Source organism: Micrasema longulum, unplaced genomic scaffold (genome assembly GCF_059751315.1).
Source record: "Micrasema longulum isolate JH-2025_06_02 unplaced genomic scaffold, ASM5975131v1 h1tg001249l, whole genome shotgun sequence".
Lineage (NCBI taxonomy): Eukaryota > Metazoa > Arthropoda > Insecta > Trichoptera > Brachycentridae > Micrasema > Micrasema longulum.
The window spans coordinates 103,070-236,453 of record NW_028278436.1 but is presented as its reverse complement, the minus strand read 5'-3'; the positions used below and the strand labels follow the sequence as shown (position 1 = coordinate 236,453).

Genomic DNA, 133,384 nt, shown 5'->3' with positions numbered 1-133,384 from the left:
TAGGATTTTCCCACCCTGTAGTGACGCAGAAAACCAGTTATTATACAATATAAATTTTAGTAATGTTTGAATGGTTGTAATAATTAAAGCGGGTTGTGTCGTGGTTCCGTGGTAGTGTCCGGGAATTATAGGTCACAGTTTAAATTTCATTTGTAAGCATAGTCGCCACTTACTGGTTACGACTAGTGAAAAATGGCCCCAAAATTGCAATTAATTTATTTATACAGACATCACAAAACACGAGATTCCATTTGTTGCCATTTTAAAGTAAAACATGCATAAATTATATAACTAAGCTACTTTATACGTAAATAAAATACAGAAGTCAACATTCATGATTTTTTAAGTTAAAATAAAAATCTTAATTCCACTTTATTTTACTCCAAAAAACATAAGTTGCCCAAATAGGCTTTTCAAATATTTTTTACTTTATTTATTGATTTATTTCACATAAAACATAAAAAAAAATTCCAAATGAACACCTCACTGGGCATAACCCCTGTCGAGGCATTCATTTACATTATTTTTATTTTATGTTCTAGTACATAATAAATATAATATAATATAGTAGAAAACACTGTATTGATATAAACATAAAACATAAATAGCAGACATGCAACAGTAAATCCGAGTTCAAAAAAACTACTGTTTTAGTGGGGTGACCAATTCATTTTTAAACAAATAAATTGAATTTCTGTTTTTTGTATACAATTTTAAATCTAGAGGTAGAGTGTTGTAAATTTTGGGAGCATGGTACGTGTCACTCCTCTGACCAAACGATGTTGTCATTTTAGGTGGCACAAATAGTTGTCTCTTTTTTATCTTGTTTCATAGATTGTATTATATTTACTGCCACTATTTTTATGTGTGTGAACGAGAAGTACCCTAGCGTACCTGACGTCCAAAGCACCTACTCGTTCAAACACCTCCGTTATGGGTGTTCTGATAGGGACCCCGAGCAGAGCCTTGAGTACATACTTTTGTGCTATTTCCAAGGTATGCATAGCACTTTTGCTGGCTCCACCCCATGCAATTATTCCGTAATGCATAATGTTTTGACACATTGAGTAGTATACTTGATTTAAAGTTTTTTTGCCAAGAATGTTTCTTACGGTATTAAATACGTAAACAAGTTTTTTTAACTTTGGCTGAAACATTATCTGTATGAATTGTCCAGTCCAAAGTACAATCTATTTCGATTCCTAGATATAAAGTTACATGTGCATTTGTCACTATCTATAATATTACATTACTATTACAAATATGTATTTTTACCATCAAAGTAATCATTATTTTACATTAAAGATTGAAATTATCTCATTTTGTTCATGTTTCGGAAATCATACAAATGTCAAATGTGACTCCCGTGGTTTAATTTAATTTAATTTGTTTAATTTCGTTCATTTAGAAAAACAACAGCGATACAAAAAAATATACACAACATTATAAAAAAAACATAAGGTAAAGCCAAATCAGTTTTCCACATAAATACATTTATAAAAATCCAGTTTAGTTAGATATTAATTCATAGAAGTGCATGTGTGCGAGTTTTTTTTGTGTGAGGATGCGTGTGTAAAAAAGTGGAGTGTGGTTTTAGTAGGTATGTGAATATGTCTGTGATTGTATATGTGTGTGAGGGTAGGTTTATGGACAGGGTGAGTGTGTGTTTGATATGAGTGAATAGAAACAACTTAAATTTATAATGTAAAAATATTTTTTATCATTTAATAGTTTTTTAATTTTGGTTTTAAAAGTGAGTTTATTGCAGTTAAATATGTCTATGTTATTGAAAAATACATTATAATTACGCTTCAAGCGAATCAGATGAGAGTTCTGTGCATAGTTGGTGTGAACTGTAGGTACATGGAAAAGAGATAGATTCGTCTGACGAGTGCGGTAGCCAGGTACATTAAGGGCCAACTCAGAAACCAGAACAGGAGTATCAAGACATCCATTAAGAATATCATGTAAAAAGATCCTATATCCTTTAAGATGCATATACCCATTTATTGAAAAAAAAACAAAATGCACTAGGTCAATTTTTTGGTTTACTTTAGGAATAGGCCTACAATATACGAAGTCTTCGGCAATACATAATAATTGTAGCCTTTATGTTCGTTTATGGGAAAATGTCTGTTCTAAGAAAACGGTTTGTTGCGGCAAAAACCTTTTTTATGCTTCTTAAAAGTATAAAGGATCTACGATGCGAATGTTGATGGATTCAGAAAACGAGGAAGACCGGGAAAGACATGGCACGATCAAGTCCATCAAATACTTGAAGATGGACATGTCAAAAGTAGGAATAATCGGCGTGCGTGCATGAGAAGATGTATGAATGTAGAGGAAGCGAGGTCTGTATGCCAAGATAGAGTGATATGGCGTTCTATTCTCTCTGCCCACCTCTACGGGGAAACGGCGTGATGGTTTGTTTAATTATAAAAGAAAGAAAATTAAAAAAAAAAAAAGTTCAAAAGTTCTCTTCCCCTTCTTCTCGATAAATTCTGCTGATTCGTCAGTTGACTTACCGTCAACCGGAAATATATCACAACTCTCTTATCATTGGTTGATTCAGAGGAACTAGTGACGTCAAGCAAAGTAGTTCGTTTTTATAAAAATGCATATTTATTTATTTTTTATACATTTTCAAGAAACTCCCCGGTACGATTTAATGCTCTATTTTTTACTGCCCGTATGAACACATTTTTTACATCAAATTTTCCGTACGACTGAACTTTCTCACTGTCTAAAGGACCATTTGAAAAAGTAGAACTAAATTTTATAATGGTATACCCATGTGAGTTATTTATTTATTTATTTATTCACACTTTTTATCAAAATACAATTCCATATTCACTTTGCCCAGCTAACAAGGGTACATACCCCGTTCCAAGCTAGGCAATTACATTTTTATATATTATAATAGTTAACAAATTAATATAAAGCACAGACAGACAAAATATAAACTTATTCGGATACACATTTTGATTCATATACATACAGACATACACATATATACACACATGTATATATAAATATACACATATATACACATGTACATACACACACACGTACATACACCCATGCGCATACAAATACATACATACATTCATAAAAACATAGACAATTTATTTATGCGAAACTTCATGGTTGTCATCTATAAATATATATTTTTTAAATTATTCCTTATTTTTTATATTTTATTTTTGACATCCAGTAAGGTTCTCCAATCCGTGGCATGCATCAACTTTTCTGACTCCCTACGACCAATGTCATGAAAGAGCGAGGTCAACACCTTCCGTAACTTGACAACACTCCCGTCTTTCCACGATTCTGGCAAAAGGTTATGGACCTTTTTGCCTACGTTATAGTGTTGTCTCGATGCCAGAACAGTGTTGACCCCTTCACTTAGTATCAGATCCCTATTAGTTATACGTGTTAATTTGTGTAAGATCACGTAATTACTGACCATACGCTTAATTATTAAGTTAGGTAATCAATTTATTTATTTAACATCGTGTCTGGGCGGGAATTAAGAATACAGTAATGTATGTGAAATTTAATATAGGTAATAATAAATATTTACATCTCCCTTCCCCTCCTTATCCTCTCTTCAAGCATCCTTGTCCTAATCCCGCCCAATTTACAATAACTAACTGGTCTTAAAAATAATACAAAATTTGATTATTGATAAATACTTACGAGTACATGGAAATAACATACTTATATGTATTTATTTAATATGTAATATATTTTCTTTACTAACTTTGTATACTTTGTGGAAATCTGTTATTAGTTCCGAGTTTATACACTACTAGCTGACCCGTCAGACGTTGTCCTGCCCGAACGTTGGCTTCCCTGCTATAATAAGCTTGGAAAAAGACTTCATTGATAAATAGGTACCTTACTACTTGTTTGTGATTAAATTCCAAACCTTAAAATATTTCATTTAATTAGGTACCAAGGTACTTGTTTATGGTTGAACTCCAAAACATAAAATAATGGCATTCTTTTTGCAAACGTCAAACTCCGGTCTCACCAACAAAGGGGTGTACTTATGTTAGAATACGATTTTTAAAAATGTATTGAATTTAATGTTATTTTAGTGTTACCAAAAATCCAATAAAAAGAAACAAGTGGGTAGACATTATAAGGAATTTAAGGAAAGAATCTGATTGAGATCCACAAAAAACAAATGCTGTTTGTAAACATTCAAAAACAAACTTTTTTATACACAAAAAAAACAACATCTTTCCATTTTTTGCAAATGCATTCTACTCGAATGCAACCCTGGTAGATCTATGAATTAAACATGTATGCTCCTAACTTCTTTTTTACATATTTAATTGAAGATTTTAATATCTATGAACACGCCCAGCGCAAAGATCCATGTTTCTCTGAAAACCGCACGTAAATCGGTTAAGCTGTTTAGGAGAAGTACGGTGACATCACACGTACAGAGGAATTATATATATATATATAAAGAAGATGTCTGTTGTTTGCGGATGACTTAAAACTATTCTTAAAGGTGACAACTTCTGACGATTTTCGTCTTCTCCAAGCGGATATATCTAATATATATGAATGGGGAAGGCGAAACAAACATAGGTTTAATGTTTCCAAGTGTTCGGCCACGTCCTTCACTACGGCCCAAAAAACTCTTTTTTTTCGCTACAAAATGAATGACCAGAATCTGATACGAACATTGAATGTTAAGGATCTGGTCGTTAGATTTGTGAGCACTCTGACATTTCATGAACACATAGAGACAATCAGTAGTTATGCATTGAAGATGTTAAGATTTGTTCTGCGTACTGCCAAGGTTTTCGAAAATACCCGCGTACTGAGAACGCTTTACAACTCCTTGGTGCGAAGTAGACTCGAGAGTGGCTCGATGATTTGGGAGCCACATGAACTGAAGTACTCTCTTATGATAGAGAAAATCCAAAAGAAGTTTCTGAGATATCTCTACATGAGAGAGTGCGGGTATTATCCTTGGCTCTACCCGACCGAGTTTCTCCAGGGTATGCTTGGCTACAACAGTTTAGAGACTAGAATTAATGTTTATTTGACTACACATTTTTATCGATAGTTCTGAAATTATGATGAGCATTGGTTTGTTTGTTCCTGATAATTACCTAAGACAGCGTCAGCATAGATTGTTTCATATTCCGATATTCAGGACCAACCTGCCTATGGTTATGCCTGTTGGAAGGGCTACCGCTATGCTGAACAACCTCGCTCTGGTTGTTGATCTGTTCCATGTATCCGAAGGGGTTTTCCGGAGCAGGATTCTTCTACTACTTTGACATGAGTCTTTTTCGTGTATTTCATTTTCTTTTTTATAAAATGTAGGTGTTTAATGTATTTTTGTAATGTATATGTTATATTTAAAATAAATCAATTAAATTGAATTGAATCTGTTTGTTTACTATAAATACGTATGTAGAACTGTTGGTTTCCCAAATAAAATAAAATAAATAAATAACCGAAATCCTGGACGCGTCCTTTCGACTTCATGGCTGCTCTCAGGTAAAAATCCCAAATAAGGAAATCGAGTGGAGATAAGTTTACCTCGTGGTGTTGTGGTTGGCGCGTTCGTGTACCAACCTTGAGGTCCCGGGTTCGATTCCTGATAGGAAAGACGTAAAATATTGATATAAAATGTGTTTCTGCATTGCAATATATCATGTTCCTGTCCCGGGCCGCGATTACACCGCTGTCTCGATCGGTACATACCGAGACGGTTCAAAGTAAAATCGAAACCTGTTATTGTTTCTGAGTCCATGCAATACAATATCCTGTGCTAACTATAAATGGATGGTGTCATGCAAAAATGTGTGGAAATAAACCGGAGCAAAACAAAGGTAATGGCTGTGGCCCGTTATGAGCAGTGAATGGATGTGCTCTCAGGAGCAACTCTGAAAAACGCATAAGAGTTTGTGTACCTTGGAAGCAGGATCACCTGGGATGGGAGAACAAAACGAAATGTCGACTGCCGCATTCGCCGAGCGAGGCTTGCGTTTATCAAAAAATCAATGATTTTGGAGTCAAAAAATATAATATTATTAATATTTAAAGCATTAACTTTGTGGTCAAACATTTAACTAAATGTAATTAAATATTTGTATTTAACCACTTACTGACTTTTCTATGTCCACCGGTTTCGAGACGTACCCGTCTCTTCGTCGGGACACTAATTAAACCAACATGCAAACCAACATGCAGAACCCACTATACACCTTCACCATAGTTGTGACACAAAAATTTAAAACCAACACGACATGAATTTTAATAAGCACATGCACTGATCAGGACAAACATGCACTGATTAAATTATGAACATATTATGTTGTTTGAGAATTAATGAAAAAAGTAAAGGAACTATCCACCACTGTTAAGCTCCGTAAGATTTCATATTTTGACCATGTGTTGAGAGGTGAGAAATATGCCATACTTCAGCTTGTCACGAAGGGGAAGTTCGAGGGACGTAGAGGGGTCGGAAGAAAACAGCTTTCCTGGCTTCGAAAAATCCGAGCATGGACCAGGATTACACAACTGTGGAGGAGCTGTTTCGCACGGCTCAGGATAGGGAAGCTTTCTCCCAAGTGATCGTCAACGTCGGGGGGACCCGACACGACACATGAAGAAGAAGAAGATAAATATTTTTGGGAAGTAACGTTGCTTGAAACTTTTTTCTTTATTGTTTTTACAAAGGTGATAGTTTTTAAGGTGGCAAAAAATAATAAATATAACAATTTTATGATAATTTTTGTTCTAATAAGTACTTTTTATGTATCAAACTTAATATACTTAATCGTATTTTTCAAAATGCGCCTGATGTCAAACATCAATTATCTCAGTTCAAACTGGTGGTTAGTGTGGCAAAATACATTTTAGCATAAATCTTAATATCTCTATATGTATGGAACTGCTAGTTTCCCAAATAAAATATAATAAATAACAAATAAAAAAAACACTATTTCCACGTTTTATATTGTATTATAAATAAGTTTTATAGCATAAACTCAATTCAGACGAGAAAGAAAATAGGGAATAACTCATTTTATTTTCGTATTCTCCGGAATTTGTTTAGATAGCTCAAGAAATCACATAAATGTAAGTTATTTTGTAAATAAATAAAATTTGAGCGGATGCAATGAACCATGGTCAACGCTTACAAGATTTACAAATATTGTACATCAAAGAATTTAGTGGCTAATTTCTAAATTTAACCATACTGGTTATTTCATATTCACCGAGTTGTCGGCTACGAGAGGATTCAGTCAAAATTTTATAAACAATTTGTATTAAAAATAGAATGAGATTTTTTTGCTAATTGGGGCGTTCGCCTATAATGATTGAGGTCCCGAGGTTAATTTCTGGCAAGTTAAAATGAAATAATCATTTATGTATTATTAATTACTTTTTATAGTTTTTGAAATTGTAGTCTTCTTTTGTTTTGGTGTCCGGTAGACACAATTATTTTTTAAATTCTCCGTGTAAAAATGAAAATATTTTAGAAAGTAATATTTTATATTTATCTTTAACACATAATGTAATTCGATACATTAAAAAAATGGACACGATCTTTAAAACTAGACAGGAGTGGAGTATAGGAAATATTGTTAATTGGATTATTATTATTTTTTTCTTATTATTACTACTACTACTACTACCATCACGCCATTTCCCCGTAGGGGAAGGCAGAGATAATGGACCGCCACACACGTCTATCCTGGCATACAATCCTAGCCTCTTCCACATTCATACATCTTGTCATACATGCCCTTCGGTTCTGTCTGCTTTTGACATGACCAGACTTAAGATTTTGGTTTATCTGATCATGCCACGTCTTCCTTGGTTGTCCTCGTCTCACGTTGCCGTTCATTGTTGCCATATATACTTGTTTTACCATTCTTTCGTCGTCCATTCGTTCTACGGGACCAAACCATCTCAGAGACCCTTTCTTAATCTTATCAACTATACTTGACTCAGATTTACACTCTCGCCTGATTTCATCGTTCGCAACCCTGTCATACATTGATTTCCCACACATTCGTCTTAGAGATCGCATTTCAACCGCGTTCACTCGGCTTTCATCCTTCTTCTGCCAGTTCCATGTTTCACTTCCATACACAAGTAATGGGACTAAAACTCCGTTGTGCACTGCCAGTTTAGCTTCGATTGACATAGTTTTATTAGAAATTACTGTGTTTAGTGCTCCGTTCATTTTGTTGCCCGCATTCACTCTTCTTTTAACATCTTTTTCTACTCTTCCATCTCTTGAAAATATGCTTCCCAGATACACAAATTCTTCTAATTGCTCAAGACATTCGTTGTTTACATTTATTATGCAGTCAGTAACCTCACTATCCCTTTCAAATACCATCACTTTTGACTTACTTTCGTTCATTGCCAATTCACTCTCCAGGCATACATCATACATTCTAGAGACTATTTGCTGCAAATCAGCCTTGCTGCTTGCTAACAGAACTGCATCATCAGCATACAACAAGCAGCTTACTGAAAAATTATCCATAATTGCTCCAATACCCATACATTCTATCTCTTTCATACAGTTGTCCATGTATAGATTAAACAACCATGGTGACATTACACATCCCTGTTTCACGCCTTTTGAGATCGCAAACCAAGATGTTAAATTTTTCTTATTTTTATCTTTTTTATTTGAAATGTATTAATTAACCCTTACGGATTAATACATTCATTTTACAAAAAGAATGGAGCTTTCTTTTTAATACTCTGTTGTTAATGTAATATTTTGATAATAATATTTTTTACACCTTTTGAAAAGTTTGTAAAAAATATTATTATCAAAAGAGTATTTGTAAACGTTTGTACAAGTTATATTTTAAAATAATGTAGAATAAAGCTACGTATATCGCAAAATTAATAATAATTTTTATTTGATTAGTCACAGAAAGAAGCCACAGAAAAAATATACATTTATAATTATGTTACTTAGATATTTAGTACTTATGTGTAGGTATGAATTTATTTATTTATTTCACATAAAATATTATATTTTTTTCCTATATAAACACCACACTGGGCATAATCCGTTTATATTATTTTTATTTTATGTTCTAGTACATAATAAGTATAATAGATAACACTGTATTGATATAAACATAAAACATAAATAGCAGACATGCATTAATAATTCTGAGTTCAAATAGACTACTGTTTTGGTTGGGTGACCATCTCAACATGAACATTTATTGTAGATTTCCGATTTAAAAAATCACCGCTTGCCACTGTTGTAGCATTGAAGCTATATTAGTAATAAGACATACATTAGTAATTTTACACCTGGACAAATTCGTACCGTCGGGAGCCAAGGATTGAGGTATTTAAATAAAAAAATGTACAATATATACTAAACTAGCCGACCCGTCAGACGTTGTCCTGCCCAAACGTTGCGCGTTGGCTCGCCTGCTATTAGCTTGGAAAAAGATTTTTAATTGATAAATAGGTACCTAGGTGCTTGTTTGATATTAAATTCCAAAACTAAAAATTGTTTAAATGGAATTTAAGTAGGTACTTGTTTATGGTTGAATTCTAAAACATAAAATAAATATTTTTTCAAATATGGCATTCTTTTTGCAAACATCAAACTCTGGTCTTCTCACCAACAGAGAGGTGTACTTATCTAGAAATAGGATTTTTTTAAATGTATTTAAATTAATATTATTTTAGTGTTACCAAAAATACATTAAAAAGAAATAAATGGGTAGACATTATCAGGAATTTAAGGAAAGAATCTGATTGAGATCCACAAAAAACAAATGCTGTTTGTAAACATTCAAAAACAAACTTTTTTATAGACAAAATAAAAAGATTTTTCCATTTTTTTTGTAAATGCATTCTCCACGAATGCAACCTTGGTTTTTCTATGAATAACATATTTATGCTCCTAATTTCTTTTTTACACATTAGATTGAAGATTTTAATATCTACAAAAATGCACAGCGCAAAAATCTATATTTCTCTGAAAACCGCACGTAAATCGGTCAAGCCGTTTAGGAGTTCGGTGACATTACTCGTACAGAGGAATTATATATATATATATAAAGATAAAATACATTACATTAAGAAAGCCCTACTCCATATTCCCATCTCAAAAATGTTTTCCCTCACTGTTTCAATGAATTTATTTGAATCACTTTCATTAAGGTGTGTTCAATAGGCGATACTCTTTTTCTATTGCCTTGTATTCAATGGAACTTATGTAAAACACAGCCGTACAAATTTGTATCTACTTATCTGCAGTCACGATCTTCTGCTGATTTGTGCGTTTACGAATCTATTGTCAATATCACGTACTTCGTTCAAAACATCAACTATTATTTTTTACATCTAAATTTCTTACAGCATAGAGGGAAAACATTCTGACTATTTTCTAACGTCCACTTTTCCTCAACTCTTCCGTCCTTTTACTTTTCATTGGGTTGTATCGCAACTCAATGTAAAGTAACAAATGAAGAGCTACTGACTCGACTTCGACGATGGCGATCTTAAAAAAAAACCCCTGCGATAAATCAGACATCTGAGTCGTATGGAAGATGGCCGAATGCTGAAAGGCTTTTGTACGGAGAACTTTATGATGCCCAAAGATCCTACCGTGGTAAGCGATTGTGTAAGCGTTTAAGTGAATTAAAGATCTTTATTTATTTATTTACATACATTAGTTTATTGCACATTATTTGAGACATAAGTTGTAACTCCATTGGACTAAAAGTCCTGTGTTGAGATGGGACGAGCAATTATTTGGCACAGACACATGAGTATATCATCACAAATATAGGATTAGAAACACAAAATTTAAAAAAAAACATATTTACGGCATATCAATATAGTAAACAGTAACTCAAACATTCGGAAAAGCATCAAGAAGTTTCCACTTAAATCCCTCCCACCAAGGAAAATCCAGTCCTTAACTCCTCTCTTGAAAATAGTTTTTGTCCTTGAGAGCTTAATACGCTCTTCTAAAATATTGAATACTCTTGGTGCGATAAATGGGAGATGTCTTCGAGCAAAAAACACAGTTCTATATTTTTTTTCTTTATATTGTTTTTTTTCAAATTTATGTTGTTTATACACCCATCTTTTTATTTTTATTTTTATACCAACTATACTTCTTAACACTGTTCCTATATTTTATTTCTTCAAATTGTATTTTTTAAATTTTATGTTGTTTATTTAACTTCCATGGCTGTAAAAGCCTTATGGCATTAAAAATTAGTAAAATAAATAAAAATAAATAAAAAGTCTTAAGTGTTTTGGGTATGATATAATTCGTGCTATGGGAAAACCTTGTACAGACATTTTGCTGAGATATTTCCTTCTTAACAAATTACAACAGGGATGGAGAATACCTTAAAGAAGGGAATATGGAAGGCAAGGCATTTACAGGGCTTATGACCTGTCATTGGCTGGTTTAAGTGGCCACTTTACACACTGTGTAACATTCACCATTTTGCCTATGTTTGAACATCCATATTCTAAAGAATGAATTGGGTCTTTTTTCTGTAATGTTCTAAATATCTGAACAAATAAATGAAAAATAAAAAAAAAGTGTTTTCGGGGAATCATTTATTTTTTAAATTTTATTAACACTAAAAGTATTTAAAATTACTCTTTGCTTTACTGACAGCATGTTTAGTGCCGTCAACATATGTTGAATTTTTGTGTATCTTCCTCATTTCAATATTGTCCTCATTGCCCTATTCTGGGCTTTCTGCATGACATTATATTGATTTTCAGTGCTCAGAAAGAAAACAAAAGAACAATAATTGAAACGCGGAAAAACGATTGCTTTAAAAATAAGATTACTTGTATTTAAATTAAGATTTTTCCCTATTCTTTTGCTTTTGCTAAGTATTTGCTTTTGATTTATCTATAGTATTTCATAGTTATCTTCATATCGAGTGCAGCATCACCGTTGTCTTTTGTAGACCGACGGTTGCCGAAGAAAAGGCAATTCAACACTTGGTACTTCTTTTATTTGATATAGGTATCTTCTTTTTCTTCTTCTTCTTCAGCCTTCTGTTCTCCATTGCTGGATATAAGCTTCTTCCATATTCTTCAATTTTTCTCGGTCGGTTGCTACTGGCGGCCAATTTTTACCCCCTACAGCAGCTATGTCGTCGGACCATCTTTTTGAGGTTTTCCGACGCCTCGCTTATTATCCCAAGGTCTCCATTTTAAAATTTTAGGGGTCCATCTTGTAGGGTCTTGTCTCGCAACATGTTTTGTCCATTGCCACTTAGTCCTGCTACGCGATCCATAATATTTGTTATTCTGGTTCTGTTCCTAATTTCTTCAATTCTTATTTTATCTCTTAGGGTTATACCAAGCATGGATCTTTCCATGGATCGCTGTGTGCATTTGAGCTTTTATACATTTCTTTGTGTGAAGGCCATGGTCTCCAATGCATATGTTGTCACTGGCAGCATACATGATTCGTAAGTTTTTTTTTAAGACAAATCGGAATCTCTTTATTTTCAAGTATGTGCCTAAGTTTTCCAAAAGCTGCCCAACTTATTCCTATAGGAATGTACAGTAGTAATGAATCTTTATTATTATCACTCCGCTTTATTTATTTAAATTTTTATTCCAGTAAAATGGCTATAAAGTGCAGAGCCAATTCTACCATATAAACATATAAACATGAACATAAATATAAATATAAACAAAAATATAACAATAAACATAAATATAACAATAAACATAAATATAAACATAAAATAAAATTTTATATTGCAGCACTTATGGTGGTCTTAACATATCGCGCCATCGCTTGAACAACGGTGATTGGATCCACTCTGCAGTGGCTTGGAGAATTTCGTTATTAGACTTTTTTAGGCGTTCCCATAGGCTCCAGGCTCTTTGGCGAAGCAGGGCAGCGAAGGTGTTTATTCGTCCAGCTGTAAACATTTCAGAGGCACTGCAGTACCTAGGCAATCCGAATAATTGTCGGTATGAGTTGTTATACGTGATCCTTAATTTGCTCCGCTTTATTTATTTAAATTTTTATTCCAGTAAAATGGCTATAAAGTGCAAAGCCAATTCTACCATATAAACATATAAACATGAACATAAATATAAATATAAACAAAAATATAACAATAAACATAAATATAACAATAAACATAAATATAAACATAAAATAAAATTTTATATTGCAGCACTTATGGTGGTCTTAACATATCGCGCCATCGCTTGAACAACGGTGATTGGATCCACTCTGCAGTGGCTTGGAGAATTTCGTTATTAGACTTTTTTAGGCGTTCCCATGGGCTCCAGGCTCTTTGGCGAAGCAGGGCAGCGAAGGTGTTTAAGCACCAAGTGGTGCATAGGACTCTACGTTTGTAAACCAAACGCAGCGTATTTCGATCATCTGCACATCAAGGTAAGGTGATCAGTCCTACGCTTCAGATGGTTTGCTGGTCCTGCAGTTTGAATAACATTTGAAATCAATATATCACGTCCACCCTGCTTGAATTTGAACCCAGAACCTCATAAATAGCAGGCGAATGCGCCAACCACTCCACAACGAGCGGGCCTATTTTCTACTCCATTTTTTATAAGAGATCTCGACCTGACAGCAACCATCGAGTCGAAAACACTTGTCCAGGATTCTAGTATTATTTCACAAATGGGGCTGTAATTTTTAACCGCCTGGACACAGAAGAAGTAATGAACAAATATATCAAATATAATAAATTGATAAATTAATATTGCTTCCAACTGTTGTCACTTGAACCATCCAACGACCGGCCATAAGCCCTGTAAATGCCTAAACTTCCATATTACCTTATCAATGTTTTCCCTTTGTTGCAAAAAAATTCGAATAAATATTGCGTTTATTTTTTAATGTAGCAAAAAAATATATGTATTGTTATCACTTTAAGCACCTAGATAAAACTCCCGTTTATAATCTCAATTATGCAATCATCTACATCGTTAGATAACATTTAGTATTGATAAAATCAAATTTACCTGTTTATTTTTTTTTTTATTTGGTCCTTAAATAGTACAAACATTATAATACATAAATGTACACTAAAATCTAATTATCAATTAACTATACCTATGTGAATTTTGTGTTTTATTTAATAATTATATAAATATTTATAAAAATGAAAAATATAAGGATATGGAAAAACGCCTGCCTGAAAGGCATTGAACTGACCAAACAATAATATTGTGCAGGACATTATTACACACAGGACGTTAACTCTCTAACGAAATCGGATGATAGATCCAGTTCAACGTTCTGGAGTACAAAGGAATCCGACAAATAAAAGAGCTTCAGAGCGTGGTAACGTCATGCAGACAGGCAGTCTAGTTCATTCAAGTAAATGTATTTATTGTCGTTTTTCATAACTAAATAAATAAGGCTTACAGAAATCTGGGCTTTATTATACGCACCACTCAACCTTTCAAAACAACCGCATCCCTCAAAATCTTATATAATGCATACGTTCGCAGCCATCTTGAGTTTGCATCTGTTGTTTGGAATCCTCGATATACAATTTTTATACCACAACTAGATAGAATACAGAATAGATTCCTTAAACTTCTGGATCGTAAACCTCTTACATATTTTGACTCGTATGAGGACTCTTCTTCCTTTCATAGTTTAACTTCCCTTACTAAACGTAAAAGCATTTCTGATCTGTCTTTCCTCTTCAAAATTTTAATTTTTTTTATCGAAAGTCCATATCTCTTGGAGCATATTTAAATCAATTGTCCCGTAAAGTCAACACGACAAGTTCATTTTTTTTTATAATTCATTGCCCAAAAAAAATGATGTTTAAAACTCGTTTATTTATCGTAGCTGCTCCAAATTTAATTTACTTTGTCCCCATTTAAATATTTTTAATACAAAATTTTGTGACTAAAAAAAAAACTTTTTGAAACACTGTTAAATGAAACACTTGTCAGTGTGTAATAAGTTCATGTTCCTTTAAATTTGATTATTTTATTATAATATCAAATTTTTGAATTAGTCAACTATATTATGAAAATCCCTCTCCTCCACTCTATTTCCTCATCCCTTAACCTTCTTACGACCCCTTTTTTTCTCATGTTTAATATAATATATTATTTTTTTCTTTACTGAGTAACATGTTTTCTCATTATATTTGTGAAAAACTTTAACTGGATGTATGTACTATTTTTTATATTTTGTATTCTTATATAACACCTGTTGTTTTTCCTTAATAAATAAAAATAAAATAAAAAATAAGATTTGCACAAAAATATTTTGAGTTTGTCAAAATTTTTGTAGACAAGGACTGGATTCAACTCCCTAGGGATCTGTTAACATTAACATGACAACAGAGATGAAGAACATTTTAGAGAAGGTAATATAGAAGTCTAGGCCAACAAGCTACAAAAAGTGGCTTGGTGGGATTTTAGTTTTAGTAAAAAATATAACAAGTGAAATTTTTTTAAATTGTAAAAATGTATAATTATGCTATTAAATCAAATAATCATTAGAAACTAGAAGAAAATTCATTAGAAACTAGAAGAAAATTCATTAGAAACTAGAAGAAAATTTATTAATTAATTAATACAGCAGTTTTGAATTTTAAAAGGCAGTGTATCAATTTATTATCTCCAAATTTAAATTCTTAAATAATACTATGTTGTTTTATATTGTATACATTTTGTTAACTTATATCTGTATTCTTAATTATCATTTTCTACATTCTTCTAATTTTAAGATTCTTTTAATATAACCGATAGGAAAAAATGAATTTCCGTTCTCTCTACTGGATTATATGAATGTGTGTACTATATGTAAGATTAGTTTTATATGATTTTATTTTCTTTTTCTTATTACTTCATTTTCAATTTTTTGGTAGTTTTGTGTAAAATATGTCTGTTCTTTATATATAAATATATGTTGAATATGTAAAAGCCTACAAGGCGTTTAAATAAATAAATTAAATAAAAATTATAGGCCACTTTACACACTGTGCCACTTAAACCAGCCAATGACAGTTCATAAGCCCTGTAGATGCCTAGACATTACCTTCTCTAAAATGTTCTTCATCTCTGTTGTAATATGTTAAGATTTGTACTTTATTCAAAATCAAGGTAATAAATACGCATTTAAACCTCAATCTGGTTTTTATTTTTATTTATTTTTTTACTATAAACATAAGAGGTAAAACGGAGTATTAAAAAAATAAAGGATAATTACATTACAATGAAATACATATTAACAGTAAAAATAGTAAACAAAAATCCCACAAAGGCATGGCCTGTTCGTGGGTATTCAAGAAATGTTAATGAATTTTTGCTCCTATAATAAATAGACAGGTATTTTATTTATTTATTTATTGATTGATTGATCCCTACAACGGAAAGGGTTGTGGTATCTAGTCCGTAAGTTATTATCGGTAGTAGACCTTTCTTTTACGAAAAATTGGACATCCACGCATCTATTTGATTATACGTCATTAATCTTATACCGTCAGAGTCTTGAACCTACAAGTACAAATTTTAAAAACTATCGAACCGGTTTAAATAAAGATTGAGGCAAAAGACAACAATAAAATATTATCCGATTATGTGAACGTTTTGCCAATTAACAAACAGTGCCAGTATAAGATAATGACAGATCAAAACTCTGCCTGTTCGAGGACTACTGTGGCTTTGCATCATTTTGGAACAATTTCATAGTAATACATTCAAGTTTCCTCTCAAACATAACCATAATACACGCTTCACGTCTAATGATGGCTTGGTAGTACCAAAAGTATGTAATAAATATGGAAATAGAAATCTCAAATATTTAGTACCTAGAATTTTTAATTTATTACCAAAAGAACTTAAATTATCTCACATTGTAACAAGAGCAAAATAAGAGAGTGGCTACTCGATCAAGAGTTTATATATGAATAGTAGCTTAGGTGTAAATATTATATCTTTTCATATATTTTCTTGTATTTAAAAAATAAATTTATATATTATTATTTGTATAAACATGTTTATTCTGATCTTTCCGGCTGTTAATTTTTATATGTTATTCATTGTTTTTATAAATGTAAATAATATTATTAAGTCAGTATAAATATAATCTTCACCAACAAGCTACAAAAAGTGGCTTGGTGGGATTTTAGTTTTAGTAAAAATATAAAAGGTGAAATTTTTTTAAATTGTAAAAATGTATAATTAATGCTATTAAATAAAATAAAAAATAAAATAATAAAATTCCTCGATTGCAGTTTTAAATCCAAAGTATCGGCACAGCAGCTGACGTTGCCACGACAGAAGAACTACTATGGAGATAGAACAATTGGGAGTGTATAACCAAAATCGTATAATTTAATACCAGCTAAAAATCGTGAGGAAAAAAACCTAAATTATTTTTTTAAAACAGTCAAAAATTTATTAAAAACAGCAAGTGAAACTTAAGTGTGCACATAATTATATTTTATTCTTCATTTATTATTGAACTATGTACTTACCTTTTATAAATTAAAAATAATAATAATAATGTTATATAACCCGCAGATAAGATTCGGCTTTGCGGGGACAAAAATATAATTATGTATGTTACGTAGGTTACTTATTTGTTAAAATAAATAAAACTTTTTTTTTTTAATTTTAAAAAATTCTGTATTTGAAATAAAACTAAAATTACTGACAAAGTGTTTACGGCCCGCTACCTCGTCGATGTACTAAAACAAAAATGAATATACCGTGTTAAAACCTGCATCAGTGATCAGTAATCTATGATACACGTGTCAGCCTAATACCTACATCGGTGATAGGTAACACACGTGATCTTTGCCCAAAAACAAGCGACGCGCTTTCTGCGAGGATCTCCTTGGACAGCATATGCTCCAACTAGGCAGCGGACATGGAATAATGACGATGATGATGATGATAATAAGGGGTGCAAAATATATTCATATTCCTAGATGTGACACGGGCGACACGGCACTCGAACCGAGCCAAGTTGTTTCAGAATTTGGAGATTCTGAACATAACAGTTACCCACCACTGACCACACCGTGCATACAAACGACGGATTATCAATATAAAATTTATTTTAGCGTTTGATATCCAATCTGTTTTTTATCTAACTAAAAAAAGATAAGAAATTAGCTAAGTTGCCGGCCGTTTCTTAATCAGAACGCGTCCGTGTTTAGCTACAAATATATTCTTTTCAATGTTTAAAATATATATTTAAAAATCAAAATTTATTTACAAGTGATTCAAATAGATCAAGTCAAAGAAGGAATCGTGTGTTAGAAATGCCACATTGTAAAACGAGGCTCGCTCAGAGACATGCATATTTTATAGGCCCAAAAATTTTTTTTTTACTGATAATATTTCATTGATTCCAAACTTTCAAAATTTTACTTCTTTTAAAAAACACGCACTATCCTGGATTCAAACTAAAATTGTGAACTTTTTATTTTAATAATATATTTTGTTGCCCTTTTAATAATAAGGAATATTTTTATGTTTTTTTAAATATTTTTTATTCTCTTTTTTACTTACTATAAAAAAAATATCATGTAATCTTTTACAGAATATTTTATTTTCTCTTTCTTATGTTACACAAAAATACTATAACTATCTATTTATTATAGGAGCAAGAATTCATTAGAATTTTCTTGTATACTCACTAACAGGCCATGCCTTTGTGGGATTTTTTTGTTTACTTTTTTTACTATTCATATGTATTTCATTGCTATGTAATTATCCTTTATTTTTTTAATACTCTGTTTTACCTCTAATAAACAAAAAAAAAACAAAAAATAAATAATAAAAAATTGTAATTAAAAAATGTTGGTAAAACTGCCAAACATCCTTGGGTATTGTTTCGTATTTGACATTTCATACGCCAATAGCAAATTGTAAGCGTGCAAACACGTATTTTAAATATAGTGATGAGAATTATTTTACCTTTATTTTTGTATTCGATTTCTTAATATTCACAAAATAAATCGAATTATTATCATCAAGTTTTTTCAAAATATTGATTGATTTCATTTTCACATAATTTCATTGAAGTACGGAGAAATCAGCACAACGTAAGGAAATACTCAAATAACTTGTATTCGCAATCACCATTTTATGTGTTTTTTTATGTTTCATTCATAGTCACTTATAACGTAAGCTAACAAAAATCACTAACATATTCTTGAGGTGGATCATATCCTGAACTATGTTCAATAAAGTTCATAAGCTCTATGAAGCATGTGCCCATTGCCACACTCCTTGCATATGTAGCACAGTTCGTTAGATTTTCCAGATTCATCACAAATTATACAGCCACTAGATTAATTTTTAACTATTATTTTTAATTATCTTTTTCCAGTGCCTTGTTGGGTCCCCCGACATAGGCGTTCACTGCAGCGAAAGCATTTCTGTCCTACGCTTTAATTCTAACCCTAAAATTTTTGGGGTGGAAATTATTATTTCTGAATGCAGATTACGCATGCTTTTTCTATTTTCTCCAGAGGTTGGTGGTTCCGGGGATTAATTGTTAATTCAGAAACAAGTTCGGAAGCCACGTTTTATTCTATGTTAACTTTAGCCTTCCTAATGAGGAGTGATAATGGCAATAAGTTTTTTCATTTTTGATTACAAAAAAAAATATTGTCATTGACAACGGTCATCAATAACAACTGAATCATTATTAATAGCAAGATCTTCAAACATAATCGGAACTTGTAATTAAGCTTCAACACAGTCTTGCGATACATTGCTCTGATAAGTTTAAGCATGAAACAGGCCAGGAGGCCCAATTACAGTGGTGCACAGAACACCCAGGCTTGAGGAAAATTGCTATTTTTGTTCTCACGGGGAGTCGAACCCGGAACCTTCCGTTTGTGAGTGAAGCATGGAACAAAGCGTTGCAAATTTTTAGTTACACTTAGCTGGCGGCCGACCGACGGACGCGTAAAAATTTTTGAATGAAAAAATAACAAAAGGAGAATAATAGAAATATAAATTGTTATGGATAACTTATATAGAGCCATTTTCGTAACTTAATACCTCAAGGGCGCTTTACAAAGTGATTTTATAAATAAATAAAATAAATTTTAACTTTTTGAATTTGTAATTTAAGCAAAAAAAAATACTTAAGTAAACACCGTTTTTACTACCATTTATATTTGCAATATGGTCGTGAAGATGAATGACAATATCCGTCAAAGGCCCTCCATATAATTTGTCAAACTCACAGTGAAAGAGGCAGCGAAAGTCGTAGAGATAAATTCAATTGAAATCGCGATAGGCGAAATAGAAAAATTGACCATTTTAAAAGAGTACCGCGACTATTGCTTTTTGTGTGAGCGAAACCGATAGGAAGACCCACGGTCTTTAAAACAGTTTTTCGGGTACGTGAATGGAGTGCTCTCACTGTTGAAATTGATTACGGTTTTATTCGCATCAGTTTGTGTTATGAATGTGGTTTGATTATATAAATGAGCACATATCTTTACAGTCATAGCCCTTAATCTTATTGATAAGCATAGATACGAGTAAAACGAGTTTTCATTTAGTTTTAGTCGGTGAAAAAATCGGCCACGTTTGTTTTATTAAAAATGACAGATTATTAGTTTTGGATGCGTTTTATACTTTTATTTCAAGTGAAAACTACAATAATATAAAGAGTGTTTAGTGAACTATTTTATATGTGTTTATTTACATTGTGACTTTATTTAGACGTTTAAATATTACAGTACTCGTATTTGTTCATAAATTTGTATAAACCACTTTCATTATTAATTATCCGTCGACCAGTTTCGAGGCTAGGTAATAACTCATCGTTAGGACTAACTAAAAATCTCTAGTGTTACTATTTATACTTTAGGATCAAATATTTGCTCTGCAAAATATGACAGAAAAGTTTCTGGCTTAACACCAGAAACTTTTCTGCGCATTTGTCGATCTGCAAAAGGCATTTGATAGAGTTGACAGAGAAAAGTTTTGGAAGGTTTTATCGGAGTATGGAGTGAATGGTAACCTGACAAGGGCTATTGCGTCACTGTATAAGGACAGCACAGCATGTGTGAAGGTGAATGGGTCATTCACTTCGTGGTTTAACATTCCTAAAGGAGTCAAACAGGAATGTGTAATGTCACCATGGTGGTTCAACATATATATCGATAACTGTATGAAAGGACCGAAAAATTTAAGAATGGGAGCAAAAATGAGTGGTTTAACTGTTACCTGTCTTCTGTATGCGGATGATGCCGTGCTTCTTGCTAGCAGCAAAGAAGACCTGAAATTCTTAGTAACAAAAGTCTACAATGTATGCAAGAAAAGCGATTTGCTTATGAGTGTTGATAAATCGAAAGTGATTGTTTTTGAAAGGGATGAAAATATAACTAAATGTGAGATCAGGTAGAAGAATTTGCGTATCTAGGAAGTATGTTTACTAGGAATGGAAAGACCGAGAAAGATATTAAAAGGAGTGCCGAGAACAGAGTAAACGGTGCACTGAAATCTACTTTGGCAAACAAATGTTTATCGCAGGAGGCAAAACTAGCTAAAACAATGGAGTTCTAATGCCAACTCTAATGTATGGGAGCGAAGTATGGAATTGGAAAAATGATTGGTTGAATGCTGTCGAAATGTGATCCCTCAGGTAAATGTGTGGTAAAACGATGTATGATAGGTGCACAAATGTCGAGATCTGTGATGTGTATAAAGCTAAGACATGCATTAGCGGCAGAATCAAGAAAGGGATGCTGCGTTGGTTTGGACATGCAGAGCGAATGGACAGTGAAAGAACGGCTAAAAGGATCTACGATGCGAAGGTTGATGGATGCAGAAAACGAGGAAGACCGAGAAAGACATGGCACGATCAAGTCCATCAAATACTTGAAGATGGACGTGTCAAAAGTAGGAATAATCGGCGTGCGTGCATGAGAAGATGTATGAATGTAGAGGAAGCGAGATCTGAATGCCAAGATAAAGTATTATGGCGTTCTATCTTTTCTGCCTACCCCTACGGGGAAACGGCGTGATGGTTTGTTTGTTTGTTTGTATAATAGTAAGTCGTTTTATCCGATGGCATAGCTAGCATCGTATTATCGAAGAGGTATTGCTGTGAATCTGTCTTAGTTTTAGACTTTTACATTAATAGACATCAAACTAAATAAAAAATATATTTCTTTGTTTATTTTATGTTTCTTACTATCAACGATATCATTTTTTAAAGTTTTGTTATTTTGAAATTACTCCGCCCGTGACATCACGAGTTGTCGTCGGAAAGTTGTTGAAAGAGTCGCCTATACGGAGGAAAAACATTCTGTAATTATTAACCACGAAGTTGGCTACAGATTACGGCAATACAACGGGCCGTGGGTACTCGGGTCAAGAATGAGGGAGTTCAGTGGTTTTTTTTAATTTGTTTTGTCAATATAATTCACCGTAAGTCTTTCACCCCCACTTTTTCTAACAAATTTTGTGCGATATCCCTGCACGAGAAAGTGGGTCTCATCTGAAAACAGCACCTTCTTCCAGTCTTCTACAGTCCATTAGGTATATTTTCTAGCCCAAATGAGCTTCTGCTTCATCATACGCGCCGTCAGGAGTTGTTTTTTCTGTGGTCGAATTGCTTTTCTTCCAGATTCAATGACTTTTCTTTGTACTGTTGAGTCATGTATCATCACCCCAGCAGTTGCCAAATCTCGTTGAAGTTCGTAACTTGTTTTTCTTGGGTTTAACTTACTATTTCTGATTAAAGATATTTCATCTTGGACACTAGTTTTCCGGTTTCTTCCACCTTTCCCAATTCTCTTTGCTTCAACTGACCTTGTTTGTCTCTTCTGCTTAATAATCTTGCTGACTGCTCCCTGACTTACAAAACATTCATTTGCAATATCTTTCTGAGTCATTGATGTATTTTATTTAAGGTTATAATATGTTCCTTTTTTCTCGGCCGGTGTGATCTTTATGATTTAAACCAAGTCAAAAACATTGTTTAATATGCAAGCAATTTATAAAATAAGGAACTTCAGTCCTACGGGAAATTGGATACAAAAAATATTTTCTTGCGCGCGGTAAAAATTAGAGTATTAAATTGTACGGTAAAATTTAAAAATTAAATTGTACCGAAAAAAAAATATATTTTAATAAAAACGCACTACTTTGAATGACGTCACTGGTTCGTATGAAGCATCCAATAATATAAGAGCTTTGAAGGATTTCCGGTTTGGTCACCATAAATGAACCAATCGGAAGAACTGTCATAGAACAACCTCTGACGTCACACGCGGAGTTATTTCAGAAATACAAAACTTTAAAAAATCATAGCGCTGATAATACGATATACAAAAATAAAAATTATTTTTTTGGCTCAGTTTAATATTCTATGAACAAATAAAAAAAAATAAAAAAACACTGAACTTCCTCATTAGTCCTTTATTGAGAAAATGTAAAAAAAAAAAAAACAAAGTATGAGTGTTGCTATACGTAAAAAATGACAAAAATTACTCTTATTCCATTAATTCGCACAATACTGTATATCACTCGCATTTGCTCTAATAATGTTACTATACAAGCTGCAAATTTCATGTATGCCTGATTTTTTTGCGGCATTGGTATTTTCGTCAGCACAGTAAAATAATTTGTGTGACGGGTACGTTTAAAGGTTACATGAAAATCAATTTAACTTAATAAATTAGGGCAGTCAGTAATGCCATCTAAAGGTCGAATGAAAACATCGAGTCAGCAATCTGTTGTCTATTATCCAAGGAGTCATTTTCAAGAGAGTGACAGAAAACAAATTTCAAATACGAATTCATCGAAATTGTCTGGCAACACTTGTTTAAAATGACAATTTTACCCACCTGATTTATTTCATTTTTAGTTAAAAATGCAAATGAACAAATTAGGTTTATTCGCCATTTTTTGTATTCACTTTATATCAGTAAATGCTGAATTGTTGACCGCTGGATTACTTGGTATTGCTGCTGGTGGTATTATTTCAATGGTGTACCAAGGAAAATGTCATGTAATGGAATGCTGTACTGATAAATACATCCCGTATGATACAAATGGTGAGTAAATTGACTTTTTCAAATAAATTATACATCTATAAATAAATTTTAAAATAATAAAATCAAGAAATTATAATAGTCCGGTAACCGCGTTTGCACATCAAACTGAAGCCGACAAAACTACTCATAAACGACAAGTTTTGTCTAATCATAAATGAGTAGCTTTACGTTTTAGCCATTTGTTTTTTTGTTTTTTTACAATAAACATAAGTGGTAAAAAATAGTAAACAAAAAATCCCACAAAGGCATGGCCTGTTCGTGGGTATACAAGAAAATGTTAATGAATTTTTGCTCCAATTATAAATGATCGACAGTTATAATATTTTTTTGTAACATAAGAAAGAAAAAATAAAATATTCTGTAAAAGATAACATTTTATTGTTTTTACAGTAATTAAAAAAGGAAATAAAAAATATTTTAAAAAAGCACAAAAATATTCCTTATTAAAGGGCAACAAAATAAATCATAGAAAAAAATAATTCATATCTTTAGTTTGAATCCAGGATAGTGCATGTTTTTTAAAAGAAGGAAAATTTTGAAAGTTTGGAATTAATGAAATATTATCAGAAAAAAAAGAATTTTTGGGCCAATGAAATATGCATGTCTTCTGTAGACGTTTTTTAGAACGCAACTGCCCATTTAAATTCAGTTGTGCCGTATTGTGTCGTTTTTTAGTGTCAAAATACTGATGGTATTAAGACTATGAGCACCGGCCAAATACATATGGAATTTACCCTGTGCCCGGCCCATTTTTGTGAAATTCCATGCTTCGTGAAGGGTTTCTTCATAATTATGAAAACTCTGGGTTAAATCAATTAAAACTTCTCATATTTATTTGAAATAATTGAATAAGTCATTTTTGTATGATAGTTTTGCCAACACTGGCCTTAATGTAGAGTATGGAGAGCCACATTGCAATGTTCGCACATATACATGGTCTCACTCCTTTTTTGTGCTGTGTATCCCGGAGCCGTGTAAACGCGTGATTATAATAACCACGCGTTGTGTCCCGGTCTCGTGTTTTCACGTGGTTTACCAACATCGAAAAATTACTAATAAAAGTCACTAGATGTCTATAAAATGCACTTTTTTAGACAGCTGGTAAACCACGAGAAAACACGGGACCGGGACACAACGCGTGATTATATAATCACGTGTTTACACAGATCCGGGATACAATGTGTTAAAGGGAAATAGGGCGGGAACACATTTCATGTGTAAGTAGCGAATTCACAAATAATATTTTTTAAGAATTCGATTGTTTTTCCGTCAGTCAGATTGCTCAATAAAACAAGGCGGGCATTTCGTTAATATTGTCAGGGTAGTCGAATTTTTCACCCAGCTTTAAATTCAGTAAAAACTATAAAGTCAGTTTACCCTGAAGATAGCTCCTGCAATGGTAGCCGAAACGTCGAAGAATATCCAACACACACGGTATCACACAAAAAAGAAACATATTGATAATTTTGGTAATGTATCAAAAATAATACAAGTTTATAATTTATTTATAAGGATTATAATTCAACTTTATTTTTTATAAAATATACAAAGGGTATATTGTGACGCGTTTCATCTTTTCAGTTTCCAGAGCAGCGTTTATTTTATAATTAAAAAATACATACAAGAATTCGTGAATCACTAAGTCTAAAGACTTTTCGGTGGGACACATTTTTTTTATGACAGGTTTATATTACATTTATTTTATTTATATTTTTACAAATTTATTTATAAACAGGCACTATAAAGTATCTAGAAGATATTTCTTCAGTTCTTTTTTTTTCATTTGAAGATCTTTCATGTTAATGATGGTTTGTGGGAGATCATTGAACAATCTTGGAACAACGCAATGTAATGTTCGCTCTCCGAAGTAATTTGTAATTCGGGGAACAAACAGGGAGCCCTTAGTTTTTAATTTAGGACATTTTCAAACAAACTAACTGAAATATTGACAAAGTTTCCTTACATACTAAAATAATTGCTCTATAGTCCATGCTCGATGACACAGACATGATGGGTGAAGAAAGTTAGCGTTTTCTATAAAATCCAATACAACATATTGTGCAACTCTAACATTTTTGCAAATAAAGACTGGAGCATTTTCCTGCAGTACATTAACATCGTCCCTACCGCGGAGAAATGAACAACAAAAGAATGCGGTCTATAAAGAAAAAACAGGACTTGGTAACGCCCAGTTCAGTTCAGTCAGCTCAACAAGTCCAGCTCAATGCAGTCACTTAGTTCCAGCATGATGCAGTTTGATTGCAGTCTCATCAACCCATCATCGCCGCTACGCTCACGCTACACAACCAAGTGCTATATCTTATTCACCAAGTAATGAATACGCATTAAACAGTAACCTCGTGTCTTCTGTCAATCTCTTACTGGGGTAGGAGCTCCAGCCCTCAACAATCAAATCCTACAGCGCCAAACGTGCACTTTTCATTACATTCAAACTCTCGCTGATAGACGAACCACAGCTGATATAGTGTTACTCGCCAATATCATTTCTGATCAAATATATTCCCTGATTTGGTTACCGCATTCATCTGCACCACAGAGGCAAACGTGCTGTATTTAACTTTTCCATATACCGAAAAGTAGAAAGAATTTCACAATAAACACTACAATTAACCGTATTATGGATAATTATAACAGTACATTTAACCACATAGGTATATTTGTAAAAAATATTCGATTTATCCAAACAGCCATAGGTAATAAATTGTCTTTGCCCGCTTCCTCCTCTCCGTTCCTCTCTATCCCTACATAAATATCAGTTTTATAATAGAAAGATATTTTAATATAAAATTGTGATAAAAAATAATGATAATAATTGGAGAAGAATTCTTTATGTATCCACAAATGTATCCAAATTTTACCAAATAATATCAAACCTGCTTTATATACAAATAACAATATTGGTAAATTATTGCTTAATAATAAAGATAAAATTAGTTTTTAAATAATTCAGGTATTTTTAATACATTTATTTTATATATATTTTACAAATTTATTTATAAACAGGCACTAAAAAGTATCTAGAAGATATTTCTTCAGTTCTTTTTTTTTCATTTGAAGATCTTTCATGTTAATGATGGTTTAATGGTTTAAGTGGCCACTTTACACACTGTGTAACATTCACCATTCTGCCCATATTTGAACATGTCTATTCCTTCAATTCTTTCATCTGTTGATGTTTGTGAAGTTAAAAAGTTGAAACTTTTGTTTATGCGGGTGAGATTCATCGAATTGAATTATTTCACCTCCATACTAGGCAACGCCTGAAATTTTTTTAATTTTTCAATTTCTATACTTCCTTATAGACCAGGTGGATTTATCAACAATATTTTGAGTTTGTCCAAATTTTTGTAGACGTGAAGGAATATACATGTTCAAATATGGGCAGAATGGCGAATGTTACACATTGTGTAAAATGGCCACTTAAACCAGCCAATGATAGGTCATAAGCCCTGTAGATGCCTAGACTTATAGAAATATACGTTTAAAATTCCTTTTTTTTTACTTGCGCACCCACACACACGCACCCACCCTCATTCATTTACACACCATATACACACTCATGAATATTTACGTCGCACTCATACAGATTTGTAAACTCTTTTCTTTTATATTATTTATTTGTTTATTTATTTAAATATACAATGCAGCACTACTGCCAATTGCAATGTACATAGATTACATAATAAGGTATTTACAAAAACACAATAAAAATCACAATAGATTATTGAGGTCTATAAATATTGAAATCTTGACATTTGTAATAACTGCGAAAAAATGAAGTCTGAAAGTTGCATAAAATACCTGGGAGTAATCATTGATTGTCAACTTAAATAGACTAATGATCTTGAAGTAATTATTAATAAACTGAGATATTTAACCTATGTGCTCAAACGGTTAAGTATTTACGCCCAGCTAAATACTATTAAAATGGTATATTATGCACTTGTACAGTCATCGCTTTCCTAAGGAATAATTGGAGGGAGAGAGCTTTTAATAACCATATTAAACCATTAGAAACTGTTCAAAAACTTATCCTAAAAATAATGCTTCACATAAATCGCACTTTCCCCTCTCTCAGGTTGTTCCAAGAAGCTAAACTTTTGGAAATTAGACAAATATATTGTTTTCAATGTTTAAAACATATATTTAAGAACCAAAATTCATTTTTAAGTCATTCAAATAGATCAAGTCTAAGAAGGAATCGTGTGCTAGAGATACCACAATGTAAAACGAGGCTAGCACAGAGACATGCATATTGTATAGGTCCAAAAAAATATTTTTTACTGATAATATTTGATTGATCCTAAACTTTCAAAATTTTCCTTCTTTTAAAAAACAAGCACTATCCTAGATTCAAACTAAAGATATTAACTCTTTTTTGTATGATATATTTTGATACCCTTTATTAATAAGGAATATTTTGGTGTTTTTCTAATTTTTTATTTCCTTTTTTAATTACTATAAAATAAAAAGTACCTTCTAATCTTTTACAGAATATTTTCTTTTCTCTTTCTTTTATTCCACAAAAATATTATACCTGTCTATATTATTATAGGAGAAAAAAATACATACATATTTCTTGTATACCCATGAACAGGCCACGCCTTTGAGGATTTTTTTTGTTTACTATTTTTACTGTTAATATGTATTTCATTGATATGTCATTATCCCTTATTTTTTTGAAACTCTGTTTTACCGCTTATGTCTATTGTAAAAAAAAAACAAAAAAACATATAAACAATCGTAAAAAAAGACGAATACGTAACTAATACACATTATGATATTTATTTATTTGACACTTTATATACATATACAATAAATATACATATAAGGGCGGGCATATTGCCTTAAGGCAATTTCTTCCTACCTACCCAAACCGTTCAGTTTGAGAAAATTACACATACATGGACATATTGAATATTACAATTTTATACAAAAATTAAAAACAAAGATTAACAAAATAAAAAATATATAAAAAATTAACACTTTACTACTTTTATACTATGAAGAGAGGAGAGGGGATGGGAAGGGAAGAAAAAGGATAAAAGAACAATTTAAAAATTTGGATAGTGACATTTCAATCTTGATTTAAATGTAAATAATGAAGGGGCGTCTCTAACATTAGTGGGTAGATTATTCCACAATCGGGCGGCTACTACTGTGAAAGAGGAGGCAAAAAAATTAGAGCGATGACAGGGTATTAAAAGGGTTCTCTCGTTACTAGAACGAAGAGATAGTCCGTGTTGTGAAAGAGGTTGGATGAGCTCTCTCAGATAAACAGGCGAAGTGGGATTATTTAAAATATTGTGAAGAAGTGATAGAATGTGAATGTTTCTTCTATGCCTGATGTTGCCGACGTAAAAGTACATGCACCAACTTGGCGGCCCTTCCTGGGGTTTTAATGTAGCATAGGAGGCTTCAGTATGTGTAAGCGATCTACCACCTCCTCAATAAAGACTAGTATTTGTCACTTTCGGGGGTGGTGATCGCCATACTGAAGCCCACATATAGATTAGAATTCATGAAAATATTTGTATGCCCATAATGTGTTTTTATGTTGTTCTGTATAAGTGTTGATCGCCGCGCGGTCGGCGGGGAACTGCGGCCGGTAGCGGGAGGGTGGGGACCTTATACGTGGCGCGAGAGAGACCGATAGAGCCGGCAAATGTGCTCGCTATCTCTCTCGCCGCGTGATTGGTCAACCTAGCACCGCCCGCTATTGGCCTAGCCCACCGCCGCACGGCAAAATGTTGTATATATAGCCCCGCCGGGGAAAAATAAAGTCAGTCATCTCACCACACTACTAAGGCTTCTTACTCTCCACTTCACCTCCCTACCTCGCTTCAAACCGGACCTCATCGCCACCTGGATTCGAACACCGCTACCCCCCTGGACTTGGAACTCGGATACTCTTTGGATTGGATTTTGGACCCCGGATAATTTGGACCCTTGGATACTTCCCCGGAACACACCCCGCCGTTCCCACCGACGGAGAGATACCGGCCTTACAACCCGGTTGCCTGACTCAGGATTGCGGCCGCCAGCGCTACTCGCTAGCGACCCCGCAAGGGATCTCTAGGCGACGATACCTCCCCCGGAGCTTATCGTTCGTCGGCCGAGGCCCGCCTACGCCCGGCCACTCTGCGTTTGACACCAGCACCTATAGAAATACAGTTCTTGTGACGGGCGCGATTGCTACGGACGAAGCAGTGATCCGCCGCGTCTGTTACAAGTTGGTCCTTCGAGAAGAACCGGATATTCATCGCAGAGCGCCTAGAGATGACTTCGAGAACCCCTTCACTCCGCTCGGGTCGAGGAGGCACGGAACCGAGAGAAGACCCTGCTACAGATCAGGACTCAGCCGAGTCGGACACATCCGAAGATACAGTCCAGCGGCTGAGGACGCAGGTTCGAACGCTCCGTGCTTCACTACACGATCAAGACCGACGCGTGCCCTTGGAGACGAATCCCGAGCCCGCGCCGCGTGCTACGGATATGGACGGCATCATGACGGTGCTGTCAAAAATGGCGATTCTACTAGAGGCTTCGCAAGGAAGAAGCCCGACTTCAGCCCCAGAGGACGTCAGCAGAGTCGGCGCCATGATAGCGCGCCAATCTACTGCCAAGGACCTACCCGCCTTCGCCGGAGAGCCGCAGGAATGGGCTACTTTCAAATCGCAGTACACTCAGTCGACGGAGATGTGCTGCCTTTCGGATCCAGAAAACCTCCTGCGTCTACAGCGTGCGTTGAAAGGACGGGCAAGAGAATCTGTGTCGTCATTACTAGTGGATCCAAGCCAAGTGAGGGTGATAATGAAGACGTTGGAGCTACACTACGGCCAGCCGGACATTGTAGCGTCTTCCTTGTTGGAAAAAGTGAGAAGGCTCCGCTGCATACAGAACGACGGATCTACGCAAGCATTAGTAGATCTGTCTAGCGCAGTTCGGAACGCGATAGCGACCTTAGAAGGCTTCGGTGGCGATTACATGTCTACGCCACAACTACTAAGTGAACTAGTGAGCAAGTTACCGCTGTGCATGAAGTCTCTCTGGTGGTACAGCAGAAGAGGAAACCGGGTGAGGCCCTCCGCGAAGGATTTCGCGCTCTTCTTGGAAGATTTAACGGAATCTTCGATGATAGGCGGCGGAATAGAGCCGCAAGTGTACAGCGGAAAACAACGCGAGAAGCCACAGAAGCGAGAACAAGTGCATACAGTGATTTCAACAGAGGGAAACGGGAAAAGTGTAGCGTCATGTGTTTTGTGCGGACGAGGACATTTACTACAAACGTGCCAGGAATACATAGAGTGTAGTATTCCGGAAAGATGGGACATAGTGAAGCGAAAGAATTTGTGTTTTTCGTGTTTATCGAACACTCATCGGGCGATAAAGTGTAGAAATGTAAAAAAGTGCGGCCTCGATGGATGTCGCCGAACACATCACAAGACATTACACGACAGAAATAGTGCCGATATCAGTGAAGCTCGGTCTAGCGCCGATATACGAGCGCCAGATAATAATGCCCGCCGCAACACGCCTGCAGCGGCGGGCGCCGGGGGAAACAGACCGACCGCGAACGAAACCCGCGCCGCGAGTTCAAATGAAAGAAACTACGATTACGGCCACAGTTCGCGGACGAATAATATAGTGACGAGCACCTACGCTCGGGAGGAACCGGTCCTCCTAAAAGTGATTCCCGTCATGTTAAGTGGTCCGCGAGGACGAGTGAACGCGTACGCGTTACTAGATGAGGGATCAACCGTGACATTGATTGACGCAAAAATAGCAAACGACATCGGCGCGCCGGGAGAGACTCGAGGATTAAAAATCCACGGTGCCGGCGGAATGTGCGTAACAGATAGTGCATCAAGAAAAGTCACAATTAAAGTGCGCGGAGTTACGGAAGATTTATTCACTCTCCGCGCAAACACAATACAGAAGCTGAGTCTGCCGCTACAGCCCGTGATTGAAGGGGAAGGCAGGATGCGACAAGTGTGCCCGCAGTTACTCATCGGCCAAGATAACGCCTCTCTCATAGTGACGAGAGAGGCACGGAGATGCGGGGAATACATCGCCTCAGTGACAGCCTTAGGAAAGGTGATACACGGTGGGCGGACACGCCAGACTAACGCCAGCATACTAATGGCGCTTAGTACAGAACAGAGACTAGAAAATCTAGTTAAACAAAATTACGCCGTCGACGCGTTAGGTATAAGTTCGACAGCCAAGATATCGCGTCAGGAGGCGCGAGCCACAGAAACCATGAGAGCCACGACACGTTTCCTACCGCAAGGACAGTACGAGACAGGGCTACTGTGGAAAGACAATCGAATATGTTTACCGGATAATCGCCGTACAGCGCTGAATCGATTTTTAAGCATAGAGAAAAAGTTCAGTAAAAACAGTGAATTCGCCGCGGCTTACAAGTTAAAGATTAAAGAATATCTAGACAAGGGGTATGCCCGGGAACTGACGCTGGCTGAAAGACAAGACACTGCGAGTGGGCTTTGGTTTTTGCCGCATTTCGCAGTGACGAACGTGAATAAACCGGATAAAATACGGATAGTATTTGACGCCGCCAGCCGCTGCAACGGGAAGTCATTGAACGACATGTTGGCCAACGGCCCGGACCTTCTCTCATCGCTTATGGGAAATATAATGCGATTTCGCGAGGGAAAGATCGCGCTGGCAGCAGATATAAGGGAGATGTTTCTCCAAATTAAAATAAGAAAAGAAGACCAGAGGGCGCAGCTGTTCCTCTGGCGCGATAGTCCCGAAGAAGAAATTCGGGAAATGATTATGACGTCGATGACGTTCGGCGCGGCGTGTTCACCGAGCAGCGCACAGTACGTGAGAAATCAAGTCGCAGAAGATCACGGGCAAGAGATGGCCGCCGCCAGGGATGCTGTGCGAAATAAATTCTACATGGACGACTATATGGATGCCGTAGACAGTGCAACAGAGGCGATACAACTGCGCCACGATGTCAGCGAACTACTACGGCGGGGCGGATTCATCCTCGCGAATTGGGCGAGTAATGATCCCTCCGTAATGGAAGCGATTCCTTCAAGTCTGAGAGGGAAAAGCGCACGCGAAATAATTAGCGGAACCTCCGTGACAGAGAGGGTCCTCGGCATCAAATGGGACCCGGTGACAGACGAGTTTCAATTTAAATTTAAAGTGTCACGGGAGGTTCCAACAGAGAGGCCTACAAAACGGCAGATGCTAAGTGAAGTTATGAGCATTTTCGATCCACTCGGTTTCGTAGGGTGTTTGACAATACGCCCGCGAATACTGCTACAAGATGTGTGGCGCTCCCACATAGAGTGGGACGAACAAGTGAATGAAGAACACGCAGAGAAATGGCGCACTTGGGTGGACATATTACGCAATACCGAGTGCGCTATACCGCGGCGCGTATCGAGCGCCAATGGCCAGCCAGTAGAGCTGCACGTATTTTCCGATGCCTCGGAGCAAGCGAGCTGCGCCGTAGCCTACATCGTGGAGGAGAACGCCGCCGGAAGGAATGCGACGTTCATGGCTAGCAAGTGCCGAGTTAGCCCGCTACGAGCGCTATCAATTCCACGCCTGGAATTACAAGCCGCGCTCATGGCCGCACGACTGGCGGCCACAATCAAGAAAGAATGCGGAAGTAATATACGCGATACCTACTACTGGACAGATTCTACTACGGTGCTGTGCTGGGTCCAGAGTGATTCGCGCATCTTCACGCCATTTGTAGCCCACCGCCTAGGGGAAATAGATGAGCTAACGAACGCTCAAGAGTGGCGGTGGGTACCAGGAAAGAAGAACCCCGCTGATCTCGGGACGCGGGACGGCGAGATACCAGACATCTCCCCGGCCGGCATGTGGTTCAGTGGGCCGAGTTTCATAAAGAAAAATAAAAGTCAATGGCCGCCGCTCAAGGTAATAACGGCGACCCCGGATACAAGCAGTGAAATAAAGTGTGCGAACAGTGCCATCGTGATGACAGCCCTCCCGGACGAAAGAAGATTTTCCTCCTGGCGGAGACTGATCAGGACTACAGCGTGGGTGTTGCGCTTCATAAACCGCTGCAGGAAAAAGAATACAGGAAGCGCGACACTCATCGCCCCGGAACTCAAGGCATCAGAGAGGGCGTGGATACTCATAAGCCAGACAGACAGTTACCACGCCGAGATAGCCGCAATTAGACGGGGGGAGTGCCTCCCGCGGAACAGCCGCCTGCTGGGCCTCACTCCCTACCTCGATAAAGATAGCGTCCTCAGAATGGGGACGCGAATTATGGAAGCCCCCGCGGTGAGCGAGCAACTAAAGGCGCCCGTCATACTGGACGGAGCGCACGCCTATACGCGTCTATTGATAAGGCATTATCACGAGTCGCGGCAACACGCAAGTACAGAGCGGACACTCAGCGAACTCAGACAACAGTTCTTTATAACACGATTACGGACAAATATAAGGAAAATTATATACGAGTGCCGCTACTGTCGAATACAGAAGGCCCGCCCGCAGCCTCCGCTCATGGGACAGCTGCCTGCCGGCCGACTCGATCATCACGTAAGGCCTTTTACCCACTGTGGGGTGGACATGTTCGGGCCCGTATACGTAACTATCGGAAGACGCCGGGAGAAACGATACGGGGCCCTGTTTACGTGCATGGTTACGAGGGCCGTGCATATTGAAATTACACCGTCGTTGAGTACTGACTCGACGGTGCAGGCCCTCAGAAGGATGGCGGCCCGCAGAGGACATCCGACAACGCTCTACTCGGACAACGGGACGAACTTCAGAGGCGCAGACAAAGAGATGGCGGCCGCCATGAAGGAACTAGCCCACGATCCCGAACTACAGAACGAGGCGACAAGGAGAGGGATCAAATGGGTGTTCAACCCGCCATCGGCGCCACACATGGGGGGAGCCTGGGAACGGCTCGTCCGGTCGATAAAGGGGGCGCTTATGGTGATTCTAAAGGAACAAGCCCCCCGAGAGGAAACGCTAATGACAGCGATAGCGGAGGCCGAGTACACAGTAAACACTCGGCCCCTAACCCACGTCTCGCTTGATAGCCGAGACGACGCTCCGCTGACTCCGATGCACTTTCTCATCGGGTCGAGCGGGGCCCAGCCGCATCTGGCCGATTACAGAGACGCGCCGCCCGAACTGTGCCTCAGAAAACAATGGCGGGTGGCGCAGAAACTAGCCGACGCATTTTGGAAAAGATGGATGAGGGAATATCTCCCGACGTTGGCACAGCGACGGAAGTGGCAACAGGCCGCCACACCGATCATGGTCGATGACCTGGTCATAATAACGGACGCCGCCCTCCCGCGGAATGAATGGCCGCGGGGACGCGTCATAGCAGTCACACCAGGGAAGGATGGACAAGTCAGGAGCGCCCGGGTCCAGACAGCCACCGGAACCTACACACGACCCGCCGTCAAGCTCGCCGTGTTGCAAATCAAGGACGACGTCGGCGCAGAGATGCCTCCTCGGCAGGGGGGAGTGTTGCCGACGTAAAAGTACATGCACCAACTTGGCGGCCCTTCCTGGGGTTTTAATGTAGCATAGGAGGCTTCAGTATGTGTAAGCGATCTACCACCTCCTCAATAAAGACTAGTATTTGTCACTTTCGGGGGTGGTGATCGCCATACTGAAGCCCACATATAGATTAGAATTCATGAAAATATTTGTATGCCCATAATGTGTTTTTATGTTGTTCTGTATAAGTGTTGATCGCCGCGCGGTCGGCGGGGAACTGCGGCCGGTAGCGGGAGGGTGGGGACCTTATACGTGGCGCGAGAGAGACCGATAGAGCCGGCAAATGTGCTCGCTATCTCTCTCGCCGCGTGATTGGTCAACCTAGCACCGCCCGCTATTGGCCTAGCCCACCGCCGCACGGCAAAATGTTGTATATATAGCCCCGCCGGGGAAAAATAAAGTCAGTCATCTCACCACACTACTAAGGCTTCTTACTCTCCACTTCACCTCCCTACCTCGCTTCAAACCGGACCTCATCGCCACCTGGATTCGAACACCGCTACCCCCCTGGACTTGGAACTCGGATACTCTTTGGATTGGATTTTGGACCCCGGATAATTTGGACCCTTGGATACTTCCCCGGAACACACCCCGCCGTTCCCACCGACGGAGAGATACCGGCCTTACAACCCGGTTGCCTGACTCAGGATTGCGGCCGCCAGCGCTACTCGCTAGCGACCCCGCAAGGGATCTCTAGGCGACGATACCTCCCCCGGAGCTTATCGTTCGTCGGCCGAGGCCCGCCTACGCCCGGCCACTCTGCGTTTGACACCAGCACCTATAGAAATACAGTTCTTGTGACGGGCGCGATTGCTACGGACGAAGCAGTGATCCGCCGCGTCTGTTACACCTGATACTGAGCAAGTGTAGTTGCGTGCGATACTCGGTTATGTGGTCAAATTTGCGAAGATTAAAGATACATAGTTAGAGAGGAAAAGACTTTTTAGACTTTTCCTCTCTAACTATATGATACATAGTTAGAGAGGAAAAGTCTTAAGCTGGTGATCCCAGCATGGAAAAGATCCACCTCTCTCGGTAGGCGGTTCAACAGACCAGTCAGGCATCAACAACGGTAAATTTGTCCTGTATTTTGGAATAACAAATGGTCTGTGTTGCCTAGCTCTTAAATAGTTGCTCGGTACATATAATTTTATGGGCTCCAAAATGTTGGGATTGTAAATTAACCCATTAAGTTAAAGGGCCATCATAAGCGAGGCAATGCTCCTTATGGCCCGCAAACTTGCGGTACCGAGCATACCTAAAAGGAACAATGATGGGTACTGCAATGGGTAGTATCCATACTCTCTCATCTAGAAGTAACGAAGAAACTTCATTAATTCATTATTAGATCAACAGTGGATTTTTTAAATTAGCTCTAGTATTGTTAATATATTTCTACATATGTTTTATGTAATAGCTGTAAAAATCCAGAAAAAATAAAATAATAGAGTTGAATTTCTGTAAATTTGAATTTTTCAGATCTGGCGAGGAAAATGAAATCGAGTTTCTTCGGCCAGCCGCTCGCAAACGAAGTTCTCTTCATTCTCGAAGGACATCGAGATTCCGTGCAACGTAACGAGGCTACCAAGGCCTTGGCTATTGCAATGTACGGTTGGCCCGGAACGGGAAAGACGTATTTATCTCAATTAATAGCCGAATCACTCTTTACAAATGGCATGAAAAGCGACTATGTTAAATTATATCATGGACGAAATGATTTTCCAAATGTCCACCGCGTGTCTCAGTATCAGGTAGGTACTCATTTAAAAAAATGTTAAATGTGAACAATATGTTTATTTTTTGGGTAATACCGTATGTGTTGGATTTGTTTCGACGTTTCGGCTATTGCAGGAGCCATCTTCAAGGTAAACTGAGTGTTTTGTAATGGTGGGAAGAAACGAATTAAAATAATCGAAATATTCGATTATTAAAAAGATCTAGACATTTCGAAATGCTTACAACTAGTCGAGTTCACTCGTACTAATCGGAAAAATAATCGAGATATCTCGTGTGAATTCATTTGAAATGGTTTTCCGAGACAATCGAGATATGAATTCGGACTTGAGATTTCGTGACAATCGAAATATGATTTCGGACTTGAGATTTCGAGACAATCGAAATATGATTTAGGACTTGACATTTCGAGAATATCGAGATATGATTTAGGACTTGACAGTTCGAGACAATTGAAATATGATTTCGGATAACTATCATCGTCATCATCATTCCCTTTCCACACCTAATGGTGCATAGGGCACTATATTGGTAAAACAATCGCAGCGTATTTTGATCATTTTGTGTTACATGAAAGTCAGATGATCAGTCTTACGCTTCAGATACCAGTCCAGGGACTATGAAATATATTAGTGTGAAAACACCCTTTTAAATAAATATTTAAAATCAACACACCATGCCGCCCTAGTAGTTGTTTGTAAATAATGACCAAATAAAAATGTCGGTTGCAGGAAAAGGCACTACGCCAACTTTGTAGATACATAATAACCCGATTAACCAACTGTAAGACAAATCACAAACACTACATTCCAAAAGCAGACTTGCAATTGGATAGACACAAGACAGATAAATAAGGTGCAATTACAGTGAAAAGCTAACCTAAGTCGTACATATATTTTTCTTGCAGAAATACTAATAACTTTCATTGTAAAATGGGTCCAGATAAATAAAAGTATGCTTTCCCTATGAGTTATAAAGATTGTCAATAAAAATTTGATATACTCATCTGTAGTCTGTGATACACTCTAAGGTCGCACCAGTGAGCCATTTTTTTTAAACACTAGGGATGTTACCCAGAAAAATTTAATGTTGATAATCTTGTTAAATAATGTACTTATCTTATTTTGTTCCTGAGTTTACGATAGAAAATAATAATGGGACAGGGATTCGACTAATGATTTTTAAAATAAAATTACAGTACCTATAAGTACTTTTCATTGTAACTGAATTTAATTCACATATATTATGTTTGAAGTCTGAATCGATTCATTCACTTTAATTGATGTTTTTAAGCAGGTCACCTCACGAAGCTAGAACCTACAAATGTACAAACTACAAATGTCAAATGTGGCGTATTAAATTGGCTCTACTATAATTTAAAATATTTGATGTGTGTCTCAAAGCAACAGTTCCAATAAATTTTGTATAAAAGTGGCAGTTTCATTGCGGATCTCCTCTACTGTAAATGCCTGAACCACATTATTCCTTCGTTTCGAATACCTGTCTTTTGAAGTCATATTAAAATTAACGAATGCTTTCTCTTATTTCAGGAGAAACTTAAACAAGACTTAAAACAAATAGTTAGTAACTGTGGAAAAGCTTTAATTATATTTGAAGAAGTGAATGATATTCCACCACAAACATTAGACGTGTTGAAGCCATACTTAGATCTCCACTACAGCATTGACGGCATAGATTACAGGTAAAATTATGCCACGTATTACCCAGTTTTACTTTTAAGACTGATAAATGGACGCCCAGGTGGGTGGAGACTGATGAGAAGACCCCGGCTGAGACGGAAGGATGATGTGAGAAAGGATACAGCGCAACTTCTCCAGGTGGTGAATCGGAAGATGACAGCTGGGGACAGATGGAGTTTCAGAAGGCCAAACCTCGACATAGAATGTAGCGCCATCGAAGAGAGAGTTTTAGTTTCTCCACCACTTACATCACGACAATAGTTGGTAGAGGGGCCAGCAACGAGAATAGAACGCCACGGGCGTTTATCCTGACATACATGCCCTTAGATTGTGTCTCCTTTTACGTGACCAGACTGCAAATTTTAATTTATTTGCTCATGCGAGGGCTTTATTTTTATTTGACACTTTATATACATGTAAGGGCGGAACCGTTCAGTTTGAGAAAATTATAAATGCATGGACATATTGAATCTTACAATTTTATACAAAAATTAAAAACAAAGATTAACATAATAAAAATACTCATAAAAAATTAACACTATACTATAAAGAAAGGAGAGGGGATGGGAAGGAAAGAAGAAGGATAAAAGAACAATTTAAATATTTAGATAGTGACATTTCAATCTTGACTTAAATCTATATAAAGAAGGGGCGTCTCTAACATTAGTGGGTAGATTATTCCACAATCGAGCGGCTACTACTGTGAAAGAGGAGGCAAGAAAATTAGAGCTATGACAGGGTATTAAACCCTGCTATAAAGTTTACGACTAACTTCGTTAACCTGATCGTGCCACCCTAAATGCTTATGAATGATAATACCTAAGTTTTTTACATTTTTGAAGTCATGAATGGAATTTCTGTACCATCTATTTTAAAAAGAGGAAGTGTGGAAAAATTCACTTATATACATTTGTTTACTACCAACAAGTACAATTTAGGTTTTTTGTTGGATTTATGAGAAGCCCATGTTTTTTTGTCAATGAAGAGATATGCTCGAGTGCAAGTGACATTACTCTTGTGTTTCGACAATGTCAACGGGTTCGAAATGAATATATAATTTCAAATCATCGACATATAAATGGTACGAACAGGAAAGGTTTTTTGTTATTGGATTGATAAAAAGGCTTTCTTCGGCCATCTTCGTCCTACCTCATGTTTTCATTATAATATATGTTATCATTAATTCTTCATCCATTTGTTACAAATGTGGGATTCATAGTCCGTTGAGCGATGACACACTCACTAAATTGAAATTTATAAACACGCGAAAATACTTATTTATAACTAATCAAAATCGAACCAGCCAGAGATTTAACCTCAAATCAAAGACTAGGACAGAGACATGCACTCTTCTTTGCTCCCAGAATATACAATGTATTTACTAATAATGTGATAGACATAAAAAGTTTAACCAATCACACCTTACAAAATACGCTAAAAACGGGTTATGGAAATAGATATTCTTGATTTCTTTAGCTAAATTGCTAGAAAAATACTTATGTTACTTTTTGTTCTTTTGTATTTAAATTGTGTATTTTATATATATGTATGTATCGGTGGCGTATATATTTATTTTAAATATGTGTATATACATTTTATATATATCTTACATATATATTTCACAAAAATATTATATATATATGTGCCGGTGGTAACATACGGTCTTAAAACCATGTCACTCACTGCTAAAAGTGTTCACAAAATTAAGTGCACTCAGCGGTCTATGGAAGGACAAATGTTGGGCGTCTTCTTATTTATGTGTGTGCGTATATGTGTATAAGGGTGTGTATGTATGCATATGCATGTGTATGTATGTGTGGATGTTTATATACATTTGTAAATATATTGAATATCTTTTTATATACCTGTATGAGTAAATTTCCTTATTATTACTTATTATTGATTCCACAGGGCCCACGAAATGCTTTTCTTCCGCTATAGAATGGATGACCAGAATCTTATGCAGATTTCGAAGGTTAAAGATCTAGGCATCACTTTTTTGAGTTCCCTGACATTTCATGATCAAACCGAAATCGAAACAGTTTGTAGTTCGTTGAAGATGTGAGGATTCGTCTTGTGTACTGCCAGGGTTTTTGGTAGTACATGAGTACTGAGAATTCTTTACAACTCGTTGGTGCGAAGTACACTCGAGAGTGGCTCGATGATTTGGGGACCATGTGAGTTGAAGTTCTCTCTTATGATGGAGAGGGTTCAGAAGAAATTTCTACGGTTTCTCTACATGAGGTAGTGCGGATATTATCTATGGCTTTATCCCACTGAGTTCCTCCAGGGTATGCTCGGTTACAGCGGCTTGAAGACCAGAAGGAATGTGTATTTAACTACGCACTTTTTTCGATTTTTGCGCGGTTCTATTGACAACCTGAAATTATGCGGAGCATTAGCTTTTATGTTCCGGATAATTACCTTAGACAACGTCAGCATAGACTGTTTCACATTCCAATCTGCCAATGGTTATGCCTGTTAGAAGGGCTATCTTGATGTTGAACAATATTACTCTCGACATTGACATTTTTCACGTCTCTGAGGGAGTTTTTCGTTACAAGATTCTCTTAATTTTTTAACATATTATTCTCTGGATATTTTTATTTTATTTTATTTTTATTTATTAAGGAAAAACAACAGTTCTTATATAAGAATATAAAAAATAGTACATATATCCAGTTAAAGTTTTTCACAAATATAATGAGAGCACATGTTACACAGCAAAGAGAAAAATAATGTATTATATAAGACATGAGAAAGAAAAAGAGCCTGTAAGAAGGTTAAGGGATGAGGAAATAAAGTGGCGGTGTGGAGGAGAGGGATTTTCATAATATAGTTGACCAATTCAAAATTTTGATATTATAATAAAATAAACATAATTGAAGGAACATAAACTTATTACACACTGACAAATGTTTCATTTTACAGTGTTTCAAAAAGTTTTTTTTTAAGTCACAAAATGTTGTATTAAAAATATCTAAATGGAGACAAAGTAAATGAAATTTGGAGCAGCTACGATAAATAAACGATAATTATGTAAACTTATATGTTTTTTTTTTCAAGAATTAACGGTACAAGTACCTTTTACATTACATACATACATAAGTATTTACAGTGGAGTATATACAGTAACAACTTTTTCAATGCTTACTTAGAAAGAACATAATTACAATATTGATTCCACACTAAAATGTTTTACAAGTAATTGTTTATAAGCTGGGAATTTCAATAAAAATATGTCACCTAAGTCCGAATGTTTATTACCCAGCGCATGTAGACGATTCAGTACTGAATTGCTAGAATATATTGAGATATGATTGTTGCAGTGATAAAGTTGAACTTGCCTAGTCACTCTAACTGGTACTTTAAAACCAATGAGGGCCAAAATTTCAGGGCTGTCCCAATACTGAATTAACGATTTCAAATAGAAATAATAAATCATTGATAGTTCTCCTGTCCCTTAATTTAATCAAATTTAATATATTTAATAAATAATCATAGTTACGAAATTCATTACGTATTCCTAATTTAAAATTAACATATCTCAAAAACTTATTCTGAACTCTTTCTATGGTAATTTGGTGAGAGGCATAATAAGGGCTCCATATTGTAGAATTATACTCCAAGATGCTTCTCACCAAGAAGGTATATAAAATTTGTTTAAAAATGTTTTTTAATATATACCTTTTATTTTAATTATTTCTAAATGTATGAATTAAGATATTCCATTTTGTAATGTATATATATATATATATATATTAATAAATAAAATTGATTTTGAAATTGAAATTGAAAATGAACAGCATAGAGTTTGTATATCTTAAGCATAATTTAGTTTACTTAGTGTACAGCTGAGTTCCCCAGGACTGTGGTGGATGGTGAGCTTTTTGGATCCCATCAACGCTAGTCTAGCTTCAGAATCAATTCGATTATTAAATAAGTACCAGTTTTTAATATCTACATTTTGTTTTTTCATTTTAGGAATGTGATATTCTTATTTATTGCCAACACCAACGGACAGGCAATAGCGGAACATTTTATAAAACTTAAGAAAGTTCGCAATTCTCTGGAGTTAGCTGATTTCGAGCCAATGTTAAGAAAGGGATCCGTAGACACTGAAGGTATTTTTTGTTTCTCTAGAGACCGTTCGAAGTTTTGATTTCATTTTTTCAAATTAAACTAACCAGTTTAGAATTGAAATACTCGTAAGTTATGCAGAAAGCAGACAGCCATAGAAAAGTGTAACTGAGATAATAGCAATTTAGTGAAAAGTGTGAATAATCGGATCTACACAACAGTTAGATTGTTTTTACGTTCGTTACAGTACAAAAAAGTCTTTAATTATTTATTTGACAAGATTTAATGATTTCCAAAGTCTGGCTGACCACGCATCATCATAAGTAACACTACAGCCCGTTGTTGGCCCTGGCCTCCTCTAGAATCTGTCTCCATTCGTCCCTGCACCCTGCGGCTCTTTTCCAGTTCGTCAGCAGTGGCGTCTTTGATACCAAATTTCTAGTAAAGCTCAAATTTTAAGAATAAGTATAATATGCGTAAATGTTAAGTAGGTACCTATAGTAAATAACACATTACAGACCATGTTGTAGGCATCTTTGAGCATTTTTATATTGGTTGCTAGTTTTTTATCTTCATAATGTGTTGATATAATGCGAATTAAAATACATATTAGGTACTGGTGAATAGCAATAATTTCTTAGTGAGGATCAACCTCACTTGCTTCATATGCTCCTTTGTCCCTGTTCGTCAGGCCAATTGATCTAATCTCACTTTCCACATTATTCAGCCATCTTAATTTTGGTCTGCCTCGCTTCGTCTGCCTTTTGAAGTGGTATAAAGAACCTTTTTTGCAGTACGGTTATCAGTCATTCTGTGCACATGGCCCAACAATTGTAATCTTCTTGTTTTGATGAATTGTGCAATGTTGGGTTCGCCATACAGTGCCTCTAATTCATGATTAAACCGTCTCCTCCACATTCCGTTTTGGTTGACAGCACCAAATACCTTCCTTAATATATATTTTTTAAATACTGATACCATGTTTTCATCTCTTTTGGTCATAACCCTCTGAGGAGAGTTTTGTAAATAATGGTCTTAGTTTTGTTTTTCTCTATGATGTGCATTTTGCAGAAAACAGCCCTTGTAAACCTCTGATGTACGAGTATGTTGCGTCATTATGTATAGAACCGATAATTTAATATTTATATTAGGTTACTTATTACTTATTCTTGAAAGTGGTCATGTGAAAAGTCGGAATAATCGACGTGCGTGCATGAGAAGATGTATGAATGTGAAGGAAGCAAAGGAAGTGTGCCAGGACAGAGTGGTGTATCGTTCTATCCTCTCTGCCTACCCCTCTGGGGAAATGGCGTGATGGTTAGTTAGTTAGTTAGTTACTTAATTATAAAGAATCACTCAATTCATTTGTTTATTATAAATCATATAACACAGAGTATTTTACTAGCATAATACGTTGAATTACATTCCCAGGAGTTACAACAACTCAATTCGGGACATAAATAATGATGAGAACATATCTATCTCAGTTAGTAAACATCTGGATGCCTAAGAAATGTCGTATAGTACAATGAACACACGATTATTGGAAACATAATTCGGATATACAAAACGTGTGTCAGACCAAAGCATGGTGTGTACAACAAAGGCGAGGATAGATAGAGAGAAAATATAAAATACGAAAACACTATTTTTTAGAAGGTGATTTTTACAGTTTTTTGTATGAAAGTGGCCTGTATGTTTTTAGCAGAAGCTAGTTGGCCTTACTGCACCCAATAACGCAATTTTTTTTTTTCAAAATTGCTTTCTGCGTCTACGTTCAATTATATTTATATTTTTTTTAATTATAGAAGAGTTATAAGCTAGTTTTATAAGTAAAAAAAACCTATCTCCTTTGATTATAAAATCGAATGTATCAATTTAGATGTGGTCAAGTCTATTCCTTAAGAAGTCCTTACCTCGGAGTTATCATGGACTGTAAACTTACCTTTAATGAACATATTGATACTATGGTCAAGTCATTAAAACTCTTAGGTTTTGTTATCAGGACATCTAATGACTTTACTTATATTTATTTATTTATTTTTGCACCACAACAGGCCAGGAGGCCCAATTACAGTGGTGAATTACATCACAAAACACCCAGGCTTGAGAAGAATCACATTTTAATTTTTGAGTTCTCACCAGAAATCGAACCCGGAACCTTCCGTGTGTGAGTCAAGCGTCTTGACCACTACACCACGGAGGCCACTATATTACTCACTTGTTCGTCCTCTTTTAGAATATGCCTCCGTGATTTGATCTCCCTTCTATGTAGGCCGGATAAATCATATCGAATCGATGAAACATTGTTTGCTAAGAATAGTAGCATGGATGATTGGCCTCGAGAGGGGAGACTACACTTGAGAAATTGAGTCAATGTTAAAAATCTCAAGTCTACAAAAACGTAGAAATAACATTGACTATATTTATGTTTGATTGATGATCCTTCGTTACTGCAACAAGTGGCATACAATGTTCCGGTTCGCCGGTTGCGAAATAATAATGTGCTGTTCCTTGATCAGCACAACACAAACTATGGCTTGCATGTACCAATGTCCCGATCGTGTGGCATTGTAAACGTAAGACAAGATCTGGACTTTTTTGGTGCAAGTCTCGCTAGATTTAAATAATCACTAAGATAGTCCAGATCTTGTCTCGAGGTAGGAATTATTATTAATTTTGTTGTCCTAGCTTTAATTTTCTTTATTTGTGTTTTTTATTTTAATTTTTTTAATTTGGATAACAAATAAAAATACAGTATTACAACTTAATACAATTTTTTACATTAATTAAATACATATAGTTACATTAACGTTTCCCATTACGTAAAAGAAATAAACAATTCTTGTGTACATAATGGGGAGTGACGTCTTACAATAGTTTATTTTATTTTAATGAATAATATTTTTAGGATAACATATATAAATTACAAAAAAAACATCAACGATGTTTTTAATCAGTGTTACATAAAGAAGAATTATAAATGTAACTTTTCACTTCTTTCTTGTATATATATATTGTATTCCTGACTGTACCTTTTATTGTCTTTGTTCATTTCATTAAAGACAAATATTCCTCTGTAAGTATAATGATGTATTACCACCTGTTCTAGGTCGGGTACTTACGTTTTGTGACCTAGAAATACTACTATTTATTTTATATTTATGTATTTGAAGCAAACAATTCTTTTTGTATAGCAATTTTATATCTAAAACCTTAATTTTTGAAATAATTAAACAGTGGGAAAAGTAGACGATTTTTTTCTTTAAAAGCACCACCCCATCCGATTATTCTTATTATTATTATATACATTGTGTATTTTAAGAATATGTGTTGTCCATTTTTTGTATGGACTAAGTCCGTTAATAAATAAATAAATAAGAGGAAATGTTTAACAGTATGTTTTTTTATTTCAAATGTGTGAACTTTAGAATATTCCTTCTTTTGCTTATGGTAACACGATGTTACATCACCACGCGCAAAAGAATTATTCACCACAGCATTTTAAAAGTTGAATAACTTTTATTACAGGTGGGTTCGAAGGGTCAAAATTAATATTTTCCCAGCTTATTGATCACTATATTCCATTTATTCCTTTGGAAGAAGTTCACGTGGAGAAGTGCGCCCGAGCAGAGTTCAAAAACGTTGGAATTTCATATCCCTCTAAAAAAATGATTGAGTAAGATTTCTACCTTTTGTATTTTGAGATTATTATAAGTCGCTACTTCCATGTATCCTGTGTACGAATAAAACGATATTTCTGGGTTAAATACATTGTTGAATATAAATTTTCCCGAACAATTTCGAAGAAACACTACCGACGCTCAATCTTCAAGTTTTGGGTATTATTATTATTATTATTGGATAATTTATAAAACACCATTTTTGTGAAAATCACCTCAAGGGCGCTGTACAATAAATAAATATCCCTGCACGTCTTACAGCTACAGAGCGCATGGACAATTGCGATTCTAATTCCTCTTTTCCATATATGATATATTTAAATTATAATAGAGAGGAGTTCGATTACAGCGCGTCTTGCTGCTACAGAGCGCATAGACGGTAAGTAATCTAGCCCCCATTTACATAAAAAAAATCATTAGACCATGAAATAAAGTGCTTGAATGATATTAAAATAACTATACTAAAAAAACTCATCATCATACTCAGCGCATGGACTGTTGAAATTCTAGACCCCATTTACATCGATATGTTTGCCATAGTACACATATCTACACACAAATGACATACCTCCATTATGACGTCATAGTTGAAGATAAATTATCTCGAGCGATTACAAAGGTACACTACCGACGCTCTATCTTCATGTTTTAAGGTAGGTACATTAGTATGTACCTTCCTATAAATCTAGAGTACCTCACCATACACATATCTACTCATTAAAAGTGTCAAACAATTTGTTCCGCCGAGTAAATTTTTGCTTTAATTACAATTAATTTTATTTTTAAATCGTTCTAAGGCGGCTACTTTTTTTTAAAGTCTATTTCAAATGCGAAAGAGAAATAAGTAAATTTTGAAGTCGAAATAAATTCTGATATACCTGTAAGTTTTGAATCCGAACGGCTAGATGCAGTAGCTAGATGTTGCGTTATAGACATATAAGAGTATATAGCCGTAAAAACATAGCCACCATAAAAAAAATGTAGTCATTACATTTTTTCTATCATTTTTACTATCTTCCAGAGTACATATCGAAATGTCAAAAGAGCCGGCTTTGTAATATCTCGGTAGATAAATACAGACAAAAGTTAAGCATTCTTGGTAATTGTCAAAAGTCGTATAAAAATCATGTTCATGCGAGCATTTTTTGATTTATTTGGGATTAATTTGAGTTTATATTTGTTTTGAAGAGGCCACTTATTATCACATACACCTATTTAAAACATAAATGAGAACTTTTAAAAAAATTTATTGAGTAAGAAACGCTGAGTAAATTTTCGGCGTCATTTATTGGTTGGCTTCGATCATACAACGTCGAGATGACAAGTCGGTGGACCATACCGAGGTCGATAGAGATAGTACAGTATTTAAGTATATAATCGAAGAAAGCCTTTATAATTGCTTTCAAAGCTTTTTCGAAAAAGCTGAAAAGGGGGCAATGCATCAACAGGTGAGTGACGTGTTGAGGAGTTTCATCGTCGCATGGGCAGCTATCAATTTCGAAGAGCTTGAAGCGATGCAGGTAGCTCATGAACCCATCATGACCTGTAAGCATCTAGGTGATCTCGTAGCCAGCATTCTCCATTAAAAAAACGGAGTGGATATTCCACTTATCAAAGGTGTAATCATATATATAAAAATAAATATATATATACATATTTATTAAATATATATATATGTGTGGATAATTTTCTAAAGTACAGATACGGAAACATGATCAATGAGGGAAAGAATATTAAGTGGAATTTAGTTCTTAAAATTTAGAACATAAGTGGAAGTTACAATAATTGAACTTATGATTTGGTATGTTGGAAGATATCCACTTTGAAGGGGTGTTAACAAACACGGGTCCATGTCTACGGAGGTGGTAAGTGGAGTGAGGGAGGTCTGGTATCAAAAATAGATTGTCTCATTCACCCATACCAGTATTGAATCAACTGCTTCACAACTGTATAGCTTATGTTAGTTTTTTGTTATTTTCATTGTGTGTTTTGTAATATAAATAATATAGATGTACATAAATACCTTGTTTTTAAAACTGTCTGAATATTTGTTAATTATGTTTGTTTTTTAAGTTATTCTTCATTTTTTATTCTCAAATGTTATTTCAAAAAAGTATTTTGTTAAGTGTCCTCGGCACGGGAAACCCCAGTGAGGTCACATTATTTTTATTATTAATTATAGTTTATAAGCAAAAAATATGAATAAATAAATAAACACTGCAAAGGGAACATAGTCAAGAAAGGCGAGGGGTGATTAAATGTGTGATTATTAATTAAATTGTTCTGAGAATTTATTTTTTAGTGAATTTCTATTATTTCGAGTTTATTCATATTAATTCCTTTGTTATTTACCTGGTGCAGGAGTTTTAGGGTGTGATTATGGAATGAATGTTTACTATCTATTATATGATTCTTGAATTCCAAGAAAAAATTTATTGGTCAAGCAACGGCGGTGCTCGTTGAAAGTTAGTGTTCTTGTAAAAGAATAAAAATTGCGTAGCACTAATAACAAAGTTTTATTTTCATTATAATTTATACTGAAGTGTAACGAAATGAATGCCGATTCAATCAATAATATTAATTCTATCTCTATTTTTTTTTCAGATATGTGATGTCACACATAACATATGGACCACCAAATAACCCCATTTTCGCAAATGCAGGCTGCAAAAGAATCCGAAATCAAGTGTCCTATATAAAAACGACAGTTTAATAAAGATCATCACTATTTTTTTACATTTTTACTAATTTTCTTACATTTAATTTTAATATTTTGTTTTTTATAAATGTTTTCCCCATACTTACTTACTCAGACTTTTTCTTAAGTCCAGTGTTGAATAAAAGCCTCCCGTTTGGACCTCCACGATTCCCTGTCAGCTGCTGTCCTTTGCCACTTTGGACCTGCAATTCTTCTGATGTCGTCGGACCATCTGGTCTGGGACTTCCCTATGCTTCTGCGTCCTGTTCTCGGCCTCCAGTTCATCACTGTTTTTGTCCACCTGTCGTCCGACATCCGAGAAACATGACTCGCCCAATTCCACTACAATTTCCACATCCGTAATTTTCGCATTTTCCTTGATCCACTGATTGTCTTGCGATCCCTGAGCGAGATGTTTAAGGTAGTTACCGGTACCGATAAGGGCAGGTATAAAGGTCATAAAAACGTTAATAATATATTGTTATAAATGGAATATTACAACCAGAATTATCATCTTTAAAAAAAATAAAATACAATTCTATAAAAAAAGGATTCAACTAAAATATTTCAATAAATACTTTTTTTAAAGTATTATCCAAGGCATAATTTTACGCAGAGATACAGGAAAATGTTACAGAAATGTATGTGATTTAAAATGTTTGTATTTCTTTTCGAAAACAAAAAATTGGAATTTTGCTTCGGCCACTTTCATGTTCAATTTATTATCTTCGAAATATTACAAAAAGATTAGTTCAATACTTAGTCTTTATTGAGATCCCAGATACCCAAGTTTAGTCTAAATTTGAAATTTACCAGACTACAGTCATAACATTCTTCTTCCCGTCGCTCTTTGTGTCACTTTAAGCTTGTGTAGGATTCTTTCATTAATGGCCCAATACATATGTTAATAAATACTTTATTCTATAATGAAAATATTGTTATATATGAGTATATACCAACAATTTGCTCATATGCCTCGGATTTTTTCAAATTGAACGGTTTGGGTAGGTAGGAAGAAATTGCCCTAAGGCAAGATGCCCGCCCTTGTGCATTTGTGTGTAAACTGTATATGTATATAAAACGTTTCAATGAATATAAATAAATACTGTCGAAATACTGAAAAAGCCCCCTAATTGCATTTCTAAATTAATATTTGACCAAACAAAAGTATTTTCCATTCTTCCTCATATTTTAATCATGATACATACGCATGCAACAACCTTATTTCCTTTAAATTGTTTTAATAGTTGAGATTTTTCATGATGTTTCAAATTCATAGATGAGAGCAGAGAGTACGCATGCGTCGAATACTTTTTTCTTGAGCATGAAACCACCTTAGTTACTTTAAATTGTTTAAATAGTTGGAATTTTTCATGATGTTCCGGGTTCGATTCCCGGTGAGAACACAAAAATTAAATTTGATTTTTCTCTAGCCTGGGTGTACTGTGATGTAATTGACCACTATAATTAGGCCTACAAGAATATTGTTGCGCAAAGAAAAAAGTATACATTTTTGGGCTAATTTTGAAAGTGCCGGCCATCTAAATTTAATTTAATATTATAATAGAGTAGAAAAAAATAAACCTTTTTTATTACAAAACTAAAGTTCTGGGGCTAGTCTGTCAGATAATATTCAAACTCAAAATATCTATTCTAAATGGGATCTCTATATACTTTTTTTTTGTTTGAAAATTTATTTATTAACCCTTACGGATTATTACATTCATTTCACAAAAAAAAAAATATAATCACTTTTCATTCATACTCTGTTGTTCAAAATAATATTTTTTACATCTTTTGAAAAGTTTGTCAGAGTCTTTTGTTTAGTTTTGTCTGGTAGTTTATTGTATAATTTCAGTCCCTGGTTTATTAGTATTGACTGTCCTTGTCTTGTTTTAGAAAGTTGTCTATGATATTTTTCTGATATTCTCGTATTATGTCTATGTTGACTACAATTTTTTACAAGTTTTAGTTTTTCATCTACAATTACATTAGTGGTTAATTTATGGATAAATTTTAATGATTCTAGTTGAAAGAGTTCAGTTATATTTAAATGCTTAGTTTGTTTAAATAGTTCTCTAGTTGCAGTTAGGTAGGGAAGTTCATGTACTAACTTTAATATTTGATTTTGTTGTCTTCGTAGTCTGTTTATGTCATTTTGATATCCTGTTCCTTCGAGGGCGAATCCATTTACGTGCATTTATTTACGGCATGTCCATTTCCGAACATATACAGGTAATGTGTATGCAGGCATAGATAAAGCTTTCACAGGCAGACAAGCTATCGCGCACTATTATTGCTCCTGCCATAATGGCAGCAGAACTATCGGCTGCCGCTCCCATGTGATGTGCACAGTATGGTACATGGGGTATGCGAGGCACCCGCCTGCTGTAAACATAATCATAGAGGATTACATTAAAATATTTAGCACGTGAGACTAAAATGCAATTAACTACTATTCCACCCTCAGGGTAATAATGCGCCAAGCTATAGAGGAGCCCAAACGTAGGATAACCATTCTTTGACTATTGGGTATTAAGTTAGCTACAGTTTGCAGCAAAACAATGGGCCGTACTCAGGTCGAAAATTGCCAAATGGATATTAATTTGCATTGTTAATACTTTTAAATATGTACCTGCGTATTTATTATTGCAGGGTTATTCCAATTTGTTTTTCTATAATTCGACTATATTTATTTTATAAAACTGAAAATACATGTGTGTGTTTATTTTTTTATTTATTTATTCATTTTATTCACAATATACTTATGTTACATTTATTGAGACATAAATTCCAACTCCATGAAACCAATGTCCTGTGTTGAGTTTGTTTGTTTGTCCGTCACATCTCCGACACGGCGAGTAGTAGCGACCTGAAATTTGGACACGTCATTTAAGATGCAATTTCAAGGTTAACGTTGCTTTTTTAGAGTAAAATTTGAATCGACCTCTACTCGATAAAGACTCAAACTTTATATGGATGCCTAGTGCGGCCCCAAAATATTTCCCGTAATCCCAATGTAATTATAAAACCAAATATAGATAGAATTATCTTAAAATGAATTATTATTTATCTCTCACTACTTTACACGTGTAACATAGGGTAATTAGTATAAAGAGTCAACACATTTTTCATACTATTCTATCGAAATCTCAACTTTTTTGATTTGACATTTATTTAAATATCCGTTCTTACGGGAATTAAATTACTGGGATAGCAATATGCCCCGTATAAGCAGATAAAGTTTGAACTGGAAGAAAACTTACGAAAATTGACCTTTTGCATTATTTGTGTGTGGCAGATATAACAGATAGGCCTGAACGGCTTCTGACTGAAAAAATAATTACATTTATATTGTTAAATACGTTTTTTGAACAATTCGTACCTATGTATGGTAACGAGTTAGACATAAATAAACGTGAACTAAGAAAAATATATTCAAACCTTTAATATAAAAATCAAACACTGATTTGAGTCTACTGAAAACTTTATTTTATTTTTACGAATATAAAACAAAAATTTCGTGACAATTGTTTCGTCTTGTTAAGACATTTTCAACCGTTTAAATTGCTGAAGGCAATCCAATATTTTTGTTCTATATTAGATAGAGCTAGTATGTGAATAACGTGTCCATTTATAATAATATGTCTGTGAGTTTGAAACAATTTTTAGTCTATTAATAATTTTATTACGTATTATTTTTTAATATATTATTATTTATCAATATGTATGTCGATAATTTTATAAAACTTTTTTATTAATCACTGTGGACTTCAGTAAATATTTTTAAAAATTTGTATTTGTTTATTCCCAATCTGTTTTCTGGCCAAAGAACGCAACCGTTTTTAAAATATTCGATTTTATAATGTTGGTTTGGCTTGTAAATGAGTAAAATCAACTTAATTAAAAAAAAAACAGTAAAAATAAATATTTGTATCTTCAACAACTAACCCCAGTATTAAAAAAAAAATTACAATTTTTCAAATAAAGGTAGGTTACCCAAACCATTCGATGCGAATTCTGGTTGCTGAATGTTCTAGACTTAGCTTGCGCACGCGCACACTGCGTTTTCTGGATCGTTGCAATTTGCAAATTTTCGTTTGACAATTGCAAAAAATTCTAAAAATCATCTCTGGCGCTCCGGCACGTTGTTCCATAGGATTGAATTAAATTTTACGCACGTAGGATATTAAAATCTTTTGACAATGTCTTCGGCTAAAATTGAAGAGGTAAGTAAACATCGTACTGTTTTTTCTATAAGTAACTGACGGATAACACGACAGAAACCTACGATAAAAAAACAATATGTTTACCGATTTATTGAATGTTTTATTGGATGTAGATGAAACAGGACATCGCGGAATTAGAACTCTTGCAAAAACAAGCGACACGAAAACGTATAATCGACATAATTTCTTTGGAAGTGAGGAAGTTGGGAACCGAGTTGATCAAACTTCAAGAAGAAAAATCGAACGAGTCGGCAGCGGCCCAAAGTAATGGGCAAAGCAGTAAACAAACCGAATCCAAACACTACGAAGTCAAACTTAATGGATATGGTAAGTAGATTTGGGGATTTAGTAATCGAATGCTTACATTTAACCAGTTGACATATTCTTTTCATTGACTTTTTTGTTAATCATCGTGTTAATTTCATTTTTTGCATAACCCTACCCCATAATGTTTTGTTTTAAATATATATTTGGACCCCTGTATTTAGTAGCCTTTCATGTCATCTACAAGGCTAAGGTACTCGGAAAAAATCGTTTTTGCTTGTCTTGGAAATGGGATGTTACTGATTTTGGTTTGTTACCTTTTTGAGTCTAATCACCATTGTTGCAAAGTCCAAGAACAATAGTGCGTGACAACTACTTTTAACGACAGTGTGGATATCTGTTAAGGATATTCCATCTTTCCTGCATTCTGCTTCAAGATTGTGGCGTTGTAAACTGAAAAATGGGCACTGGAATACCAGATGTTCGATACTCTGTGAAGAAATATCATCGCATGGACAATATAGCCATCATTCTTTAATTTAAACCTATATAGGTAACTTTTCATAGCTCCCCATAATGTTACCAAATTTAAAAAATATTTTTCTGCGAATTTTCTTTGCTTTTCCCCCATGCAAACAGCAAGCCTAACAATTAATTCGCTCCACACATCTTTTGTGAAAATATTTTAATAAACCACTAAAGTTGCATACAGAATTGCTGATTTATAAAGTTTTTATTGTCTTTTAATGACTTACGTTGTATCCAGTTAACATAATACATTATATAGAAGTCTAGGCATCCACGGAGCTTACGACCTGTCATTGGCTGGTTTAAGTGCCCACTTTACACACTGTGTAACATTCACCATTCTGCCTATATTTGAACATCTATATTCCTTCGATTCTTCCTGTTGACGTTTGTGAAGTTAAAGAACTTAAACCAGCCAATGACAGGTCATAAGCCCTGTGGATTCCTGGACTTCTACATTCCCTTCTCTAAAATGTTCTTCATCTCTGTTGTATTATGTTAATATTCACAGCTCCGTAGTGGGTTGAATCCAGTCCTTGTCTACAAAAATTTGGATAAACTCAAAACATTGTTGATGAATCCAATTAAGGTTATGGTATCTAATAAACTCTAGCAATCAAACTAACTACTTGCTCGTATTTAAAAGCACTAAAAAAAGAGGTGTAATGTTGACGTTTCAATGTATACAGGGTGTTCATTAAACCCTGTCACATCCGAAACCACGATGATCAGCATGACCAAGAAGACATATTGGCACATTAAAATAATTTTTTAGAACTAATAAAATTTAAAAAAATAAAATATGAAAAATAGCAAATGGTTGCTTACTTCTGCAGGGGAGAAACGACGGGGGGAAAGGATGAGTCTGATACTGCGCCGCGCTCCTCTAACTTCTCCACTGCAGAAGTAAGCAACTATTTGTTTTTTTTAAATATTTTAATTTTTTTAAATTTTCTTTGTTCTAAATATTTTTTTAAAAATGCTAATATGTCTTCTTGCCCATGCTGATCATCGTAGTTTCAGATGTGACAGGATTTAAAGAACACCCTGTATATATAAATAAAAACAAATCTGATTCTTTTCCCCTCTGCCAAGGACCTCAGAACAGTGAACGAAATCTCACTAAATGGTACTATCGATGTGTTCCTACAGCAGGGGCAGGCATTTAAGAAGCTAGCGGTGTTGTCTCTCCTGACTCGCGATGTCACACTTGCCATTTCCGCCTAGATTATGCCATATTTATACCTTTAGTTAATTATACATTTTGTAAATTTAAGTAGATAACTTCCACTTTCTGTGATCAGTGTCAAATTGATCGTATATTGATCTTTACTCATTCATGTAACATTTGCAGGTTGGGACCAATCCGATAAGTATGTAAAAGTATTTGTTACCTTGAAAAATGCCCACACTGTTCCCAAGGAAAATGTGTTCTGTAATCTGACCGACAAGTCCATGGAACTGCATGTCAAGGGATTAGACAATAAGAACTATAGTCTCGTTATAAACAAACTACTGGAAACGATCAACGTGGAAGCCTCTCATTGGAAGCAAAAAACTGGTATGTTATGTTTGTGACTAATAAAAAATGTAGTAACATTTCACTAGTCGTGAGGTATTTTTATTTTATTAATTTAACTTTTTGCACATAATATAAATTGTACATTGGCGGGCTTATTTTTGATTTTATAACTAAAAATGAAGTTGAAGAACAGGTGCACGGACCTATAACGAGTGTTTTGAGGGTGCGGTGGTGGACCTGGCTTGGACGTGTGCCGCGGATGCCTCAGGAAAGCCTAAACCCAAATTGCCACTTCACACTTACAGTCTTCCGCCGTCCTGGAAGGCCGTCTATGACGATCTTTTGGCTGCATTCGGCGGAATTAAAAGTGTCAGAATTAGCGTAGGAGAGAGTTTTGGCTAGCAATAGAGTCTCCCAGAAGCGTCCGGTAATGTCTACACACTCCATTTATGAGCTAATGTGGAAAAAGAGGAAGATTTGAACCCAGTCATGCATAACTTGAAGCTATTTTTGAGGGTTAAAACTATGGATGATTTTCGTACTCTCCAGGCGGATATAATAAACGTATCTGAATGGGGAAGACGAAATAAATTACTGTTCAATATTTCAAAATGCTCAGTTATGTCTTTCACCAGGGCCCACAAAATGCTTTTCTTCCGCTATAGAATGAATGACCAGAATCTTATGCGGATTTCGAAGGTTAAAGATCTAGGCATAACTTTTGTGAGTTCCCTGACATTTCATGATCAGATCGAAACAGTTTGTAGTAGTTCGTTGAAGATGTTAGGGTTCATCTTGCGTACTGCCAGGGTTTTTGGTAGTACACGAGTACTGAGAATTCTTTATAACTCGTTGGTGCGAAGTAGACTCGAGAGTAGCTCGATGATTTGGGGACCGTATGAGTTGAAGTGCTCTCTTATGGTGGAGAGGGTTCAGAAGAAATTTCTTTGGATTCTCTACATGAGGGAGTGCGGATAATATCCATGGCTTTATCCCACTGGGTTCCATCAGGATATGCTCGGTTACAGCGGTTTGAAGACCAGAAGGAATGTGTATTTAACTACGTACTTCTTTCGATTTTTGCGCGGTTCTATTGACAACCCTGAAATTATGCGAAGCATTAGCTTTTATGTTCCGGATAATTACCTTAGACAGCGTCAGCATAGACTGTTTCACATTCCAATATACAGGACCGACCTGCCAATGGTTATGCCTGTTGGAAGGGCTATCTCTATGTTGAACAATATTACTTTGAACATTGACATTTTTCACGTCTCTGAGGGAGTTTTTCGTTGCAAGATTCTCTAACTTTTTTAACATATTATTATTCTCTGGATATTATGTATACTTATGTGTTATTTTTATATATACCTAATTTTACCTTATTTTTAAAATTATTTCTATATGTACGAATTCAGATATTCCATTTTGTAATGTACATATCGGTAGTCAGATGGCAGAAGGGACCATCTGTATTTTGGTCTATGTTTATGTTTTAATTAATATTTCAGTAAATACACGCAGAAAGAAAAAGAAAAAAATCAGCGTCATTCAGAATGGTAATTTATTATTGAAAAGCAACACTAAAATATATTAGTTTGTGGATTGAAGTCTTGAAATTGAGACATTTTTCAGCTCTCCTGAACATTTTTGAAAATTACAGATGGTCCCTTCTGCCATCTGACTACCGTTATATATAAATAAATAAAATTTAAACATTAAGTAAGGCACTCCATTCGTTCTCCGATTGCAGCGCATCAGCATAATTTTTGTCACATGGAAGGTGATGTGTTCAGCCTTAAGCTTCAGGTGCCAGCCCAGGAACAATGAAATATTCCAGTGTAGTACAATCTTAAAAACTAACATTTCACTGCTGCACTACAAGGCGGTCTCATCTTTGTACACTGTAAAATTTATCTTTTTAGATATGGTAGTTGTATTTCTGGCCAAATCCCGTCCGAATACCTCGTGGTCTCACATGACTGAACTGGAAAAAAGATTCGAAGAAAATAAGAGTAATAAATTCAAGAATGAAGGCATTGACAAGACCAAGGATCCGCAAGATTCACTCATGGGACTTATGAGAAACATGTGAGTATTTTTTGGTCCCACTTTTTTCCCATATTTTTTGGCTCTCACTATATGTACCTTAGAGTAATTATACGCCACTGGCTAATAAACTAAGTAAAGCAGCAAATTAAATATAATGTAGCAATTTTTATACATAGAATAATTAAGGGGATGAATAAAATAAAAACAATAATAAAATTTAACCTACAATGTCATACATATGAAACAAGGGATAAAAAAAGATAAGATTACCAATGAGGAGAAAAACAGAATCTCAAAACTCACTGTACAAGGGATTGAAGCTGTACAATGAGTTACCTGAAGAAATAAAGGAGATAGAAAAAGTCGAAATATTTCAAATTAATTTAAAAAAATATGTTATTGAGAAATTTTGATAAAAAAATTGTAATGTTATATTAAATGTTTATATTAGTTCTTAAGATGTTATGAACTAACTTAATAAAGCATAAATAAATAGTAGAGCCACCCATGCGGACAAAAACCATTCTATGATTATCAACCACGAAGTTTGCTACAGTTAACAGTAATACAATGGGCCGTAGCCACTCAGGTCAAGAATTGAAAGCGCGAAACGAAACCGTCCATTACACGTTTGTTGTTGAACTAAAAGCCGAACCAAAAATTTGGGACGCTTTCGTTCTATGCAAGAGCTAAAAGGGCTTCTCTAGCATAATCTAGCGGCCAGTGATTCCGCCAGAAAATCTAAAATCCACACCACACGGTCACAACTCATGGGTTTGCGTTCCCCCAAATTTGACAGTTCTGTTTATTGACGTACCCATCAAGTTGGACTTAAACTTGAACCACTGACTTGTTGATGCTACATTATGCAATTGAAGAATATTCGGCGCTGCGCATGGTCTGTTGGCTTTAGATGTTGAGTTAATTGAATCTCGTGAGCGTGTATATGCAGGTCTTTAGTTAAAATTCGTCGCAACGAGCTTCTCGAGACGTTTAATTGTTGACAACGATGACGAATGGAGGTGGATGGGAGTTTGTGTACACTTTCTCTAACTGCCGCAATGCTTTCAAGGGATAGACGCGTAGGAGGACGGCCACCTGCCTTAACATCCTGAACGGAGCCAACAGTTTCAAATTTACTAATTAAATTCTCCACAACGGCTCGAGATGGTGTGTAATGATGAATGAATGTGCGACATTTTCGAACCGTCTCTGTAAAGCTCCCATCTATGCGTTGCTCGGCTGAGAAATGCTGCATGACTTAACCTCAAACTTTGTTGAAGACAACTGCAAAATATCCGCGTTCCATGTTTGACAATGAAAATTATTTGAAATTCAAAATTCAAGTAGGTTTTGAGACACTGAATATTTTATATTATTTATTTATACACGGCATTTCTGCCATTTACATATATGTGGTTTAAAGAGTGCTTGAAAATAAAAAAAAAAAACAAAAATCAAGTATGATACATTAATATTCACGTTATAAATTATTTGAAATATATACATATTTTAAAGTAATTACAAAATAACAAAATACTTAAATCAATCAAATTATAAGTATTCTAACCCGATCTTCTGAAGCTGATTTGCTCTTTTTGATAATAATATGTTGGTTTCTTTATTTTTTAAGTTAGACAGAGATAAACTAAATATATCAAAATATGATGCATATTCATTCCCGGTATTCTGTAATCTAAAAATAGGTGAGTTACATTGAGCTACCGTTTGAGAATTTTGACAATAAAATATTGTAGATGTTCTGCTTAACCTAGGTGGTACATAGAATGAAATCAACTTCAGTATATCAGGGGTATCAAACATTGGTTTTATTATTTTATATAAAGTCGTAAGATCGGTCGATGTTCTTCGTTCTTGCGATTTAGTTAATTTTAGAGAGTCTAGAATGTTGTTATAATTTAACTGATTACTAGAAAAACCCATCTTTAAATTAATATATCTAAGAAACTTATTCTGGATTCTCTCAATAGAATCTGAGAAAGTAATTTGATAAGGTGATCATATTGGAGAATTTATTACATAAATAATAGACGAGTGATACTTTAATCCACAAATTTGGAATATCCAGTCTTCGATTCACATCTTCGAGACTGGTATCTTTATTAAGGAGGTCAATGTATTTATACAAAACAGAGGTAAGGATAGATAATTCAAAGTTATATGAAAGTAAATCAAATAAAGTTATTTTTATCTTAAGGATCATTATCAATTTTTTTTCTTCGGGTTAACTAATGAGTTGATATAATGTTATTTTAACGAGTTTAAGTATTTTGTTTTTAGTGTAGGATATTCCAAATTTGTGGATTAAAGTATCACTCGTCTTTTATTTATATAATAAATTACAATGAACTTCCATCAAGAATTTTCACTTTCAAACTTAAATATTGTAGAATTATAATCCAGTTGGCTCCTAACTAGAGATGTGTAAAGATATTTTAATGTATTTATAGTATCAAAATCTTTTCCGGTATATATATTATATTATGTAGTTACAAATTTATGAATATTTTTGTAGCTTATCTATATGTAAAAAAAATACCGTTCGCCACTGTTATGTATGGAAGCAAAGTATGGAATTGAGAAAACGAGGATAAAAGTTGGTTGAATGCTGTCAAATTGCAATTTCAGTATGGTAAAACTATATTGTGATAGGCGCACAAATGTCAAGATCTGTGCATTTTCTTAGGCTGAGCCAAGCAATATAGACAGAATCAAGAAAGGAATGCTGCTTCGGTTTGGACGTATAGAACGAATGGACAGCGAAGAACGGCTAAGAGGATTTACTATGTGAATGTCAATGGACACGGAAAACAAAAAAGTCCGAGAAAGATGTGGCATACTTGAAGAACTTCAACAAATACTTGAAGATAGACATGTCAAATTCGGAACATTCGAACGGATAGATTGTCATTGTCGCTGTTGTCCACCTTGCCAGGAACCCGGAACCTCGAGATTGGTAGGCAAACACACTAACTGAGAGTAGCTGTGGAATAGAAAACTCTATTTCCCACACAGAAAAAAAATGTATGTAACGCTGAACTTTCTGATCTTAATCTGAAGGCGGAATATTTTATTTTTTCAGGTACGAATCCGGAGACGATGATATGAAACGAATGATCGCCAAAGCTTGGACGGAAGGACAAGAGAAACGGGGTTCTTCTACCATGGATCTCTAATTTCCTTTCCATATACTTTGAATTGTTTCTCACACAATTATTGTATAGGTTATTAGTACACCGGACTCCCCTTTTACACATTTTGCGCAATGAGATGTAAAAAAGTACCCTAAAAAAAAAAAGTGGTGGATTATACAAAATTCCATTTAGGATATCAAAAAAAAACATTTATTGTGTCAATTTTTTATTTTTTTAAATGGTAACAAAGATTATTCACTATTACTTTTAGACAACAGACATCAGAGCCCCCCCCTTATAGGGGAGTAGAAAAGTGCAATGGTGAATAATAACTTCCTTCTTCTTTCTCATCCCCTCTTTTTTATTTTTTGGAATATTTCACTTCCGATGGGACAGTTGATAGTTTGAAGCGGATCTTATTTTTAATTAAATTTCTCTTCTGAAATGTTTATTACTGCCAATATTGCTTTAATTGAATTTGATTAACTACCTTTGGTTTAAAATCTTCTCTTAATATTGCTTTTTCAAATTTTAAAGATTACTTGATATACTTTTTATTCTTTCTTTTTTCTCAGCTGCGCTCGACATGTTTTTGTACTTTTAAACTACTTTTAATTACTTAATATATTAAAATAAAATAAAATCACTTTGTTTTTATGTACCACTTATATTTTTTATAATTTAATTAAATTAAATCTAAAAAGTTTAGAGATTTGTTTTCTTCTTCAGTAGAAACTGTAAATTGTATTTTAGGGTGAAAAGAATTTAGCGGGTTAGGGATTGCTTAGAACATATGAGCTGTTTTAAAAACAATAATTTTTCTGAGTTTGCTGACCATATCCCGACAAATAGTCACTCATTCAACTTTGAAGATGGCATCGAAATTCTATATACAAATAAAAAAGGATGTGCACTAGATTATTTTGAAATATTGGAGATTAGAAAGGCTGTAAATAAAAAATTTTATATTATTAATAATCAAATAAATCTTTCCGTTTTAAATATGTTCCCTCTCCCTAAATCCCCAAACAAACCCCCTCTCTTCTCTACCCCCGTAGCCACGCCCACTCTACCTTCACTGTGAAAAATTTATATATGTTATGTTAGTTTGTAATTAACCCTGAAGAAGGCATAGTATTGCCGAAACTAGTTGGTTGTCAAATTATAAAAAATATAAGTGGTACATAAAAACAAAGTGATTTTATTTTAATATATTAAATAATAATGTTCCACAAAGTAAGTGCTTCAAACATCAAAAATACTTTTAATTACTTTTAGAATTGCTTCTAAAAATAACATTGGTTTTCTTACTTGGTTAGTTTTGAAGATGTTCTTTAGATTAACTTAAATTTATTGTCTTCTATTTCTTTTAAAGTTTTTTTTTTTCAATCCCTTAAAATATTTATGTATATATAAATGTTTTTCCTTTTTAAAAATGTTTTTTTTTTATTCTGACATTTTAATTACTTTTATATTATTTCCATTTATGTAAATACTAACTACAAACTTTTAAAATAACGGTTTTACTTTTTAAATTTATGTTTTTTTCCTTCTTTTTTGCACTTGAATAAATAAAAATAGTTAATTGATCACCTTAGATCATAGAATTAAGATCAGATATAATGATAATATAATATGGAAACTTTACCGGTCCATTAGAGTTAAGTCTACTATAAAAATATGTAATTGCATTGTTGCTTTCCTCAATAAAAAAAAAAAACTCATTCACTGTGGCACTCGCATACGTCTGTGAGCGCCTATGACAACATTGCTACGCGTTGCTCACAACATATGTGAGCGCGCGGTACCCAGGATTCAAACCTCAATTTCTCGCAACCGAATATTCAAATCGAAATTATTTTTGGCTTAAAACGTGGCTCAATCTTCATACTAGAGACATCTGTCTGTAAAATCTTGAAGGAATGTATTCCTTTTTTAGTAGAATGGTTCAATGGGACCATGATAATTTTCACCCCAGACCGGGAGAGATCAGTTGATATATGTTTGTCCCTTACGCACGTCGGGTGACACAATCAAGTGGGTAAGAGATGCCTGATTGACATGTTTATATTTGTTATTTTGTTTATATTATTCGATATTTCGTTTTCTTACCTTTGGGAGTAATTTATTATAAAAAAGATTCGTAGCGTAAGCGTTCATCTGTTGTAGCGGTGATAAATTCATGGGTATCAACAAAATAAGTGTTTAAATGAATAGATAAAAATAGGGGGGTGCCAGGGAATATTTTAAACGCGAGGAATAGATTAACTTACATACTGGAACACTTTAGTTCCTTTGATTTCGATTGTTTTTTTATAGGGATACAATATCTCCTCCTACCATATAATTACTTCAGTTTCACGTAGGCTTCAGCTGTCTGTTCCCTACACTGACATCTATACTGCTGTCTTAAGCAAAAAGCTACCTTTTGACAAAAATCACAAAATGAGTTAAGAGGCAATGTTCTACAAAAAAATTCAAACCATTCGATAAATAGCAATGAGCAGTAAAAAAATATGTACGTAAAATTATATGGTTTTTAAGTTTTTTAAGCATTAACACAATATCTAGAGATTCATAAGCAAAAACTCAGTGTAGATATGACACACAAACGTTTTATGCTTTAGTAACAACTGATATACTGTGTTTTTACTTATGATTAATTACCGTTTTTTTTTATTTTCTTAAAGTTTATAAATACGAAAACTGTCACGTCTCAAAATATGACTTGCAAATATTAACTGCCTTTTTGCTTATGATGGCAGTTTAGCCATCATTTCCTAAATGAGAGACAGTTTTGACAGCTGAAGCTGGCATAACCGCGAACATGTGAATGTGTAAAACAGAAGTCCAGCGTATTTGTATTATAGGTGTACTCGGCCACCGGCGGTGGCTGTTTCTATATTCCTTACAGTCAAACTACCATATGATAATTTTATATATAAATATATATACAGGTTGCTGCAGCATTTGCTGATTTAAAGGGTCAATAAAACAGAAGATGGTATAGTTATCATTTTAATTATTTTTTCTTACTATTCTATATCATTTGAAATTTAAGATTTCACCATTTTAAATGAGGCAAGTGGTGTCCCCATTGGTGATATACTGATTTACCCAAATTCTGAAGTGTCAGTCAACTCTTTTCCTTCGGTTGAGTGAGGGTCTTCGGTCGATCGGTGTACACGATGATTTGAACAAGGGGCTAAATCGCATGAGCCCGCTGGCCACTGAAGATCGCCCCTCAAAACGATCAGGCACCCGGGGAAATGCAAGAATAAAAGCCAATTTATAAAGATGAAAGTGGTGGTCATCACGAAAAATTCGCCTCACATAACGATCAGAAATTCCAAGGACAGCTGCATGCTTACGTGCAGAGCGCCAAAAAAGACTGCCCGCCAGGAACACGAGCACGGGCGGCAATATTGAAGTGGGTGCGTGGTGACCATCGATCGACCATTAAAAGTAAGTCTCTGCAGCAAACGTGCGCCATTCCTTCGTCCGACGCGTTCTCAGTACTAAAGTGAATGGAAAAAACTTCCCGACCCACCTATTTGAATGAAACCATCCGCAGTCTATACACCCCACGCCGAACCTTGCTTTCTGGCGCCCAATTTAAATCGGCAAACTATGCCGCCCCACTCTGTCAATCCCAACCATTTATATCCCCTGTCGCAAGACCTCTCCATAGTTCATCCCATGTATCAAAAAACCAGTACAATGAGTACATTGCTGCCGGCTTGTGGCCATCTAAAATAACCAGTCTTACTCTTCGGGTGCCCTGACTAACTGAATTATGATAACCCATTATATAGTCGGGTACTTAGGTACTGAACCTGGAACCATACATTGGATGTATGAAATGCTGACTAGTACACTTTTAAGTATGCTTCCAATTGGGGTCAATATACATACATTATTATTAGTATCTTAAGATAAGATAATGTCTTCATCTAAGGCCCCATGATTAAAAGTAATTAAAAGAAGTGTAGGAATAAAATATTTTAAGATACTTGTGGAGTTAATTATGATGTCGGGAAACATTGAAACCAAAATATGTTTTACTTTTAATAAATATATAAGAAATAAAATACGATTTTTCCAAATATTTCAACTTTGGGGGCCATTTTTAATGAGTTGTTAATAAGTCACTATTAGAAAATGGGAACAAGTTGTAGAGCGGGATGCGAACCTCAGACCTTTGATCCGTCACTCCGCAACACTAGCCACGGGACCTAAGTTCCTCTGGCTCTCAGCACCTAAAATATATTGCTCAAGAGATCAACTTGTCTTCAATCAAGGAAACAGTTACCAAGCGATGTGTAGAGTTAATATATATTTTTTCAATTTATAAAGGATCTTGAATTTTAAATTTTTATTCCAATAATTTAGGAATCACGCCAAAATAATACGTATGTATGAGATTTTTTTATTAATTGAAAAAAACAATAAAAACTTAAATTGGCTCTTCTGTAAAGTTGCTACATGTAGCGACAAGCGTGGTAACCTTTTCCTTTCCAGCGTCGATATATTTTAAGTCCTTGAATAAAACAACTAATTCTTCCATATAACTTTATTTAAAAAAAATAACGTATTAAAATATTTTTAAGCCTATATATTTACAAGATTAAGTGTTGAATCTTAATTATACGTTTGATTGTGCCAAAATAAAAATATCACTAGCCCCAATGAACATGTTAAATTAATAATTACATTTCAAATGTTACAGTCATTCCGGGTAACATTGGAATTCAATATAACATTGGACATAAACCTGACTTATATATGACTGATTACTTTCTAAAAGAATAAAAAAAGCTTTATCAAAATATATTTTTTTATTTGTGTGGCACCACCGCTCGAGCCCAAGAGTAAGTATGTTTGGGGTAATGGACACAAATTCATGTTTTTTTCTCAAATGCTTTGGATCAGAAGAGTATTTTATATAAAAAAAATATAGTTTAATGTTACCCTGAGATATTTTTTAGTTAAAAATCAAGAAATTCGTTCATCGAAAATACTTCAGTCCAAAGTTACCCAAATATCAAAATAACATTGGACCACCCATAAAAACATAATTAAAGTTATGTTTTCATGTAATTTTATAAATTTTGTGGTCAAATTTAGTTATATGGAGCATTTAGAACACCAAATAATTCATAAATTTGCAGCTGGCTTAATCCAATAAAAAAAAAATTAGAAAAAACTTGTTGAAGTGGTCCAATGTTACCTGAAATGACTAACAACTTTTTTCAAACGTTTTTTTATATTTAAAGTTTTTTTTATTATGTAGGTATAGATGCCCCTGAAGTATGCTAACATTTTCAGCTGTATTAACTGTTTACTTTGTCTATGGCAGCTGCTAAGGTTAGATGTGTTTTTATGAGCTCGGCGATTTTCCTTTGCTAAAAAAATGGGTCAACAAATTTGTATAAAATTTTGAGTAAAAAATGAAATAAAGTGCAACAAAGTGTGTGAAATGTTAACAAAGTCGAAAATCGCCGAACACATCTAACCTTAGTGGCTGCCACATACAGAGTGAACAATACAGCTGAAAATTTTAGCATACTTCATGGGTATGTATACCAACATAATAAAAACAAAATTTGACAATCGGACTCTCCAAACCCGTGAAATTGAAAATTACCGTTATTTTCTGAACATACCTCGTATAAGAGTACCGAATATATGGTCGTCTCAAACACTATTTACGTCTCACTCTCGATGCTATAGGTATATTCACGAGCGAGATAGACAAATTAACGCGTCACGCAGGCCAGTAGAAAATTAACTTGCAGTACTGCTATAGTACGCCAGTTTTGCGCAGTCGCTTTCGAGCTTTTGTTAGGGGCAATCTCTCTGTTCTCGCTGCAAATGTCAGCCAATGGTTTTTTCATGTTTTTAGAAAGTAGATTTAAAATATTATCGCTTTTGACTTCAATTATAAATGGTTGAAGCAATTGCCCATGAATACGACATTTTTCCAATTTAAAATCTTTCATTGTTTTCATGCGTATTGAATACACAGCACTGTAACATGCGGATGTTTTCGGGCACAGTAGGGGAAGGGGATTAATGTAGTTAGTATCCTGACGAAGAGACTGGCACAACTCGAAACCTGGTAGGAATAGAAAAGTTGACAAGTATACAAATAATTGCTAACATTTATTCAAAGATATATATTATGTATTATTGTTATCAAAAACATTTTTCACTTTGTGGTATGACATTTTACACTTATTTGTTTATAAATTTGTATAAATATATATTATGACTTAAGAAGTAGTATAACCCTGCAGCCACATAATTATTTAACAACTAATAAATGCGTAGTAAAAAAAATGTACATATTTCATAAACATATTACTTAATCATTTTGATATGATGTAAAAATATCAATAAAATTTCTCGGTAAACTCAAAAGTTTAAGGCCTTCATATTTTAAACATTGATCAACAAGCAAAGTAGGCATCTTCTAGACCAAGTCTTGATGATGGATTACAACATTATAAACTTAAATACTAGTTTTTACATGTTTTAGAAGATTCAAGTATTTTGAATTTAAGGACAGACATAATAAAATCTAGTTAGCAATTTTGTATTTACATAATTTTTATGCGAGAAAAGTTTGCACTTAAATTGGGATTAAGGCCAGGACATACCAGGCCGCCATCGCTAGGTATTTTATGTACTTACACAGTCCCACATCCCGCCTTACATATTTCACAAATTTTACAATTCAAACTGAATGAAAATTTTACGATCTGGAGCATGAACTAACACTGTATTCCTTCACTGTCATACTGGGAAATTAGAAAAAAGGCGATTGACTGACCATGTGTATTTGATTGATTACAATTTGACAATACTGCAGTGAGGGGTGCAATGAAAGCTTTTAAAATTTCTTTGTTTTGTTATTTCCGCGGTTTGATTGTAAAGAAGTATTAAATTTTCGCTTAATTAGTTTTAAAAAAATTGATAGTGATATGCGAAACTGAAGAAAGACATAAGTCGTCATGAACAGTTTTGGGAAAGAGTGGATGCTTTCATTGTATAATTCAAACTGACGCGCATCCAGCTTTATTATATCATATAAATTATTATATCGTTAGAATTATGCCGGCGCACGGTCACCGGCCGTGAGTCGAAATTCCAATATAAATTTGTTTGGAGTCTCCGGTCTAGGCAATGAGCGTTTCCAAATATTCCCAAAGTTATTGAATTGACAGTGAAAATTTAATGGCTTTGAAGTGGCTTTAATGCATTTAGGGTATTATTCGACTTATTTTATATGGGATTATGAAAAGATTTTTGGAATAAAATGTCTAACAAGCACACAGAGCATGACAAGAAAGGCACTAAACAAAGGTAGGCTGAAAACTAATTCACACATGCTTGTAGAACGCGAACAAAATGACCTTGAGAAGCGCACTAGGTGGCACGTGGAAGTAACATTCCCACTCTATACGCATGTGCAGGTTCGAAGGCATTGCCTTTACGGTGTATTTTGAGAAGCGGAAGTATGGGGACTAGTCTGGCAATATATGAACGCGAGTTAAATAGCGTGCTGTTATCAAATTTTCAACTGCTGAAAAAGTTACTTCCGAGATTCATCGTTGTTTAAAAGCTGTTTATAGTGAAGATGCTGTTGTCTACTGTAAATCAACAATGATTGAGTATGTCCAAATGCTTGACATACTCAAACATTGTTGAATTAACTACCTGGTAAAAGAAGCAGTATAAAAAATAAAAAACTGTTTTCAGGCGTTGCCTAGTAGGTGGTTTGGCTCAGCCGGATGAATGTCACCCGCATAATAAAGGTTTCAGCTCCTTTACTTCACAAAAGTCAACAGATGGAAGAGTTGAGGAAATGTGGATGTTTAAACATGGGCAGAATGGTGAATGTTACACAGTGTGTAAAGTGGCCACTTGAACCAGCCAACGACAGGTCATAAGCCCTGTAAATGCCTAGACTTCCATATTCCCTTCTCAATAATGTTTTCCCTCTCTGTTGCAATAAATTTAAACTACTTTAAATTGATGGGTGGTAAAATTTCATAGATGCGAGCCTGGAAAAGCCATAATTGTTGATAAAACACGCAGCGGACGTCCGATCACTGTCACAAATGACAAACCACAGAAAAGAATCACTCAAAAGCGTATCGAAAACCATATTGGAATATCCAAGGAGTGTTAGAGGCAGCCTGGCACGAATAATCTTGCAACACGACACTGAAGAGATTCTGCAAAATCTGAAGTTTGAACTGATTCCAAGCCTTCCGATCTTGCACCTTGCGATTTTTAATTTTTTTCTCTACTCGAGAGATCTCGAGGGTAATCAATGCACATCGGGCGATGAGGTGAAGGAAGGTATCAAGTCCTGGATTCGAGAAAAGTCAGAAGAATTTTTCAGTAATGTAATGAAAAAATTTGTTCCATATTGGGAGAAATGTGTTCGGCTTAACTGTGGCTATGTTAAAAAATAAATATATGATTTTCAAGCTTAAGAATTGCCCGATCTTTATCTGTTTTCGTTCATATTCTACGGGCATGTGTGCATTACTTATCAGCCTACCCTCGTGTGTAGATACGAGATGTTAAGATTTAAGTAACGATATGAAAATAGAATAATATGGAATCGTATCCTCTCTGCTTACATCTATAAGAAGCGTAATGGTTAGTTAGTCTAGATAATCTCTTAAAATAAAGGAATGCTGCAAATGTACACATAGAAATTATTTTGCTGCCGACGAATCTAATATTAAAGTCAAAACTTATCATCAGATCAGGCCTAGGCAAACTGCGGCCCAATTCGCATTTTTCTGTGCCCCGCAAAGCTTTAATCAAATTTCTGAAAAGGGCATATTTTTCCTGCCTTTCAATCATACAAAATGATCATTTTATATTGTAGAATTTAATGACTTATAAATATAAATACTATATTGTGAGCGGTCACAGAAAAAGGAGGAATTGAGACCATGTGAAAAAATACACCAGTTGTATCCACTAAGCCGACATTTCGGATCGCATCCCAGCATGTAACAGGCTTGATATAATTTATATGTAACCTTATATACACTTAGGATGCCTTTTCTAACAGTAGCCAGGCTCTTTTAAGACCCGGGCTTGGAAGGCGAGCACTATTCACAGGGATCCGTCACAATAGATCTTTACAGGTCGCAGTGAGGTAAGGAGCTTGCATAGCACTGACCCCCCCACCTCTAAGAATAAGAATAAATGCACTTAGGATTTGTACCGTCTCGCAGTCGCTAAATGCAGCTTGGCTATCGGAAATCTGGGTGGACACCCGGAACAATAAAGTGGAGACCGTGGGCAAACAAAAGAAGCGTTGTAAGGCCACAGAAAAAATAGGTTGACAACATTGCCTCAACAGCCGGCAAAACATAGATGGACCAAAAATACCGGCAGAGCATTCTTTACATTTTGTTAACTTGTACAACAATAGGTTTAATAATACTGTAAGTATATTTATTTCTTTTCAACCTCATAATGGACGAAATCATAGAAGAAGTAGCCGGCTTGGGACTGGGTTACAAAATGGGCAACAAGGTCAGCAATCTAGTATGTTATGCAGATGATGCGGGGGTAGTGGCCGAATCAGAAGACGACTTACAACGCATGCTATACAAATTCCATCTTGTATCACAAAGGTTCAATATGTCTATTTCAGTTTCTGAAGTAAAAAGTTTGGTTATAGCGAGACAACCTAAAAGGTGTAAACTGATTATTGACAATGAATCAATGGATGTATGAATGTAGAGAAAGTGTTAACTGTATGTAAAGATAGAGTGATGTGTCATTCTATCCTCTCTGCCTACACTTACGGGTTGTTGTTAATCAATAGAACAAGTCGCAAGCTTCAGATATATAGAAATTGATATATATAGCCATAATGATTTGTACAATGAAGTCCGACATCAAGTCAACAAAGCCTCAAGTGTCAGGATGTCTAAAAGAGATCACATGAAAATTAAAAATATGCAAATTGATGGCAAAGTTTTCAAACAGCTGGCAAAAAACCAGTCAAAATATAACCATCTTATTTGTGTCAGTTCGCCACTGACCATTTCGGAAATCTAACCCAAAATGTGTCGCATGGTAGACAAATGCACTGACCGTTAGACCATGATTTTGTATACGAACCATTTATTATAAAAGCAATAATAACATATGAAATGTAATAAGCCTTGTAAATACCTAGAAAATATTCTCCATGTCCGTTGTAATAAATTTCAATTTTAGATTTATAAAACACCCACAGTTTTACAAGACAGTGTGTAAAAAAAAAACTTTTTCTCAGAAAATAAGATGTTTAGCTGTACAATAAACATCCATGGTAAAAACTGAATTTTGCGTGAGTTTTTTGAAACTAAAAATGAGGGTAACTATTTTTGTATTGAATCAATTCCAGATGTTATGTAAAATTATCAAGTAGGGTTTACACGAGGACGAGACAAAATTTTCCTGTCTCCGCATCGGACGTACATATTGTCCTCATATAAACAGAAATTTGGAGGACAGGACAACGGGCAGAGACACTGTTCAGAGATAGCAGGCTATTTCTGCAGAACAATGGATTACCCCCCCAGCGCAAATGGCTGCATTGTCCTTGTATAAACGCGCACAGACAGGACAATACAGGGACAAACAGTGCGGAGAAAACGAAACGGAGGTGATTACAGCCGCTATGGAAATACCAGGTTTCACTTGTTTTTTTAAAATTCCACTGGTATAAAAGAAATCATACCACGTTCCACGCGTGAACTTTGTATTGTTTCAATGTCCTATCCTACGCAATCGAGGCTGTTCACGGAGCTGGGATTATCCTCGTGTGAACCCAGGTTTAGGGCTTTAGTTTAGGATAAATACCATAAACAGAAATCAATAAAAAAAAAAGATATTATGATAAAAAAAAAATTAAAAACATTTGGCTTAGTTTAATAGTCTATTAAAAAAATTATAAACAACTGAACCTCCTCATTTAACATGTCCTTAACCGAGTCCCTAACTCAATAATGCCAAAATGTCCCAATTGACAACCAATCGTACCATTGGCACTAATGAGGCTGTGGTCATCTTAAATTTTAATGTTTTGACAAAATTGGGTTTTTCACATAGATAAATAAACAGACTTTCTGATAATATATACATAACCTATTTAAATTATTCTTATATCTCTGTCATCAAAACTAGAGATTTCCAGACATTTGAACATCATTATAAATCCATAGATTTTGTGTCGTACAAGGCGGTTTTTGCTGTAAATGTCAGAATCAACATCCGATATCCGATGGTGGCAGCTTGAAATTCATAAAAAAGCGGTATATATATATATATAACAAAATTTCAGCTATAGTAGAGCGTCTGTCACTTCCATTTAAATTTTTTGTTGGTACATATGTTGAACAAAGGAAACCTGATTCCGGATCCTTTTACAGCCCGCGTTAGCGAAAATAGGATTATTCTTCGGTCCGAAAGATATAATTGACATCACTTCGCTGGAAAGTAAAAACAAATTTATTAATAATACTGTATTTTTAATTTGTCCAAATGTTGATATTAACAAATTACAGCACGGGTGGCGAACATTTCAGAGAAGAGAATATGGAAGAATACAGGGCTTATGACCTGTCATTGGTGGCCACTTGAACGTAGTTATGCAGAAAGCAGCCAGTCCACAATTTCAAACAATTGAGATTTTGGTGTTTTCGGGTACAGTAGGGTCAATTCTATGTTCTGCTAAAAACAGCCAGTCCGTTTTCATACAAAAAACTGTAATAACCACCTTCTGAAAATGTGTCGATCACAAAAACAGCATTTCTCTATTTGCAAAAATCACCCACAGCACTAGAAAAATCTTCGAGTACTTTAAAAATCATTAAAACTGGTCAAATACATAGTAAGATTCTTGTTTGTATTGTTCATTATTTGTCAGTCGAAAACATTCCAACTGTTGTGTAGATTTGATTATTCGCTCGTTTTCATAAAGGTGCTATTATCTCAGTTTCACATTTCTATGGCTGGCTGCTTTCTGCATAACTACGTTCACTTTACACACTGTGCAACATGAACTATTTTGACCATGTTTGAACATCCATATTTCTTCAATTCTTCTATCTGTTGATGTTTGTGAAGTGAAAGAGCTGAAACGTTTATTGTTGCAAAGAGATTCATCTGATCAAATTATTTCACATGCTAGGCAACGCCTGAAAACAATTCTCTCATTTTCAAACTTCTCCCTGGACTGGTCTGTTTCATTGCGAAATTTTGAATTTGTCCAAATATTTGCAGACAGAAACTGGAATTCAGTTGAAAGAAAAAATCAACAGATGGAAGAGTGAAAAATGGTGAATGGTGAATGTTGAAGTGGCCACTTAAACCAGCCAATGACAGGTCATAATTGTTTAATTTGTAGTCAATAATGGTATAATAGCAACATTCGTATTCCAGCTCGCCTACAGTACATAGAACTGACCCCATTTTTCAGAATAAGAAGTCATTGCAAGTCGCACGGACGTTTATGTTAATGAACTGAAATTTATTTATTTATTTGACACTTTATATACATATACGGGCATATTGCATTAAGGCAATTTCTTCCTACCTACCCAAACCGTTCAGTTTGAGAAAATTATAAATACATGGACATATTGGATCTTACAATTTTATACAAAAAATAAAAACAAAGATTAACAAAATAAAAATATATTAAGAAAAATTAACACTATACTGTGAAGAGAGGAGAGGGGATGGGAAGGAAAGAAGAAGGATAAAGGAACAATTGAAATATTTAGATTGTGACATTTTAATCTTGACTTAAATGTAAATAAAGAAGGGGCGTCTCTAACATTAGTGGCACAATCGAGCGGCTACTACTGTGAAAGAGGAGGCAAGAAAATTAGAGCGATGACAGGGTATTAAAAGGGTTCTCTCGTTACTAGAACGAAGAGATAGTCCGTGTTGTGAAAGAGGTTGGATGAGCTCTCTCAGATAAACAGGCGAAGTGGGATTATTTAAAATATTGTGAAGAAGTGATAGAATGTGAATGTTTCTTCTATGCCAGTGTAGTTGCGTGCGATACTCGGTTATGTGGTCAAATTTGCGAAGATCAAAGATATAACGAATACAAATATTCTGCAATCGTTCTAACTTATCAAGTAATTCAGAGTTAGCATCTGTGTAACATACATCCGCATAGTCAAGGAATGGAAGAAATAAGCTCTGGACTAATGTTTGCTTAACATTAATTGGCAAGAAATTCTGTAATCTTTTAAGTGAGTGCAAACTGCTATAAAGTTTACGACAAACTTCGTTAACCTGATCGTGCCACCCGAAATGCTTATGAATGATAATAAGTTTTTGACTGAAGTCATGAATGGAATTTCTGTACCATCTATTTTGAAAAGAGAAAGTGTGGAAAAATTCACTTTTGAATACATTTATTTACTACTACATTTATTTACTTACTCGATCATATTTTGTGAAGGATTATGGTTGTTGACGTGGCTAAATTCTTGAATTATACATTGTTCCACGTGAACTTGCTCCAAAGGAATAAATGGAATGTAGTGATCTATTAACTGCGCATATATTAAATCCGATTTCGTAAACCCACCTGTAAAAGATGCGAGGATTATTTTCTGTGAAACGTTCTCAAAGAATTATAAATGATGCAATATTTGTTAATAGACTGTTAAACTAAGCCAAAAATTGACATAGCGTCTCAAGTTCTCTTCCGGCTCTTCTCAGTCAGTTCTGCCGATCGGTCTGTTCATTTACTGTAAACCGGAAATCTTCCACAACTCTTATCATTGGTTGATTCGTATGATCTAGTGACGTCATTCGAAGTAGTTCGTTTTTATTCAAATATTTTTCACTATTTTTTTTGCATGTTTTCAAGAAACTTTGCCATTGCGTTTTTTGATATCAAAGCAAATATACACACTTTTGTGTATAAATATTGATATTAGTTTATACCGTCTCAGTATATACCGATGAAAAAAGCCGTTCATAATTGCGGCCCTGGTACAACTGTAAACGCTAAATTTTACATCAAAGCGCTAAAAAGACTGAAACACAGGATTCAACCCATCCAGCCGGACATCGCAGATGACTGGAAGTTGCATCACGACAACGCACTGGCCCACAGCGCCTTCCTCGTCACCAAATACCTGGCCAAAGCGGGGGTTCCAACGACTCCCCAGCCCCTCTGCAGTCCGGAATATATGAAAGATATGACTTCTACATCTTACGATCGCCCAACAGAATTTGCAACGGAGAGTAGTATAGGAGATAATGATAAAATAGTAAAACACATTAGTTAAAAACTAATTTATACCTTTGTCATATGATCCTTGCCTTAAGATAGGTTCAAAGTCCGCCATTTTTATTGAGTTTCGATCTTTATTTAGCTTTAAAAATTGGTCTGCAATTTCATTTCCATTTATATTGGAGAGAAATAAAAACACAACATTCCTATAAAAAATACATTTAATATTATTCATAGTAAAGACCCAGCAGCTTCTTCTTACCAATCCATAGGTTATTTCCAGTTTTTTTTTTAAATTCAAATTTTGTGTATTTTTCATAATACTACCGGGCGCATTTAAAATACGCAGTTAAAATTAAGACCAATAACAATGAGGAAGTTCAGTGGTTTTTTATTATTTGTAAATGTTTAAAATGACAGCTGCCAGACTAATGTCAATAGTGACCACTGAAATAATGATCACTGATCATGTACCGATCAAATTGATTTTATCAGTTTTTTCATGCAAACATGAAACTCTGTTTCCGAAAATTGATATAAAAATGCAAAAACAAGCCTATTATAGTGTGCTTAAGACAATTATTCACCAAAAAATAACACATTTATACTTTTTTTATGAACAACATTTAATGAATTATTTTTTTATTCGATCAATTTACATTGATTAATTTGTCCCATCTCTAACGTTTTTGCAAAATGATGTAACCTTGTAAGAACGTCGTTAATAATAAGGTTTATTTTAGTTTTAAAGCTGATTTTATATATTTATGTTAATTTATGTGTCAAGCATTGTATAAAAAAAAATTATCACGCCAGATACAAATGATTTTTCGTGTCAATATAAACAACTTCTTAGACGTTACTACAAAGTTATGTCGTCACTTTTGCTAAAAAATGTCATTCTAATAAAGCTTTATTTTAAGGATTATAGTTACGTAAACCTTGACAAAGAAGCTTGTTTCCTTTGAAACCGGTCGGTGCTGTTTTATTTATTTTATTATAATGAATAACCACAAAGTTAGTGCTTCAAATATAAAATTAATATTGCCATTAAATTTTTATTCATCAATAGCTATATCTTCCTGAAAACTTGTATCAGCATGCCAGTAGAGCAAGATTTGTAATACTCAGGTAGATAGTAAAGAGAGGGAGTTACTGACCACCGTCAAAAGAACGAAAGCCTCATACTTCGGTCACATATTTCGCAATGTGAAGTATGCCCTTCTCCATTTTGTGAAAGGAAAAATAGAGGGCAGGCGGGTTATAGTGTTCCGGATGCAGTAGCGCTCAGACTGGCCCGGGGTGGATACGAGTTCAGGATGATGATCACCAATCTCCGGTAGGAACGGCAAAGGAAGAAGGTAGAGTTAGTAGAAAAGTTAATTAAACCGACTCGATACGTACCGATAAAGATAACATTTGTAATCGACCCCCTGGTTTTATATCACAAACAGAACTGTATGCTTCATTCAACCCGGACACGGGAAAAGTGTTAGAATATTTACCCAAAATCTACGCCATTAATTTTATCATGATAATCCATAAATGGTTTTAAGACATTTAATGTGCCAGCAGGAATATCATTCACTTCATCAAATATAATGAGCGATTTATCGCAGCTTTTCACTAGTCGTGTTATATCTTCTACTAACATTGACTGAAATAAAAACAAAAAAACATTAGTGAAAGCACTTATTTAATTATTTATTTATACATAAACTTATCAATGAAACTTCTTGGTTAAGTTTTACTTTTTATTATTTTGACCAACGAGCGCTTTCGCCTAAGTAGGCATCTTCAAGACTGGTGAATTGTTTACAACGTTTAACTAAAAATATGGAAACTGAAGGAGACTATAGTAGTACCGATTCTGACAACAAAGTCAGCGTTACTGCAAACTGCAAAATTATCCATTTCTGCTCCAATGACATGACGCATCCCTGTTTCACGCCTATCACGTTAATCCCCCATCTAATCTTACACACGCTGAACTCTCCTCATAGAGATGATACTGCTGGTATAAGTTTATTGTGCACTCAACTTTTTCAGTATGGAAGGTAATAAATAATCTTAAATTTAGTATATATTTGTAGGAATCACCTGATATTTTAGAACATCCAACTTATTAGGAAAGTCAGAACGCCCAATGTACATTTTCACATATTTACTCTCCATTCCTTTTTTAAAAAGAGCCTTTGCTATAAAAGAAGCAACATAATTTTTACCAGTTCCAGGCCAACCATAGAGTGATATACTTAGTGCTTTTTTATGATTACTTTCAAACTTGGATTTGTGACCTTTAAGCATGGAAATTATATTCATAGCAAGTGGCTGCCCGAAGACATTTTGCTTCAAATTCCATTCAAGACCTAAAAACAGAAAAATATCATTATTATTTCATATATATTTGTATTTAGTTACTTATTTATTTATCATTAATCGGTTAGGTGCCATAACACTCTCCGTTTCCTTGCTCAGAGGGCCGGCCATATAAAAATAGCACATTTTACTCGTCGAGGTCAAGCATTCTGAAGGATTTTGGGTTTCATGCACTAGGAGACATTTTAATAAAACACTAAAATCATTGACATGACAACGGTTCAAATGAGACCTATGTTTGACGTTTAACCCGCGTGGATAATGGACGGTTGCACTTATTACACATCCCAAAGAAAGGAAGTCCCCTTTAGTACTGCGTTTTATTTTGTGTTAAACTTAGTTGTTTTTTATTTTATTCAGAAAACATACAGTCATACATAATAAGTATTAAAAACAACAATTTTTTAACATAAAAAGACCAATTAAGTTTTCATAAATTATGCAAAAGATATAAACATTAAATGTAACAAAAAAAATAATAAATAAGAAATTCGAGTGAGAAAATAATAATTGTTAACATTTGCGTTTTCCATGGAGGTTATAGTTGGTAATAAATTAAAATAAATAAAAATACCGAATGCACACTCTGAGCCACCCACGCACACACACATGAACGCACATATAAAACATTTACATTACATGCGGCACATATACATAGCATAAACCACTCAGGATGCACATTCAGCGACTATCCCAAATAATCGACCCCATGAAGAAATTTTGTTATATGTCATGCTTCTATTTTATTATTTATATTTATTTCTTTTTTTTGTGTTATAAACCTATTATTTGCGGATAGAAGAAAGTACATTATATACTATTTCTCAATTTACCAGCACATCTCAGTTTTATAGTGAAATGCGCCAGTCTGTGTTTGTTTATTTTATAATATTTTTTATCATCGGGACCTATATATATGATTTAGCGAGTGTTAATGATTTTTCAGTTTTAAAAACAGTTTTCCCTACTTAAATAATAATTATCGTTTCAATGGCTAAATATTGCATAAATTTACTATAGTGAAAAGCGTGTTTTCTTCTACAGCATAAAAACGGAAGTAGAATGTATGTGGCATGTAACAACACTGAAATTTTTTGAAAATTTTAAGGGTGCTTTTCTGAGGCAATGGTGGTTTATTTGGTAAATTTTTAAGACATATTACTTACTGCAACTATTTCATACGTAAATGCATATGAAATTTGATTCATTGTGCATGTAGATAATTTGTTATTATATTATAATTTCAAGTATTTTTTTCAAAATTTTAATGTAGGTACATACTTGAATAACAACACTGACTGCCTTATAACTGAATTACAAAGAAATATGAACCTAGGAAAAAGGTTTTACCTTAACTAATAAACAATATATATTTTTTTTAAATTTCAAAAACAAAACTTTGCTATAAAATCCGGACACTTTCTGAAGACTGATGATCTACCTACATGGATGTTTGTTTTTAATAAAAATAATTTCAATCCCAAGAAACAAATCTTTGCATACATATCTTGCTTCCTCTACATTCGTACATATTCTCATGCATGTGCGCCGATTATTCCAAATATTAACATGTCCGTATTTAAGTATTCGTTGGATTTGGTAATGCCATGTCTTTCTCGGTGTCTGTAACCATCAATTTTCCATCATAAATTTTTTTACACATTCTTTTGCAGTTCATTCACTTTACACAGCCAAGCCAACACAAAACTCCTTTCTTGATTTTGTTAATAATGCTTATATCAGCCTTGCATAGTGTATGGATCTCGACATTATCCTATCGTACATAGTTTTACCACACATCCGCCTGAGAGATCGCATTTTGGCAGCATTCAGCCTGCCTTTATACTTGTTTTTCCAATTTCAAACTTCACTCCCATACATCAGGATCAGCACCAGGACTTTATTGTGGAATGCTACTTTTCCCTCTATTTTTTTTCTTATTATTTACGTATTAATATTACATATTTTAAAAAAAACTTTTTTTTTATTTTAGGACTCACTAAGCCAATTTATATGGCTTGTCGGTGAAAATCCTTCACACGAAAACATATGATCATACTACATAATTGTATAATAATAATTATTACTTACTTAACTATAAGGAGCGAAAAAAAAAATATTTATATATATTTTTAAAATATTTAGAAAAATGAAAAATAAGCAAATGATAAGTTCAAGATATCTTAACTATAAGATAAAAATAAATACAAAACCGGAATACCAAAATTCAAAACAGAAGTGTGTACATAAATTGTGTGGGCATAAAGTCTATATTTTAAAGAACATTATTTCTTTACATATCTATATCTATTTCCATATCTATATATGTATATATCCTATATCTATATCCATATCCATATCTTTATCCATATCTATACCTTCACATACACATATACATATACATACAAACATATATATATATTTACAGTCAAATTTGGTTATCATGAGAAAGATGGGACAAAAAGAATATGCCATAAGGACCCGTAGGGTATATAAATCCGACAACTATTTTTGATAAACGCAAAAGGACACACAGACAATTTCATTCTGATACTCTCTTAAAAAAATAGGTTCAGTTTTGGGGAGCAGAAAACGGTATTACGAAACAATGATTTTATCGATTTTAGTTATGCATCTTCGGTCTGACGAGCAGTTGTCTTTTTCCCACAGTATCGAGAGTGACAGAAAAACAATGTTCAAATACCTATTCAAAATTCTCTGCCTCGCATATTCTCCTAAGACAGTGTCGGCAAACTCATTAGTCAAAAGAGCCAAAGATCAGCAGTTCAACAATTAAGATTTTCTTCGAGAGCCAAATTCCTTAATGTTTTTAACTATTTCTTTTTGATGATGTGCCATATATGTTTTTTAAAATTATTTTTTGTGTTTCTGATCGTATATTTGTGGTGATATACTCATGTGTCTGTGTCAACTAATTGCTCGTCCCGTCTCAAAGGACTTTTAGTCCCATGGAGTTGGGACTTGTCTCAAATAATGAGTAATAAACTACATATGTATGTAAATAAATAATGGCAACGTACCTTAATAATTAAGTACAGTGATGACAATATTGATCATTAAAACATTTCTTCTGGAAATGTCTGCGCACAAAGCGGTTCTTGTTGAATGATGCAATGGTAAAGAAGTATCTTGTAATTAATTTTTGACATCACAATATTTCTTTTAAAAACATTTTGCCCCATCTGCATCATTGAAACAGTTTTACCGAGTTTAATGTGATGTTTTTCCATGCATATATGACAGCATTTGCAATATTCTTGCCATGTATTGGAACTTTCAGCGGTTATAATCCTTAACGTTCTTCTTTAGAACCGGTGGACGAAATAAATCTAACGAAGGTGAAACTTGCGCTGTGCGAACCGCGGTCAAGTGGCTAAAGAGCCGCGTGTGGCTCGCTAGCCGCAGTTTGACGACCTCTGTCCTAATAGAACAAACGGGTTTAATTTTTTATTTCCAAAACATCACTTTAATGTCACAGTTTCACAACACTTCTGCTGGGAGCGCACTCTGTAGAATTCCTTAAATGGAATGGCTCGCTGTTCACCAAATAATAGGATTGTTTGCGGACATTTTTATTATATGGCTGTTTATTATCATATTATGCAACTAAGCTGATCTAAGCGTTAGACACCATTCAGCTATTTTATCTGGAATGCGTAGATTTTTTTAGACATTATGGAGCCGCGTTGTGAAGAGAATTATACTTATATAAGCCGACAGAGTTTGTATTACATCCACTTGGTACCTATTTGTCTTCAGTGACAGAAAGATAAACACTCACCTCCAATATCGTATGGTATGTAGTCATCAGTACAACATTCGGTTAATTTACAATAAGAATGGTATGCGGCACCAATGGCTATAGCTCCGATTCCAAGAGTAATTAACTCCGAGAAAGCCGACATAAACTGTGTAGAAATTATGATAAGCAAACATAATTTGCCTATGTTCATTTTGAATCTAAAATAAAAAGAAGTAAAGGCAAAACTTGTAAACTAGGGCAATTCAATTATTTTTTTTAAAGATCACTAAAACAGAACGAAATTGGATGTGAAGGTAACCGAAACTTTGAAAAACGTGAACCGAGCGTAAACTTAAACGAAATAACCTCAAAACTCAAAATTCAAAATGTCTAAAGCAGTGTCAATTGTTGCCAGGGTTGCCAGACTGGATCAAGCGAAAAGAGGTAGATTCAGAAAAATAAATCGGTAGATTTCGGTTGATTCGGGGGGTGAAGAAGAAGGGAGCAGAGAAAAATAAATTTGACAGATGTTCAAAATTAAAGCGCCGTTTCGCCTAAGGCCGTTGCTTTAAAAAGTCGAAATGACTTGATAAATGGACAATTGAAAACCAAAAGGACTTCACTATGTAAATTACCAAAATATATCGACTCCGGGTTTTCTTTTATTACTTTGAGGTTATGTTGATATTTCTATCTCAACAATACTGTATTTTGTGTAACCATATAAACTTTTCCAGGGTTAAAGGCATAAATATTAATGAGATCACACTAAGTCACCTATGAATGCATTTTGTTTTTTGCACAAAGATACATCGGTTAAATGTTTTTCCATAAAATATATTCAATGATGTATGAAAATACCCGTTCTGTAGAAATTCAAGTATTCTGTTTTGTAAGCCTGATTAGGTATAAATAGTTTTATTTTGCAGGTAGAATATAGTCTTAGTTAATTAAAATTTAGTTTTTTAAGAAATAATATGCAAAACATCATGATTTTAATGTTAAGAAGTAGTCATAAGTTAGTTTTGGAAAGAGACCACTGATAAAAGTGATGAGTGAGAGAGAGAAGGAGAGAGCTCCTAATTTTAGAGTTATAAAACCACCCCAAACGGTTGGAACAGACGAGTCGGAAAACAGCCGAGGACAGTCGATCAAGAGTCGGTCGACAGTCGAGGAAGTGAGTCGGGTCTACGCGATCGTACCCTTGGTCTCGGAGACAATGCAGCGTGGAAGTCGAAGTTAGGGAGTTTAAGTGCAGTGAGTAAACAGGGTAGCAAGTGCTACGTAGCAAACCTCGTGGAATCCGACTACTCCACGAGGGTCATCGGAGGCCGCCTTCCAGCCGTGAAGGTCCGTCCGCACCCAGGACATCCATCGTCCTCCAAAGGAACGCCGGTTTCCTGCACCACCAGTGCGTGTGCCCAAACCACGGCCGGCCAATCTTCCAGTCGCCCTCACCATCACTACGGGACCGAATCCCGAGAGCCGCTCAAGGCTTTATCCATGACAGATCTCCCCCCAGGACATCGCCCAGCATGTGTTCGACTGAACACAGCATCCGGACTACCATCCATCATCTCTCCACATAAGTGAAACCTCCATTGTGTTAGAATTAAGATATAAGTGAAGAATGACAATTAAGAACTGCATTAGTTAAGGACCTAGATCTGTAAGTATTTTTCTTTTTCTCATGTTTGTAACTAGTTCTAAGATTATTCCCATATTCTAGTTTAATAAACAAAGGTACATAAAACATTCAAGCTTTTTAAATTATTTTCCAATTTGCTCGTTTTCAGAATAGATTTGAGTTTTCTTTATTTTCTTTTGGGCTTTAAATTCATTTAGTTTTGATTCGGATATTATCATGACGGGAAATAAAAATGGGAAACGCGTGGTGAAGTAACTTTCTATTCCACATTTTCGATAAGGCACCAGGAAGACGTGATTTTCTAATTCATCTCAAGTTTCCGTTCGGTGGATGTTCCCGCTTTCTCTCAGTTAGCGGAGAGACGGACAGCTTCCGTCTATTCATACGCGCGAACGCGGAACTTGATTTTTACATCCTCCGAGATAATCAAATCTCATCTTAATTTTTCTCTCATCGCCACTCTCCAATTACCCAAACTTACCCCATTAAAAACATTATTTTTCATATTCCATTTTAACCCCCCGTGATAACATTACTAATTAACAGAGACAAACAGAAACTTTTGAGGTTCTCATTTTTTCTCTGGTTTGCGATTTGTTTGACTGACAAACTGACAACTGACAATCACAGACAGACAGATATCTGACAATTTTAACTTGACAATAATCGACATTTGTACTATATAATCTGTGATCGACATTATTGACAGTTCATGGTTGTATGCTGACAATTTTAATTTGACAGTTCATGGTTGTAAGTTTTGTAAAAATCCATCTTATCGTTTAAAATATACAATGAATAGTTGATAAAAATTGTACGCAATGGATTCTTTCGGATCTATTAAAAACCAATGTCGGATATGTTTACAAAAAAATAGAGATATATTCTCTATTTTTGAATGCCGCGACTCTATCAGTATACATGAAGATGTTATGTTTTGTACGAATATTTCAATCAAGAAAGGAGACAACCTTCCCGAAGGCATTTGCTCCGAATGTTTCCGAGAGTTAAAAATCTCATCGCAATTTAAAAGAAAAAGCGAACAATCTGACTTGATTCTGAGAGAACTTATTCCGAGTAAAGAAAATAAAATCAAAGATGAATTCGATTCCGCGGCATCAATAGAAAACACAAACTTTAGTCCTGCGAATTCAGACTGCGACGAAGATTATAAACCTTTGAAATCATTGATTAAAAAGAAGAAAAAAATACACCAATATCATCGCCGAGAAGATCTCGAACATTCGAACGAAAGCGTTTTAAATAAAGATATTAAGAAACGACAAGAGAAACAAACCAGAAAAAAACAAAAGCAAGTCAACATTTTGAATAAAGGAGATTCCACCGAATTTAAATGTGAAACGTGTAATTTAAGATGTCAAAGTAAATGGGTTTTAAAAGTACATATGAGAACACATTCTGGTGAGCGCCCATTTGAGTGTGAAGTTTGTCAGAAGAGATTCGTGTCTAATTCTAATATGAGAATGCATAAAAGGCTAACACATGATGAAGAAAAACAGGTATTTTATAGACATTTTATTTTAATTGTCGCTCAACATAAATAGGTAAATAAAATTAATATGAATTTTATATTTAAAACACTTACTTTGTGGTTATTCATTAAAAAAAAAAAATTAAAAATTTCAGACCGGTTTCAAAGCTATACAAGCTTCTTTAACAAGGTATACTTAACTAATGAATTCTATCCTATTTTATTATATCAGTATTATGCTACATATTTGGAACTAATAAATCAAGTCTTTCTGTCTATGTTTAATCAAAAACAAAACTTATAAATAATGTGACTTGCTCTTCAAAGAATTCAGAGTACTGAATATTATTTAACAGTATATATTGAGAACAGTAGTAGTTACACACATAAATAGAGACATTTACCCAAAATCACAACACAAGATACTCTTCTAGGGATCTGATACTAAGTGAAGGGGTCAACACTGTTCTGGCATCGAAACAACACTACTACGTTGGCAAAAAGGTCCATGACTAAAAAGTCATGGACCTGGCAAAAGCCAGAATCGTAGAAAGACGGGGGTGTTGTTGAAATTGGTCGTAGGGAGTCAGAAAGGTTGATGCATGCCGTGGATTGGAGATTCTTACTGGATGTCGAAAATAAAATGTGAAAATAAAGAATAATTTAAAAATATATCTACACAAATGGCAATCATGAAGTTTCGCATTATAAATAAATGTCTATGTTTTATGAATGTATGTATGTGTGTGTGTATGTATGTATGTGTGTGTGTGTGTATGTATGTGTGTGTATCAGTGGCGAGCGGTGAGTTTTTAAATTGGTAAGCTATGAAAATTCTGATAAAATATCCATAGCGGTAGTATGGCATATAAAAAACAAGTCTAACAAATGGCTCCAGTGGCTAATAGTTTCAGTTAAAATATTTTCTAATGTAGCACAAACATTTGATTTAAAAAATACAATTTAAAAAAACATAATTGCAAAAAAAAAAAATTGGAACTCCTATAGACTCGAACCCCCGCCTACGTCATTAAAAAGCAATGACCCATCCGCGCAGCTATTTCGCGTTTTGGACTAAGCGTCGAAAAAGTAATTAATAAACTGGATAATTCATTAGCGGAACGGTGCATCTTTGGTTAAGTCAGACTATTATAACTTGTCTTGAAATAAAGCAATATTTCTTAATAAATGATAATATTTAAATAATTTAAAAGTATTCCTTACCGAGTACGATAGTTCACCAAACAAAACATAAGTTACGTTTTAAGAATCATTGTTTCATCGACTTTTATATCACATTATTATTCACAAAACGACATAAGTTATACACATTATAATTCTTCATATATATTTATTCTTAACACTATACACTAGTAATGTTTTATCATAACTCTAACTAAATTTTAAAAATTTAAATGGATACTGAAGAATAACCTACAATATTCAACTGTCATCGTATGCACAAAAACGAATTACAATTAAAAAACAATTAGCGAATCTTTGTTTTTTAAAATCCAATAAAGGATTTATACTATATTATGGATTAAAATATCAATTCGTTTCGATTAAAATATCAAAATATTTATTTATTTTAAAGCAAATTTACTTTCAAACCACCGAAACATAAGTATGATCAATTACTTACTTATTATTGTAACTTCCGCGTTAAGACATACAAAATATATTCGTTATCTCTTTCTCACACATAACGAGTGCGTATATTGTCACCTCCACTAGACTGTCGTAAGTCAAATTGATGTATTTTAAAGAATACTAGCCCTTATGAAAAAGTATTGAAAGACTAAATTGCATTAATGAAAGCTGCAAGATTTTACTGTAATCGCAGGTGTAATTTTTCGAATGAGATTCTAAAGTTTTAGGTTAAAGACGTATTTGAATTAGTGATTTTAAAGTGAGCAGAGTAATCTCGTGTAATCCAGTAGTAATAATTTTGGCCAATAGAGGCGCAACTGGTCGCTGTATGGAATAAAGGAATATAATATAAATTTACTTACCCAAGAAAAGTAATATATTTTTTTGGTGATGTGTTTTTTCCTAATAATACTACAGTATTATAAAATATTACTTACGATGTCAACAAAATATGGTAAGCTGCATGTAATTGATTATAAGGAGCATTCGCCCCTGGTGTGTATGTATATGTGTGTGTGTATATATATACATATGTGTATATATGTGTATTTGTGTATTTATATGTACCAAAATGTGTATTCGAGTAACTTTATATTTTATTAGTCTGTGCTCACTATTAATTTGTTAACTATTATCATATATTAAAATGTAATTGCCTAGCTTGGAACGGGTATGTACCCTTGTTAGCTGGACAAAGTGAACGTAAAATTGTATTTATGATTAAAGGTGGAAATAAATAAATATTTGTATTCTACTCCAAAAATAAATAAAGCTAACCCACCTAAAAAATGGAGGCGGATTCTTTTTATAAATGTTTTTTTTTCTAAACAATTATCTAAAAAAAAATTAATTCTAACCTTACCTATCCTAACCTATCATAACCTCTGGTTTGTTTTCTAGGTATGTTCTAAGTGTGGGAAATCCTTCAACTGCTTAACTTATCTAAAGCGTCACCAAGTGGTTCATTTGGACGTGAAACCATTTGGCTGCGCCTTGTGCCCGCGGCGGTTCACTACAGCGTCTTACCTCAGGGAGCATATGGCTCGTCATCGCGGGGACAAGAAATTCTTCTGCGAAGTCTGCGGTACCAAGTTCATATCCGACGTTAATCTCAAGCAACATATGGTCACGCATGGAGTTCTGAAATGGGACTTTAAAAGGTAAACTATTCATTACCTTTCCATGTCCTCTCCCTAGGACGCACATATGGTATCCACAAACAACCTTTGTCATGGGCGAATCGTCCTTATAAGCAAATATTCGCAGCTTACCATATTTTTTTATATTTAAAATAATGAATAAATGTATTAATAAAATAAATTGCATCTGTCCTGTACGGGCTTATTTTGGCTTTTTTTGGTGAAAAATTATATTTTTTAGTATATGTGCTTCCGATGCGAAAAGTTTCGTAAGTGAGTTGAAAGTATGTGATTTTGGTTCATATATTGGATAAAATTTTGGTTTAAAGTTTCACAAATGGAATCATATTTTAATGTTTTTATTTTGCTATAAAAGAATATCTAAATAAGACATATTTACGTGAGGTTTTTGGGAATACAAAAATTCAAAATGTGATTTTTCTCAAGCCTGACTATTCTGTGCTACAATTCACCACGTGAGTATTTGGTTTGTAGTGAATTAAAAAAATAAAATAATAATAACAAACTGGCAAAAAAAGTAGCTTGCTGAGAAAACAGAAAAAATTAAGTATTTGGTTTGTGGTGCAACTGATAGGCAGAAAAAGTAGCTTTAATCACATTTAATTTTTGTATTCTCACCAGAAATCGAACCTAGAACCTTCTATGCGTGAGTCAAGCGTCTTAACCACTTCACCACGGAGGCCGCCGGGATATTTAATATGTAGGGTCCATAGTCCATAATCGATGACACACACATGTTAAATTAGTTCATCTGAAGTAGACTAATGACCGACGATACAATGTCATCATTTTCTATCAAATCCAATACATTTGTGTAATGGGCTGTTCGCAGGTATACAAGAAATGTTTATGAATTTTCGCTCCTATAATAAATAGACAGGCATAATATTTTTGTGTAATATTAAGAAAGAGAGAAGAAAATATTCTGTAAAACCCGTACACTAACAAACCAGTACACTATGAGGCCGACTAATCTCCACTCGATTTCTTTTAGCAAAATTTTCACCCGCGAATAGAAACTAAATAAATAAAACCAAGAAAGAAAATAACAAATAAGTATCCACCCACTCTTATTTTGCCGGAATGTATGAATTGGCGCGATACGTGTGAAACGGGCCCGTACAGGACAGACACAATCAATCATTTCTAGAATAATAATATCACACATCAGTCATTTAGACTCTTTACTGTTGATATAAATTAAAATTATATATCTGTACCTATTCTATTCTATATCTTACCAGTCTGAAAATCCTCGTCTGGAGTAAAAGTACTACATAATTGGTAAATAAACTTCGAGCAAAATTGTTACAAAATGTTTTATTATTTTGTCTTCATAAAATGTTAATTAAAAAATTGTCATGTTTAGGCACCAGTGTACATTCTGCGAATACAGGACAACAGGAAGAGTAGCTTTAGCTAGACATATAAGGAAACACACCGGAGAGAAACCGTTCCACTGCCCACACGAAGGTTGCCAATCATCTTTTGCCGGCAAGGCTTCGCTCAATCTACACATCAGGTAAAGAGTTCTTGATTTTCATCTCGGATCATTCTAGCCAGCATTGCAACCCTACGGATTTTGGGAGAGAACTGTCAATCTTCCAAATTCTGTTGAAATTCTACGGATTTATAAACACATTGCCTTGTTTTTTCCATAGAATAGAATTTCAATACAAATTTGTATTTTAAATTTTGAACATTTTCTAAAATTTTTGGTATAATAAATCTACCAATTTTCGCTTGATGGAGGTTGGCAACACTGACTAGCTGTTATTTCTACAGCTACTACATTCTACTCCGACTAAGATTCCAACACATAAAATACTTTAGTCTACAATCTGTCCGATATTATCAAATAGATTCGCACACCAAATTGTAGCACTAGAAACTGCTACAGTTTGCTTAACAATAAAATGTGATTTCCATGATAAATACTTAAACACTTTTAATCAGCAGCCCTCAAAAGTTGGTATTTTCAAACATACAATAGATGTGCAAGGGTTGATTGATATGCTCCAAATCTGACCTGCTTCGAGTTGAGCAGTTGTGTATGTATTATGTAGCCTAATATGCCTACGTACCGAACGACAATTTGAAACCTGCAACGGCTAGTTACAACAGGTCGCTGACCACTGCAAAATGTTGTTTCATCAGGACAACGCTCCAGCACACAAGATGTTAGTGTCAACGGCTGCTATTCTCAGAGCTGTTTTATAATTGGTTGAACACCCCTCATATTTACCTCATCTAGCCCCCAGTGGCTACCGGCTATTCTTATGATTAAAGGAATATTTGTGTGGAGGGAAAATTTTGTGCCACTTCGAATTAGGTCAGGGGTGGAGCATATATCAATCAACCAAAAAACAGACGTGGCTATCTCCAGTCACTGTCTTTTTGGTTAATATGACTGCCTTTGTTGTTTTACATAATAATATTCTGTTTAAACATAGCCATCTCCTTTATTTCTGCTAAGAATACAGTTTGAAAGCAATAGAAACTCATAGAGTCATATTAATCAATCAAAGACTAAAAGTCAATTTACTCAGTTTTACTTACAATAGAGATATTAAACCCACTTACCCGGATCCGTTTTAAAGGTCTTGTGGCGTCTTTTCAGATCTGCACATTGCAAAAACATTTTTTTAGCATTGATGAACGGCAAATTATTATTATATTTATATTTTTTACAATAGATATAGCCATGTTTGTTTTTTAGCATCACAAATTATGTACAATGAACTTTCACCAAGATTTTTTTCACTTACAAACTTGAATGTTACAGTAGCCGGCAGTAAATAAAGGACATCGCTTAAAAAAGAAACTGCTGGCCATAATTGGCTAACTTTGCCCTTGTAGAGCGTCATTTCTCTCTGTCGCACGAGTCCAGTATCTAGACACAATGATTTACGTGTATGAATGACAAAGAAGACGCTCTACAAAGCCGAATCTTTTTGGAGTATCTTTCTTAAGCACGATGTCCTTTATTTACTGTCGGCTACTGTCCATAGCTTCTATCGATAAGTGCATACCCTTGACTTCCCCCGCATAGTACAAACGACAGGCGCCGTGGCGTACTTGGTTAGATGGCTAACTGTGAAACTAGCGTCGCAGGTTCAATTCTCGCCAGTTGCAAGAAAGATTTTTTCTTCTCGATTTGTCTGGGTACTTCCACATTCCCTTTTCCCGCCTGCTGACAAGCCTCTAAAATAGAGGCTCATCGGGTTATCCTTTGTGGAAACGCTGAATAAAAAAATAAAGTTAATAATAAATAACAAATTCTGACCTTTTCTGCTTTCAGAATTCATACGGGAGAGAAACCGTATTCTTGCAGTCAGTGTCCGTCAAAATTTTCGCGAGGAGACAAGTTCAAGAACCACATGTTGAAGAAACACAACATTAACAACGTTGGACCCAATAAGAGATCTAGACTGATTATCCAAGAACTGGCAGTGAATGAAGACGCTACAACCAACATGCCTGTAATGGTGCATTGAAATATATATGCTTAAGAAATAAAAGTAGTGCACCTTCTTTAAATAAAAATAAATATTATTTTAATGATTTACCAAAATATTTAAATTTTGGAGGCATTTTCAAGTCGACAGTGCTCACGTATACTGTGGAATTGGCGAAAAAAACTCTTTTGCTCTGGTAAAGAAATCTAATGAACAAAAAGGGGCCTTTTTGTACAAATTAAAGTGTTCTAAAGTGAAAGTACCCCCCCCCCCCCACATACCCGAAAACCGTTTTAAAAACCTTGGGTCTTCCAATAGGTTTCCCACATACTATTTTACAATATTTGTTGGTCAATAAACGAGTTACTCTACTTGAACTCTACTCCATTTATTGCCCCTTTCGCTGTGAGTTTGGAAAATTATATGGAGGGCTTAAGTCGGAAATTGTCATTCCTTCTCATGACCATATTGCAATCACACGAAAGGTAGCAAAAACTGTTTATATGTATAAATTCAGTTACAAATATAATTTTTTTATAAACTAAAAAACATCAATTGAGATTATTATTATCATTGAAGTGTTCTGATAACAGGAAGTTTTTATGTAATTATTTTCAAATTTTTGAGTACTTGATAAACACAGGTGGTAATGTTGCAGTCGGGTTGCCAACCCTCTATGTATGTATGTATGTATTCTGGCTAGGATGACATTCTAGCCAGAATACATATTATATTAATTTTAAGCGAGTACCTTTAATCTATTTTAACGAAAGTTAGTTGTTGGCGCATTTGAACTTATCAACAAACAAACCGAAACAATTGTCTACTTTTGAACCCATTCAGACTACTCGTTCAGATCAGCTCTTGTGTCAGCTTATTCCGACCATCTACAACCCTATTGCTCAGGAAATGCTCCCGTGGATTTGATTGAATCTGGTTTCCTCTAGCCTAAGACTGGCCCCGAAGACGAGCATCTTGTTTATGGGATCCAAGTTTGGGCAGCTATAGTGGCTGTTGAATATCTCTATCAGGTCACCCCTTTCTCGCTGTTCCTGCAGCGTTATGAGACCGAGATTTCCCAATCTCTCCACATATGGAAGCCGTTTTAGGTTCGGCGACAACTTTGTAGCTTGTCTTTGGACTCTTAGAATAAAAATTGATATCCATAACAAAATAGAGATTCCATATCTGAAACCTGTATTCGAGAGTTGGTCTGATATAGGGTTTGTATATGAGAAGACTTTTTTTATCATGTAGATAATTTAATTTGATATTGGCTAGTCAAAGTACAAAATGGCTCCGTATTGTAAAAGGCCCAATCGACAATTAGCCGTATTGCATTTGGGCTGAATAACCACATGCCACATTGAATGGTATATTTTTTCATTTATTCTGGCTGACTGAACGATCAGCCATATTGTTTATTATGTTCACTCATGGTTTCGGCTGATCCACAGGATCCACAGACATTCACACTCCAATAATTTACAATGAGGAACTTCAGCCCTACGGGAAATTGGATACAAAAAATGTTTTCTTACGCGGGGTAAAAATTAGAGCATTAAATTGTACCGCAAAGTTTCTTGAAAATGTACAAAAAAAAATAATAAAAAATATTTTGATAAAAATACACTACTTTAAATGACGTCACTGGTTCATGTGAATCAACCTATGATCTGAGAGCTATGGAAGATTTCCGGTTTGCTTGTCGCTTCTGGACCAATAGGAAGAACTGAATGAGAATAAGCGGAAATGAACCTCTGACGTTACACGCGGAGTTATTTCAGAAATACAAAACTTTAAAAAATCGTAGCGCCGATAATACGATATGAAAAATTAAAAAAATTTTTTTTTGACTTAGTTTAACAGTCTATTAACAAATAAAAAAATTGAAAAAAAACACTGAACTTCCTCATTAAAATAGCTCCTGACGTTGAAATATTTAGGTAAATAATAAGAACGCAAATAAAAAAAAAAATATGACATGATGTCTAACAGGTCGAAGATCTGTAATGCTTTCATTTCAAATAAAGTATAAGTCCTATCAGTCTAATAATTACATGATGTAACAACTTATATTTATATACGATTTACTAATAAAGAAAAAAAGAAAATAAAGAAATAATGAAGGAAATATCTGTTCATTTAGAAGAACAAGATCAAGATTACACTGTGGAGATTGCTGACGAGGAGAAGAATATAGACTTTAACATTCTGAAGCTTTTCAGTGTTTAGATGTCGCTATAAAGTTGTATGAGAGATAGGAATAATGTAACTCGACACAACTTATATGTTGAAAAATATATGCGATACATGGAGTTTCCGGAAAGTAATGTCAGTTTTTTTTTAACCCGAATGTACGTTGGAGCGCGCGTGGACCGGTTGGGAACGGTAGTAGGGGAAGTCAGCTAACAAACGCTAGGTCTCTCGGTCTTCCCGGCTACCTGGAGAGTGAGGACAGCCATTTCCGTGGAAGTTGTTTCGGGATCTCGTACAAAAGTAAAAATGCAGCATTCGGCAGAGCAAAGGATGGCGATCAAATTTTGCGTCAAACTTTCAAATGCCTTTAAAGAAGATACTGTCGGATTAGCAAAAGGTCGAGGTCCCCTCACCCCAAGAATGCCAGGATGAGCAGATCCAAAATCAAGACGATGCTCATTGCGTTTATTCCCAGATATTTAATGTAGTCAACTGGTTTTAAAATCTGGCACGAACAATTAATATCAAAGGACTGGTTCATTGCGAGTTTATATCACCTGGTACAACTGTGAAAGATAAAATTTACGTTGAAATGCTAAAAAGACTGAAACACAGGATACAACGCGGTCGGCCAGACAACGCAGATGACTGGAAGTTACACCACAACAATGCACCGGCTCACAGCGCCTCCCTAGTCACCAACTACCTGGCCAAAGCGGGGGTTCCAATGATTCCCCAGTCCTAGTCTGGACATGGCTCCCCCGACTTCTTTTTGTTTCCACGCCTAAAAAGAAAGACTATCAAGAAGATCCAAGCAGCTTGTACCGCGGCCTTAAGGAGCATTCCGGAAGAGGCCTACCGTGGCGCATTCGATGCCTTGAAAAATCGCTGGATGCATTAACACAGGAGGAGACTATTTTGAAGAATTTTGACGTGTTATAATGAAAAGTTTAATAACTTCTTTGTTCTCGACTAACTGACATTACTTTTCGAACACACCATGTATGGAAAATTTTAAACAGAAATCATACATTAAATTTTGTCATTTTTAATTAAAGGTGCATACATATTATGTAAGTGTACATATTTCAATAAAAACATTCGCAATGCGTAAATATTTTTTTCTGCTCTTGATTACATATTTTTTGATTTTCGGTTATCCGGAACTACCCTCATCCTCAATTAGTTCGGATAATTGAGTTTCTACTGTATTAACGATTTTGGCTTCGTTAAATAAAAGGAATAATAAAAAAAATATATTAAGCATAACTTCTACTATGCATGGTCAATTTAAAAAACATTATTGGGTCCTTCTCGAAATTAAATTTAAAATGTACACTTTTTGAATTTACAAAATTTTCTCATTTTTTAGTTATCGAGAAAGCCATTCTTAAAATGGGTAAATTATGTAATTTTTCCTCTCGATTCGTAGGCAAAATCGTAAACACATGGACAAAATTAATTTTGATATGGTAGCAAACTTTGAAAATTATTTTATATAGGTTAAAACGGGATTTGTCGCATGTCTCTTACACAATTAAAGACCTCGACAATATTAACATAAATCCATCATAAACTCAATTTTGTCCTGGGGCGGAAAAAATACGATTTGATCTGTTACTCCTCAATTAGATTTTGTGCAGGGTCAAAATTATCGTAGATTGTAATATTTAAAATGTAACCGTATGTTTCACCAAATTATAACTAACATCTTCCTCACATTGATTGGTCGAATCCAATACATTTTCCGATCTCCCCGATAAACTCCCAAAGCCAAACATATTGATTTGAAGCGCAGATTTCAAGAATGACATAAGAATTAGTGATGCAATATATATTATTAAAAAAAGTTAATTATTTTACAAATACAATTTTTAAGGAAATTAATATTTAAAAAAAAGGTAGTGGTATGTTATATTTTATGAACAGTAGTTTTGCCGCTTTTACGAATTCTGGTGTTCTTCATATATAAGACCAGCTCCGCTAAATAATTGCTCACTGGCGACGCTGCTGGGAAGAGCAGATAAATATTGGCGCACTAACGGTAAAAGATTAGCATATTTGTCTGAATTTAATTTCCACTACATAGTGAGATCCTCGTGTAAAGCCAATCGTTTTTCTTTTTTTTCTCCTGAAGTGGTGACTGTCTCCAAAAATAGATTCTCATTATTCATAATAGAGTCTTGCTGGCCCTCATTCATCCTTAACATGGATTCTAACATTTGTAATGATGAATTCATCATTGGTGATGACGTAGGTTGGACGCCTGAAACACCCCTCCCGCGCGTAAAGTTCCATTATAAAAGTTGCAGAAACAGGTGTCAAAAAACGTGCGGAACTTCCACAGTTACGGAAGCAGAAGTCTGTTGCATCACTAATAAGAATACACAATACTGAGGAGATGGTTAGTAAATAAAAACAAGGGGAATGCTGTTAAACACCTGGTATTTTATTAAGTGTTTGATGTGATATTTAAGATTCCTCGGTAGCGGCCTTCAGGGATTTGAGGAAGGAGGATTTCTTCTGTCGGACCCTATTCTTGCGCTCAGCCAGTGTCAACTTGGCTTTGTTCCATCTCTTCTGTTCTCCTTCCTTCTTTACCTTCTTCTCCTTGGTCTCGCGCTTAGGGTTATTCCTGATGGATGAGTGAGCTTTTTTGTACATCTCTTCAATCTGTAAAACATAAATTTTTAAGTATTTTCATTTAGAAGATTTTTCTGTAATTTAAAAAAAAATAGCTTCCCCAAAGAATTACGTTCAAGGGTAGCAAGTTTTCAAAAAAGAAACCAAAATCATTTTAAGAAAGATTAGAGCGGTGAAAAAACATCATGGTTAGTTATCCTTGGGTCATCAGGTCATCAGGAGGTCATCAGAGTCAGGAAGACTATATTATTTCATTTTAATAACAATATTTTGAGTTTGTCCAAATTTTTGTAGACAAGGATTGGATTCAACTCCCTGGGGAGCTGTTTATATTAACATATTACAACAGAGATGAAGAACATTTAAGAAAAGGTAATATAGAAGTCTAGGCATCTACAGGGCTTATGGCCTGTCAATGGCTGGTTTAAGTGGCCACTTTACACACTGTGCAACATTCACCATTCTGCCTATATTTGAACATCTATGTTCCTTCAATTCTTTCATCTGTTGATGTTTGTGAAGTTAAAGAGCTGAAACCTTTATTTATGCGGGTGAGATTCATCTTATTGAATTATTTCACCTACATACTAGGCAACGCCTGAAAATGTTATTTTTTCAATTTCTATACTTCTTCATGTAATGTGTGTAAAGTGGCCACTTAAACCAGCCATTGACAGGTCATAAGCCCTGTAGATGCCTAGACTTCTATATTACCTTTTCTTAAATGTTCTTCATCTCTGTTGTAATATGTTAATTTTAATAGTACAAATTAATAAGTAGTATTGAACTTACGGAATCTGAGATAACTCCTAATTTGATATATTTGCTGAACTGTCTCTTGAAAGCCTCTTCATCGTTGGATTCCAAGGTCTTCATGTACTCGGCAACATGGAGTCCGAAGATGTGTTGTCTGGAAATGTTTGCATGTGTTATTATACGATACAGTTCCCAGATAATAATTATTGCTCTACAGTATGCTATGTGGTAATCATATTGTGAGGCAGACCGGTTTGAATAATTCCCAAGAGGAGAATAGATTCTCACAACCAAATGTTTGCACCGAGGTTTCTATAGCTCCGATATTGGCTGCCCGATTATGTAATCAGATACATGTCGGGGGATGAAAGGAGCAACACATAACAATGCTTAACTTTGGTTTATATAAGATTCCAAAGACATTGCTTTATTGTTTGATAAAGGATCATTAATTTTGTTGTTGGGTTTTAAAATAGTGTACACAGATATAAATTTGAGTTTTATGGTCAATCAAAATATTTCATTTAAATTATTTATTGACAATTCTCGATGGAATTCCATTGTAATGATGTAATAAATTATATTTCCATACAAGTTATTAATTTAAAAAAATACTTGGTACACTTCCACTTATTTATTTTGACCAATTAGCGCTTTCACCCTCTAATGGGCATCTTCAGACTGGTGAATATTATACAGTGTAAGGGTAATTTATATAAAACTAAATATTATCTTAAGTGTAGGTACATTTAAAAATAAGTTGAAAAAGATACAATACGCAATATTGCAATGGAACAGAGTGAGACAAATTATTGAAACATGTGTTGGCGGCGGTGTACTTTAAGAAAATATTCCATTATTTGAAATATATTTATTGTTTTATTACAATGCACAGGGTCTAACTAAGGGGGCTAATAAGGGTGAGTTTTTAAATTCTATCTGCTGATTTATTAAAATTCTATCACTATTATTTTTTATCCTATTTATTTCTAAAATTTCTAATCTATCTAACTTTTGACCTTTGTGTCCTACATGTAAATTTTGTATGTTTTTTTTTTTTATCAAAAGTATGTTTAAATTAATTTAATTGGTCAAAATAAATAAGTGGAAGTGTACCAAGTATTTTTTAAATTAATAACTTATATGGAAATATAAGTTATTACATCATTTCAATCAAAATATTTCAACAAGGAAGTTTAGTTAAAAAAAATTAGATGTATCGTATTATTGCTATAATAATTTCGAAAATCCTACTGAAAGTCAAAATTACACCGCCCACACCATGACGAGTTCAGGTCAGTGAGTGTTTTTGACATTTAATCGTTACCCGTACAATTATAAAAACAAATTTGTACCCGCTTAATGTCAAAACACACTAAACAGTCGAAAAATATGACTACTTCAGAAACCGGAGATCTGTTCCGGTTGCCACAACATAAAGGTATAATAACGGCGTCGCGGGTTCGATTCCCGTCAGTTGCAAGAAAAAAAATCCAAGAAATATTTTTTTCTCAATCGGACTGGGTGTTGCCGTGTATTTTTCATATCCCCTCTATCCCTCCTCCTGACAAGCCTCAAAATAGAGGCCCCAGCGGGTTATCACTTTATTAAAAAAAATAATATATATATATTATTGTAAACACAAGGTCACTTAAAGCATTGCAAAGTTCATTTTATTAATTAACCATGTTTTCAAGAAACTTCACTGTAAATTTAAATGTTCAAATTTTTACCACGTGTAAGGAAACATTTTTTTATATCAAATTTCTCATAGTACTGAACTTCCTCATTTTGACCCCATTAAACAAAACTGAAAATCAATTGTGGTAGAGAGAAGTTAGAACCTTTGATACAGAGTTTAGGACACTACAGAACCACAAAACTCTCCTAACAATTATTTTACGTAGAAACAATATTTTACTGAGAAATCTCACTGTTTATAGGACTAATGTTCAGAGGGGGGTGGTTACTACTCCAATGTATTATGCAAGTTGTACCTGTGGACATCGGCATTGAAACTCTTGGCTTCAGAGTCGTATCCGGGGAAGCGTTTGGTGGAGTGGGGGATGTTCAGGCCTCCGTCGGCCGCCCCCTTCAGGGCTCCGAATATGCGGGCCCCCGTCGTGGTGCGGGCAAGACCCACATCCAAGTGACATCTACAATTCAATTTTTCAAGATTAAAAAAAATCTATCGATAAATTTTGTGATTACATGGCTTCAAATATAAATATATGTAAGGCGCATCAGCCCGAAAACAACTATTGAGCTGTCCGAAACAAAAAACCAAAGTAACACAAACAACACACGGCACATGCACCGAGAAAAATGTCATCGGTATCACAAAGACCGAGAATATCAAGGAAAAGTTTTGATTTACAAATTAGAATAGTTTTGAGTTAAAATGCGACCCCTTAGTTTCACACATTTAATTATAAATTAGGGAGGAAATGAATTCAATTAATTTTGGTTTAATGCACTTATCGAAACCCTTCAGTAATAACATTCAAATAAATATCTTTTAACACTTAACAACGTAACTGTCAAATATGCCGTACATCTGTTTTTTTAAAAGAAATAAAATTGAAAAAAAAACAACTTTTCCGATTCTTTCACATTCAACAAATAAGTGTATATGTTTGTGCAAACTTAATTGACTTAATATAATGATTAAGACGTAATTAAAGTTTACACAGTTACTGTCGTCCACGTTCGACACGGAATGATAATTATGGATCAGACTGCAATTAGCGTGGACTTATATATAATACAGGTCTCAACCATGGTGAGTATCTACAAGAAATCAATTTGCATAATTTAGTGAAAGTTTGTAAAATTTATATCGATTGCAAAATTATAAATTTGTGCCCGGACGGAATAATATAAATCATAATTTCCTTTCCACACCTAATGGTGCATAGGGCACTGTATTGGTACACCAATCGCAGCGTACCTTGATCATTTTTGTTACATAAAGGTAAGATGATCAGTCCTTATGACCACTACTACACCACGATACTGATAATAGTATAAATAAAAAAAAATGTAACAAAATTATAAATTTATTTTGTACAAAAAAAGTTACTACCTATAGTTTATGGTCGCCGGCAATCCATCACTGTGCTTGTCATATCACGGCCTAAGTCAGCCAGTCATGCCATTTGGCGGTGAATATTTTCAAACATTGCCAGTAAAAAAACAAAAAAAAAACAATAATTTTATTGTTCACACAAAAAAATAATTTAATCTCTCTTCCAAAGTGGTCAAATTTAAGATACGCGGTGATGGATTGCCTACGAGTGACACACTATATTTCCCCAATGGGTTTACTAAAATTATTTGTGGGACAGGTGTACTATCACAAATTTAGTGGGATAAATAGGAATTTCTTTGTTTTCAATAAATACTGTATTACCATCTAAAGAGGGATGTTTACCTGAAGGCGCCGGGTCCATCTTCAACTCCCTCCACATTGTACTCTGCCCCGTTGACCTCCTGGTTTCCGGGGTAAAGGGTGTCCAAGCCGAGCTTGTTGAGGAGACGCCTCGCCAGGAGCAGGCCGGTGGAGTAGGCAGCCGCGTAGTTGGTCAGACCTACCTGAGAACAAACCCCCGCTTTAGTACAAAGGTAAGTATTATATCGTGGGATAATCACTGACACTAGGTAACTTAAAAATCAGCATTTTTGAGTTTGGGTGAATGCTACATGTCTATTTGTAGCTTTTATGGAGGAGGATACAAGAGTGTGTTTTTAATAGTTAACTCAAATGATCTGATTTTGATATTTACCGAGTTGTAGTAATTACCCCACAATATACAGCTAGCCAACGAGGAATTCCTGCACAACCCGGAATTAAATTTAAAAAATGTTTTCGTGTACACGTGAATATTTAAAAATTTTGGAGTAGGATGAAATATCTCAAAAACGCACACAAAAATAAATAAAAAAATGTTACAAATAGAATTAATTTTAAAATCGTAAATAAAATCGCGAAAATAACTGAACCTTCCGTACGTGACTCGAGCATTTTAACCACTACACCACGGAGGCCGCCGTATCTGCTAAATTGCTAATTTTACAGGACATGACTGTTTTCAGCTTTGCCAATTTGAACTATTTTTTTACAAGAGAATACCCATATTTGAGGAGCAGAAATGACTTGTTGGATAAAAATTATGTGAGGCTATCGAACATCTATCATGAAAAAAAGTGGAAACATATTTTTCAGTCATGACTTTTAGGCTTAACCTTTCCCTTACTGTCCTAAATACACCCGCGCGTTATGGTGCTGTGTAGTCACTACACATAAAAAAAATAAGAGATTTAAAAAGGGAAAAATGGAATATTTATAGGGAATGGCTTTAATTAACCATAATTTAATTCAAAGATGACAATATTTCAAATCTAACTGCTGAAAACAAGAAAAAAAACCATTGGGTATTGCTAACGACTCGGGTGGAACGCACGTTCCCACGTTCTCACTTAGTAGCTATATAGTAGTACTGGACTATGTGACTGACTGAGAGCCTACTTTTGATGATATTTGTAATTTATCCCCGATTTCCGATAAAATTCTTTTTTGTGCCTAATAAGTACTTATTTTTAAATAACAAATTATTTCAGTCGACACGTAAATGTGTAATGGAGGAATACTGAAAATCTAAACCCAATATTGATTATATTTATAGAGATATTATAGTTATTAGACGCAATGTGTACTAGCTACACATCACCGCGCACCGGGGAGAAAGGATAAACAGGACAGAATCAGCCATTGCAGATTACTGTAAAATGTAAAATGAGAGAAATGTAAAAATGAATTACCGTAATTCCGTACTTGGGCAATTCATGGGCGTAAGCTGCACAAATAATACGGTCTCCATCGATTCTGGAGAAGGCGACTTGGCACGTAATGTCTTTGTTGGACAACCTCACGATCATGCGATATTTGGGAGTGTTGTATTTGTTCTTGTCCTGGACGGTCAAGCGTTTGCGGGCATAGTAATCAGTCTTTCCCTCACGACGCCTCTTGAACTTGACTTGGTACCTCTTGAAGTACTGCTTGTTCTTCACAACTTTCACGAACCCCTGAAACGGCGACAAGTTAGGTTAGCACGGCAAATTTACGTTTTGATCGATACTTGATCTGATTACAGGATCAGAATAAGCTTAATTCATATATGCAGCACGATTAGAAGATAGAGAACATTCGACACCATAGAACATGGCAGCGGTGAACGCAATCAACCATCGAAACTACCTCGTTTGACGCGCATGTGTCAGTTGTTCATCACAAAAACCATAACATTTCCATTTAAAAAACAGAGGAAGCGATATCATTATTAATCACTCGATTCAGCAGCGTTAAGGTCACAGAGGATTGAAAATATGAATTTAAATACAAATATATGTCATCGTATTGGCATGGTTACTTCACTCGCAGTGTTGTTATCTTAAATTATCAAAGTAATCCGTCGACGAATCCGCACAAAGACGATGCAATATCACACTTATAACATTGGGCTATATATTAGACTAGAAAAAGTGAGATTTTACAAACCATTTTAGTAATAAAAACACAGCTTTATCAGCCGTAAAAGAGCACGTCAGACGTCCGCCCGGCGGATGTCTAAAAAGACCGTAATGGCGGCCGAGACAAGTGTTGCTAGAACTGAAATACAAAACATTGATAAAATATAAATATGTATCCCAATATTATCTCAAAGTTCTTACGCTAAATAATTCAGTTTTGATAAAATTATTTCAACAATTAATATCATAAACCTTTTTGCCCCTTGTCATTAATGCGCAAAAAACAAATTTATTATTTCTAAAAGATTTTTCAATGGTTAGTTATGTTCAATTTTTTCAAGCTATTATTATTTTTTTATTCAGGAATGGGTTTTTCTGTTTATACAGATTTCGGGGATCAAGTTAAAATACAATTTTGTATGCAATAAAACAGAAGAAAAGTACGTATTTTTCCATGGTTCAAGTAGGCTATCTAAAGATAAAGAGACTGCTTGTGTGAATGTTACACAGTGTGGCCAATTAAACTAGCCATTGACAGGTCATACACCCTGTAGATGTCTCGACTTCTATATTATCTTGTCAAAAATATTCTTCACCTCTCTTGTAATATATAAAACGAAGAATATAATTTTAATCCAGTTAGTTGATTCCCATGTTTTCTTTTCAATTCGCCTTCCATCACACCTAACTCTAATTTCCTCTGAAATTTCGGTTTTATTAACCAAACTTTCAGAAGGAAAGGGAATATGTATTAATAAAAACAATAAAATGCGGTTGATTTTTATAATAACGTGTTTATTTGAATTTTATTACACTGTTCTTAGTATATATTTAACATTAATTATATCTTACATTAGACACTACATTTATATAACTTGACTGGGGCATAACTTGCTGTTTTCTTAAATAGGCCTTAAATAATAATTATAATTATAAATGTACAATTAATAAACAAAGTGTTTATTGTAAATATATATTACAGTAAAAGTATGTGCATGAACCTTTATTTTTACAATTCGCAAAGGTGCAGAGGAACGCCGATTATTGACGGAATTATAAAATATAACATGCTATGAACATGATTATTTAAAAAAAAAAATTGCATTGGAAATTTACCTTCATAATACACTTTGTACATAAATACATTATTAAATGTACGTTGAATCCATTTTAAATCTATCACAAAATTATAAAAAACTATTTTTCCACTGCTTCAAAAAACCATATTTGTAAAAATTACAGTAAAGATCTTGCTTATAATGTACAAGATTTATAATTTATACACACGTGAATTTGGTTTCCTGAGTATTGTTAGAAAAGGGAGGAAATTTCGGTTGTGGAATTTTAAATGTACTACTCATAAACCTATCAAAAACCGGATTGTATGTACCTGTTGATAGTTAAAAAATGTATTCAAAGTGGATTTTCTCACACTCCATATTTTAAAAATTAATGATTATTATACAAAAGCATTTATGGTAGCACGACCAGGTTAACGAAGTTAGTCGCAAGCTTTATGGCAGTTTGCACTCACTTAAAATATTGCAGAAATTCTTGCCAATTAATGTTAAACATTTGTCCAGAGCAGATGCTAATTTCGAACTGTTTGATAATTTAGAACAATTGCAGAATGTCTGTATACGTTAGCGAATTCGACCACATAATTGAATTCGACCACATAATTGAATACATGACGCAACTACACTAGCTCATGCGCAGGCATGGAATAAACATTTTATTACTTCTTCACAACATTATAACATTTGAAATAATCCCACTTCGCCTGTTTATCTGAGAGGTGTTCCAATCTTCATCACAACATGGACCATATCTTAGTTCTAGTAACGAGAGAACCCTTTTAATACCCATTCAATGATAAAAAAACTTGCCTCCTCTTTCACAGTGGTAGTAGCTGCTAGATTGTGGAATAATTTACCTACTAATGTCAGAGACGCCCCCTTTTTATTTACATTTAAATCAAGATGTGTTATTTTTTAAATGTTAAAATTATTTATGTCCCGAATTGAGTTGTTGTAACTCCTGGGAATACAATTCAACGTATTATACTTGTAAAATACTTTCTATTATATGATTAATAAATAAATAAATAAAATGAAAAATATTGAAATGTCATTATCAGAATATTTGAGTTTTTCCTTTTTCCTACTTCTTTCCTTCCTATCCCCCTCCACTCTTCATAATATAGTGTAGATCTTTAGTGTTTTTTTCAAATATTGTATAAAATCATAAGATTCTGCATTAGGATTAGATATGTCCATATACTTTTTATTTTCTCAAACTGAACGGATTGGGTAGGTAGGAAGAAACTGCCTTAAGGAAATATGACCGCTCTTAAATGTATATGTACATAAAGTGTATAGCACGTGCTTTTTCCCTGTACATTTTATTTCGCATATTGTTATCCTTTTCTTACGAGATAGTTACGTATTAACAATTCTTCTAACATATTGTATGGGTTTGCATATTCTACCGCATTCCAATGCGATGCCCTCCAGCTACTCGCGCTTACCTCATGCCCCGCGAGACCCCTAAATTTCTAACCCCCCCCCGCCATTTTGGCCTTTATAAGGCGGATTTCTAGCTCCAGAAGTCAGAGTATTCCGGGTCATCCTTTAACCTTTCTGCTTACCTATCATCTTGGTAATTTTTGGGAAGGACACCCACTCAGGGCTCTCCTAACTAACCCGCTTGCTTTCCTTTTCTGAAACTCTTTGGTACAAGGCTACGCCCTGGCTCTCATCCCGTACAGTCATATTATACTGTCAACCCTTGCTTACCTAGTTGCTTGCCTTATTTGGCACCTCCGGGTTCTTTGGTCAGACATATAATTTGATTATTCCAGACCATAGTAATTGATCCCGAGTACCTACTCAGTGAATTACGAATGCTGGCTGTTCGGCCCTTTTGCTAACTTCTGAATACGGTGCGAGACATCATATTACTAGGAAGAGCTAGTTCGGTTGTCCAAGGCACAAACACGTGTTTTGGCCACCCGGAACCCGAAATCACACCCTGTTGTAAACAACGATTCCGCTGCCCCTCAATCTGTAAAATCAGTGCTTGTCAACCCGTGTAACCAACGATATTGTATTTATTTAATTTCCTAGTGCTTGTACTGCATGTAATGCACTGAATCAATACATATCTTTGAAATATAACTAGACGTGTTATAAGTGTTAAATAAATCATTTTATAAGAACTTCTCCGCAAACCAAGAAGAAACTCGAAAACGGCAGCACGGCAAGTTAGACAGCCGGGAACAAAATGTGAATTATTAACCTTGTACATTAGGGCATTTGTTATGTAAATATAGTAGGTAGGTAAATGATAATATCCATTTTTTCGTGCCTTTAATTCCACGTTAATTTATCTTATAGTATAACGAATTAAATGCCGATTTATCAATAGGTACAATTAGCTGGTTTTAAACATTTATTATGCGTTAAATCTAGATAAATTTTACATTTACTATCTATAGAATTGGCTTCTTATATTCATGTATTTTCTACGCACGAATTTTTTTCGAACATGCGTTTTAATTTTTTTTTAGATTTTCACGGCCGCGGCCGTTCAGATACACAATGAGTTTTTGAGTTATCGTGCCTTGTCGTTCGCATTTTTTTTTACTTGGATCGCATTACAGCGATATATCTTCTAGAAGATAGATAATGTAATTTGAATGGGTATTTGTGCTTGTCAATGATAATGAAAATGTCTTCTTTTGTATTACGGCAAATGGCGGCAGCTTCAATTGCAGTCCAACACCAATTTAGTTGAATTGACCAAATTGTATTAGTTTTATTTAAGTTTTTGCAGCAGTTTTATAAACCATTTGAGGTTCAATCATCAGTGCCTATTATATGAAGCAAAATGTCGTAACTTTTTTTTTTTTTAATTAACCACTCTCTGTAGAGAAGATCCAGAATACCACCCCGGGACTGGTATTCCAAACGCTCTCGCGGTCGTATTATCTCGTGTATTTACATACAAAATACACGAGAAAAACTGTTTCCTCGTGCCACGAGAGTGGTTCAGAATAGCACCCCGGGTGCCTATTCTCTTCTCATTTGTCATGCACCCGGTAAATGCATTGTTTTAAAAACCTGTACCTCAGAAGCAGACGGATGTAAATCCAAATGTCAAATGTTCAACAAAAGCCTAAAGAATCTACTTTCTCTAAGGGATTTCTAATCACGTATACCATTAATTTGTATTTTCAGTATTTTAATACATTGGTTCTTTCATTATAAGACTTACGTTTTTTCAAAATCAAGGAACATGATCATAAACTGGATACGAAAATCGAAATATCATTTCATCAAATTCTGGATTTAAATCCGTCTACCTCTGAGATACAGAAATAAATATGTATTTATTATGTGTGGAAAAAATATATATTAATTATATTACAACAAATAACACTATAGAGAGGAAAATAAAATAAAATACATGTTGATTTATGTATATGGGGTAGAATAAATGCCAAAAAATATGAAAAAATTCACCATAATGGTACTCCCTATAAAATTCCTCGCCTCATTCTCTGTTTTCATGAACATTATTCATGTAGAGAGTGACATTCTTCATTATTTTGTATCGATTGATACTTAGGCAGAATAAATAAATACTCAGGCTTTATTTCTTGGTGTTCGAAATACTAATCAACCGAATAACTTAGATCCGTAGGGCCGATTAAACGACACCCGAAGGGCCGAACCATCTAGCGTGCGACAGTCGGCGATTGCTGACTGCATCCCGTTAGTCTTGAAACGAATATTTTCAACTTGCTGCAATTGCCTTTTCACAATAACTATGCTATCTTACAAAGCAAAAACCGTAAAACGCAGCAAATAGCTAAGACCGCGACACGGTACAAATCGTAAGTACCTATTACATTAACCCTGATGATGGGTACTGCGCAGCTATCCGAAACTTTAAAAAAGAGTGCGAACGGCAGAATAACCTAAAAAAGCTCATTGTGCAGGCGTTATTATTATTTTCTATCACCTCCTTTTACGTTAAACAGTTTTCTCTACATATTATATAAAATAATTATATCTTCTTTATTATTGGACCACTCATTATTTTCTATTTATATTCATTTATACAATCAATCAAACATAATATTATATGATATCGGGTACCGCAACATTTAATAGGCGTAAAATATAGAACTCCGCTAATGCTGGTCCTAAGCTCGGATGAGAAAGAAAAAGAGTTCCTGGGTTAGGTCCGTAGTCAGCAGCCTGCCCAAGGTAAAGAGCCAACATTGCTCATAGAAAAGGAACACAAACCTCGGAACCCGGACAAATCTCTAAGACGATTAAGGAAACTTGAAACTACTAGAATTACATGCTGGAATATAATATCCTTGAACAAATGGAGCGACACAAGGGTCATTAAAAAACTAATGCCTCCAATTTTTTCCCCCTTCTTATTGTCAAGAAGGCCTTGGTCTCGGGCGATGGTTTGTGGGCATATATTTACCTGTCATACCTAAACAAGACCCTGGCTCTTGGAGGACTGAGTCACCTTCTCAGTTATCACTGTTTGTCCAGGGCTACGTAAGTGTATCAGTACGATGAAACAGGCGGAAGGGGCACAAATCTTCTTTCAGGCCACCCGGACATACTTTGGACGATTGGCTGTTGGAAAACAGTTGCGTCGAGCAGGATGTTGTGTTGAGGATGGCAGCGAAGGAACAATAGTCAACGGTGGCATCCTAAGCCCAAGTCAGCAAGAGGGGTTACTGTCTTGGCGTCAGGTGGCAACCGGACGTAAAACAAAAACCAAACAACAAATCTCCTAGTCCTCAGTATCCACGTCAGACTAGGCGGGCTAACCCCAAGTAAATGGGACACACAGCCAGGAAGAAGGGTAAGAAGAATTGCCAAGGAATTAAAATGCAGTTATATAGGTTGAAAACCACACTATTAACGATTAATTTGTCGCTTTTCAATATAATCTCGGTCCATTTATATAGTTTTGGTCCATCTTTTAACAAGGGCATGTATTCCACTGAAGTGAAAAGCACGGTCCTGATTTCTCAGCTGAGGTAGAAAATGCGACACAATTCATTTGTAGTTTTCCGGCAATCACCACGAATGATGTCATCGACTCGCTGAATGTTGCGTGGAATCACTGCAGTCAACGGCCTGCCGCTCCGCCTTTTGTGAACTAACGGTGTTTGTAATTTTTTCTTGACATTATTTGTAAATTCAGTGAAAATAAATGACATGAAAATTATCCTAATCACGAATCATTTAATAATCATGACCTCCATAACATACAATATCTAAATAACTGTAATGAAATAATCAGAATAATCTAACACCGGTTCATATTCTGATAACATTAGCAACAGAATATTGAAGGTGTCTCTAAACTTAAACTCAAAAATAGTAATAAAATAAAAAAATCTAGGGAAGATGCAGATGACTTTCAAAAAATATGACTAGATACTAAAAATGTAACTATTGTACTGTACACATAAAAATACGTAATATTATTGACATTAATGCATAGACCGCCATAGATTTTTTAAAATAATTTTAATTGTATGTCATAGACGCGCCCTAGAGTAAAATTCTAAAAAAAGTATTGACACGAAAATGTATGCGTAGTTACTGAGTTTGTTTCTTTATACCAGGGATGCATTCAACGAGCATGCATATGCTACCAAAAATTTGAGGATACTCATTTTTGGTGTATAAAAGTTTGTTTTTTAATGTTGGATCCTAATCAGACAATTTCGTTAAATTCCTTATAAATTCGTCTTATTTTTTTAAAACTGGATTTTGGGGAATGCAAAAATAATACGAACACACATATTTTATATTTGAAAAACGTACTAAGAAGAACTTTGCAATTGCGCCGCTAGGTGCAGTTTGACGTTTACATTTAAAAAACGATATATGTGAATATTAATTGTTTTAAGCTTTGTAATCACTCATGAACAAATTTTTGGTAACGAAAAGTTACAAAATCCTTTTTACAATGTTTATCCGAAAGATTTTTACACGCTTTCATGACACAAGCAGGCGTTTTGGTTTCGTAACTAAATGTCACGCCTGGCTGGCGATCGAAAAACAACTAAATACGCGTTGGGCATGATTGAGCGTTTAGACATGAGTTAATTGTCATCATTTTTTAGGGCTCAGGGCATGTCTATGTGAATTAATATCTCAATACGTAATATTATACGTATTATATTCATCCGAATATGTAAACAATAATTGACACTAAGTATTTGTAAGCATATTTAATTTAAGGAATAACCCACTAAGACTTGTTAGAGGCTTATCAGCAGCCTTAAAACATCTTAGTCGGATTGTTTCTTGCAACTGGCGGGAATCAAACTCACGACTTCAGTTTCACAGTTGGCCGTTTAACAAACCGCGCCTTGTCTGGAATAAGCCAATTATTATCGAAATATACGATTACACGTGTGTACCTCAGTAATTAGTTAGGTCATTATAACTCGATAATTGCAGTAGCAGTGGACATGATCGGACATAAGATAATTTTGAACACATTACTAGCGTGTTATGTCCTATAATGGGCACGTCTATTATAAACCTAATATGGCTCGCGTCGAACATCAATGAACCAGAATGATTTTAGGCCATGGTTTGTTAGGGCTGAATCGAATCCGGGACCTCAAACATGGTAGGCGAATGCGCCAACCACTGCACTACGAGGCGGGCTAATCTCTATTCGCCATAGAAAAAGTAGAAAACATTCGTCTAGTTTTCTGGTTCCAAATCACATTCAGATCTGTATTTGTTAACCGTGTCATCCGCCCGGACACAGAGCAGTTCCCTTTCTTATCTATATTTTTACCTTTCGGAGTCATTTTCCAAAACCTGAACTCCTTAGATATTACATTACAAACGTCTCTCGTCGGTATAGCAGTTCAGAAAGCATCACAAATTTCTTGATCGGTTTTTCGATCCATGAAATGTGGCTTTTCCTTATGACCACAATATTCGAGGGTTGATGAATATGATCCTGACCTGCTTCGAGTTGACCAGTCGAGTTGATGTGTATGCATTATATAGTCTAATATGCCTACGTACGGAGATACAAGTTGTAACCTGCAACGGTTTATTTTCAACAGGCCTTTGACCACTGTATAATGCTGCAACATGTTGTTTCATCAGGACGATTCTCCAGCATACAATGCGTTATTGTCAATGGCTGCTATTCAATACTAATTATTTACACAGCAGGTACAACAATGATAAAATCTGCACATGAACCGGGTAGTAAAATGTGTTTCCACCTTGCAGTAATTAGTATAAATTTAAGGGTATTTAGTATCTTAACTAGCTGTCAATTTCAATGCTGATGGTTTGCGCATGGGTTAGAGTATTCCACAAGGGGGAGTGTGTGCCTTCGATACCCCCAGGCTCGGTATGGGCCGGAGGCACGGGGGCCGGTTGGCGCTATCTTCCTCCTTCCAGGAAGTACCGCGCTGGCTGGCTTAGCAGTCGACCAATCTGAAATCGGTCATCGCGATCTGGTGTCACCAGCTCCAACTGAAATCAATATGATCGTTAGTAAAAATATTTATTAGAAATACCACATCAAAGGTATTAGACAAGAGGGTTGATGGATATGACCTTAAACTGCTTCGAGTTGACCACTCGAGCTGATGTGTATTCATTATACAGCCAACTATGCTTACGTACGGAGAGACAAGCTGTAACCTGCAACGGTTTAGTTTCAACAGGCCTTTGACCACTGCAAAATGCTGGAACATGTTTTTTCATCAGGACAGTTCTCCAGCATACGAGGCGTTATTGTCAATGGCTGCTATTCACGAAGTTTGAATTCTAATTCATTCATCTCTAGATGGGCGTTTTGGTTATTTGAAAGGAGTAGCAATTATAATTGCCGTATCGGAAATTAAACTATTTCTAAATAGCTGTTCAGAACAGCGTAGCAAAAAATCTAGTACATGCAACTGCTAAAACAGTTTCACAAAAGTTTATTAAAGTGTTACTTTTTACGAACCACTCTAAACTGTTATTTAAGAAATAGTTTCACGTTCCCTGACTAGTTTTGCATTTTCGGAGGGGTGGGGGACTTAGCCATGGTTTTGTAAAAAATAAAAACACACTCCTCTGATTAAAAAAAAACAATTTTACGTTTTGCATATCCTGGATAATTTTTCATCTTTTCTATAAGGAGAGGGAATAGCTACGGTTTTGCTTGTGCAGGTTTAAATTCACATCTTTAGAAACAGTTAAACTGACTTGTTTTTCTTTAGCAACAGTTTAAAAATGGTTTTAACTATTTACAAATAACAAAATAAAATATTTTTATTTTTATTTTTTATACCACCTCTAGTTTGAATTGGTCGGGCACCCTCATATTTGCCTGATCCAATTCCCAGTAACTAACAGCTAATTCCATAACTCATGTGCGAACTTGAACATTTAGGAGGAACGAAAATTTTCTTTGCAAGTACAAAATGTGTTTTGTTTATATTATCCATTTTTTTCCAGTACTTATGTAGCATATATTAAATTTTTGATTGCGTACTATATTGTCATTTGTAACTACGAGTATTTCTGTTTTCAACAATGCTTTGAGTTCTTCCAAATTTTTGACAAGAACTGGGTTTAACACCCTAGGGAGTGGTTAATATTAACATAATACAACAGAGATGAAGAACATTTAAAGGAAGGGAATATAAAAATCTAGGCATCCACAGGACTTATGACCTGCCATTGGCTGGTTCAAGTGGCCACTTTACACACTGTGTAACAGTTACCATTCTGCCTATATTTGAACATATAAATTCCTTCGATTCTTCCATCTGTTGACGTTTGTGAGTTTAGGAGCTGAAACCTTTATTGTTGCGGGTGAGATTAATATGATTGAATTATTTCACCTACATACTAAGCAACGCCTGAAAATATTTAAAAATATATTTACTTCTTGAACCAGGTGGATTTATCAACAATGCTTTGAGTTTATCCAAATGTTTGTAGACAAAGACTGGATTCAACCTCCTAGGGAGCTGTTAATATTAACACAGCCAATGACAGATCATAAGCCCTGTGAATGCCTAGACTTCTATATTCCCTTCTCTAAAATGTTCTTCATCTGCGTTGTATCATGTTAATATTTCTGTTTTCTTGTTTTGCTTTTTCTTTTTACGTTATCAGTTGTTTGTAAATTTTGTATAAATATGTTTTAAAAATAATGAACCGGTAAGCCTCTATTTTAAGGCTTGTCAGCAAGTGGGATCGGAGGGATATGGAAGGAGGTAATGAAAAATACACTACAACACCCAGACCAAATGAGAAAAAAATCTCTTTTGGATTTTTTTCTTGCAACTGGCAGGAATCAAACCTGCGACGCCAGTTTCACAGTTGGCCGTCTAATCAACTGCACCACGGCGCCTGTCCTGAGCATTGTATTTTTGAATGTATATATTTTTTTAATGCTTATTAATTTTGTAGGCACACGCTCTGTGGCATTGAATTGAAATTTTAGCAGTTACCTGGGTGGAATCCAGGTCCGATCTCTCTTCAAGTACTGTGGCTAAGTCCAGCGATGGCCTGTCCCTCGCTTTGGCCACACTAGCTGTTCTATTGGCCCTTCCAGCGCCAAGACGGACCAATGACAACCCAGCACTAGTCATTCCACAGTTGCGTCTTCTCGCTCTTTCCCTAGAAAAATAAAAAAATATAGTGATGAGAGGATCCTTTTAATACCTATTCACCATTCGTTGATTGATTCTAATTGTATTCTACTACTGTAAGGAATGTAAGTATAATGTTGGTGACAACAGATATATTGTTGGTGACAACAATATATCTACAGTCGTCTGCATACCCACACAGCTTGGCGAGTCATTCTAGATTTGTCTCTCCTAGCAAACAGTCGCTCTCTTACCACAATATAATAAGCATTTAGAATAAACCACAGTCAACTACAATCAATCTTATTATTGATCTTTATATACCACCATAGGGTATAACAACTACCATCACGCCATTTTCCGTAGGGGTAGGCAGATAGGGTGGACCGCCACACACGTATATCTTGACACATTTATAGCTTCTTCGACATTAATTTATCTTGTCATACATGCCTTTCGGTTGAGTCTCTTTTTGACGTGACCAGACTTGAGATTTTGATTTATCAGATCATGTCACGTCTATCTTGGTCGTCCACGGCTTACGTTACAAATACATCCTAGCCATATATATCTGTTTTGCCATTTTTTCGTCATCCATTCGTTCTGCATGACCAAACCATCTCACAGACCCTTTCTTAATCTTATAAATACCCGACTCATTTACTTTGCTTTCATCCTTCCTCTGCCAGTTCCATGTTTCATTTCCATCCATGAGTGTTGGGATTATAACCCCGTCGTGCACTGCCAGTTCAATTGGCATATTTTTATTTGCAATTACTCTGCCAGCTCATTCTCCTTTCAACATCAATTTGTTCTCTTCCATCTCTTAAAAACATACTTCCCAGATACGCAAACTCTCCTACTTGTTTAAAACACTCATTGTTTTTAATTATTTCGCTTTCGGTTACCTCTGTTGCGCAGGGTCATATTTGGTGCTTTCGAAAACTTCCATAAAATATTTCATCCATCTTTCTTTCAATCCTTCGTCATTCGTTATCATTTGCCCATTTTTGGATTTAATGACTTTTAGGTTTCCACTTTCAGAGGAGCTTTTTGATTTTTTGAGGAACTCTTTCCAAAAAAATTTTATGTTCATGAAAATGAGCAGACATTTTTATACCTTCTACTTCATTTATGTTAAATAGGTGCGAAGGTTTTCACGGTCAATGTTATCAATATGTTTCTTTTTTGGGTGATACCGTGTGTGTTGGATTTGTTCCGACGTTTCAGCTAACAATGCAAGAGCCATATTCAGGGTAAGCTGAGTGTTTTGTAGACAAGCGTTTTGAGTGTGAATTTCAAATCTGACCGAGTGACGTTTGTGTAGTCTATGTCTTTAAGTTTTTTACTGTACACTGAAAAAATCCTACGAAAAAAAGCATTTTTAACATTCGATGTTTTACTTATTGGTACATGAAACAGGTGGTACCGTCTACAAATCCTGGATGGCACATGTATTGTTATTAAACCAAGCAGGTCTGTACAGTCAACCATTCCTGTCATAATTTTGTAAAGCAGTAGTTGGTCCGCACACACTCTGCTGTATTGTAGAGAAGTGATTCCATGGTAGGTGGAGGCAGCAAGAGTCGATACATAAGAAATACCGGTTTTGTATTTTAGGTACTTTATAAATTTGTTTTGAATATTTTCTATTTTGGTTATACGAGTATATATGGCATACTGGGGATTCCATATCTGAGGTGCGTATTCCAAATGGCTTCTAACAAACGTATAATATAATGAAATTAGGGCCTTTGGATTATTATTGTAATTTACAAGGCTCGTTCGTTTAAACAACCAAATTAGCACTTCGAGATTAAAAATATAGTGAGAAAGAAAATACCTTTGTTGAAATAATGGGTGTATTAAAATAGTCTCGGTTGATAATTGTTTGTGAGGACACTTACTAATTGCAGTGATTAAATTCCTCGCTTTCGCAACGAATTTAACTCGGATAAGATAGGATTACCACAGACGAATGTATTCGGTGTATACGTAACTGAGATTAAATATTAACGGGGACGTAAAATAAGATGTGTTCCTAAGGAGAAATAAGGGATAAGACGGCGGAATTAATAGTTAATTGGATAGAAAAATTACCAGGAGAACAGAGGACATTAAACGTTAATAATACAAACTTTACAACTTAATGAGAATGTTCAGTACTACGGGAAATTGGATACAGAAAATGTTAAAGGAAATTTTAAGATGTAAGGACATGTCAAAATTGGAGCATTTAATTATAGGGTGAAGTTTCTCGAAAATGTACGAAAAAAAAATCAACAAAAATGGTTTTAACTCTTAAAAGCTTGTGGTAAATAATCTTTTGCGCGCGGTGATGTAATATCGTGTTACTACTAGTAAAATTGTCTGACATTGTCTGGTGCCATGATACAGGGGAAAATATGAGACTACGTCTTTATGAAGAAAAGTCACACCGCCTTTTCCATTAATAAAAAACGCAAAGCCGACAATCTGTAACAGAGGGGAACCGCTATTTTGGCTCACTTATTCAATTATTCAGTAAGAACAGTATCCCTAGAGAGAAAATATTATTCTAAAATAGTGATGCGCTCAACCAGTTTAAATTTAACCTTTTGACTATTTCCAAATTGTTCATTTTACTAACTGTTTACCCTTTTCACTCTTTTTTTGTATTCGTAGATTTTTTGTTAAGCTATTAGTATTATATTTATAAATGTCATATTTTACAAATAACATTACTCAATTTACTAGAATGTTTTTTTATTTTAAAGTTTATTGATAAACTCTTACGAGTTTCATACACTTAACATAATATTTTTTCTTTTAAAATTCACATTCTACTGTTATTGATAATATTTTTAACATGTTTTGTTAAGGTTGTCTGAGTCTTTTGTTTAGATTTGTCTCGTAGTTTATTGTATATTTTCAGTCCATGGTTTATTTGTCTTGACTATCCTTGTTTCGTTTTAGAAGGTTGTATATGATATTTTTTTGATATTCTCGTATTGAGTCCCTGTTTACTACAGTTTTTGTCAAGTTTTAGTTCTTCGTCTACAATTACATCAGTGGCTAATTTATGAATAAATCTTACGGATTCTAGTTTAAAGAGTTCAGTTACATTTCATTGGTTAGATTGTTTAAAAAGTTTTTTAGTTGCTGTTAGATAGCGTAGGTCATATACTAAGTTAAATATTTTATTTTGCTGTCTTCGTAGTCTGTTTATGTCATTTTGATTTCCTGTTCCCCATAGTAGTTGCATATAACATATTTTAGTTTTTACATAGGCTTCGTGCATTAGAATTTTTTCCGTTTTTGGAACAAAGTTTTGTTAAAAAAAAAAAGACTCGATAATGTCGCCACTTTGCTAATTAAATTGTTGATATGAATTGTTCATGTCAATTGTCTGTCTCTTGTGTTATGTCTATTTTTATGGTCTGTTTTAATGTACGGTGTAGTGGCGTAGACTCTTAAAGTTAATATTGTAAACCACCTTGAAGCATTTGAAATGTGGATCCATTGTAGAGTGTTCAGAATATCTTGGACCGATATGATAACCAACAATGAAGTATTACGTAGAAGCCAATAATAATAGAGAACTATTCACCGCTGTTTAGATCCGTAAGATTTCATATTTTGGCCATGTGTTGAGAGGTGAGAAATATGCCATACTTCAGCTTGTCACGAAGGGGAAGATCGAGGGACGTAGAGGGGTAGGAAGAAAAAAGCTTTCCTGGCTTCGAAACATCCGAGCATGGACCAGGATTAGAACTGTGGAGGAGCTGTTTCGCACTGCTCAGAATATGGAAGCTTTCTCCCAAGTGGTCGTCAAAGTCGGGGGGACCCGACATGAGGCGTGAAGAAGAAGTATATTTGATAAACACAGAATTTTGTAAAAAAATATTCGAATCCAAATTGGACATGATCATACCAGAGAAAAGGTAAATATAAGACTCCCGTTTAGAAAAAAATCGAAGTCAAAAAATTGAATGCTATACGAGAGGTATTATAATTATGTATGCCATTGTTTATAAATGAATTTCGTCTAATAATCTCGTATAAGGCATTAAAAAATATTAAGGATGGGAAAAACCTAATTATATTTAGGGTTAAGACATATATGTATGTGTTAAACAATTTATGAATTAATAATTTTTTTTTTTTTTTAAAGTAAAAAAAACTTATTCTTATCCTTACATGTAAAAGCCGAAGTGACCCTTTTTTGAAAAAAAAAAAGATTTAAAAATTATTTCGTTCCAATGAGTCCACCTCGCGGTCTAATTATTAGTTCATTTTCCTGCCATTGCATGCGAGAGGTCTCTGGTTTGATTTCCGACACGATTGGCATTATTTTAATTATTTTATTAATTTTTCACGCCCATAAAGTTTTTACACACATAAGAGTTATATAAAACATGATTATAAAAAACATATAAAATTTAAAACGTACGGTACAAATAAATAAAAAGAAAAAACAGTGCAAAAGAGAAAAAAATTGTTTGAGATATTAAAAATAAAAAGTTATATACTTAAACAAATAAAATACAAATATACGGAACGCAAAAAAAATCTTTTAAAAGTTTAAAGCAGATAAGGTATGAAATACTTATTTTAAACGGTGTTTTCACAGTAGAATATTTCATCCATAGAATTAGGAATAGTCCAGAAGGAGCGTAGAATCATATTTGAAAACATCGGACTGTGTCCAATAATTCCCCCACCATGCCTCACTTTCGCCGCGCGTATTCGTGAGGTCGTAGCGTAATGTTGCTTGATGGGGAAAAAAAAAATCATAACACAGATGTAAGGTAAAAAAAGCAATCTGTTAATTTCTTGAAAACTTTATTGTGCAATCGGAAACATTGATTGACACAACAGAGTAGATATGTAAGTAAAGTCATTTAATAAGAGTAATTTAATTCATGAACTTTGAACTTAAAATGTAAAATAAATTTTATTTGACATAAAACGGATATTTTTATATCATGTTAAATAATATTTTATGTTTTAAAGATAATATCGTTAAAATGTCCCCCACGACGTTATTTAATCCGAGGTCTAATTTTCATTAGTTCATTAGATGAACAAAGTAGGGTAAAAACATTTACTACCTGGCAACACTAACGAAATTTCCATTTTGTTTCTTCGACAATCTGACAAATAAAAAAATAAATGGACTTTGTCCGTAAATAAATAAATAAATAAATAAATAAATAAATCTATTTTTAAGTAATGCATTTGCTACTTAAACATTCGTTTGTTAATTACACATGAAATGTGATTGCATCCTGTTTCTTTAAGATCCTAGCAGTATTTCTACACTTTAAAAGGACACAACACGGCATAGTTAAATTCAAATCAGGACTATTCTTAATTTTAAAAAAATATTTTTTTTATTCATAAATTTCATAAAAAGTACATGTTTTTGTAAAATTCTAAACATATCTACTTTTACACATCTAGTAAATGTTATCACTGTAACTCTTCAAAAAAAAGAGACTAACTCTTGTGCTTGGAGAGTGATTTACACTGTTTTAGTTGTTTATTTATAAGAGTTTATATAATTTTAAATACAGTACATGAAAAGAAAAAGAAAAACATTGGATACATAAAGAAAAAACATAAAACAATAATACATTCATACTAATTAAAATTTAATGTTGTTTTTACACGAGTTCAAAAAATTTCTTTAGATTAACTTTAAATTTATTTATGAAATATTATTTTTAATAGTTTTTAGTTCATTAGGAAGATTATGATAATTTTTTACACCTTTGAAGAAAAAGCTATTTTGACCATGACTTGTATGGAATTTAGGAATTTTAATAGTATGTTGGTATCTGAGTGACTTGTTCATCTCAAATTCTTTTATTTTTTCTTTTTCATATATTTGTATAATATAATTTATTTTATAAAGAGTGTCTACTGTATGAACCTTAAATATTTTATATTGACTTTCCGTATTGAATGTTGAGGGTTTCTTTAAAATTACATTAATAATTAATCTTTGTACTATTTTATAAGGGTTTAATATATTGGCATATGCACCACCCCATCCTACAATACCATATCGTAACAAATATTGTACAATTGAGTAATAAGCTATTTTTAAATGATTGATTTTTAAAATATTCCTTAATCTAATAAATATGTATATATTGTATATACATTTTCTAATTCGTTTAACTAGTTCACTGATATGGTCTTTCCATATAAAGTTTTGGTCTATGTATACACCAAGATATTTAATAAATTCTATGATTTAATCGTTTATATTTCATCCATCGGGTATAGATGATAAAACGAATAAAAATAATTGTATTTAAATACGATAGAAAAATAAATAATAACTTTCATCAACCGGTTGTACGCAGCGCAACCCTATTCTAGAATTTTCTCCGGGCTTCGTTCATTAACAACCAAATTAAAAAAGTTAAAATACGCTTCAGTATCTGGCGAAAGGTCTTCCAAACTTTGTGCAAGCTAAGAAAAATGTAAATAGAACACCCTGGCAGCGAAAACAGGCGTTGATAATTTTATTTTGGGCTGTAACAAGCGGAAAAGCTATTTTTCCGAGGAAAGTAATTTTCCTACTGCTTTCTTTTATTTCTGTAACACGAGGTTAAGTGAAGAAAGAAGAGTTTATTAAAATTTTTATCTAATAAATAAATATTTTCATTTTTATATTGTGCGAAAATAATTAAATATAATTTTAGACTATAAATTGCATTTTAATAGACCTTACGAATAGTAGAAATATTTTAATTATCATGCAATTTTATTTAAGTCGTAAACAACTATTTTATTTTATTTGGGAAATCAACAGTTCTACATGCATATTTATAGTAAACAAACAGATTTAGTGTATAAACTCAGAACTAATAACAGATTTCTTCAAAGTATACAAAGTTAGTAAAGAAAATACATTACATATAAGTTAATACATATAAAAATGTTATTTTCATGTACTCTTAAATATTTTTCAATAATCAAAGAATTTGAGCTAAATAGGTGCGAAGGTTTTCACTGTCACTGTTATCAATATGTTTCTTTTTTGGGTGATACCGTGTGTGTTGGATTTGTTCCGACGTTTCAGCTACCAATGCAAGAGCCATATTCAGGGTAAGCTGAGTGTTTTGTAGACAAAAAGTGTTTGTTTAAGTACTAGTAATTTGTATCGTGTCGCAGCCAGCAATTTTTTTTAAAAACAGTAAGTTTTAAAAGAAAAAAAAAGAAATATTTGCGTTCTTATGATTTATCCAAATATTTAATTTTAAGGGCCATTTTCAACGAGTTGTAAATAACTCACTATTAGAAAATGGAATCAAGTTGGGGTAGAGTGGGATTCGAACCACGGACCTTTGGTCTGTGAGTCCGAGACACTAGCCACGGGACCACAACCCGACTTTTACGACGAAGTTATTGTAAATTGGGCGGGATTAGGACAAGAATGCTTGAAGAGAGGATAAGGAGGGGAAGGGAGATGTACATATTTATTATTGTAATGTCTACTAAGTTACATAATGCATTTTTAGTGTAAATTTTAAATTGCAGACAATCGACTATGAGGTCATGTTGACGGACGCCCAACTTTATTGTATGACGTGCTTGATAATTTTATTTTAACCACTCAAGCCATCTACAGGAAAACCGCAGAAGCAAAGTTGTCTATGTTCTTTAATATTAAGTTTAAAGTGTTGTCTTTTCCCCCCACTTTTCACTACAAGGTGCCTGCAAAATTACATACAGTAAAAGTTTCATAAACGTAAGAGAAAATGTGTTAGGAACGTTTTCCTATTATTTTTACCTCCCCGATGCTTACGAGTTACTTTATCAACCGTCTGTGCCTTATTGTATTGTTTTATTATTAAATTGGATAATTTATAATGTTTGTTTACAGAGGTAACTCACGCATGTAAATATAATGATCGATGTATGTTACACCCGTCGATTGAAAACATACATTTATTTATTTACTTTTTTTCAAATAATAAACAATGATTAATAATAAAAAAAATGTGACTTCACTGGGGTTACCCGTGCCGAGGACACTTAACAACAAACTTTAAAAATATTTTTACATATGAGAATATACAAAGAAGACTTAGTATACAGAGATAATTAACAAAATGTTCAGACTAACAAATTACAACTAGGATTGAGAATACCTTAAAAAAGGGAATATGGAAGTCTAGGCATTTACAGGGATTATGACCTGTCATTGGCTGGTTTAAGTGGCCACTTTACACACTGTGTAACATTCACCATGTTGCCTATGTTTTAAAATCCAAATTTCTTCAATTCTTCCATTTGTTGATTCATCTAACTGAATTATTTCACATACTAGGCAACTGTTGAAAAAAAAAAGTGGCAACTTAAACCAGCCAACGACAGGTCATAAGCCCTATAAATGCCTAGATTTCCATATTCCTTTATTTAAGGTATTCTCCATCCCTGTTGTAATTTGTTAATCTTAATGACTCCTGAGGGGGTGAAATCCAGTCTTTTGTCTACGAACATTTGGACAAACTCAAATATTGAAATGACAGTTTTATACACTACGTATTCATATATATTTCATTTAAGTATGTTGTATACCTGTATTTTTTATATAAAATCAATAAAATAACAAAAAAATAACACAAATTACTGTACTTCTATTCTTTTTTATGTAATGAAGGAGAAATTAAAAATTTACAAATTCTTCAAAATAAGGCGATGAGGATAATATTCAAAAGAAATATCTATTCTAATGTATAAAAAATGCACAAAAAAACTGGCTTGCTCACAGTAAAGCGGCAAATTAAATATAATGTAGCAATTTTTATCCATAAAATAATTGAGGGGATGAATAAAATAAAAACAACAATTAAATTTAACCAACAATGCCATACATATGAAACAAGGGATAAAAAAAGATAAGGTTACCAATGAGGAGAAAAACAGAATCTCAAAACTCATTGAACAAGGGATTGACGCTGTACAATGAGTTACCTGAAGAAATAAAGAAAATAGAAAAGATCGTAATATTTAAAATTAATTTGAAAAAATATGTTTTTGAGAAATTTTGATAAAATAATTGTAATGTCATGAAAAGTTTATATTAGTTTTTAAGATGTTATGAACTCTCTGAATAAAGCATAAATAAATAAACTATACATTTATAGAGCAGTTGATTCAATATTGGTTTGGGTGGATGAGACAATCCATTTTACTTCTTCGCAGCTCCTTTTAATCCACTGATTTATTTGTTCATTAAATTTTTAAAAAAATCAAAAAAATAATTTCTTTTTTAAACTAACACAGTCATAGTTATAAACAATACATACAAAATAACAACAAATAATAAGAGTAATTACGGGTTTCAATATAGGAACAAAAATATTTTAAAAAAACGTACAGTTCGCTAGGGGCGAAAGGAAAGGGGGTCGGGAAAATAGGGAAGGAAGAGAAGAAGAAAGAGTAAGTAAATATAAAACAATGAAAAAAAACATATAAATCTGAGCATTCAACATACATACATATACATACACACATATACATACATACACACGCGCATCCATATTAAAAAAATTAAATACTAACAAATTTCATTAAAAAAACATGTTTTTTTTAAATTCTAAGCATATCTACTTTTACACATCTAGTAAATGTTATCACTGTAACTCTCCAAAAAAGAGACTTACTCTTGTGCTTGGACAGTAACTTACACTGTTGTAGTTGTTTATTATAAGAGTTTTTATAATTTTAAATATATATGAGTACATACATACACATACATACATAAATTAGGTATGTTTACATATTCAAGAACTTATAATGGCTTTTTAGGCTGTACCCGTGTTAAGCCATAATAATGAACGAGAAAAATAATAAATACAGTAAAACTCCGTTTATCCAAACTCCAGTCATCGAAAATAGGGCCCTGACGCCCGGCGCGGACATGTTTACGTAAATTTTTCATGCGATTCAAATTTGCTGTTTTATTTTAAAAGCAATAAAAAGGTTCTCTTATAGTAAATTTTGCGTTTTCTTCCAAGACAGTGCCTTTATTTAAATAGTTAATCTAATAACGTCTTGCACTCATGAATCTGGATAATTGAAGTTTTAGGGTACATAGTAAATTAAAATAAATAATAATTAAACGTGTTACCATAGTGATATGAAGAATAAAAATCCAAAAAAGAAATAAGATGAACAGTTTTTAAATTCAAATTATACTCACATATTTAGTTAGAGACATGAACAAGTATAAACAGTATAAGATTTATTAAAAAATAATAGAAAAACTAGCGATTGAAATATGTAAGTACTTAATATATATTTTTTTTAGTGATACCGTGTGTGTTGGATTTGTTCCGACGTTTCGGCTACCATTGCAGTAGCCATCTTCAGGGTAAGCTGAGTGTTTTGTAGAAAAAAGTGTGTGTTTAAGTACTGGTAATTTGTACCGTGTCGCAGTCGGTAACAGGCACATTTCTATTCATTTTTGTAGTATGTAGTACTGGGAACCACGTTGAGTTTAATTTAAGCCCGTCATCTTTGTTTATGTTATTCGGGTGTCTGTATTTCAATTGCCTCGTTTATTATTAAAAATAAAGAACCATTTATTGAGCCTAAAAGATAAGAATCCCCTGGAAACGGAAGCTGTTTATAAACAATGTTGCCAAAGATATGATAAAGTGTACATAGGACAAACAGGGCGCACAGCAAAGAAAATAATTGACGAACACAATAGAGCGCGTAAACTTGGGCATCCTGACAAATCTGCAAAAGCGGAATACTTTATAGACACCGGACATTTTTTCGCCTTTGAACCGAAAATTTTGTATCTGTAAACCCAGTAACTACAGCGCACGAATAATAAAAGTAACTTACTATTAGAAAACGGATATAAAGTTGGGGTACAGTGGGATTCGAACTAGGAACCTTTGGTCCGTGAGTTCGATACACTAGCCATAGGACCACAACCCTATACAATATGATTTTAGGAAAAACAGTATTTTTCTAAACAATAAAATGTTTGTGTTGAAGAAATTAATATCACTGTATGTCGCATTTCCATTTCTTCAGAGTATTGTGTTACAAATAATTGGTACTGCCAGGGCCGAAGCGAGACTCTGTTATCAGGGCGTCGATTACGATGGAAAAAAAGACGTCATATCTTCACCTTGACGGTATAGTTGAAGATAAATTATTTCTAGCGATTACCAAGATACACTACCGACCCCCCACCTTCAAGTTTTGGGTAGGTACATTGATATGAAACAAGGGGAAGCGTACGTACGTCTCGGTACACATATCTACGCACTGAAATGACATAGCTTCAGTACGACGTCAAAGTTGAAGATAAAAGTCTCCCGACCGACTACTAAGATACACTACAGATCCCCCCACCATCAAGTTCTGATGTAAGTACATCGGTTTATACCGACGGATCTAGAACCACTCAATACGTTTTTCTACGCATTAAAAGTGACAATAATTTTGTTTCAACGAGCAATTGTTCTTTTAATTACGATTGACTTAAATTTTTAATCGCTTTGAGGTTGGATCTTTTTTTCTTAAAAGCCTATTCAAAATATTAGAGAGAAAAAAAATAATTTTAAAGTCGAATTAAATTCTGAGATAACTGTCAGTTTCCGAAACGAGTGGCTAGATGCGAAAAAAAATGTTGCTAGATTCTGCCCTATTAACATATAAGAGTTTATAGGCGCAAGAAAGTTGCCACAAAAAAATTAATTGGTTTTTATATTTTTTTCCGTCTGTTTTACTATCTTCCGGAGTGTACGTATCGAGACGTTAAAAGAGACGGCTTTGTAGTCGCTCAGTAGATAAATACAGACGATCGTTAAGCATATCGTCTTGGAAAGTGTGAAAAGTATTTTAAAATTCATGCTCAAGCGAGCATTTTTTGCTTGAATTGGGATTAATTGTAGTTTATGGTCGCTTTGAAGTATGCTCTATCACAAAAGCCTATCAAGAATTAAAAATTTAAATGAGAACTATTTTCAATGTTAATGAAGTAAGGAACGCTGAAATTTTTTTGCGGTCATTCATTGGTTCGTTTCAATCATATGATATCTATTTTTTATATAGAAAACTTGATCTAACTTTGAAAATAAAACTGAAGTTAAATTTTAACTTCCCATTAGAATACAGACCTTGGGCCCCGATTACAATGGTAAGTTAACAGAGTTATCTTCGACAGTCTATAAAGAAAAACCGATATTTGTGTACGAAAATGAGTATGTTTGCATGAACATTTAAGGTATTTTAGTCGGTAACCTAGAATTGAAGATGTTTAGAGGAAAAAATTGTTTTTCATACAAAAAACCTAATTTTACTTTGTGGATAAAATTGAAGATAAATGTTAACTTTCTATTGAAATCGGGGCCCAGGTCTATAAAGAGCCTGGGCAACGATTATGAACGGCTACCATCAATATATACAGAGACGGTATAAACTTATATCGTTATTTATGTACGTAAGTGTGTATTTTGTAAAAAACTCAAAGTATCTTTGTTGGTAACCGGTAATTTAACATCATTAGAAAAAAATAATAGTAAACATATTCTTTTGCTCTATGCACCATTGTGAGTTAAAACCAAACACATTGAAAACTTTATACAACACTTTTGTACGCAGTAACTTGGAGTTTGCATCCGTCGTGTGGAACCCACAATACATAACAAACATAGAAAGGATTGAAAATGTTCAACGAAATTTTTTTAAATACCTAGATTATAAAAACAATAAAACGCTTGGCACTTAGAGCCAATCTGCAAAACAAAATGGATTTTTACCCGTGAAAATAGACGCACTATATCTGAATTATGCTATTTATATCAATTATGAAATAATAAAGTAGACTCTTTTAACCTACTCTCCAAAATTAATATTAATGTCCACTTTCGCGTGAAAAGTAACAAGTATTTATTCCATCTGCCAGTGTGTAGCACTAACTATGCACAACACTCTTTCCTCTATCGTTATTACTCTAACTATAATGTTTTTTTTTCATCTATTGATATATTTAACACACCCCTTAATTTATTGAAAAATAAATTAAGGCTGATTCTTTCTGGCTGCGATACGATCCCACTTGCTATTTAATGATGCTCACACTAACACACACCTGAGCACTTAATCCCTCATACACACAAACAAACCAATACAGTTATTCTCATACAAATACACACAAACACACCCTTTTGTTGTACCACAATTTAATATGTATGATTTTTATTTAGAAACTTCGCTGGTCTGTCCTTGAACCGTATCTTTTATATGTAATTGTATCATTGTTGACTGTTTGTTTCTGTAAAATAAATAAATATAGGAATTATGAAGATGATATGACTTGTCTATAAGCAGAATCCATATGTGGCTTGAGTTTGGAATGATCAGTCGTATTTTCCCGATTTCGTAACCCCTTATTTAGGTATGAGGAATATATTATTTATATTTGAGTGTTCTGGTTTACCACTTTTACGCTCCAGCAAACTAAGGCACGTCTTTCTGGCGAATGTGACTTTTGTGAACAGACGCATTTAATCAGAAAAGGCGTATTCTGGAATCAGGCGTTCGACATAAAATCGACATCGCAACAATGAATTAAAAACGAATTAATACACTATTTTTATTAGACGGGTGCCGTGGCGCAGTTGGCTGGACAGCCAACTGTGAAACTGGTGTTGCGGGTTCGATTCCCGCCGGTTGCGAGAAAATAATTCAAGAACTATCTTACTTAACCCTTCCGGGCCTGACGGGGCCATTATTATTATATTTGATTAAATCCAGGGCTGGTATTCGAAACGCTCTCGTGGCCGCATTATCTCGTGTATTTACATACAAATTACGCGAGAAAAACTGTTTTCTGGAAAATCTTATACCATAACGTTAAGAATGTATCAAAATCATTAAAATATTATTCTGCTGAATTCTTTCAGTAATAATTCACATTTGTCCTTGTTTTCCCACGTGCAAACAACAAACGTTACAATCCATCACTTTACAGTTTAATCCAACAAAAGATTTAAGATCAGTGCTGTTCAACATGTCACAGAGAGAGCAGCGCGATGTCATTGCGCTCCTCTCTTTGCTACACGTTGAATAAAACTGATCTAAAGCCACGCAATCTGTTGGCGAGGAGGTACAGAGGAGAGTAAGGAGGAGGAATACATGTAAAATCTAACGAATAAAATCCAGTTTTCTGTGGTTTTCATAGCAAAAAGCCCACGTGCAAACTGACTAATGTATCAAATAAATTTAAGCTTTCTATTGTAATATTTGATGTTGGCACAGGGGAAAAGCAAAGACAAATGTGATTACTGTTGAAAGATTTGTCAAATTAAAAAAAATAAAAATTTAATACATTTAGAACATCATGGGAAGGATTATATTAAAAATTAAATCAAAATGATGAAAAAAAAATATCAAAAGAATACGCTCCTGGGGGACCCTACGCTCGGATGAGTTAATTTTCTTAACTTATTTTACACGCACAATAATTTTATAATAATATAAACTCTTATGTTTACTACGTACCTAAAACCTTACAATATTTTCTTTGAATTTTTAGCTAAGACTCCAGAAAAATACTTTCAGATGATTAAATCATACAGAAATAAAACATAAGGATTTTTCCCTGTCAAAACAATAACAAAGCGAGAATCAATTTGAATATTAATATTTCGATTGGTCGCCGCAAATACGAACCAACCAACTTTGAGTGTCCTGTCTAAATTTAGCCAATGGGAACGGAGTTATACAATTTTCAAACCGCTAAAATGGCGAACGTTGTAAATTAAAGTGTCGACAGATGTCGGTCTTTTGTTGATTTCTCTTTACGTTTGCCACTTAGAATATTGAATTCGTTTGTTGTTTCGTTTTTAAATTCAAAAATATTCTGTTTGCCTACATTTACATTTTTGAATAATCGATTTGGAACATTTAGTTTAACAGTTTAAAAAGTATCCTAGAAAGATTTTTCTAAAATTGACTTAGATTTTGTTTCGACGACGCCACCTAATGTAGTGGTTTTTGCGCTCTCTTACCATGCGTGTAACATTCACCATTCTGCCCACTGCCATCTGTTGACTTTTGTGAAGAAAAGGAGCTGAAACATTTATGATGTGAGTGAGAGTTGAGAGTAAATACTTTTAAATATGCACCTGTGTATTTATTATTGCAGGGTTATTCCAATTTATTTTTATATAATTCGCCTATATTTATTTTATAAAACTGAAAATACATGTGTGTGTTTAGTTTTTAAATGTATTTATTCATTTTATTCACAATATACTTATGTTACATTTATTGAGACATAAATCCCAACTCCATGGAACCAAAGTCCTGTGTTGAGTTTGTTTGTTTGTCCGTCACATCTCCGAAACGGCGAGTCGTAGCGGCCTGAAATTCGGACACGTCATTTTAGATGCGATTTAAAGGTTAACGTTGCTGTTTTCGAGTAAAATTTGAATCGACCTCTTCTCGATAACTACTCAAACTTTATATGGATGCCTAGTGCGGCCCCGACATATTCCCCGTAATCAACTGTCATTATCAACAGTAAACATACTTTAATTCACAAATTTATCTAAATTGAAAAAAAAAGGATCTGAAGTAAATATGCCGATATAAGAAAAGTTTTCAAGCAACACAATGCACGTGTCGGGACAATAAATGCCAAAAATCAATGTAAGTCATGGGAAAATATTCGAAATCAATTACCTGTAAAAGCCGACTCCTTAAATACCTTTGACGCTCTTACTGCTGCAACCAAACATATGCAATTCACCATAGTCGATTTATATTTGCTATAACGTAAATATCCAAGTTATTGACAAACAATGCCAAGCACAGCGACAAAAGCATCCGATAGAACTGTTATGTGTTTGTTGTCGAACAAAACCAAATGATCGCCAATTTGCTAACCAACATCGGATGCGTTCTATGAAACATAGTGATAGGGCTTCTCTATAGGTTGATGCATTATTACTCTAAGGTTATAACCAAGTTTGACTAATATTCTGAAAAGCTTTTCTTTGTAAAATATTTTTTTGTGACAACTGTTTTAGCTGTTTCTGAAAAACAACTGCTTTTAAATTACCATTTTTTTCTACCTCCTCGTTTTGATGCAGCACCATATGCGCCACCGAGATCGAATAGAAGGGTATGGCTATAGGCACGATTATTTTTATTTATTATCTCATACCTGGCCAGTTTAGCTCTTCTTCTTAAGCAGCAGATGACCAAAAGCGCAAGCAGAGGAAATCCCAGGATACAGGAGACGATGGGCACTATCACAGATTCTGGAGATACTGAAATATTTAAATAAATAAATTAAAATATGTTTCAACAATATTTTGAGTTCGTCAAAATTTTTTGAGTCAAGGACTGGATTCAACTCCCTGGGGAGCTGTTAATATTAACATATTATAACAGAGATAAAGAACATTTGAGAGAAGGTAATTTAGAAGTCTAGGCATCTACGGGGCCTACGACCTGTCATTGGCTGGCTTAAGTGGCCACTTTACATATATTTTTGAAGATCTATATTCCTTCAATTCTTTCATCTGTTGATGTTTGTGAAGTTAAAGAGCTGAAACCTTTATTTACGTGGGTGAGATTCATCTAATTTAATTATTTCACCTACATACTAGGCAACGCCTGAGTTTTTTTTTTAAATTTCTATACTTTTTCATAGACCAGGTGGATTTATCAACAATATTTTGAGTTTGCCCAAATTTTTGTTGATAAGGACTGGATTCAACGAATCGATGAAAAATAGATGTTCAAATATGGGCAGAATGGTGAATGTTACACAGTGTGTAAAGTGGCCACTTAAACCAGCCAATGACAGCTCATAAGCCTTGTAGATGCCTAGACTTCTATATTCCCTTATTTAAGGTATTCTCCATCCCTATTGTAATTTGTTAATCTTAATGACTGCCGAGGGGGTGAAATCCAGTCTTTTGTCTACAAACATTTGGACAAACTTTAATATTGTACAATATTTTATTGAATCTTGTTGATGATTGATTTAATGTGTATTTTGTCCATATTTAAACTTACAATATCAGAAATCAAACACTGATTTGAGTCTACTGAACACATTATATTATTTTTACAAATATAAAAACAAAAATTCCGTGACAATTGTTTCGCCTTGTTAGGGCATTTTCAAACGAATGTGAAGATTAGATGGATTTAATGTCCTTATATAGTTATATAATTCAAGGTACTTAAGTCAAAAATAAAAATAATCTTATGAACTATAGCACGTACATTTATCATAATTTTGGGAAAAGCCAATAGTCACGGCTAAGTGTCACGAAATTTTTATTTTTATATTTGTAAAAATAAAATAAAGTGTTCAGTAGACTCAAAGCAGTGTTTGATTTTTTATATTATAAGTGTAAATCTTGTGTTTATTTTTATTTACTATGTTTTTTCTTATCGTTTAAAAAAAAGACTTTGTTTATAAATGTTTGAACATCCATATTTCTTAAATTCTTCCATTTGTTGATTTTAGTGAAGTTAAAAGGCTGAAACCTTTATTGTTGTGAAGAGATTTATTTCACATACTAGGCAACGCCTGAAAACAATTTTCCAATGTTTAAAGTTCTTCTTGGACCAATTGGTTTTATTACAATATTTGAGTTTGTCAAAATGTTTGTAGACAAAATACTGGATTTCACCCCCTCGAGCAAAGGCAAAATGGTGAATGTTACATAGTGTGTAAAGTGGCTACTTAAACCAGCCAACGACAGGTAATAATCTCTGTAAATGCCTAGACTTCCGTTTTCCCTTCTTTAAGGTATTCTCCATCCCTTTTGTAATTTGTTAAAGATATTTTAGTTTTAAATATGTATACTATATCAAATCAAAAATACGTTATACTCGTCTATATCATTTTTTTTAAATAAATATTTATGTTCTTACGATTTACCCAAATATTTAATGTTGAGGCCCATTTTCAACGAGTTGTACGAAAATGGGAATTAAGTTGGGTTAGAATGGGATTCGAACCACGGACCTTTGAGCCATGAGTCCGAGGCACTAGCCACGGGACCACAACCCGATTCAAACAAATATAATAATGCGAGGATATCTATATATCTGTGGACGGCGAAAGTTAATAATAAATATATTACATCATTACATTACATCATTGCATAAATAATGTAAATTGTAAATGTACAATATTGGAAAATGACACTAGTGTAAAATATTTGGGCTTAAAAATAGATAAATTCATGAGATGGAACCTACAAGCTGAAGATATTTCTAATAAAATAAAACATTTAATTCATTTTTTCATACCTTCAAGAAATATACTAAGGATTAAAGAACTAAAACAATTGTATTATGGATTGGTAAATTCAATACTGACGTATGGTCTGATTGGCTGGGGAAGCTGCACTCAAACGACTATGGCTTCAGCAGCTATAGCTCAAAAATCAGTGTTAAGAGTTATATTAAAAAAACCATACCGATACCCGAGTGATTCGCTCTTTAAAGAATTTCAAGTGCTGGATATTCGTCAACGGTATATATTGAGGTCAGTAGAGGTCACACATCTCAACAGGGAAAAATACGCAAGGGTTTGTCATGTTCATAATACTAGACACTCCAATAAGGATCTGATTCTACAGAGAGGAGTCAATACTTTTTTGGCTCAAAGGCAGCAATATTATATAGGCCCGAGGGTATATAACATTATCCCAGTTTCGTGGAAATGTGGTGGGATTGCCAGGCTGAGGAAGGTGTTGACTGCATTTTTAATCCATATTGGTCGGAGGGAGTCAGAGAAATTGTTGTCCGATGTAAGCTGGTTGCTTGTTTTACTAGTTATATCTAAGGACTTAGGATATAGAGATTTTGATATTATTTATGTTTTCTCTGGATATTCATTGTTTACCTTTAAGACTGAAAAAGCACACATTATGATAAAACTGTAATTACTTTTAAATATCATTATAAAATACATAATTTACTGCCTTAGAACGGGGAAGCTATCCCTAGTTAGGCAGTTTAGATGAACCAACAGCCAAAAAAAAAATATGTTTACTTTTACTACTGAATTAATGTGTTGTATAAATAATTACTTGTAAATTGCTGTAATAATAATAAATAATAATAAATATATAAATATAAATAATAACCTGTTGGATATATTATGATGGCCGGTCTCTGTTTGCTGTTGGTGTTTACGAGTATTTTGGCTGGAGGTACAGTCACCCCCATGACTTGAATACCTTTCGTTCCCATCGGGGGTAGGGACACTGCTGGTGTGGACATTTTTCAATATAAAGTTTAAGAGTAAATAATAAAACAAAACACAGTCTGTCACTAAATCACTCCACTTGTATTTAGCACTTATTTTTTAAAACGTTTCTTATTTATTCAGTATTTCAATGGAGTCTATTCAAAAAAAGAAACATAAATATCTCTAAATATTGGGTGTTAACATAAGAATTGTCAGTTTTTTAAAAATTTGAAATTGAGCTCCAAAAGTATAACAAAATGGTTAGGGTCATTTATCATTTGAAAATAATTTTCTGCTCTACAGTGTATTGTGTTTACTCTTATTGTATTTGATTATAAGCCTTCAAAATGGAATGTCAAGTAGATATAAGTAAGCGTTTTCGACACCTCTTTATGTTTGCGTTCAATCGAGGGAACAAAGGAAAATATATAATTGACTAATTTTTAGTAAAATAAGGATCTAAATCGGAATTAAATAAAAACGCATTTCTCAAAAACCCCCATGGAAAAATTAAAACATTACCATTGAGATTATTTTTACCATTATAAAACTTTTACGGTTGATTAATCTATACATGGACAACTGTATGAAAGAGATAGAATGTATGGGTATTGGAGTAAAAAAATGATAATTTTTCAGTAAGCTGATTGTTGTATGCTGATGATGCAGTTCTGTTCTTCAAGCAGCAGGGATGATTTGCAACATATAGTCTCTATAATGTATGATGTATGCCTGAAGAGCGAATTGGCAATGATCAAAAGTAAGTCAAAAGTGATGGTATTTGAAAGGGAAAGTGAGGTTACTGACTGCATGATGAATGTCAACAACGAATGTCTTGAACAAGTAGAATAATTTGTGTATCTGGGAAGCATGTTTTCAAGACATGAAAGAGTAGAAAAAGATGTTGAAAGGAGAGTGACTGCGGGCAACAAAATGAACGGCGCACTAAGCACAGTAATTGCTAATGAAAATATGTCAATCGAAGCTAAACTTGCAGTGCACAACAGAGTTTTAGTCCCAACACTTATGAATGGAAATGAAACATTGAACTAGCAGAGGAAGGATGAAAGCCGAGTGAACGCGGTTGAAATGCGATCTCTTAGACGAATGTGTGGGAAATCAATGTATAACAGGGTTACGAATGATGAAATCAGGCGAGGGTGTAAATCGGAGTCAAGTATAATTGATAAGATTAAGAAA

General features: G+C 34.4%; 6 protein-coding genes across 10 annotated transcripts; 3 read left to right on the top strand and 3 right to left on the bottom strand.

The window, feature by feature from the left end:
- The first annotated feature begins 20,583 nt into the window (after nucleotides 1–20,583).
- Nucleotides 20,584–49,728, top strand: LOC148276275 (torsin-1B-like). Of its 3 annotated transcripts, none has more exons than XM_088234504.1 (7): nucleotides 20,584–20,743; nucleotides 23,882–24,071; nucleotides 37,113–37,384; nucleotides 38,918–39,069; nucleotides 43,052–43,191; nucleotides 46,679–46,826; nucleotides 49,435–49,728. In XM_088234504.1, the coding sequence occupies exons 2-7, from the start codon at nucleotides 23,888–23,890 to the stop codon at nucleotides 49,541–49,543; spliced, it is 1,005 nt and encodes a 334-aa protein (XP_088090630.1). In that variant the 5' UTR covers nucleotides 20,584–20,743; nucleotides 23,882–23,887; the 3' UTR covers nucleotides 49,544–49,728. The 3 variants fall into 3 exon arrangements, with proteins under 3 accessions (XP_088090630.1, XP_088090629.1, XP_088090627.1); XM_088234503.1 differs by having other exon boundaries at nucleotides 20,584–20,767; XM_088234501.1 differs by having other exon boundaries at nucleotides 20,584–20,817.
- Nucleotides 49,729–53,529: 3,801 nt separating this feature from the next.
- On the top strand, nucleotides 53,530–61,781 carry LOC148276274 (calcyclin-binding protein). Its single transcript, XM_088234500.1, has 5 exons — nucleotides 53,530–53,757; nucleotides 53,871–54,084; nucleotides 55,904–56,110; nucleotides 57,997–58,162; nucleotides 61,227–61,781. Exons 1-5 carry the CDS (start codon nucleotides 53,734–53,736, stop codon nucleotides 61,318–61,320), a joined length of 705 nt encoding a protein of 234 aa, XP_088090626.1. The 5' UTR covers nucleotides 53,530–53,733; the 3' UTR covers nucleotides 61,321–61,781.
- Nucleotides 61,782–71,687: 9,906 nt separating this feature from the next.
- On the bottom strand, nucleotides 71,688–82,584 carry LOC148276273 (torsin-like protein). Of its 2 annotated transcripts, XM_088234493.1 has the most exons (7): nucleotides 82,488–82,584; nucleotides 81,750–81,928; nucleotides 77,669–77,937; nucleotides 77,074–77,225; nucleotides 75,638–75,774; nucleotides 74,767–74,914; nucleotides 71,688–72,797 (listed from the first exon to the last, which is right to left on the bottom strand). In XM_088234493.1, the coding sequence occupies exons 2-7, from the start codon at nucleotides 81,919–81,921 to the stop codon at nucleotides 72,677–72,679; spliced, it is 999 nt and encodes a 332-aa protein (XP_088090619.1). In that variant the 5' UTR covers nucleotides 81,922–81,928; nucleotides 82,488–82,584; the 3' UTR covers nucleotides 71,688–72,676. The 2 variants fall into 2 exon arrangements, with proteins under 2 accessions (XP_088090619.1, XP_088090621.1); XM_088234495.1 differs by lacking the exon at nucleotides 82,488–82,584 and having other exon boundaries at nucleotides 76,973–77,225; nucleotides 81,750–82,005.
- Nucleotides 82,585–83,942: 1,358 nt separating this feature from the next.
- Nucleotides 83,943–91,498, top strand: LOC148276272 (uncharacterized). Of its 2 annotated transcripts, none has more exons than XM_088234496.1 (4): nucleotides 83,943–84,878; nucleotides 87,404–87,663; nucleotides 89,033–89,185; nucleotides 90,965–91,498. In XM_088234496.1, the coding sequence occupies exons 1-4, from the start codon at nucleotides 84,180–84,182 to the stop codon at nucleotides 91,158–91,160; spliced, it is 1,308 nt and encodes a 435-aa protein (XP_088090622.1). In that variant the 5' UTR covers nucleotides 83,943–84,179; the 3' UTR covers nucleotides 91,161–91,498. The 2 variants fall into 2 exon arrangements, with proteins under 2 accessions (XP_088090622.1, XP_088090623.1); XM_088234497.1 differs by having other exon boundaries at nucleotides 83,959–84,111.
- A 4,250-nt stretch (nucleotides 91,499–95,748) lies between these two features.
- On the bottom strand, nucleotides 95,749–102,373 carry RpL5 (ribosomal protein L5). The gene is made up of 6 exons (XM_088234498.1): nucleotides 102,277–102,373; nucleotides 101,541–101,804; nucleotides 100,153–100,313; nucleotides 98,717–98,875; nucleotides 96,756–96,873; nucleotides 95,749–95,993 (listed from the first exon to the last, which is right to left on the bottom strand). The coding sequence occupies exons 1-6, from the start codon at nucleotides 102,277–102,279 to the stop codon at nucleotides 95,793–95,795; spliced, it is 906 nt and encodes a 301-aa protein (XP_088090624.1). The 5' UTR covers nucleotides 102,280–102,373; the 3' UTR covers nucleotides 95,749–95,792.
- A 5,467-nt stretch (nucleotides 102,374–107,840) lies between these two features.
- LOC148276270 (uncharacterized) lies at nucleotides 107,841–132,216 on the bottom strand. The gene is made up of 4 exons (XM_088234509.1): nucleotides 132,081–132,216; nucleotides 129,128–129,233; nucleotides 112,786–112,954; nucleotides 107,841–110,809 (listed from the first exon to the last, which is right to left on the bottom strand). The coding sequence occupies exons 1-4, from the start codon at nucleotides 132,214–132,216 to the stop codon at nucleotides 110,717–110,719; spliced, it is 504 nt and encodes a 167-aa protein (XP_088090635.1). The 3' UTR covers nucleotides 107,841–110,716.
- Between the last annotated feature and the right edge of the window lie 1,168 nt (nucleotides 132,217–133,384).

Excerpts from the sequence above, each read along its gene's own strand:
- LOC148276275 (XM_088234504.1), top strand. The coding sequence starts at position 23,888 with ATGCAAATGAACAAATTAGGTTTATTCGCCATTTTTTGTATTCACTTT. Across the intron at positions 37,385-38,917 it reads ACCGCGTGTCTCAGTATCAG|GAGAAACTTAAACAAGACTT; the intron begins GTAGGTACTCAT and ends CTCTTATTTCAG. Across the intron at positions 39,070-43,051 it reads ATTGACGGCATAGATTACAG|GAATGTGATATTCTTATTTA; the intron begins GTAAAATTATGC and ends TTTTCATTTTAG.
- LOC148276274 (XM_088234500.1), top strand. The coding sequence starts at position 53,734 with ATGTCTTCGGCTAAAATTGAAGAG. Across the intron at positions 56,111-57,996 it reads TCATTGGAAGCAAAAAACTG|ATATGGTAGTTGTATTTCTG; the intron begins GTATGTTATGTT and ends TTATCTTTTTAG. Across the intron at positions 58,163-61,226 it reads ATGGGACTTATGAGAAACAT|GTACGAATCCGGAGACGATG; the intron begins GTGAGTATTTTT and ends TTATTTTTTCAG.
- LOC148276273 (XM_088234493.1), bottom strand. The coding sequence starts at position 81,921 with ATGAACATAGGCAAATTATGTTTGCTTATCATAATTTCTACACAGTTT. Across the intron at positions 77,226-77,668 it reads TGGATGTTCTAAAATATCAG|TCAATGTTAGTAGAAGATAT; the intron begins GTGATTCCTACA and ends TTTTTATTTCAG. Across the intron at positions 74,915-75,637 it reads GCAAGGATCATATGACAAAG|GTGGGTTTACGAAATCGGAT; the intron begins GTATAAATTAGT and ends CATCTTTTACAG.
- LOC148276272 (XM_088234496.1), top strand. The coding sequence starts at position 84,180 with ATGGATTCTTTCGGATCTATTAAAAACCAATGTCGGATATGTTTACAA. Across the intron at positions 84,879-87,403 it reads CACATGATGAAGAAAAACAG|GTATGTTCTAAGTGTGGGAA; the intron begins GTATTTTATAGA and ends TTTGTTTTCTAG. Across the intron at positions 87,664-89,032 it reads CTGAAATGGGACTTTAAAAG|GCACCAGTGTACATTCTGCG; the intron begins GTAAACTATTCA and ends TGTCATGTTTAG.
- RpL5 (XM_088234498.1), bottom strand. Across the intron at positions 98,876-100,152 it reads GATGGACCCGGCGCCTTCAG|ATGTCACTTGGATGTGGGTC; the intron begins GTAAACATCCCT and ends ATTGAATTGTAG. Across the intron at positions 96,874-98,716 it reads TTCAATGCCGATGTCCACAG|ACAACACATCTTCGGACTCC; the intron begins GTACAACTTGCA and ends AAACATTTCCAG.
- LOC148276270 (XM_088234509.1), bottom strand. The coding sequence starts at position 132,216 with ATGTCCACACCAGCAGTGTCCCTACCCCCGATGGGAACGAAAGGTATT. Across the intron at positions 112,955-129,127 it reads AGAAGAGCTAAACTGGCCAG|GGAAAGAGCGAGAAGACGCA; the intron begins GTATGAGATAAT and ends TTATTTTTCTAG. Across the intron at positions 110,810-112,785 it reads CGGACCTGGATTCCACCCAG|TTGGAGCTGGTGACACCAGA; the intron begins GTAACTGCTAAA and ends TATTGATTTCAG.